Genomic DNA, 144,179 nt, shown 5'->3' with positions numbered 1-144,179 from the left:
TGTATGACAGACCCAAGTCTTTTGTAATGTTATAAAAGGAGGCCCGCCATGCTCTATAGTTTTCAGGGCGATCACTGAACTTCGGCAGTCCCTTTGTAACTAGCTCTCGTTTAGTAAAGAACCTGGCAAAGTCTATTGTGCTCTGGTTACTACTAAGGTTGGTTGGAGGTGGAAAGTCACAGTGAGAGTGCGGTGGGCGATCATACCTGTATGGAGTCTCTGACTTAGGCCAGCCCATGTCATACCGTCTTGTGGGATAAGGTGGCTCTGCAGGCTGGACTAGAAGCTGGCTTCCTCGGTGTGCAGGGAAGTTAGCTGGAGTTTTGTCACGTGGCTCTGGGCTCTCTTGTTTGTAGGACTGGGTTCCGAGCGTGACTCTTTCTTTTGGACGGTATGATTCCTCTGTGGCATAGGTGACATCTTCGGTTCCTGGGAATGGATCAGCATTGCTGTTTGGTCTAGAGTGTTGACGGACGTACTCTGAAGTGCGTTGTACAGGATCTTGCTGGCCGAGTTCTGGACTAAGCACACTGCGGTGACTTTTGGTTTTCGGGTATTCCATTGCTTCCAAGAACTCTGCTTCAGCTATGGCGGCTGCCGTTTCTTTCTCTACGGCAAGCTTCTCTAGCTTTGCATCTAAGAGGACCTGTTGCTTTGCTTTCTCAGCCCTTTCTTCTTTCATCTTCATTTCTTGTTCAGCAAAGGCTGCTTTGACCTTCGCGGCTTCTGCCTTTGCGCGGGCAATGGCGGCTGTATTGCTAACGGAAGACGACTTGGTGGAACCATCCTTCCCTGATCTTGTCTTGTAGCTTGATACTGTGCTACGTGACATGGTGTTGGCGAAGACACTTAACTGCGTGGAGACTACTGTGCTGTGGAATGCCGGTCGCTGTGCTTAGAGAGCGGTCACGGTATGCAATCAAATAAGTCGCTGTGGTGTCCGTTTGCAGATATTGCGTGGACCGTAACAGACTTCTGTGTAGTCAGGTGCGTCTCTCTCGCTGGAAGTCGTCATTTACTGTCCTGTTCTCACAACATGTACCCCCGGGGTCTATATGCAGTTCAACAGGCAGATATCACCATTCTACTAGTTAATAAGATGAGACTTGTTTCTGTAGTCTGAGGTTCTTATTAACCGGCAGTAGATAAGGTAAACTATAAGAAAATGAACATACAAGAACTGAATATACAGCACAATGTACACAAAACTTATGCAAAAACATTAATTAATCCCTTACTGACGATGCTTTAGTAAGAGACACACAATGTGCAGCTGCTCCTTCCATGAGGTGAAGAGAAAAGGAAGAAGGTGCCTGTCTCTTTCCCAGAAAGCACTGTGAGCAGGAAGACAGGTGACCTAATGAATATGCATAGTTTAACAAGGCAGAAGATGCACTTACAGCTAAAGGTCACTAGATGGTGCTGAAGGCACACATATGAACACACACATTAAAGAGGACATTTCACCATAATAAAACCTCTAAACTAACTATACAGACGCGTAGAGCGGCGCCCAGTTATCCCTCTGCACTTACTGTTATCCCCGGGCGCCGCTCCGTTCTCCGGTTATAGCCTCCGGTATCTTCATAGTTAGGCTCCACCCAGGGGAACCTGCCGGCGTCTCATTCTTCCATGCTGTAGCTGCAGTGCTCAGCTCATAGCCTGAGAGAGAAAAAAGCCTCTCAGCCTATGAGCTGAGCGCTGCGATTGGCCAGCGCTACAGCATAGGAGAAAGAGACAGCGTCAGGTTCCCCTGGGTGGAGCCTAACTATGAAGATACCGGAGGCTATAACCGGAGAACGGAGCGGTGCCCGGGGATAATAGTAAGTGCAGGGGGATCCCTGGACGCCGCTCTACACGTCTGTATAGTTAGTTTAGAGGTTTTATTATGGTGAAAGGTCCTCTTTAACAAACTATGCAATAGTTAGTGAAGAGAAGACAGTACACCGGGGGTAGCGATAAGGGTGGGTATACACTTGAGTAATAATAAATATACCGTATAGAAATAGTACAAAAAGTCGTATAGAATAGTACAAAAATGTTGCAAAAATAGTAAAATTCCGGATATAGATAGTCTTATAATAGTCCAAAAAATGTGCAGTATTAGTAGTATAAATTAGTACATAATGTCAATAGCGGTTGCTGCATCCAAACTAGGTTGATGCGTTTAAATAGCCAGGATTAATACATAAGATCGCAGGTGGTGAGAGTTTGTAAAAAAGTTAGTAAAAAAAGATATGTGGCAGGCAAGTCAGGTGTACAGGTTTCCGGTGGCGTCCCACCCAGAAGACTTGCTCTGCCTGCTGTTACCTTTGGTGCCTTTGCGGTGTCCCGTCAGTGCTGCGAATCCTTGTCTGTGTGCTGTAGGTAGCTTCTCCTTGTATCTGGCTTGTGGGCGGATAGCACAATGGACTCTGATGCCCCACGTGGTCTTGGCGTCTCACGTGATGTGTAATCAGCGTACCACGTGGTCTGAGTTGAACGGCGTCCCACGTGATTCAGGACCGTTGTGAGTGAGTCCTGTAGTGAGGGATATGCCGGCTGGAAAGTTAACAACCACTTATTCACTTAATTGAAGACACATGGGACCAATTGAAAGAGATAAACCTTTAATTAAAGGAGGGGGATAAAAAGGGCGCCAATCCAACTAGCGGGTCACCACTGAGAAAGGAGTCAGCTAAGACTCCGAAACGCGTCTGGTGAAAGACCCGCTTACAGAGGACACCGACCACAATTAGGAAGCGCTTCCCTATCATCTTTCCAGCCGGCATATCCCTCACTACAGGACTCACTCACAACGGTCCTGAATCACGTGGGACGCCGTTCATCTCAGACCACGTGGTATGCCGATCACACATCACGTGAGACGTCAAGACCACGTTGTGCACTCCGCCCACAAGCCGGATACAAGGAGAACCTACCTACAGCACACAGACAAGGATTCGCAGCACTGACGGGACACCGCAAAGGCACCAAAGGTAACAGCAGGCAGAGCAAGTCTTCTGGATGGGACGCCACCGGAAACCTGTACACCTGACCTGCCTGCCGCATATCTTTTTTTACTAACTTTTTTACAAACTCTCATCACCTGCGATCTTATGTATTAATCCTGGCTATTTAAACGCATCAACCTAGTTTGGATGCAGCAACCGCTATTGACATTATGTACTAATTTATACTACTAATACTACACATTTTTTGGACTATTATAAGACTATCTATATCTGGAATTTTACTATTTTTGCAACATTTTTGTACTATTCTATACGACTTTTTGTACTATTCATATACGATTTTTATACGGTATATTTATTATTACTCAAGTGTATACCCACCCTTATCGCTACCCCCGGCATTGTATCCGTAAATGCTATTTTAGGTGAATAAATTAGCTTTTAATACACTGATTATCTCAGCCTCTCATTCTTTTTTCCTCACTGTATCCCAGATATTGAGTTTGCTGGTCTGCCTTTCAAACCCATCACTCTGTAACTCTGTCACTGGCTGGGTGAGCCAGTTAGACGTAGAGCACCTTGCATATTAGGATTGGTGAGCACCCACACAACCTATTCTCCTATTTCAGTTATCTGTTTTAAAGCCTTTTTTTGCATGTATTAATGGAAAAGGAAAAATATATTTGCCGCTCAGTGGTGCAGTGAGATATTTTAAAGCCCAGTTTGCCGTGTATTACTGGCGAAATACAAATATATTTGCCTTTCATTGTTGCAGATATCTGTTGAAAAGCCTTTTGTGTAGAAATTAGGGATGTCCCGATACCATTTTTTTAAGACTGAGTGCGAGTACCGATACTTTTATTTAAGTACTCACCAATTACCGATACTAATTTTAACAATAAAATATACACACACATGTATTTTCTGACCACTAACCAACCAAAAGGCCCAAAAACAGAACTATAACATTCCAAGGAGACATTACACTGAATGGGCGCTACAAAGAGACATTATACTGTATGGGGGCCACAAAGAGACATTATACTGTATGGGGGCAGCCACAAGGAGACGTTATACTGTATGGGGGCAGCCACATGGAGACGTTATACTGTATGGGGGCCACAAGGAGTCGGCTCTCAAGTGAACCGAAGGTCAGGAGGGACTCGCTCCTGGCAAACACAGCTCTGCTGCAGTGAATGCAGTGGAGCAGTCTGTGATGTAATTACAATGTATAGTTATTGCAGGGACTCAGAGAATCGTATGAGAGTTTATTAGTTAAAAAAATCGAATGAGTCGGAGACTGTGTCACCGAGTCCCTGCCAGGCTTCCTGCTCTGCTACATGCACCCTGTACACACACAGCTCCACTACATGCTATGCTAATAATGCCCCCCCTTCCCCCCGGACGGACTTACAGAGAGCCGCAGAGCAGGAAGCCTGGCAGGGACTCGGTGACAGTCTCTGACTCATAACTAATAAACTCTCAGACGATTCTCTGAGTCCCTGCACGACTCCCCCTGTGCTGTGAGTCAGTGCTGGTTGCCTCTGATTGGTTGGAGGGCGGGGAGGGGTGGGGCTAGCTTCCACTGTAGGCTCCTATTACACTGCCTGCTGCTGCCTCTGAAGCTGTATTTGCTGTGCGAGATGCAGGGGCAGGCCGCGGACGGACACAGACACATTTAGAAGCGGCGCACAGGTATCGGCAATGGTATCGGGGACATTTGCACGAGTACAAGTACTCGTGCAAATGTCCAGTATCGGTCCCGATACCGATACTGGTATCCCTAGTAGAAATAGAAAAAAATTTGGGCCTAATTGCCGTTCAGCGGTGCAGTGAGATATTTTACAGCCCAGTTTGCCGTGTATTGATGACGAAATACAAATATATTTGTTGTTCATGGTTGTACTTATCTGTTGAAAAGCCTTTTGTGTAAAAATAGAAAACAATTTGGGCCTAATTGCCATTCAGCGGTGCAGTGAGATATTTTACAGCCCAGTTTGCCATCTATTACTGGCGAAATACAAATATATTCGCCTTTCATCGTTGCACTTATCTGTTGAAAAGCCTTTTGTGTAAAAATAGAAAGAAATTTGGGCCTAATTGCCATTCTGCGGTGCAGTTATATGCGGTGAAGCACTTTTCTCAGGATGGACCGAATTATGTAGTGGTGAATTTTTTTTATGTGAAACAGGCTTTATGGGGGAAAATTGCTGGGTGATAGTGCACTTTCTTCTGTATGAACTGAATTCCTTTATCCTTTCATTGGTGAAATGTTTTATTTCAACCATGTTTTCTTCGGGAAAATTGATTGTGATTGTTCAACTCCTTAAGCGGTATGGACCAAATTACGTAGTGGTGAAATTTTTTATGTGAAACAGGCTTTTATTGGGAAAATTGCTGGGTGATAGTGTACTTTCTTCTGTATGAACCGAATTCTAATATTATGTGAAACAGGCTTTTATTGGGAAAATTGCTGGGTGATAGTGCATTTTCTTCTGTATGAACCGAATTCCAATATCCTTTTCTTTGGTGAACATTTTTATTTCAACCAATTTTTATTCTGGAAAATTGATGGGTGAATGTACACCTCCTTTTGAGGTATGGAACGACTTACTTAGTAGTGAAATTCTTTCTGTGACACTGGCTCTTTTTCAGAACATGTATGGGTGAATGAACACCTCCTTTTGCGTATAGAACGACTTACTTAGTGGTGAAATTCTATCTGTGACACTGGCTTTTTTTCAGAAACTGTATGGAGTGAATGCTCACCTCCTTTTGTGGAATGGGCTGAATTATGTAGTAGTGAAATGTCTTACGTGAAACTGGCTTTTTTTGGGAAAAATGATGGGGGACTGTAAATCTCCTTTTGCTGTATGGGCTGAATTACGTGTGTTAGTGTTGAAATTTAAAATTTCAAAGTAAACTCCGCTGCTTTGTATTTCTTGTGAAGTCAATGTCTCCAGCAATGCCCCTCTCGCAATTTACACCAAATACATTATTTTCATGTAGAGATCCAACAATTATGTTGGAGGCATATAGTGTATGCAAGCCATGTGTGACCCCTCTCATCATTCTCACGCTGTTCTGCACCTGGTTTGCCCGGGCGAACGGAGTCACACATGGGAGGAACTGCTCCATGTCCTTCAGCAAGAAATGGAATCCTGGCTTTCTCCGCGACAACTCAAAATTGGAATCATAGTGACCGTCAACGGGAAGAACATGGTATTGGCGCTGCGTCAAGGATGGCAGAGCCATGCACCCTGGATGGCATACGTGTTCAATCTGGTTGTCAAGTGGTTCCTGAAGTCTTCCACCCATCTGCAAGACATCCTAAAAATGGCCAGGAGACTTTGCATGCACTTCAGCCACTCGTACACCGCAAAGCACACCCTCCTTGAGCTGCAGCGGCAGAATGGTATCCCCCAACATGGGCTGATATGCAACGTTTCCAACCATTGGAATTCTACCCTCCATATGTTGGACCGACTATATGAACAGAGAAAGGCCATAAACTATTTCCTGATGATCCAAGCGGACAGGAGTAGTCCCCTGTGTAACTTCGATGTCAGCAAGTAGCAGCTCATGCGTGACACCTGCCGTTTGCTCAGGCCCTTTGAGGAGGCCACGTTATTTGTCAGTCGCCAGGACTACGGGATGAACTATGTAATTCCACTGCTTCATGTCCTGGAACAGATGCTGGTAAATCTGGCCGGTCAGGGGACTGGAGACGTGGCGCCTAGAAAGATGGTGGCAGAGTTTGATATGTTTGTCTGTCAATATCTCTGTTTACAGTCAGTGAAGGGGAACATCATTTATCGCTAGGATATGCAAACACCAACCGATGGGGTGTTAACTGCCAGAAGTAGGTTATCGGCACGAAGGAGCAGTCATTTTCAAAGCTCGAGGTATCCTTCCGGAAGTTTTACCTCTGCATGTCGACGATCTGCATTGCGAAGCTTGTCTAAAAGAAAAATCCCACAGTGCACCTCCTTGTAGGAAACTCTTGATCCAGCACAGGCTGCTTTGCACCTTCAAAAGCAATGGACTCTGTGCAGCGTAACACCGATGTATAATTTCACCAGACTGAAAAAGTATTCCAAGCACCTGTCTGCCCACATAGCTGACGAGAAGCAGAAGGGTCTTGCCATTAACCACCTCCGGACCGCTGTACGCACAGACGCGTCCTGGAGGTGGTTGATTCATTCCTCCTGGACGCGCCGGCGCGTCCTCTCGCGAGACGCGAGATTTCCTGTGAACGCGCGCACACAGGCGCGCGCGCTCACAGGAACGGAAGGTAAGAGAGTTGATCTCCAGCCTGCCAGCGGCGATCGTTCGCTGGCAGGCTGGAGATGTGTTTTTTTTAACCCCTAACAGGTATATTAGACGCTGTTTTGATAACAGCGTCTAATATACCTGCTACCTGGTCCTCTGGTGGTCCCATTTGTTTGGATCGACCACCAGAGGACACAGGTAGCTCAGTAAAGTCCCACCAAGCACCACTACACTACACTACACCCCCCCCCCCGTCACTTATTAACCCCTTATTAGCCCCTGATCACCCCTAATCACCCCTGATCACCCCATATAGACTCCCTGATCACCCCCCTGTCATTGATTACCCCCCTGTCATTGATCAACCCCCTGTAAAGCTCCATTCAGATGTCCGCATGATTTTTACGGATCCACTGATAGATGGATCGGATCCGCAAAACGCATCCGGACGTCTGAATGAAGCCTTACAGGGGCATGATCAATGACTGTGGTGATCACCCCATATAGACTCCCTGATCACCCCCCTGTCATTGATCACCCCCCTGTCATTGATTACCCCCCTGTAAAGCTCCATTCAGACGTCCGCATGATTTTTACGGATCCACTGATAGATGGATCGGATCCGCAAAACGCATCCGGACGTCTGAATGAAGCCTTACAGGGGCATGATCAATGACTGTGGTGATCACCCCATATAGACTCCCTGATCACCCCCCTGTAAAGCTCCATTCAGATGTCCGCATGATTTTTACGGATCCACTGATAGATGGATCGGATCCGCAAAACGCATCCGGACGTCTGAATGAAGCCTTACAGGGGCATGATCAATGACTGTGGTTATCACCCCATATAGACTCCCTGATCACCCCCCTGTCATTGATTACCCCCCTGTAAAGCTCCATTCAGACGTCCGCATGATTTTTACGGATCCATTGATAGATGGATCGGATCCGCAAAACGCATCCGGACGTCTGAATGAAGCCTTACAGGGGCATGATCAATGACTGTGGTGATCACCCCATATAGACTCCCTGATCACCCCCCTGTCATTGATTACCCCCCTGTCATTGATCACCCCCCTGTAAAGCTCCATTCAGACGTCCGCATGATTTTTACGGATCCACTGATGGATGGATCGGATCCGCAAAACGCATCCGGACGTCTGAATGAAGCCTTACAGGGGCATGATCAATGACTGTGGTGATCACCCCATATAGACTCCCTGATCACCCCCCTGTCATTGATCACCACCCCTGTCATTGATCACCACCCCTGTCATTGATCACCACCCCTGTCATTGATCACCCCCCTGTCATTGATCACCCCCCTGTCATTGATCACCCCCCTGTCATTGATCACCCCCCTGTCATTGATCACCCCCCTGTCATTGATCACCCCCCTGTCATTGATCACCCCCCCTGTCATTGATCACCCCCCTGTCATTGATCACCCCCCTGTCATTGATCACCCCCCTGTCATTGATCAACCCCCTGTCATTGATCAACCCCCCTGTCATTGATCACCCCCCTGTCATTGATCACCCCCCTGTAAGGCTCCATTCAGACATTTTTTTGGCCCAAGTTAGCGGAATTATTATTTTTTTTTCTTACAAAGTCTCATATTCCACTAACTTGTGACAAAAAATAAAATCTCACATGAACTCACCATACCCCTCACGGAATCCAAATGCGTAAAATTTTTTAGACATTTATATTCCAGACTTCTTCTCACGCTTTAGGGCCCCTAGAATGCCAGGGCAGTATAAATACCCCACATGTGACCCCATTTCGGAAAGAAGACACCCCCAGGTATTCCGTGAGGGGCATATTGAGTCCATGAAAGATTGAAATTTTTGTCCCAAGTTAGCGGAACGGGAGACTTTGTGAGAAAAAAATAAAAAATATAAATTTCCGCTAACTTGTGCCAAAAAAAAAAAAATTCTATGAACTCGCCATGCCCCTCATTGAATACCTTGGGGTGTCTTCTTTCCAAAATGGGGTCACATGTGGGGTATTTATACTGCCCTGGCATTCTAGGGGCCCCAAAGCGTGAGAAGAAGTCTGGTATCCAAATGTCTAAAAATGCCCTCCTAAAAGGAATTTGGGCCCCTTTGCGCATCTAGGCTGCAAAAAAGTGTCACACATCTGGTATCGCCGTACTCAGGAGAAGTTGAGGAATGTGTTTTGGGGTGTCTTTTTACATATACCCATGCTGGGTGAGATAAATATCTTGGTCAAATGCCAACTTTGTATAAAAAAATGGGAAAAGTTGTCTTTTGCCAAGATATTTCTCTCACCCAGCATGGGTATATGTAAAAAGACACCCCAAAACACATTCCCCAACTTCTCCCGAGTACGGAGATACCAGATGTGTGACACTTTTTTGCAGCCTAGGTGGGCAAAGGGGCCCATATTCCAAAGAGCACCTTTCGGATTTCACTGGTCATTTACCTACTTACCACACATTAGGGCCCCTGGAAAATGCCAGGGCAGTATAACTACCCCACAAGTGACCCCATTTTGGAAAGAAAACACCCCAAGGTATTCCGTGAGGGGCATGGCGAGTTCCTAGAATTTTTTATTTTTTGTCACAAGTTAGTGGAAAATGATGATTTTTTTTTTTTTTTTTTTTTTTCATACAAAGTCTCATATTCCACTAACTTGTGACAAAAAATAAAAACTTCCATGAACTTACTATGCCCATCAGCGAATACCTTGGGGTCTATTCTTTCCAAAATGGGGTCACTTGTGGGGTAGGTATAATGCCCTGGTATTTTAGGGGCCCAAATGTGTGGTAAGGAGTTTGAAATCAAATTCTGTAAAAAATGACCAGTGAAATCCGAAAGGTGCTCTTTGGAATATGGGCCCCTTTGCCCACCTAGGCTGCAAAAAAGTGTCACACATCTGGTATCTCCGTACTCAGGAGAAGGTGGGGAATGTGTTTTGGGGTGTCATTTTACATATACCCATGCTGGGTGAGATAAATATCTTGGTCAAATGCCAACTTTGTATAAAAAAATGGGAAAAGTTGTCTTTTGCCAAGATATTTCTCTCACCCAGCATGGGTATATGTAAAAAGACACCCCAAAACACATTCCCCAACTTCTCCTGAGTACGGAGATACGACATGTGTGGCACTTTTTTGCAGCCTAGGTGGGCAAAGGGGCCCATATTCCAAAGAGCACCTTTTGGATTTCACTGGTCATTTACCTACTTACCACACATTAGGGCCCCTGGAAAATGCCAGGGCAGTATAACTACCCCACAAGTGACCCCATTTTGGAAAGAAGACACCCCAAGGTATTCCGTGAGGGGCATGGCGAGTTCCTAGAATTTTTTATTTTTTGTCACAAGTTAGTGGAAAATGATGATTTTTTTTATATATTTTTTTTTTCATACAAAGTCTCATATTCCACTAACTTGTGACAAAAAATAAAAACTTCCATGAACTCACTATGCCCATCAGCGAATACCTTGGGGTCTCTTCTTTCCAAAATGGGGTCACTTGTGGGGTAGTTATACTGCCCTGGCATTCTAGGGGCCCAAATGTGTGGTAAGGAGTTTGAAATCAAATTCTGTAAAAAATGACGAGTGAAATCCGAAAGGTGCTCTTTGGAATATGGGCCCCTTTGCCCACCTAGGCTGCAAAAAAGTGTCACACATCTGGTATCTCCGTATTCAGGAGAAGTTGGGGAATGTGTTTTGGGGTGTCTTTTTACATATACCCATGCTGGGTGAGAGAAATATCTTGGCAAAAGACAACTTTTCCCATTTTTTTATACAAAGTTGGCATTTGACCAAGATATTTATCTCACCCAGCATGGGTATATGTAAAATGACACCCCAAAACACATTCCCCAACTTCTACTGAATACGGAGATACCAGATGTGTGACACTTTTTTGCAGCCTAGGTGGGCAAAGGGGCCCACATTCCAAAGAGCACCTTTCGGATTTCACTGGTCAGTTTTTACAGAATTTGATTTCAAACTCCTTACCACACATTTGGGCCCCTAGAATGCCAGGGCAGTATAACTACCCCACAAGTGACCCCATTTTGGAAAGAAGAGACCCCAAGGTATTTCGTGATGGGCATAGTGAGTTCATGGAAGTTTTTATTTTTTGTCACAAGTTAGTGGAATATGAGACTTTGTAAGAAAAAAAAAAAAAAAAAAAAAATCATCATTTTCCGCTAACTTGTGACAAAAAATAAAAAGTTCTATGAACTCACTATCCCCATCAGCGAATACCTTAGGGTGTGTACTTTCCGAAATGGGGTCATTTGTGGGGTGTTTGTACTGTCTGGGCATTGTAGAACCTCAGGAAACATGACAGGTGCTCAGAAAGTCAGAGCTGCTTCAAAAAGCGGAAATTCACATTTTTGTACCATAGTTTGTAAACGCTATAACTTTTACCCAAACCATTTTTTTTTTACCCAAACATTTTTTTTTTTATCAAAGACATGTAGAACAATAAATTTAGAGCAAAATTTATATATGGATGTCATTTTTTTTGCAAAATTTTACAACTGAAAGTGAAAAATGTCATTTTTTTGCAAAAAAAATCGTTAAATTTCGATTAATAACAAAAAAAGTAAAAATGTCAGCAGCAATGAAATACCACCAAATGAAAGCTCTATTAGTGAGAAGAAAAGGAGGTAAAATTCATTTGGGTGGTAAGTTGCATGACCGAGCAATAAACGGTGAAAGTAGTGTAGGTCAGAAGTGTAAAAAGTGGCCTGGTCTTTCAGGGTGTTTAAGCACTGGGGGCTGAGGTGGTTAAAGTGGGCTCAGAGCTGAATCTAAAAGCCAAATTTTCCTGTTTACCCGGACTCTAAGGAAAGGACAGAGATCAACTGGCTGTGCTCATACAGATTTCATTCAAGCCTCCACTCACCAAGGCAAGCACAGAGGACCGGATTGTGTGGACAGGTTGGTTCTGCAGGACGTACACAGAGGACGATCTATTGGAGGTCTTACCTAAGATATTTACTTGCCTCCCGCTCTTCCTGTATAACTGCTCCGAGGCACTCACGGCTATCGTAGGGATGTGGTTCCAAAGAAACTTTGACTGTTGTTTGGGTAAGCTGGTGATCAGTTCTCAGGACCTTACGTCACTGGCTAGCAGCGATGTGGACCGGGTATGACGTGTCTGGATAAGTGTCGGCCACAGAGCTTGTTTTCTCTGTGCCCGTCGAACTTCGCATGGATATTTCTTATGCCATCCACGCAGAGGACTTCAAAACTTTATGAAATGATGTTCATAAATCAAAGGACCAGGTCACGCTGAAGGAAGTGGACAATTTATTTCTTTGTCTTTACTCGCATTTCTTCAAACACTTTAGAATCCACTTATCAGCAACCCAGCTCGTCACGGAATGAGCTGGAGTCAGCTTTTTTGGTGGACTATCCTCCAGTTATCAGCCATAACCTCATACATTTCTTAATCCGTATGCATTACCATCGTGGTCACCCTGACAATGGTCGTCATTCCATTCTAGTTTATGAAGCACTTTGTTTTTCCAGTTTCTCTTTTAAATATTGTGGTTTTGCCCCTTCTGTGTTGTATTTTATGTGTGTTAATATCCTGTTTGTTAAATAAACATAGTTTTTTCTCCCCCGTTCAAATGTTTTGTTATTTGGTAGCCCAAAGCAGGAGTGGGTACAAAACACAGAAGACATGCAACTATTTCATTCACGTGTCACCTCTGTTTTGGATCCACTCCTGTTTGTTTTGGCATTAGCAATACTAATGGATTGCTGACCAAATGCTGACCATGTGAAAGCGGATTCTCAAAAGACAGGGTCTGTTTTTTGGGTGTTGTTCTTATGACGGATCAGACGAAGTGCAAAATAATCTGTGACGTCAACACAAACTTACTCCTGACACCCTCTCCACTCTGTCATGGGGCACTACTTGTATTAGCGTGTAAAAAAACAAGTTCTGTAGACATCTATGTGGAAGCAGCTGATGACGGTGTAAAAGGAGTGTGCTTCTTCTTGGCGCTAACATCGACCTGTAAGGCTAAGTTCATACTAGAGTTATTTGGTCAGTTTTGGCCTCGTGACTGCCCAAATAAGTGAAGTGTGCAGTGATTTGACGCCTGTCATCTGCATGTCATACGGACTCACAGTATTATTTCACTACCAAAGCAGACTCCCAATGCTTGTTACTGCAAGGCACAGTGTTCTACACCACTATAAAGGTTATATGCAGCCAGAAAATAGCAGTTTTTTAACGTTATTCACTGCGAATTTATTCAGATCAGACCGAATTTTTCCAAAAATATTCAGCGAACCGGTGAATCGAATATTTGAAAAATTCGCTCATCTCTAGAGTTGGGTCAAGTAGAGATGAAATCATTATCCAAATATAAGAATGACAAAAAACTGAAGCATATTTCTTTATAAAAACCATAGTTCTTAATTGAGCATTTACTTACAGAAAACCATTGAAGTTATATTATTATAATTTTTTTCGATCCTTGAGGTAATTTGCGAAACTAAATACAACTAGCATAACCTTACAGTTTACCAATTTAATTGTTGTTGTGAATACTAGAGATAAGCTAATTTCTCAAAAATTCGATTCGGTCGGTTTGCAGAATTTTCCAAAAAGATTTGATTCGATCCGAATTTATTTGTGGCAAATCGCGTTAAAAAACAGCTATTTCCTGGCTGCAGAGAGCCTGTATAGTAGTGTAGAAACACTGTACCTTGCAAAAACACACATAGGGAGTCTGCTGTGGTAGTAAAACAATACTGTGAGTCAGTATGACACGCAGATGACAGGAGTCGCTCTTAGAATCAGTGCACACTTCAATTATTTGGGAAGTTATGGAGCCAAAACTGACTAAATAACTCAAGTGTGAACTCAGCCTTAAGGTCAATGTTAGCGCCAGGTATAAAGAACAGTGCAGAGGCCCAAGATCCTACTATAGCGTGAAAGAGTGCGCTTCTTTTACACCCTCATCTGCTGAATGCACATAGATTTCTACAGATCCTGTTCTATTAAACGCTTGTACAAGTAGAGCCCCCCTGACAGAGTGGAGACGGTGTCAGCAGTAAGTTTGTGTTGACGTCACTGATTATTTTCCTCTTCCTCTGATCTGTCAGAACAATAACCCCCAAAAAACAGATCCTGTCTGTTGAGCATCCGCCTTCACTCGGTCAGCATTTGGTCAGTAATCCATCAGTATTGCTAAAGCAAAAAAAAAAAACAGATGTGGGTCCAAGACAGAGATGACACGTGAATGTAATATTTGCATGTGTTTTGTGCTTTTGGCTACCAAATCATAAGCCAATTCTGATGCAAAATAAGGACCATGTCATACAGGCCTTACAGCTGCTACATAGACAGGATTTGTTGTGTGTCTCATTTTTTCTTCCTTTTGACAGATCAGAAGCAGGGTCAAATAAATGATGATGTCAACCAGGCAAAAAAGGCAAAAAGGTGGCCCAGTCATGGAGTGGGGAGGGTGGGAACATCATGAGAAGTCTACAAAGTGGCCCAATGACAGAGTGTTGAAGGGGCAGCAACATGAGGAGACCACAGAGTGGGGAGGTGGCAGCAGCATGGGGAGACAGCAGAGTGGACCAGTAACATAGTGGGGAGGTGGCAGCAGCATGAGGAGACAGCAGAGTGGCCCAGTGACAGAGTAGTCAGGAGTCAGCAGCATGAGGAGACCACAGAGTGGCCCAGTGACCGAGTGGTGAGGTGGCAGCAGTATGAGGAGACCACAGAATGGCCCAGTGACAGAGTAGTGAGGAGGCAGCAGCATGAGGACATCACAGAGTGGCCCAGTGACAAAGTGGTGAGGTGGCAGCAGCATGAGTAGACCACAGAGTGGCCCAGTGACAGAGTAGTGAGAAGGCAGCAGCATCAGGAGACCACAGAGTGGCCCAGTGACCGAGTGGTGAGGTGGCAGCAGCATGAGGAGACCACAGAATGTCCCAGTGACAGAGTAGTGAGAAGGCAGCAGCATGAGGAGACCACAGAGTGGCCCAGTGACAAAGTGGTGAGGTGGCAGCAGCATGAGGAGACCACAGAGTGGCCCAGTGACAGAGTGTTAAATTGGAAGCAGCATGAGGAGACCACAAAGTGGCCCAGTGACAGAGTGTTAAATTGGAAGCAGCATGAGGAGACCACAGAGTGATGAAGTGGCAGCAGCATGAGGAGACCACATAGTGGCCCAGTGACAGAGTAGTGAGGTGGCAGCAGCATGAGGAGATCACAGAGTGGTGTGGCAGCAGCATGAGGAGACCACAGAGTGGCTCAGTGACAGAATAGAGAGATGGCAGCAGCATGAGGACACCACAGAGTCGCCCAGTGACAGAGTGTTGAGGTGGCAACAGCATGAGGAGTAGTCATGGAAGAACATCTGCCGGGACAATTCGTGAATGTTCGCGAACAGCAAGTTCGTGGCGGGTCCCATTCATTTTAATGGCAGACGAACCTGAAAAACCTTCAGCTCATATTTGCAGCAAAGAAATAATTACTAGAAGTACACAAATAGTTCCACAACATGGACAGTGACATACCAGATGTATTATTCGAATTGGCGATCTCCATAAAAAAAAAATTTCAATGCGAAATATTGCCAATATAATTTTCGCGTATGCGCATGCGACCTACTACAGCAACACCCCACTTCTATCAGTTTTTTTTGGGGGGGGGGTGACTGATATATCACACCAGTTATAATTATTTTTTTCCAATACTGTTTGTCACTGTGTGTAGCAGAGGGAACGCAGCAAAACAGCAAATAAATGCTGCAGTACCCAAATGCACTATATAGAAAGTATATTATTGGTATATAACATCCTGCTTCTATCAGTTTTTTTGGGGGGCGACTGGTATATCACACCAGTTATAATTATTTTTTCCAATACCGTTTGTTACTGTGTGTAGCAGAGGGAATGCAGCAAAACCGCAAACAAATGCTGCTGTATCCAAATGCACTTTATATAAAGTATATTATTGGTATATAACACCGCACTTCTAACAGTTTTTTTGGGGGGTGACTGGTATATCACACCAGTTATAATTATTTTTTCTAATTGCGTTTGTCACCCCTCTGTACTGCACACCTATCAATAGTACACCTATACCAGTCCTTAAAAGGACTTTTGTAGACCTATTTGATAGCGTTTTTGTCCCTAACAGTCTGTCCCTGCTCCACACAGCAACCTTTCCCTACACTGACAAAAGACTGAATGTATAATGGCGGCCAGATCGGGTCTACTTATAAGGTAGGGGGTATGCCCATGGGCTGAAACGTCTCAATTGGCTGTCCTGTACCACCTGATGGATGTGTCATGGGTCAAAGTTCTTCACAATGTAAAATAATATGGCGGACGCGAATATCTCTATATGTTCGCATGTTCGGCGAATCGCGAATGGGCCCAGTGACAAAGTAGTGAGGTGGCAGCAGCATGAGGAGACCACAGGGTTGCCCAGTGACAGAGTAGTAAGGAGGCAGCAGCATAAGGAGACCACAGAGTGGCCCAGTGACACAGTGGTGAGGTGGCAGAAGCATGAGAAGACCACAGAGTGGCCCAGTGACAGAGTGTTAAATTGGAAGCAGCATGAGGAGACCACTGAGTGGTGAGGTGGCAGCAGCATGAGGAGACCACATAGTGGCCCAGTGACAGAGTAGTGAGGTGGCAGCAGCATGAGAAGACCACATAGTGGCCCAGTGACAGAGTAGTGAGGTGGCAGCAGCATGAGGAGACCACAGAGTGGCCCAGTGACAGAGTGGTGAGGTGGCAGCAGCATGAGGAGACCACAGAGTGGCCCAGTGACAGAGTAGTGAGGAGTCAACAGCATGAGGAGACCACAGAGTGGCTCAGTGACAGAGTGTTGAGGTAGCAGTAGCATGAGGAGACCACTGAGTGGTGAGGTGGCAGCAGCATGAGGAGACTACAGAGTGTTGAGTTGGCAGCAGCATGAGGAGACCACATAGTGGCCCAGTGACATAGTGGTGAGGTGGCAGCAGCATGAGAAGACCACAGAGTGTCCCAGTGACAGAGTGGGGAGGTGGCAGCAGCATGAGGAGACCACAGAGTGGTGTGGCAGCAGCATGAGGAGACCACAGAGTGGCCCAGTAACAGAGTAGTGAGGAGTCAGCAGCATGAGGAGAACACAGAGTGGCCCAGTGACAGAGTGTTGAGGTAGCAGTAGCATGAGGAGACCACAGAGTGGCCCAGTGACAGAGTGTTAAATTGGAAGCAGCATGAGGAGACCACTGAGTGGTGAGGTGGCAGCAGCATGAGGAGACCACATAGTGGCCCAGTGACAGAGTAGTGAGGTGGCAGCAGCATGAGAAGACCACATAGTGGCCCAGTGACAGAGTAGTGAGGTGGCAGCAGCATGAGGAGACCACAGAGTGGCCCAGTGACAGAGTGGTGAGGTGGCAGCAGCATGAGGAGACCACAGAGTGGCCCAGTGACAGAGTAGTGAGGAGTCAACAGCATGAGGAGACCACAGAGTGGCTCAGTGACAGAGTGTTGAGGTAGCAGTAGCATGAGGAGACCACTGAGTGGTGAGGTGGCAGCAGCATGAGGAGACTACAGAGTGTTGAGTTGGCAGCAGCATGAGGAGACCACATAGTAGCCCAGTGACATAGTGGTGAGGTGGCAGCAGCATGAGAAGACCACAGAGTGTCCCAGTGACAGAGTGGGGAGGTGGCAGCAGCATGAGGAGACCACAGAGTGGTGTGGCAGCAGCATGAGGAGACCACAGAGTGGCCCAGTAACAGAGTAGTGAGGAGTCAGCAGCATGAGGAGAACACAGAGTGGCCCAGTGACAGAGTGTTGAGGTAGCAGTAGCATGAGGAGACCACAGAGTGGTGAGGTGGCAGCACCATGAGGAGACCACAGAGTGTAGAGTTGGCAGCAGCATGAGGAGACCACATAGTGGCCCAGTGACATAGTGGTGAGGTGGCAGCAGCATGAGGAGACTACAGAGTGGCCCAGTGACAGAGTGTTGTGGTTGCACTAGCATGAGGAGACCACAGAGTGGTGAGGCGGCAGCACCATGAGGAGACCACAGAGTGTAGAGTTGGCAGCAGCATGAGGAGACCACAGAGTGGCCCAGTGACAGAGTGTTGAGGTAGCAGCAGCATGAGGAGACTACAGAGTGTTGAGTTGGCAGCAGCATGAGGAGACCACATAGTGGCCCAGTGACAGAATGTAGAGTTGGCAGCAGCATGAGGAGACCACATAGTGGCCCAGTGACATAGTGGTGAGGTGGCAGCAGCATGAGGAGACTACAGAGTGGCCCAGTGACAGAGTGTTGTGGTTGCAGTAGCATGAGGAGACCACAGAGTGGTGAGGCGGCAGCACCATGAGGAGACCACAGAGTGTAGAGTTGGCAGCAGCATGAGGAGACCACAGAGTGGCCCAGTGACAGAGTGTTGAGATAGCAGCAGCATGAGGAGACTACAGAGTGTTGAGTTGGCAGCAGCATGAGGAGACCACAGAGTGGCCCAGTGACAGAGTGGGGAGGTGGCAGCAACATGAGGAGACCACAGAGTGGCCCAGTGACAGAGTGGGGAGGTGGCAGCAGCATGGGAAGACCACAGAGTGTCCCAGTGACAGAGTGTTGAGGTAGCAGCAGCATTTAGAGACTACAGAGTGTTGAGTTGGCAGCAGCATGAGGAGACCACATAGTGGCCCAGTGACAGAGTGGGGAGGTGGCAGCAGCATGAGGAGACCACAGAGTGGTGTGGCAGCAGCATGAGGAGACCACAGAGTGGCCCAGTAACAGAGTAGTGAGGAATCAGCAGCATGAGGAAAACACAGAGTGGCCCAGTGACAGAGTGTTGAGGTAGCAGTAGCATGAGGAGACCACAGAGTGGTGAGGTGGCAGCACCATGAGGAGACCACAGAGTGTAGAGTTGGCAGCAGCATGAGGAGACCACATAGTGGCCCAGTGACATAGTGGTGAGGTGGCAGCAGCATGAGGAGACTACAGAGTGGCCCAGTGACAGAGTGTTGAGGTTGCAGTAGCATGAGGAGACCACAGAGTGGTGAGGCGGCAGCACCATGAGGAGACCACAGAGTGTAGAGTTGGCAGCAGCATGAGGAGACCACATAGTGGCCCAGTGACAGAGTGGGGAGGTGGCAGCAACATGAGGAGACCACAGAGTGGCCCAGTGACAGAGTGGGGAGGTGGCAGCAGCATGAGGAGACCACAGAGTGGCCCAGTGACATAGTGGTGAGGTGGCAGCAGCATGAGGAGATCACAGTGTAGCCCAGTGACAGAGTGGTGAGGTGGCAGGAGGTATATTTCCTATTATTGCACCCTGTAAATGGTTGTAGTACAATGTAACTTCACTGCAGAACGGCAATTAAGACGTATTCTTTTTTCCAATAATAAACCCCCCCAAAAAAGTATGACAATCAAAATTCATTGCAGAACGGCTAATAGGACATGCGTATCTTTCCTATGAATATACCCCGTAAATCGCTGTAGTAAAATGTAACTTCACCGCTGAACGGCAATTATAACATATATTTTTCCTTTTTTTTTTACTACTAATACACCCCCCAATGTAAAATCAACGCAGAACGGCTAATAAGACGTACGTATATTTCCTATTAATACACCCCGTAAATGGCTGTATCACACAAAACTTGCACCCCAATAAAAAGCTGGTATTACTGATGTATCATATAGTGCAAATAACCTAAAAGCATTATAACTGCAATTTAGATCCCCAATTAGTGCAGCAAGGTGTAATAGAATCGCTCCTATTACCCAGGCTGTACACTCTCCTATTGCACCCTGTTCTCCTTTTATAGAGTAGATAATGCCTCCCTATCCTTTCCCTACACCTTGAATAATCTTTCCCTGAACTTCTAAATCGATCTTTCAGCACAATAAAGTCTTTTCTACCACTGTCCCTAGCACCTGCTGACGTCTCTCCCTGCACTAAGTACACTAGAAAATGGCTGAATCCAAGATGGCTGAGGCTAGTTATAGGGCTGTGACATCACAGAGGCTGGCTGGCTGCTCATTGGCTGCATGTGTAACACCCCAGAGTTGTGTTACTAAACTCTTCTGCCCCGCTACAATCTCTTAAGAGCATTCACTTTGTCATCTGATGTAATTTTACATTATCTCTTCACAAATGTGCATAAACCATGTTAACTTCCACAATTGTTGTCATTTTCAATGTTCACCAGCAGGTGGCAGCAATGTGTTAGTCAGGACTTAGGTTCAGTTTAGTACATCTAAGCTGGAATAGTTCATTCCAGCTTAGCTCCCACCTCAGTGAGCAGAGTGGGCTGTGCCCACATCCTGCAGCATGGGGAGAGAAGGAAGTTAGAGTGAGTGTAGACCATCCCCTGCTAGGGGTAAGGTGTGCATGTTAGGAGCTCCCTGAGATAGAGAGGGAAGCCAGGATCTTGTCTCGGTTGAGACATTGATCATCATCCCCAGCCTGAGCCCTGCAGCCTCAGCTGGATGAAACAGCAGACAACCTGCAGTTCCAGGAAGAAAGCATACCCTGAGAAGATAACTGTGAGTAAAGTCCAGAGACCAAGGAGAAGCCATATTCCTCCTCAGCTAGTCAGTCCCCATACAGCAGAAGAAAGAAAGTGCAGAAGCCAAATTCCTGCCACAGTATAGAGCTACAAAGCAGACGTCCTTTCCTGCAAGCTCCAGGTTGATAGAGCAGAAGATAAATTCCTGCCAACCATTGCCAATACCTGCTGGGGCCAAAGACTAAAGCTATACCTTGCTTGGATGAAAGTTACAATCAGAAAAGACAAGTTTGAACTTAACAAAAGGTCTGGATCTCAATTTCTGCTGCAAAATCCCTCTATTACTCCTACTAGCACTACACTCAATTTATTGCAAGTGAGCCAGGATCCAGGAGTCCAGCCGTACCCAGGTAGGAGACACCGTTGACACAATTACCACTACCATACAGAGACATTACACCACTCTGGCATTCCTAACCTGAGACGTGAGTTATAACACCTTTAAAGGGCCCTGTGATTGTACCCTGTGCACGCTGCAATTGGCGTCACGAACAAACATAGACTATTATTTGCACCTGACCCAGACATTGCATAATTTAGTGTCAGTGTGTATACCCTGCATCCTGCTCATTGCACATGCATGGCATTGTGGGTGATCCCTCGTTCCCAGAGTTCTTTGCTCCATGTCCTAACATGTGCAGCAGCCATTTTAGGAAAAAATAGGATTCCTTACCAGGCAGCGTGAGGAAATTTGGCTTCGGTGCGAATCAAATTTTTCCTGAAATTCGGATCAAATTCCACTTCTTCAATTTTGTGTTTCAGTAGAAAAAGGCTTTACTTAGATATGGAAGGTACTGAAAAAATTAACGTGCTCACTCCACTCCAGCCAATTTTTTTTCGCCAAATTTACCCATTAAGGGAGAGCTCAGCAGTACATAGAAGTGGTAAAGGACCTGTAAGGCCCTGTGTGATGTCCTCATATGGGCGGAGCTCCTTTGCTGTGTGTATAGTGACAGGTTTGTGGTTTCCCTCTATAACTGGTCATATACTAGAAGTTATAGTTCTTTCTTTCTCACTTCACATACTGTCCTCTGATAACCCTTAATAACATCCCAGAAATAACGGGACTCGTAGTTATCTTTTATATCTTTCTCCGTGTAATAACCACCGATGTCCCATAATAACAATCTTAATAGTCTGTAACTCTTTCCTCTTATATCCCTCTCCACGTGAGGCCACCGATGCCTTATACTAACAGTCTCAACACAATGGAAGTTGTAGTTCTCTGCTCTTATACCTCCTCCTTGTAATGTCCACATGATAACAGCCTGGACATGCTAGGAGTTGTAGTTCTCTCCTTTTATACCTCCGCCCTGTAATGTCCTCTGATATCACATAATACCAGTCTGGACATGCTGGGAGTTATACCCTATAATGTCCACAGTTTCCCCATAATAATAGCCTTATGATATGTTAGCATGGTTTTTTTGCATGCGCATTTTTTTCTGACATGGTTTTTGGTGCAGTTTCAGTGAGGATTTTCATTCCTGCCCATTTTCAATGGAAATTCTGGATTTGGAATACGCACAAGAGTGGACAGTACATGGTCTGTTTTTTTTTCCCTCAGTGTGGGGATTTATCTTGGTAGCTTTTACATTCTGTAGTCTATTACAGCTCCACATGGTGGTAACCAAATCTATTTTGTACTATTACTAACTAGGAGATTCCTTCCAACAAAATGGCCACTCTCGCTCTTTGTGACTACAGACTACACCCAGCCCCCTTCTGTTATATTTTCTGCCTTACATGCAAGTGCATAAGAGGGGGAGAAGGCGGGGAAATTATATGGCTGCAGTCTGAGATAACAGTGCATTTTTTTCAAGTTTATTTTTCATGGTTTGCTGGTTGTTCTTGTTTTATGTTTGTATTCGGTCTTTAGTTCCCCTTTAAGTTGGCTATACATTAGACAGCTGCTGGCCAAACGCTTTTTTGGCTAGCAACTCCCCCCAACTCCAAAATAGGCATGTATACATGTGTGGGCTGAGTATGCATGCTTATTTTAAGAGAGAGATAACCGTAGCTAGGCTCCCAGAAGAACAAATTATCAGGCATGATGAAGCAAGAAATGCTTGATCCATCTTTTATCTGATTGCAGATGCCAAGGAACTGTAAGGCTTATATTGGACAGGCAGATCACATAGGCAATTATTGGGAGCGAAGCGTTTCTTCCCGGCAATCGCCTGCTCGCTAGCAGAGGAGACCGCTGCCTTCGCTCATCCCTATACTGAATCATTGTTTGCCGACAGCAGATCGTCATTGTGATTAGACACCATGATCTGCCACCGGCAAACAGATTTTTAAACCTTCTGAAAGATTCCAATTTCCCGATGATGAATGAGCGGTAATCGGTGGCAGTATTACACTGCCAGATCCTCGCTAACAAGTGTTCATACGAACGCTTGTTAGTGATGATCTGCACAATTATCTGCCTCATATAAGGCTCCATTCACACGTCCGCAACGTGTTTTGCGGACCGCACATTACCGGCACTAATAGAATATGCCTGTTCTTGTCTGCAATTGCGGACAAGAATAGGACATGTTCTATTTTTTGGCGGAACGGAAGTGCGGGTACGCAATTCCGTGTCCGGGCAGCACATCGTGCTGCCCCATAGAAATGAATGGGTCCGCAATTCCGTTCCGCAAAATGCGGAACGAAATTGCGGACGTGTGAATGGAGCCTAAATCAGACTATTGGACAGTTTTTTTTTTTTATCTAGCAGGTTCAGCCAGTGCCATCTGATGTTACATAGCCCCTTAGCAGAACTTAGTATACGCTCTTTCAAACTCCCCGATCCCGCCCCACTGAGTTTCCCAGTATGCTTGCATTAAAAAGGGATTATCCAGGAATTGATAATGATGACCTATCCTTAAAAGGTCATCATTATTATCACATCGCCAGGGGTCCGAGCCCTAGCACCCCCTGCCAATCAGCTGTTTTAGGGGGGCGCCGTGCTCACCAGAGTTCTGGTATACGCTCCCGGCAGCTTTACAAGCACAGCGCTGTACGTTCTAAAACAGCCGTGCTGCAAATAGGCCATGTGACCAATGTACTGTGACATCACATGGCCTAGGAAGAGGCCCTGGTGCTCATGTAGCTGATCAGCGGGAGTCCTGGGTGTCAGACCATTGCAGATATGATATTGATGACCTATCCAGAGGATATATTTCCAGATAACCCTTTCAAACACTCCCAAGCAACATGGAAAGCAAAGCGTTACTACTCAGACTTCTGACACATTTCGTTTTTTATTACGCAGAAGAAATATTAAAGGGGTTCTCCAAGCTTTTAACATTGATGAACTATCCTCAGGACATCCAGCACCCCCGACGATCAGCTGTATGAGGAAAAGGCACACACCGTGTATGTGTGTGCCATCTACTGTCTCTTCCTGCTCACTGCTGGTATGTCTATGGCAAGCAGGAAGAGAGAAGGAAGACGGCACTAGCGCACTGCGTTCCCTTCATACAGCTGATCGACCGAGGTTCTGGGTGTCGGACCCCCGCCAATCTGATATTGATGACCTATCCTGAGGATAGATCATGAATACTAAAAGCTCGGAAAAACCCCTTTAATTAAAGTTAAAAAATTATAATATAAAAATGTCACCCTTCACCAAATGGATTGTCTCATTCATCAGCAGCCTCCATTCACTTACACCGGGGATGGACTGTGCATGCACTAGTTGCACTGTCCATCGCCAGTCTAAGTGAATGGAGGCTGCTGATGGACGGAACCTTTGATCCTTGACCATGTTCTCAGCGAGAATGTAAATATGAATTAGTCTTACTAAACCATTGGACATAAGTGCTGACAGTTTAATAATGCTTATTACCAGCTGCATATATGTGCCGTTCCCAGTACATGTGCAGCTAGTAATGTAAACTGGCCAACCCCTTTAAAGTTTTGAGATGTCTCCATGGGTAACAAAAGATGTTTCTGGAAGGATGGCCTGTGAAAAGATTAGTTTAAAATAGATTTTGCTGAAATGAAAAAGTGGGAGAAAAAGGTGGTATGGGAACTTAAAGTGGCCCTGGAAAAAAACTAAAAGTGGCCCCATGTTGTAGGTAGGTCCAAATAGACAGAAGGTGGGAGAACAGTAGGCGGGGCCAGCAATACTGTAGTAACATAGTAACATAGTACATAAGGCCGAAAAAAGACATTTGTCCATCCAGTTCGGCCTGTCATCCTGCAAGTTGATCCAGAGGAAGGCAAAAAAAAAAACTGTGAGGTAGAAGCCAATTTTCCCCACTTTAGGGGAATAAAAAATTCCTTCCCGACTCCAATCAGAATAACTCCCTGGATCAACAACCCCTCTCTAGTAGCTATAGCCTGTAATATTATTACACTCCAGAAATACATCCAGGCCCCTCTTGAATTGCTTTATTGTACTCACCATCACCACCTCCTCAGGCAGAGAGTTCCATAGTCTCACTGCTCTTACTGTAAAGAATCCTTTTCTATGTTTGTGTATAAACCTTCTTTATACTAAGTTATTACTTTAGTTGCCCTCCTCTGGACCCTCTCCAGCTCTGCTATGTCTGCCTTGTTCACAGGAGCCCAGAACTGTACACAGTGTGGTCTGACTAGCGATTTGTAAAGTGGTAGGACTATGTTCTTATCATGGCCATCTATGCCCCTTTTAATGCAACCCATTATCTTATTGGCCTTGGCAGCACCTGCCTGACACTTTTTTTTGCAACTTAGTTTGCTGTTTATTAAAATTCCTAGATCCTTTTCAATGTCAGTGTTACCAAGTGTTTTACCATTTAGTATGTACGGGTGACTTGCATTATTCCTTCCCATGTGCATAACTTTACATTTGTCAGTGTTAAACCTCATCTGCCACTACTCTGCCCAAGCCTCCAATCTATCCAGATCCCCCTTTAGTAGTATACTGTCCTCTTCAGTGTTAATTACTTTACACAGTTTAGTGTCATCTGCGAAAATGTATATTTTACTATGCAAGCCTTCTACAAGATCATTAATAAATATATTGAAGAGAATAGGGCCCAATACTGACCCCTGAGGTGCCCCACTAGTGACAGTGACCCAATCTGAGTGTGTACCGTTAATAACCACCCTCTGCTTTCTATCACTCAGCCAGTTACTTAACTTCATTTTCTCCCAGTCCAAGCATTCTCATTTTATATACTAACCTTTTATGTGGTACAGTGTCAAATGCTTTGGAGAAGTCCAGATATACGACATCCATTGATTCGCCGCTGTCAAGTCTAGAACTTACCTACTCATAGAAACTGATTAAATTAGTTTGGCATGACCGATCCCTCATGAAGCCTTGCTGATATGGCGTTATTTGCTTATTTCCATTGAAATGCTCTAAGATAGCATCTCTTAGAAAACCTTCAAACAGTTTACCCACAACAGATGTTAAACTTACCGGCCTATAGTTTCCAGGCTCTGTTTTTGGACCCTTTTTGAATATTGGCACCACATTTGCTATGCGCCAATCCTGTGGGATATTCCCTGTCAGTATGGAGTCCACAAATATCAGAAATAAGGGTCTGGCTATGACATTACTTAATTCCCTTAGGATACGGGGGTGTATGCCATCCGGTCCTGGCGATTTGTCTATTTTAATCTTTTTAAGTCGCTGTTGTACTTCTTCCTGGGTCAGACAGGACACTTTTAATAGGGAATTTATTTTTACATTCAGCATTTCATCTGAAGTTTATTTTCCTCAGTGAAGATTTATTGTCACAGGGTTCCAAAGGTGCACTCGGTCCCCCATTGCCCGCAGACCTGTTGCTTAGCTTTGGGAATGAGGATCTGTGTTTGACCTCATTCCCAGGGCGGCTTTACTAGCTGGGTGGCTCCCTGCTCCTAGTCTGCCTTGAGCGCCGAGCTGATCACTCGGTGCTCGACTGGTTGGTCTGTCGGTCATGTGACGCTGGCCATGTCACATGACCCTCACTCCCCACTATAAATACAGGCAGCCTGCTGGCTACAGGTTGCCTGTTAATTTCTAGGTTCCTGGCTATTTGTTGGACTGCTGAATACTTACCTGATCCTGTTCCTTGACCATCCTTTTGCCTGCTCCTCCTGTACTGCGCATCCATCCTGGTATTGTGACCTCGGCTCCCACCTGACTACTCTCTTAGGACTCCTCTTGTACTTCTCTGCTCTCCTGGTATTTGACCCCGGCTTCTCCTGACCATTCTTTGCTTAATCCTTTGTACTGCGTAGCTCTCTTGGTTCTGACCCGGTCCGTTCATGCTCCGTATTTTGTCTTGTCTGTCTTCCCCGCACATATCCTAAGTTAGGGACTGTCGTCCAGTTGTCCCCTGTCATCAGGACTCGTGAGGCAAGTAGGCAGGGCCAGGGGTGAGGATGGAGCGCAGTGGTCACTATCCTTCCCCCTGTGTGTGTGTGGACGTGACCGTTACAGATTAACAGGCCGAATAACCACTGTATCATGAATCCGCTTACTACCCTGACTGACCATGTCTCTAGTTTGACACAGGTGGTGCAGGAGCTAGGAGAGAAACTCCGTTCTTTTGAGTTAGGGCAAGGTTCTTCCACTCCTCTTCCCTCCAGTCCACATTTTGAACCCCAGATCAAGCTCCCAGAACCCTTTTCTGGAGACCGGAAGAGGTTTCTCTCCTTTAAGGAGAGTTGCAAACTCTACTTCCGTTTGTGCCCCGTGTCCTCCGGTCCCGAGAGCCAACGCGTGGGGATTATCATTTCTCTTCTACAGGGTGATCCCCAGGCCTGGGCATTCTCGTTACCTCCTGGGCCAGTTGTCTGACTTCTGTGGAGGTTCTTTTTCAAGCCCTGGGTACCCTCTATGACGAACCAGACAGGGCCCTGGTAGCCGAGACGGCTCTTAGGGCACTGGTTCAGGGCCATCTCCCTGCAGAGGAGTATTGCACCCAATTCAGACGGTGGTGTGTCCCCTCAGGATGGAATGAACCAGCCCTAAGGAGTCAGTTTAGGTCTGGTCTGTCTGATAATTTAAAAGATCTATTAGTCAGTTATCAAATTCCAGAGACCTTAGAGGAGATGATGACCCTAGTTGTCCGACTTGACCGACGAGTTAGAGAGAGACGACAAGAACGACAGTTCTGTTCTCAGATGGTGTTCCAGCCAGAGGCCTTTTCCAGGGACAACACTGAGGCCTCCACTGAGGAACCCATGCAGGTTGGCATGACCCGGGGTAATCTTCGTCGCAGACGCGGAGAGTGCTTCTACTGTGGAGATCCTGGCCATTGGATCAACAAGTGTCCTAAGAAGGTCCTCTCTGACAAATCTCCTAAGGCAAGACAACCTAAAGACCAGGTACACCCTGATTTTTCTAAATATAAGCTTTTGGTACCCATAACAATTTCTTTGGGGGTTAATAAGTGGCCGGGTAAGGCCTTTATTGATTCCGGTTCAGCGGCCAGCTTTATTGACTTTGAATTTGCTAGTAAATTGGGTATTCCAATGTTTGCTTTACCTACACCTATCCATGTCATGGCTATTGATGCTACTCCCCTGATGGGTGGTACGGTGAGGTCATGTACCTCTGAAATTTCTCTGACCGTGGGTGTGTGCCACTCCGAGAGATGTTCTCTTTTAGTCCTGGAGAACCTACCGGTTGAGGTGGTACTAGGGTTGCCTTGGCTCAGTTTACATAACCCCACAATTGATTGGTCCAAAGGAGAGTTGGTGAAATGGGGACCTAAGTGTGACTCATGCTTGTCCGTGGTCCAGGCTGGAGTTTCAGTAAGATCTAATACATTACCCTCAGTTATTAAAGAATTTTCTGATGTATTCTCATCCCCTACTCCAGAGGTTCTACCCCCCCCCCCCCCCATAGACCTTATGATTGCTCCATAGAGCTAATAGAGGGTGCCGAATTTCCTAAAGGGCGAATTTATAATCTTTCAGGGCCCGAACGCAAGGCTATGGAAGATTATATTAAGGAGAGCCTTGCTAAAGGGCATATTAGACCTTCAGTCTCTCCTATGGGAGCAGGGTTTTTCTTTGTTAAAAAGAAGGATGGTGGTCTTAGGCCTTGTATTGATTACCGGGGATTAAATAAGATCACTGTCCAAAATAGATACTCTCTCCCATTGATTCCGGATTTATTTAACCAGGTTCTGGGGCAACCTGGTTTTCCAAGATTGACCTGAAAGGGCCATACAATCTAATCCGAATCAAGGATGGAGACGAATGGAAGACAGCGTTCAATACTCCGATAGGACACCTTGAATATCAGGTGATGCCTTTTGGACTCAGCAATGCCCCAGCTGTGTTCCCCAATAAACGATATTCTCAGGGAGTTCTTAGGTAAATTTATTATTGTCTAACTTGACGACATTTTGATATTCTCTCCAGATTTCGAATCTCATGTGTCTCATGTCAAACAAGTATTAGAGGTGTTGAGGGAGAACCAGCTATCCGCTAAGCAAGAGAAATGTGTCTTTGGTGTACAGGAGATACTGTTTCTAGGGCATGTTTTGACTCCTCACGCCTTTAATATGGATCCTGGTAAGGTTTTAGCAATTATGGAATGGGTAAGGCCTTCACCCTTAAAGGCTTTACAACGGTTTTTGGGTTTCGCTAATTACTATCGTAAATTTATCATGAATTTTACTGTAATTGCTAAGCCATTGACCGACCTTACGAAGAAAGGGGCGGATTTGGAGAATTGGTCTACCAAGGTCATCTCTTCATTTGAAACCTTAAAAAAGGCATTTAGTAGCGCTCCCATTCTGATCCAGCCTGATCAGGAGAAACCTTTTATTGTGGAGGTGGATGCGTCTGAGGATGGCGCAGGAGCAGTCCTTTCACAAGGTCCTGCTAGCCTCACTAACCTAAGACCGTGTGCCTTCTTCTCCAGGAAATTCTCTCCCACGGAGAGAAACTACGACATAGGGAATAGGGAGCTGCTGGCTATTAAATGGGCATTTGAGGAGTGGAGGCATTTTTTGGAGGGGGCAAGGCATCGAGTAACTGTTGTCACTGATCATAAAAACCTAATGTTTCTCGAGTCAGGTAAGAAGTTGAATCCCCGACAAGCCCGATGGGCTCTGTTTTTTACCCGTTTTGATTTCTCCATTACGTTCAGGCCGGGAAGTAAAAATGTGAAAGCAGACGCATTATCTCGGAGCTTCCATGCTTTTCAACCCACTGAGACGCCGCCTGAATCCATCCTACCAACAAACATCTTCTTAGCAGCTCTAACCCAGGATATCTCGGCTCGCATTAAGGCTGAACAACATCTGGCACCAGCATCCACCCCATTGTTCCCCTACAATTTCGTCTCCAGCTGTTGGGGGAGTGTCACGATTCTGCCTTTTGTGGACATCCGGGTGTTGAGAGCACTAAGGATCTGGTTTCTAGATCTTATTGGTGGCCCACTCTGACCAGAGATGTTAAGTCCTACGTATCAGCCTGTGAGGTTTGTGCCAGGTCTAAGACACCTAGGACTCGCCCTGCTGGTAATCTACGACCCCTACCCATTCCCAGTAGACCCTGGTCCCATATCTCGATGGGCTTTATAACTGACCTACCGCTGGCGGAGGGTAAGACTGTGGTTTGTGTAGTGGTCGATAGGTTTAGCAAGATGGTTCATTTCATTCCCCTGTCTAAACTTCCGAATGCTAAAACCCTGGCGTCTATTTTTGTGAGAGAGATTGTTCGTTCACATGGCATCCCGGAAAATATTGTTTCTGACAGGGGTGTGCAGTTTGTGTCCAAATTCTGGAGGGCCTTCTGTCAAAGATGTAAAATTTCATTGTCTTTTTCTTCCGCCTACCATCCTGAGAGTAATGGGCAGACTGAACGCCTTAATCAGTCTGTGGAACAATTCTTGAGGTTGTATGTTGCTGATGACCAGCAATTATGGGTCAAATTCCTTCCGTTGGCTGAATTTGCTTTGAATAACCGTGTCAATTCTTCCGCTGGGGTCTCCCCTTTCTTTTGTAACCATGGTTTTCATCCCCGTTTTCATTCTGGGTCGTCCGTCTCCTCCTCTAACCCTGAAGCGGATAAACTCTCTTCCGAACTGTGCACAGTTTGGGCCCGGGTTCAATCGAACCTAGAAAAGGCACAATGTTCTCAAAAACTCAAGGCCGATAGGAGACGTTCAAGGGGGGTAAACTTTCAGGTTGGGGATAAAGTATGGTTGTCCTCCAAGAATCTATCTCTCAAGGTAACTTCTAAAAAATTTGCTCCTCGTTTTATTGGACCATATAAGATCACGGAAGTGATTAACCCGGTATCTTTTAGGTTGGAGCTGCCCGAGTCATTCCACATTCATAATGTGTTCCATAAATCTCTGCTTAAAAAATATTTTGAACCAGTAGTACCATCAAAAGCCTCGTCTCCGCCGGTTCTTGTTAATGATGCTGTCGAGTATGTGGTGTCTAAAATAGTGGATGTCAGGAAGGTGCGTAATTCCTTGCAGTACCTGATTCACTGGAAGGGGTATGGACCTAAAGAGAGATCTTGGGTACCTGCCAGGGAGGTTCATGCTCCTAGACTTGTTCGGAAATTTCATTTAGAACACCCTGAAAAGCCATCGCCTGAAGTCTTGGGTCCGGTGGCCCCTCGTAAAAGGGGGGGTACTGTCACGGGGTTCCAAAGGTGCACTCGGTCCCCCATTGCCCGCAGACCTGTTGCTTAGCTTTGGGAATGAGGATCTGTGTTTGACCTCATTCCCAGGGAGGCTTTACTAGCTGGGTGGCTCCCTGCTCCTAGTCTGCCTTGAGCGCCGAGCTGATCACTCGGTGCTCGACTGGTTGGTCTGTCGGTCATGTGACGCTGGCCACGTCACATGACCCTCACTCCCCACTATAAATACAGGCAGCCTGCTGGTTACAGGTTGCCTGTTAATTTCTAGGTTCCTGGCTATTTGTTGGACTGCTGAATACTTACCTGATCCTGTTCCTTGACCATCCTTTTGCCTGCTCCTCCTGTACTGCGCATCCATCCTGGTATTGTGACCTCGGCTCCCACCTGACTACTCTCTTAGGACTCCTCTTGTACTTCTCTGCTCTCCTGGTATTTGACCCCGGCTTCTCCTGACCATTCTTTGCTTAATCCTTTGTACTGCGTAGCTCTCTTGGTTCTGACCCAGTCCGTTTATGTTCCGTATTTTGTCTTGCCTGTCTTCTCCGCACATATCCTAAGTTAGGGACTGTCGTCCAGTTGTCCCCTGTCATCAGGACTCGTGAGGCAAGTAGGCAGGGCCAGGGGTGAGGGTGGAGCGCAGTGGTCACTATCCTTCCCCCTGTGTGTGTGTGGACGTGACCGTTACATTTATATGCTTTCTTTTTGTAATTTATTGCTTTCTTTACAGTTCTATTTATCCACATTGGTTTCTTTTTGTTCCTTGACCTTTTATTCCTATATGGTATGTACAGAATTCTCAAAGAATTAGATATAAATAATAGTATAGGTGGCCGTATAAGTGAGTATTAGCCTAGAGATTGGACCCTTTTAAAATGTAGCTTTTATTTAGTTTAATTTAAAAAAGCAAAAATATATAGACACCCTCTGGTAACCGGGTATCCAGAATAATATATAACAGGACAAGATGTTGCCCAGCTACCACCGTGAATTGGTGAAAAAAAATTAAAAAAAATAAATAAGATAAGTGTAAATTCCAGGGGCGTTAACCACCTCAGCCCCCAGTGCTTAAACACCCTGAAAGACCAGGCCACTTTTTACACTTCTGACCTACACTACTTTCACCGTTTATTGCTCGGTCATGCAACTTACCACCCAAATGAATTTTACCTCCTTTTCTTCTCACTAATAGAGCTTTCATTTGGTGGTATTTCATTGCTGCTGACATTTTTACTTTTTTTGTTATTAATCGAAATTTAACGATTTTTTTGCAAAAAAATGACATTTTTCACTTTCAGTTGTAAAATTTTGCAAAAAAAAACGACATCCATATAGAAATTTTGCTCTAAATTTATAGTTCTACATGTCTTTGATAAAAAAAAAATGTTTGGGTAAAAAAAAAATGGTTTGGGTAAAAGTTATAGCGTTTACAAACTATGGTACAAAAATGTGAATTTCCGCTTTTTGAAGCAGCTCTGACTTTCTGAGCACCTGTCATGTTTCCTGAGGTTCTACAATGCCCAGACAGTACAAACACCCCACAAATGACCCCAATTCTGAAAGTACACACCCTAAGGTATTCGCTGATGGGCATAGTGAGTTCATAGAACTTTTTATTTTTTGTCACAAGTTAGCGGAAAATTATGATTTATTTTTTTTTATTTTTTTTTCTTACAAAGTCTCATATTCCACTAACTTGTGACAAAAAATAAAAAGTTCTATGAACTCACTATGCCCATCAGCGAATACCTTGGGGTCTCTTCTTTCCAAAATGGGGTCACTTGTGGGGTAGTTATACTGCCCTGGCATTCTAGGGGCCCAAATGTGTGGTAAGGAGTTTGAAATCAAATTCTGTAAAAAATGACCTGTGAAATCCGAAAGGTGCTCTTTGGAATATGGGCCCCTTTGCCCACCTAGGCTGCAAAAAAGTGTCACACATCTGGTATCTCCGTACTCAGGAGAAGGTGGGGAATGTGTTTTGGGGTGTCATTTTATATATACCCATGCTGGGTGAGAGAAATATCTTGGCAAAAGACAACTTTTCCCATTTTTTTATACAAAGTTGTCATTTGACCAAGATATTTATCTCACCCAGCATGGGTATATGTAAAAAGACACCCCAAAACACATTCCTCAACTTCTCCTGAGTACGGGGATACCAGATGTGTGACACTTTTTTGCAGCCTAGGTGGGCAAAGGGGCCCATATTCCAAAGAGCACCTTTCGGATTTCACTCCTCATTTTTTCTTGAATTTGATTTCAAACTCCTTACCACACATTTGGGCCCCTAGAATACCAGGGCAGTATAACTACCCCACAAGTGACCCCATTTTGGAAAGAAGACACCCCAAGGTATTCCGTGAGGGGCATGGCGAGTTCTTAGAATTTTTTATTTTTTGTCACAAGTTAGTGGAAAATGATGATTTTTTTTTTTTTTTTTTTTTCATACAAAGTCTCATATTCCACAAACTTGTGACAAAAAATAAAAACTGCCATGAACTCACTATGCCCATCAGCGAATACCTTGGGGTCTCTTCTTTCCAAAATGGGGTCACTTGTGGGGTAGTTATACTGCCCTGGCATTCTAGGGGCCCAAATGTGTGGTAAGTAGGTAAATGACCTGTGAAATCCGAAAGGTGCTCTTTGGAATGTGGGCCCCTTTGCCCACCTAGGCTGCAAAAAAGTGTCACACATCTGGTATCTCTGTATTCAGGAGAAGTTGAGGAATGTGTTTTGGGGTGTCTTTTTACATATACCCATGCTGGGTGAGATAAATATCTTGGTCAAATGCCAACTTTGTATAAAAAAATGGGAAAAGTTGTCTTTTGCCAAGATATTTCTCTCACCCAGCATGGGTATATGTAAAATGACACCCCAAAACACATTCCCCAACTTCTCCCGATTACGGAGATACCAGATGTGTGACACTTTTTTGCAGCCTAGGTGGGCAAAGGGGCCCATATTCAAAAGAGCACCTTTCGGATTTCACAGGTCATTTTTTACAGAATTTGATTTCAAACTCCTTACCACACATTTGGGCCCCTAGAATGCCAGGGCAGTATAACTACCCCACAAGTGACCCCATTTTGGAAAGAAGAGACCCCAAGGTATTCGCTGATGGGCATAGTGAGTTCATGGAACTTTTTATTTTTTGTCACAAGTTAGTGGAATATGAGACTTTGTATGAAAAAAAAAAAAAAAAAAAAATAAGCATTTTCCACTAACTTGTGACAAAAAATAAAAAATTCTAGGAACTCGCCATGCCCCTCACGGAATACCTTGGGGTGTCTTCTTTCCAAAATGGGGTCACTTGTGGGGTAGTTATAGTGCCCTGGCATTTTCCAGGGGCCCTAATGTGTGGTAAGTAGGTAAATGACCTGTGAAATCCTAAAGGTGCTCTTTGGAATATGGGCCCCTTTGCCCACCTAGGCTGCAAAAAAGTGTCACACATGTGGTATCGCCGTATTCAGGAGAAGTTGGGGAATGTGTTTTGGGGTGTCATTTTACATATACCCATGCTGGGTGAGAGAAATATCTTGGCAAAAGACAACTTTTCCCATTTTTTTATACAAAGTTGGCATTTGACCAAGATATTTCTCTCACCCAGCATGGGTATATGTAAAATGACACCCCAAAACACATTCCCCAACTTCTCCTGAGTACGGCGATACCAGATGTGTGACACTTTTTTGCAGCCTAGATGCGCAAAGGTGCCCAAATTCCTTTTAGGAGGGCATTTTTAGACATTTGGATACCAGACTTCTTCTCACGCTTTGGGGCCCCTAGAATGCCAGGGCAGTATAAATACCCCACATGTGACCCCATTTTGGAAAGAAGACACCCCAAGGTATTCAATGAGGGGCATGGCGAGTTCATAGAAATTTTTTTTTTTTGGCACAAGTTAGCGGAAATTGATATTTTTAATTTTTTTCTCACAAAGTCTCCCGTTCCGCTAACTTGGGACAAAAATTTCAATCTTTCATGGACTCAATATGCCCCTCACGGAATACCTGGGGGTGTCTTCTTTCCGAAATGGGGTCACATGTGGGGTATTTATACTGCCCTGGCATTCTAGGGGCCCTAATGCGTGAGAAGAAGTCTGGAATATAAATGTCTAAAAAATTTTACGCATTTGGATTCCGTGAGGGGTATGGTGAGTTCATGTGAGATTTTATTTTTTGACACAAGTTAGTGGAATATGAGACTTTGTAAGAAAAAAAATAATAAATTCCGCTAACTTGGGCCAAAAAAATATCTGAATGGAGCCTTACAGAGGGGTGATCAATGACAGGGGGGTGATCAATGACAGGGGGGTGATCAATGACAGGGGGGTTGATCAATGACAGGGGGGTTGATCAATGACAGGGGGGTGATCAGGGAGTCTATATGGGGTGATCACCACAGTCATTGATCACGCCCCTGTAAGGCTTCATTCAGACGTCCGGATGCGTTTTGCGGATCCGATCCATCTATCAGTGGATCCGTAAAAATCATGCGGACGTCTGAATGGAGCTTTACAGGGGGGTAATCAATGACAGGGGGGTAATCAATGACAGGGGGGTGATCAGGGAGTCTATATGGGGTGATCACCACAGTCATTTATCACGCCCCTGTAAGGCTTCATTCAGACGTCCGGATGCGTTTTGCGGATCCGATCCATCTATCAGTGCATCCGTAAAAATCATGCGGACATCTGAATGGAGCTTTACAGGGGGGTAATCAATGACAGGGGGGTGATCAGGGAGTCTATATGGGGTGATCACCACAGTCATTGATCATGCCCCTGTAAGGCTTCATTCAGACGTCCGGATGCGTTTTGCGGATCGGATCCATCTATCAGTGCATCCGTAAAAATCATGCGGACATCTGAATGGAGCTTTACAGGGGGGTGATCAGGGAGTCTATATGGGGTGATCACCACAGTCATTGATCATGCCCCTGTAAGGCTTCATTCAGACGTCCGGATGCGTTTTGCGGATCGGATCCATCTATCAGTGCATCCGTAAAAATCATGCGGACATCTGAATGGAGCTTTACAGGGGGGTGATCAGGGAGTCTATATGGGGTGATCACCACAGTCATTGATCATGCCCCTGTAAGGCTTCATTCAGACGTCCGGATGCGTTTTGCGGATCGGATCCATCTATCAGTGCATCCGTAAAAATCATGCGGACATCTGAATGGAGCTTTACAGGGGGGTGATCAGGGAGTCTATATGGGGTGATCACCACAGTCATTGATCACGCCCCTGTAAGGCTTCATTCAGACGTCCGGATGCGTTTTGCGGATCCGATCCATCTATCAGTGGATCCGTAAAAATCATGCGGACGTCTGAATGGAGCTTTACAGGGGGTTGATCAATGACAGGGGTGTAATCAATGACAGGGGGGGTGATCAGGGAGTCTATATGGGGTGATAACCACAGTCATTGATCACGCCCCTGTAAGGCTTCATTCAGACGTCCGGATGCGTTTTGCGGATCCGATCCATCTATCAGTGGATCCGTAAAAATCATGCGGACATCTGAATGGAGCTTTACAGGGGGGTAATCAATGACAGGGGGGTGATCAATGACAGGGGGGTGATCAGAGAGTCTATATGGGGTGATCAGGGGTGATCAGGGGCTAATAAGGGGTTAATAAGTGACGGGGGGGGGTGTAGTGTAGTGTAGTGGTGCTTGGTGGGACTTTACTGAGCTACCTGTGTCCTCTGGTGGTCGATCCAAACAAATGGGACCACCAGAGGACCAGGTAGCAGGTATATTAGACGCTGTTATCAAAACAGCGTCTAATATACCTGTTAGGGGTTAAAAAAAACACATCTCCAGCCTGCCAGCGAACGATCGCCGCTGGCAGGCTGGAGATCAACTCTCTTACCTTCCGTTCCTGTGAGCGCGCGCGCCTGTGTGCGCGCGTTCACAGGAAATCTCGGCCATCGCGAGATGACGCATATATGCGTGACTCTGCGCAGGGCTGCCACCTCCGGAACGCGATCCTGCGTTAGGCGGTCCGGAGGTGGTTAAGGACATTAGTTGGAGGTTGGGGAATTGGATAGAGGATAGGGCACCTTACTCTGGGTACTGGGGATGGTTCTCTCCCTGTACCCGCCCTAAAATAGTCCTCTGCCCAGGGATGAACCCTAATGGTGGGATCACCCTGTCCCCGTGCCTACCCTGTCTTGCCCTGTACAGCCCTGTACATTTGGAATTTTTTACACAATTATTGATGTCAGTTTTACCCCGACACGTTTCCCCACTATGGTTCCTCAGGGGGTAGGTTAAGAGATGATAATTGTTAAGAGTACCATCATGGATCAAAAAAACAGGATAATAAACCAGATAATGTTTGATATAATTACTGTGTCCTGGTAGATGCCATGGGGCAGGCCATGTAGGGGGGGGAGAGAAGAAGACTCACACTTATTCTCCTGATGAAAAGAGATGTCATCTGAGAGAAAATATAATAAATAAACCCATTACTGGTATTTACTTACAAGATTACCTGGCTCTTTGTATCCCAGGGTGAAGAGAACTTACAGGTGAGGTGCCCCCCTGGTGTCTGGACTGCCGCCTGCCGAGCTTGATGGGGCAGTGGGGCATCCCTGTGCTCGTCCAGTTTAAATGAGCATGCAAGCACGCATTTCCACCACCGGGAGCCGAATATCCGGTGTGTGGAACGCACGCTATCCGCAACTTCCGGTTTCCTGGAACGCAGGCCTCGCTTCCGAATGCCACTTTTTACTACCAAGTACACCGCAGATTGCAACCTTTTATGGACTTCCTAAGGTCCATAAAGGGACGACCCCCTTAAAAGGTCGACCCATAGTATCCGGTGTAAACTCCATCACACAAAACTGCGGCCTTTACCTTGACCAGGTACTGAAAGAATTTGTGGTGTCTCTAGCGTCATACACACGGGACACCATGGATTTTCTGAAAAAAACGGAGTCCCTGGGTATTGAACCCTCCTGTTTACTACCCAGCATTGATGTCGAGTCCCTGTATAGCAGTATCCCGCATGATAAGGGCCTCCTCGCGGTCACATACCATCTAGGCACAAGAGGGAATCACTTTCAGGACCATAACCATTTCATCTTAACCCTACTTGACTTTATTCTAAGGCACAATTTTTTCCTGTTCAGTGGGCGGTTCTACCACCAGCTCAGGGGGACGGCCATGGGGTGCTCTTGTGCCCCCACATATGCCAACCTCTTCCTGGGCTGGTGGGAAGACAATATCATCTTTCCGGGCCACCATACTTGGTGGAGCGAGAAGGTAGCCTTCTGGACGAGGTACATTGACGACATCTTTGTGCTTTGGAATGGGAGTAGGAGGGAATTCGCTGATTTTATCAATGTCCTGAACATCAACGATATAGGTCTCAAATTCACGTCTGAGATACAGGAAGACTGTATTAATTTCCTGGATGTGACAATATGTAAACAGGGTGAAAAACTGATCAGTACAATTTTCAGAAAATCAACAGCAACAAATTCAATTCTACATTGGGGAAGCCACCACCCCACTCCACAAAAAAGAGGTATCCCCAGGGGGCAATACCTGAGGATTCGCAGGAATTGTTCGGGTCTAACCGACTTTCACTGTGAATCTAGAAAACTTTATAAAAGAATGACAGATAGGGGGTACCCAAAGACTACACTAAGAAATGTGTTTCAGCAGGCCTTAGCAACGGACAGGGAAACGTTACTTATCCCCAAAACACATGGGGAAGACAGTGGGGCAGAGACACGTCTTATCTCCACATTTGACATGGCCAATACTGAAGTAAGAGCCATCCTAAATAAATATTGGCCAATCCTACAGATGGACACGAGTGTCGCTAAGAGCATTTCACCTCACCCAAGTATAACTTACCGAAGGGGCCAGAGCCTCAGAGACAGGCTGGTACACAGCCACTACCTACCCCCATCCCCACCGGGAACGTGGCTTGATCGTCGTCCCATTGGCATGTTCAAATGCGGGACCTGCAAAATATGCCCGTTCATCTCCACAGGCAAGACCATTACATGTTCGGCTACCCAAAAGGTGTTCACCATCCGGGATTTCATAAACTGTAAGAGCAAAGGGGTAATTTACATATGTCATTGCCCCTACCCCAAGGACTATATTGGAAAGACCTTCAGGGAACTGATGAAAAGGGTGGGGGAACATATAAATGACATTAAGAACAATAGAATCACACCAGTGGTGAGTCACGTACACGAATGTCACTCAGGGGACCCCCGCTCACTTAGCTTCTCGGCATTGGAACTTGTACCCATGTCCCCGAGAAAAGGGGACTGGGATAAAAAGATTCTGCGGAAAGAAGCGGAATGGATTTATAGATGCCGGTCCCAAGCCCCCGCTGGCCTCAATGAACGACTGACCTTCACCTGCTTTTTGTAAAGTTTTCATACCTCTTAATATCATTTTTTGGAAATTAATTAGGGAATTAATACACTCCTGGAATCTCTGCTCTCCACATCCACCTCTATATTCCTTGAGCATACAAAAACGGTCTGAACTGGTCATGAGTACACAATGTACTCAATGAACTATATTATAAGGGTTTGAGCTATACCATGCTTCACCCAGCTAAAATATCCTAATTTATCTTAATAAATTTCATTGCTCTGATCAAGTGATAACGTCAATCTTGAACTACGCATCCCCTGAACAGAGAAGCTACAACCTTGAAGCAAACATGTTCTGCTAATTTCTTGCTGTTCTATATTAAAGTAGGGCTTCATTCAATCTGGGTATGTGTGGGGATGATGTACATAACTAAGTAGCTCCGACTAAATTACATACCGAGAGTAATGTTATGTAGCGACTTTTTGTGATACACTTTAATTTGTCAAATTCAAATATATTAGACAAAATTATCCCCCACCCTCTTTTCATGACCCCTGTGCCATAGAGCGTCTCAATAAACTTACTTTATGAGGGTAATTTGGTGCCAAACCTCTATGCACCTTACCCACATCTGAATCATCCGGGGAGAAGCTGGAGCGCTTGAGCATCGCTAAACCGGAAATGACGTCTGCGGTTCAGCAGACCGGAAGCGAGGCCTGCGTTCCAGGAAACCGGAAGTTGCAGATAGCGTGCGTTCCACACACCGGATATTCGGCTCCCGGTGGTGGAAATGCGCGCTCGCACGCTCATTTAAACTGGACGAGCACAGGGATGCCCCACTGCCCCATCAAGCTCGGCAGGCGGCAGTGTAGACACCAGGGGGGCACCTCACCTGTAAGTTCTCTTCACCCTGGGATACAAAGAGCCAGGTAATCTTGTAAGTAAATACCAGTAATGGGTTTATATATTATATTTTCTCTCAGATGACATCTCTTTTCATCAGGAGAATAAGTGTGAGTCTTCTTCTCTCCCCCCCTACATGGCCTGCCCCATGGCATCTACCAGGACACAGTAATTATATCAAACATTATCTGGTTTATTATCCAGTTTTTTTGATCCATGATGTTACTCTTAACAATTATCATCTCTTAACCGACCCCCTGAGGAACCATAGTGGGGAAACGCGTCGGGATAAAAACTGACATCAATAATTGTGTAAAAAATTCCAAATGTACAGGGCTGTACAGGGCAAGACAGGGTAGGCATGGGGACAGGGTGATCCCACCATTAGGGTTCATCCCTGGGCATTTTAGGGCGGGTACAGGGAGAGAACCATCCCCAGTACCCAGAGTAAGGTGCCCTATCCTCTATCCAATTCCCCAACCTCCAACTAATGTCATTAACGCCCCTAGAATTTAAACTTATCTTATTTTATTTTATTTTTTTTCACCAATTCACGGTGGTAGCTGGGCAACATCTTGTCCTGTTATATATTATTCTGGATACCCGGTTACCAGAGGGTGTCTATATATTTTTGATTTTTTAAATTAAACTAAATAAAAGCTACATTTTAAAAGGGTCCAATCTCTAGGCTAATACTATACGGTATGTACCTCTCACAATGAGATTTTAGGATGCTTTTAAAGATATCCCATTTTGTGGCTGTATTTTTATTTTTGAGAACTTTGTTCCAGTTAGTTAGGCCTATGGCCTCTCTTAGTTGGCTACATTTAGCTTTTTTGAAGTTTGGTACTTTTGTTCCTCCCTGTAGAAACGCTATTTTGAATGATAATTGGAAGGTTATTACTTTATGGTCACTATTTCCCAGGTGTCCCCCAACCTGCATGTCTGTTGTTCTGTCAGACCTATTGGTTAAGGCCGAATGCACACAGCCGTGAGCGGTCCGTGGTATCCCGGCCTGGCATCCTGCTGAGAGCAGGAGCGCACGGCGTCATTAGTTGCTATGATGCCGTGCGCTTCATGCCGCCGCTGCACTACAGTAATACACTCGTATAGATCATACGAGTGTATTACTGTAGTGCAGCGGCGTCATGAAGCGCATGGCATCATAGCAACCAATGACGCTGTGCGCTCCTGCTCTCAGCAGGATGCCAGGCCAGGATACCACGGACCGCTCACGGCCTAATACTAAGTCCAGTATGGCCGTCCCTCTAGTCGGGTCCTGAACCAGTTGGGAGAGGTAATTGTCTTTGGTTATTGCCAAGAACCTGTTACCTTTATGGGATGTACAGCTTTCAGTTTCCCAGTCTATATCTGGGTAGTTGAAGTCCCCCATAATAACCACCTCATTATAATTTGCTGCCTTGTCTATTTTGTTTAGTAGTAGATTTTCTGTGGACTCTGGTATATTAGGTGGTTTATAGTAAACTCCTATTAGTAATTTATTATTGTTTTTAGCTCCATGTATCTCTACCCACCCTACAGTCAGGCTTCTGGCATTAGTATACATACATTTGAGAGGTTTATGTATATGTTTTACCCTACACCTTTCCTTCTGAACTGTTCTAGTCCCTCCTTCCATTCCTCCCCCAGTCCCACTACCTTGCCCCCGGTCTCTATCTGCACTATCTTCCCCTCCTATGATGTAATTTCCCTCCCCCCCAGTCCCTAGTTTAAACACTCCTCCAACCTTCTAGCCATCTTTCTCCCCAACACAGCTGCCCCTTCCCCATTGAGGTGCAGCCCGTCCCTACAATAGAGCCTGTAGCCGATAGAGAAGTCGGCCCAGTTCTCCAGGAACCCAAACCCCTCCTTCCTACACCAGTTCTTGAGCCCCTTGTTAATCTCCCTAATCTCCCGCTGCCTTTCTTGTGTGGCCCGTGTTACAGGCAGTATTTCGGAAAATACTACCTTTGAGGTCCTTTCCATAAGCTTTTGACCTAAATCCCAGAAATCATTTTTAAGGATGCAACGGCATACAAGGGAATGCTCTAAACTCCGGACGGAATCTCACCTCAAAGGCTTTTATCGACAATTACATGACATTTATGCAAAGAGTCAGTATTTGCAGTGTTGGCCCTTCTTTTTTAGTGTTGAGCGCGAATATTTGAATTTCGAATTTTTATCTCGAATATCGCAATTTCGAGATTTCGCGAATATTTAGAATATAGTTCCATATATTCGCGAAATTGAATATTCGTATATATATTTTTTTTCATCTGAAAATATATGATTCCTCCCTGCTTCTTGCTTGTGGGTCAATGAGCCATTGGCCCACAAGCAACTGAATTGAGCTGTAAGGAATCACGTTTTCAGATGGACCGGAATATTCGAAATAAAGAATATATTGCTGTATATTAAATTTTAGAATATTCATCCTATTCTAATCGAAACCAATAATCTCGGTTATAATATTCGAGTTCACAAATATTACAACAGAAAAATCGTAATGGTTAATACGTGTGCTCGAGCGCATGACAAAATCATTATTTAACCACTTCAGCCCCCAGTGCTTAAACACCCTGAAAGACCAGGCCACTTTTTACACTTCTGACCTACACTACTTTCACCGTTTATTGCTCGGTCATGCAACTTACCACCCAAATGAATTTTACCTCCTTTTCTTCTCACTAATAGAGCTTTCATTTGGTGGTATTTCATTGCTGCTGACATTTTTACTTTTTTTGTTATTAATCGAAATTTAACGATTTTTTTGCAAAAAAATGACATTTTTCACTTTCAGTTGTAAAATTTTGCAAAAAAAAACGACATCCATATAGAAATTTTGCTCTAAATTTATAGTTCTACATGTCTTTGATAAAAAAAAAATGTTTGGGTAAAAAAAAAATGGTTTGGGTAAAAGTTATAGCGTTTACAAACTATGGTACAAAAATGTGAATTTCCGCTTTTTGAAGCAGCTCTGACTTTCTGAGCACCTGTCATGTTTCCTGAGGTTCTACAATGCCCAGACAGTACAAACACCCCACAAATGACCCCATTTCTGAAAGTACACACCCTAAGGTATTCGCTGATGGGCATAGTGAGTTCATAGAACTTTTTATTTTTTGTCACAAGTTAGCGGAAAATTATGATTTTTTTTTTTCTTTTTTTTTTCTTACAAAGTCTCATATTCCACTAACTTGTGACAAAAAATAAAAAGTTCTATGAACTCACTATGCCCATCAGCGAATACCTTGGGGTCTCTTCTTTCCAAAATGGGGTCACTTGTGGGGTAGTTATACTGCCCTGGCATTCTAGGGGCCCAAATGTGTGGTAAGGAGTTTGAAATCAAATTCTGTAAAAAATGACCTGTGAAATCCGAAAGGTGCTCTTTGGAATATGGGCCCCTTTGCCCACCTAGGCTGCAAAAAAGTGTCACACATCTGGTATCTCCGTACTCAGGAGAAGGTGGGGAATGTGTTTTGGGGTGTCATTTTATATATACCCATGCTGGGTGAGAGAAATATCTTGGCAAAAGACAACTTTTCCCATTTTTTTATACAAAGTTGTCATTTGACCAAGATATTTATCTCACCCAGCATGGGTATATGTAAAAAGACACCCCAAAACACATTCCTCAACTTCTCCTGAGTACGGGGATACCAGATGTGTGACACTTTTTTGCAGCCTAGGTGGGCAAAGGGGCCCATATTCCAAAGAGCACCTTTCGGATTTCACTCCTCATTTTTTCCTGAATTTGATTTCAAACTCCTTACCACACATTTGGGCCCCTAGAATACCAGGGCAGTATAACTACCCCACAAGTGACCCCATTTTGGAAAGAAGACACCCCAAGGTATTCCGTGAGGGGCATGGCGAGTTCCTAGAATTTTTTATTTTTTGTCACAAGTTAGTGGAAAATGATGATTTTTTTTTTGATTTTTTTTTTCATACAAAGTCTCATATTCCACAAACTTGTGACAAAAAATAAAAACTTCCATGAACTCACTATGCCCATCAGCGAATACCTTGGGGTCTCTTCTTTCCAAAATGGGGTCACTTGTGGGGTAGTTATACTGCCCTGGCATTCTAGGGGCCCAAATGTGTGGTAAGTAGGTAAATGACCTGTGAAATCCGAAAGGTGCTCTTTGGAATGTGGGCCCCTTTGCCCACCTAGGCTGCAAAAAAGTGTCACACATCTGGTATCTCTGTATTCAGGAGAAGTTGAGGAATGTGTTTTGGGGTGTCTTTTTACATATACCCATGCTGGGTGAGATAAATATCTTGGTCAAATGCCAACTTTGAATAAAAAAATGGGAAAAGTTGTCTTTTGCCAAGATATTTCTCTCACCCAGCATGGGTATATGTAAAATGACACCCCAAAACACATTCCCCAACTTCTCCTGATTACGGAGATACCAGATGTGTGACACTTTTTTGCAGCCTAGGTGGGCAAAGGGGCCCATATTCAAAAGAGCACCTTTCGGATTTCACAGGTCATTTTTTACAGAATTTTATTTCAAACTCCTTACCACACATTTGGGCCCCTAGAATGCCAGGGCAGTATAACTACCCCACAAGTGACCCCATTTTGGAAAGAAGAGACCCTAAGGTATTCGCTGATGGGCATAGTGAGTTCATGGAACTTTTTATTTTTTGTCACAAGTTAGTGGAATATGAGACTTTGTATGAAAAAAAAAAAAAAAATAAATAAGCATTTTCCACTAACTTGTGACAAAAAATAAAAAATTCTAGGAACTCGCCATGCCCCTCACGGAATACCTTGGGGTGTCTTCTTTCCAAAATGGGGTCACTTGTGGGGTAGTTATACTGCCCTGGCATTTTCCAGGGGCCCTAATGTGTGGTAAGTAGGTAAATGACCTGTGAAATCCTAAAGGTGCTCTTTGGAATATGGGCCCCTTTGCCCACCTAGGCTGCAAAAAAGTGTCACACATGTGGTATCGCCGTATTCAGGAGAAGTTGGGGAATGTGTTTTGGGGTGTCATTTTACATATACCCATGCTGGGTGAGAGAAATATCTTGGCAAAAGACAACTTTTCCCATTTTTTTATACAAAGTTGGCATTTGACCAAGATATTTCTCTCACCCAGCATGGGTATATGTAAAATGACACCCCAAAACACATTCCCCAACTTCTCCTGAGTACGGCGATACCAGATGTGTGACACTTTTTTGCAGCCTAGATGCGCAAAGGTGCCCAAATTCCTTTTAGGAGGGCATTTTTAGACATTTGGATACCAGACTTCTTCTCACGCTTTGGGGCCCCTAGAATGCCAGGGCAGTATAAATACCCCACATGTGACCCCATTTTGGAAAGAAGACACCCCAAGGTATTCAATGAGGGGCATGGCGAGTTCATAGAATTTTTTTTTTTTTGGCACAAGTTAGCGGAAATTGATATTTTTAATTTTTTTCTCACAAAGTCTCCCGTTCCGCTAACTTGGGACAAAAATTTCAATCTTTCATGGACTCAATATGCCCCTCACGGAATACCTGGGGGTGTCTTCTTTCCGAAATGGGGTCACATGTGGGGTATTTATACTGCCCTGGCATTCTAGGGGCCCTAAAGCGTGAGAAGAAGTCTGGAATATAAATGTCTAAAAAATTTTACGCATTTGGATTCCGTGAGGGGTATGGTGAGTTCATGTGAGATTTTATTTTTTGACACAAGTTAGTGGAATATGAGACTTTGTAAGAAAAAAAAATAATAATTCTACTAACTTGGGCCAAAAAAATATCTGAATGGAGCCTTACAGAGGGGTGATCAATGACAGGGGGGTGATCAATGACAGGGGGGTTGATCAATGACAGGGGGGTTGATCAATGACAGGGGGGTTGATCAATGACAGGGGGGTTGATCAATGACAGGGGGGTTGATCAGGGAGTCTATATGGGGTGATCACCACAGTCATTGATCACGCCCCTGTAAGGCTTCATTCAGACGTCCGGATGCGTTTTGCGGATCCGATCCATCTATCAGTGGATCCGTAAAAATCATGCGGACGTCTGAATGGAGCTTTACAGGGGGGTAATCAATGACAGGGGGGTAATCAATGACAGGGGGGTGATCAGGGAGTCTATATGGGGTGATCACCACAGTCATTGATCACGCCCCTGTAAGGCTTCATTCAGACGTCCGGATGCGTTTTGCGGATCCGATCCATCTATCAGTGCATCCGTAAAAATCATGCGGACATCTGAATGGAGCTTTACAGGGGGGTAATCAATGACAGGGGGGTGATCAGGGAGTCTATATGGGGTGATCACCACAGTCATTGATCACTCCCCTGTAAGGCTTCATTCAGACGTCCGGATGCGTTTTGCGGATCCGATCCATCTATCAGTGCATCCGTAAAAATCATGCGGACATCTGAATGGAGCTTTACAGGGGGGTAATCAATGACAGGGGGGTGATCAGGGAGTCTATATGGGGTGATCACCACAGTCATTGATCATGCCCCTGTAAGGCTTCATTCAGACGTCCGGATGCGTTTTGCGGATCGGATCCATCTATCAGTGCATCCGTAAAAATCATGCGGACATCTGAATGGAGCTTTACAGGGGGGTGATCAGGGAGTCTATATGGGGTGATCACCACAGTCATTGATCATGCCCCTGTAAGGCTTCATTCAGACGTCCGGATGCGTTTTGCGGATCGGATCCATCTATCAGTGCATCCGTAAAAATCATGCGGACATCTGAATGGAGCTTTACAGGGGGGTGATCAATGACAGGGGGGTGATCAGGGAGTCTATATGGGGTGATCACCACAGTCATTGATCATGCCCCTGTAAGGCTTCATTCAGACGTCCGGATGCGTTTTGCGGATCGGATCCATCTATCAGTGCATCCGTAAAAATCATGCGGACATCTGAATGGAGCTTTACAGGGGGGTGATCAGGGAGTCTATATGGGGTGATCACCACAGTCATTGATCATGCCCCTGTAAGGCTTCATTCAGACGTCCGGATGCGTTTTGCGGATCGGATCCATCTATCAGTGCATCCGTAAAAATCATGCGGACATCTGAATGGAGCTTTACAGGGGGGTGATCAGGGAGTCTATATGGGGTGATCACCACAGTCATTGATCACGCCCCTGTAAGGCTTCATTCAGACGTCCGGATGCGTTTTGCGGATCCGATCTATCTATCAGTGGATCCGTAAAAATCATGCGGACGTCTGAATGGAGCTTTACAGGGGGTTGATCAATGACAGGGGTGTAATCAATGACAGGGGGGGTGATCAGGGAGTCTATATGGGGTGATAACCACAGTCATTGATCACGCCCCTGTAAGGCTTCATTCAGACGTCCGGATGCGTTTTGCGGATCCGATCCATCTATCAGTGGATCCGTAAAAATCATGCGGACATCTGAATGGAGCTTTACAGGGGGGTAATCAATGACAGGGGGGTGATCAATGACAGGGGGGTGATCAGGGAGTCTATATGGGGTGATCAGGGGCTAATAAGGGGTTAATAAGTGACGGGGGGGGTGTAGTGTAGTGTAGTGGTGCTTGGTGGGACTTTACTGAGCTACCTGTGTCCTCTGGTGGTCGATCCAAACAAAGGGGACCACCAGAGGACCAGGTAGCAGGTATATTAGACGCTGTTATCAAAACAGCGTCTAATATACCTGTTAGGGGTTAAAAAAAACACATCTCCAGCCTGCCAGCGAACGATCGCCGCTGGCAGGCTGGAGATCCACTCTCTTACCTTCCGTTCCTGTGAGCGCGCGCGCCTGTGTGCGCGCGTTCACAGGAAATCTCGGCCATCGCGAGATGACGCATATATGCGTGACTCTGCGCAGGGCTGCCACCTCCGGAACGCGATCCTGCGTTAGGCGGTCCGGAGGTGGTTAATCAACTTCAGCATACAACAAACACCCCGACAAGCGTCCCCGTCACCATGGGAACGCCTGTGGGTTAGAAAAATCGGATTTGAGTTTTCCCTGAGATCGTAAAACCTCAGATCCGATGGTATATTCTAACCCACAGGCGTTCCCATGGTGACAGGGACGCTTGTCGGGGAGCAGTATGCCAAAGTGGAATATTATTGCTCTAACTTCGTCTTTTAGAATATTCTTAATACTGCCCTAACTTCGTCTTTTAGAATATTCGTAATATTGCTCTAACTTCGTCTTTTAGAATATTACGAATATTCTAAAAGACGAAGTTAGAGCAATATTAAGAATATTCGTAAAATACACATAGATTGTAATTTAGCTAATATAGTGCTATAATCCTTTTTTTTTTTTTGTCGAATTTTTTTTGCCTCTTCTGAACTTCAGTTTTGGAAAATATGTACACTATTAAAAAAATTACTTTAGCGGTATATTAGCTAAATTACAATCTATATCTGTATTTTACGAATATTCTTAATATTGTTCTAACTTCGTCTTTTAGAATATTCGTAATATTGCTCTAACTCCATCTTTTAGAATATTACGAATATTCTAAAAGACGAAGTTAGAGCAATATTAAGAATATTCGTAAAATACACATATAGATTGTAATTTAGCTAATATACTGCTATAGTAATTTTTTTAATAGTGTACATATTTTCCAAAACTGAAGTTCAGAAGAGGCAAAAAAAAATTGAGAAAAAAAAAAGGATTATAGCACTATATTAGCTAAATTACAATCTATATGTGCATTTTACGAAAATTCGTAATATTGCTCTAACTTCGTCTTTTAGAATACGAAAAAGACAAAGTTAGAGCAATATTAAGAATATTCGTAAAATACACATATTAGCCTAGCCATAGTCATAGGAACGTTGCCTTATACAGAAAAAAAAATAAAAAAAAATTGTATGATTAATTTAATCGCATATTATTCGCGATAAATGAAATAATTACGAATATTCGATTTCTACGAATATTCAATCGAATATTCGCGAAATATCGCGAAATCGAATATGGCACCTCCCGCTCATCACTATTCTTTTTCAGGACCTCTGCAATTTGACTGGGCATGCTCTCAATCAACTTCTGGGCCAATTCCTGACTGATAGCAACCCATTCTTTCATAATCACTTCTTGGAGTTTGTCAGAATTAGTGGGTTTTTCTTTGTCCACCCCCCTCTTGAGGATTGACCACAAGTTCTCAATGGGATTAAGATCTGGGGAGTTTCCAGGCCATGGACCCAAAATGTCAACGTTTTGGTCCCTGAGCCACTTAGTTATCACTTTTGGCTTATGGCATGGTGCTCCATCGTGCTGGAAAATGCATTGTTCTTCACCAAACTGTTGTTGGATTGTTGGAAGAAGTTGCTGTTGGAGGGTGTTTTGGTACCATTCTTTATTCATGGCTGTGTTTTTGGGCAAAATTGTGAGTGAGCCCACTCCCTTGGATGAGAAGCAACCCCACACATGAATGGTCTCAGGATGCTTTACTGTTGGCATGACACAGGACTGATGGTAGCGCTCACCTTTTCTTCTCCGGACAAGCCTTTTTCCAGATGCCCCAAACATTCGGAAAGAGGATTCATCGGAGAATATGACTTTGCCCCAGTCCTCAGCAGTCCATTCACCATACTTTCTGCAGAAGATTAATCTGTCCCTGATGTTTTTTTTGGAGAGAAGTGGCTTCTTTGCTGCCCTTCTTGACACCAGGCCATCTTCCAAAAGTCTTCCAAAAGTCTCCGAAAGTCTTCGGTTTTTTTGGGATTAAGTTAATTTTCATGGCAAAGAAGGACTATGCAATTCATCTGATCGCTCTTCATAACATTCTGGAGTATATGCAAATTGCTATTATAAAAACTTAAGCAGCAGCTTTTCCAATTTCCAATATTTATGTAATTCTCAAACCTTTTGGCCACGACTGTACAGTGAATCCCCCCAAGAACGAGACAAGGCTCTGTGTTGAGGGTCAAGCAGTGGTCAGCCAGAGCTGTGTGTTTATTGTTCTTATATAACATTGTTACACATTAGTACCACCCACAGGGTTTTGTAACAACAACCAATAAACACGTACAATACAGTAAAACACTCCCATACAAAATCCTCCCCTCTGCCTGTGATACAATTACCTTACACAATGGGTTGATGTGATTATCACAGGCAGGAGACTACATCGTTTTAAACAATGTCTTCTGTCCTGGAGACAACCGAGGAGTAATTCAACTATCTCTCAGGACAAAGGGAAATCGCCAATACACACGTGGGGACAATAGGACAGAAATCACTATTCAAATATACAATGTCCCAACCATTACCGTAAACACAGACATTTAACATATCCAAAAATGGCACGAATTAGACCAGAGGTTCAAAAGTTTGTAAAAGTCCTTTGTGGCCAAAGGAAGCATGGCTTTTCTGCCCAAAACCAGTTTTTACAGAGTTAGGCTGTGTGAGATAATTGGCTTAACTGGGTGTGGTAAGCCAACTAGGTACAGCAAATACAGTACAGACCAAAAGTTTGGACACACCTTCTCATTCAAAGAGTTTTCTTTATTTTCATGACTATGAAGGCATCAAAACTATGAATTAACACGTGGAATTATATACATAACAAACAAGTGTGAAACAACTGAAAATATGTCATATTCTAGGTTCTTCAAAGTAGCCACCTTTTGCTTTGATTACTGCTTTGCACACTCTTGGCATTCTCTTGATGAGCTTCAAGAGGTAGTCCCCTGAAATGGTCTTCCAACAGTCTTGAAGGAGTTCCCAGTGATGCTTAGCACTTGTTGGCCCTTTTGCCTTCACTCTGCGGTCCAGCTCACCCCAAACCATCTCGATTGGGTTCAGGTCCGGTGACAGTGGAGGCCAGGTCATCTGGCGCAGCACCCCATCACTCTCCTTCATGGTCAAATAGCCCTTACTTTCAAAGTTTTCCCAATTTTTCGGCTGACTGACTGACCTTCATTTCTTAAAGTAATGATGGCCACTCGTTTTTCTTTACTTAGCTGCTTTTTTTCTTGCCATAATACAAATTCTAACAGTCTATTCAGTAGGACTATCAGCTGTGTATCCACCTGACTTCTCCTCAACGCCACTGATGGTCCCAACCCCATTTATAAGGCAAGAAATCCAACTTATTAAACCTGACAGGGCACACCTGTGAAGTGAAAACCATTTTAGGGGACTACCTCTTGAAGCTCATCAAGAGAATGCCAAGAGTGTGCAAAGCAGTAATCAAAGCAAAAGGTGGCTACTTTGAAGAACCTAGAATATGACATATTTTCTGTTGTTTCATACTTGTTTGTTATGTATATAATTCCACATGTGTTAATTCATAGTTTTGATGCCTTCAGTGTGAATCTACAATTTTCATAGTCATGAAAATAAAGAAAACTCTTTGAATGAGAAGGTGTGTCCAAACTTTTGGTCTGTACTGTATATAAATTATATACTTGTACAGCACTTGCAGTTTCCTCTGGATTCTATGACAGGAACATTTGAGTTGGTGAGACATTGGACAGTACCCAAAGGACTGAATGTTGAAAGGGCAAACGGGAGATGTCCATACCAGCATGGTCCATATCACTATATACAAGACAATGTATAACTTATATCAGCTGTACATAGATAATTATATACAGGAGATGCCCAGGTTATACCAGTATAGTCTATATCACTATATACAAAACTATTTACCCTATAACTTAAACCAACTGTACAGATATAATTATAATACTGGGGGCATTATAACCACATTATTACTAGTGATGAGTGGCAGGAGTCATATTAGAATTCGTGATATTTCACAAATATTTTTTAGAATATTCGTCGAATATTCGTTATATTCTACATTCTTTTTTTTTACTCGAAAATCGGCAAGGCAATGATCGCGTAATATGCAAATTTTATGCGATTAATACAGGCGTGGGTCAAAAACAAATATATAGCACTATAGAATATAGTGCTATATATTAGTTTTTAGAATATTCGTCATTTTTTCCATCTGAACACATGATTCCTCCCTGCTTCCTGCTTGTGGGCCAATGAGTCATTGGCCCACAAACAACTTAAGCAGGGAGGAATCATGACTTCAGATAGAAAAAAAAGACGAATATTCTAAAAAAACAAATATATAGCACTATATTCAATATATTCTCGAAGTGGCGATATTCAAGATAAAAATTCGCTTTTCGAATATTCGTGCTCAACACTAATTATTACTACTGGGGTTTCTGTGGAGGCATTACTACCAGGAACAATATGGAGGGCACTATGTTATTAGGGGCACTCGAGTAGCATTATCACTATAGGGAACACTATTTCTAGTGAGGGCACTCTGGTAGAGAATTATTACTACTAGAGATGAGCGAATCGAAGCTGACTAAGTGGAATTCGATACGAATTTCAGGAAAAATTTGATTCGGAACGAATGCGAATTTCCTTGCGCTTCGTGGTAACGAATCGCAATTTTCCTAAAATGGCTGCTGCACGTGTGAGGACATGGAGAAAGGAAGTATGGGAAAGCAGGATCACCCAGACTTACATGCATGATGTAGCCAATCAGCAGCCAGGCAGCCTGTGATGTCACAGCCCTATAAATACAGCAGCCATCTTAGAGTCAGACATTTTCCAGCATTCTGAGTGCAGGGACAGACATGAAAAATTGAAAAAACTATTTATAAGTGCAGGGAAAGGATAGGGAGGAATCATTTCACAGCATCTTAGTGCAGGGAGAGATATCAGAAAGCGCTAGGGACTGTGCTAGAAAAGCGATTTACAAGTGCAGGGAAAAGATAGGGAGGAATCATTTCACAGCATCTTAGTACAGGGAGAGACGTCAGAAGGCGCTAGGGACAGTGTTAGAAAAGCGATTTACAAGTGCAGGGAAAGATTATTTTGGGATCCAAATAGCCATTATACAGCTCTGTCATTCCAGAAATGTATTCTTGTTATTGGGGTGCAAGTGCTATGTTGAAAAGCGTTTAGTGGCTTATTTTAGTACAAAAATAAAAATATATACGCACTTCACTGTTGCAGTTATTTGTGGTGAAAGCGTTTAGTGGCCTATTTCAGTACAGAAAGAATAATATATACGCATTTCACTTCTGCAGTTATTTGTGGTGAAGGCGTTTAGTGGCCTATTTCAGTACAAAAAGAAAAAAATATATACGCATTTCACTTCTGCAGTTATATGTGGTAAAAGCGTTTAGTGGCCTATTTCAGTACAAAAATATAAATATATTCTCAGTTCGCTTCTGCAGTTATATGTGTTGAAAGCGTTTAGTGGCCTATTTCAGTACAGAAAGAAAAATATATACGCACTTCACTGTTGCAGTTATCTGTTTTTTTGCATTAGCAATACTGATGGATTATTGAGCAAATGCTGACCGAGTGAAGGCGTTTGCTTTACAGACAGGATCAGTTTTTTGTGGATTATTGTTCTGACAGATCAGAGGAAGGGCAAATTAATCAGTGACGTCAACACAAACTTACTGCTGACACCCTCTCCATTCTGTATGGAGGCTGTACTTGTATACGCGTTTAATAGAACAGGTTCTGCAGACATCTATGTGGAATCAGCTGGCGACGGTGTAATAGGAGTGCGCTTCTTCTTGGCGCTAACATCAACCTGTAAGGGTAATTTCATACTTGAGTTATTTGGTCAGTTTTGGCCTCGTGACTGCCCAAATAAGTGAAGTGTGCAGTGATTCTAAGAGTGACGCCTGTCATCTGCATGTCATACGGACTCACAGTATTATTTCACTACCAAAGCAGACTCCCTATGTGTGTTACTGCAAGGCACAGTGTTCTACACCACTGTAAAGGCTCTCAGCAGCCAGGAAATAGCCGTTTTTTAACGTAATTTGCCGCACATATATTCGGATCGAACCTGATTTTTCCCTAAAAATTAGAAAAATTCGCTCATCTCTAATTACTACTGGTGGGACTTTTAGGGGGCACTTTGGGAACTATCTGTATGGCACTGTTATTTCATATGTATAGTATATGGGGGTATTGGGGAGGACAGCGGGAACAGTATTGTGGATAGCAGCAGAATGACACTGTTGGGGCACCATGATGGGGGGGGGGGGGGGAAGGGAAAAGTGAGAAAACAAAGGTGTCTGTGTGCCAAACTGCAGAGAAGAGATGTGGCTGAAATAATTTGTCATAGCAGTGTGGTACAAATGAAGAGCATGAGGAAGGAGAACTTCGGCATCAAAGAACTTTGACGTCAAATCACTGCATGTAAGTGGTATGTACACAGCTGTATGCAATGTCCAATTCAAATATCTCTTGGGCTAGGGGGCAGGGGTTGGATTAAGAATTTGGCATTGGGGGGCACCATTTAAATTTTGAAATCAGACAGCAGAAAGCTCGAAACTGCCCTAGCCACAACTTTCAACCGTATTTGCGTTCTAAGGACACACATACAGTTGTGGACCAACAATTCCTCATGGCTGTCTTGATTAGGACTCCCAGACATAACTTTGCTTGGGGGCCCAGAAATGTTAAACAGCTGAAAAGTGAGGGTGCGGCTTGTCAGACCCATACCAAAATGATATTTGGTGACCTATCCTATCCTGGGAATTGTTATTTATGTGCAGTATTGAACGAATCAAAGTGAAACAATTGACTTAGATGCGAATTTAAAGGGAACCTGTCACTGGGATTTTGTGTATAGAGCTGAGGACATGGGTTGCTAGATGGCCGCTAGCACATCCGCAATATCCAGTCCCCGTAGCTCTGTGTGCTTTTATTGTGTAAAAAACCTGATTGGATACATATGCAAATTAACCTGAGATGAGTCCTGTGTGTGAGATAAGTCAGGGACAGGACTCATCTCAGGGTAAGTTGCATATGTATAAAATCGGTTATTTTCCACAATAAAAGCTCAGAGAGCTATGGGGACTGGGTATTGCGGATGTGCTAGCGGCCATCTAGCAACCCATGTCCTCAGCTCTATACACAAAATCCCGGTGACAGGTTCCCTTTAAGGAAAACTTTGATGCTCCATGAATCCGAATTTCTCCTCGCTTCATAGTCAATATGACCCATAATGCCATGCAGCCAATCAGCCCTACAAAAAGCCTAATCCCATCTGGTCTCTGCCATTTTACTGTGAACTGAGCATAGAGAGATATGGCAAGTGCTAGGGACAGTGTTTTAGAAATCTTTTAATTGCAGAATATTGGATAGGGACAGTGTAGGGAGATCGTATGAGAGCATAGGGAGACTGCAGGGACAGTGCAGGGTTTGGGCAGGCTCTGTGTAATCGCCCTGTGCATCTTGTTACACTGCTGTGCCATTCATTCTTAATCTGTTCTGCTATACATAGACTGGCTGTGCATCAGACGCAAAAACAAAAATGCAATAGCACTCTGCAACCAGCACTATACCCTGCCTCTATGCTGGATGTTGAATGAGGCATTGGTGTACATTTTGGCCAAAGCGTAATAAGCCACTCACCACGTCAAGGTCGCCTCTATGAGTGGTCCCTAACACTAGTTCCTACCTGTTTATGGGCCATGATAGCCACACAAAGTCCAGGGAGCGCAGGTACAGCATGCACGCCAGGCACACTCTGCTTTTAACCCCGTCCGGTGCCGTGACAGCTTTCATCGGATCCAGGGATGCAAGTACCAACATGCATGCTGAGCCCACTATATACTTCTCCTGGAGCCAAATGGCTACTGGTAGGCGCTGTACAAGTAGACTCAGTTTTATACTGACTTTAAAACCAGCCTCCAGGGCAGACTAACTGGTCAGGTGTGCATGACTGCATGGAGATCGCCACGCCTCCAATATATACTACAAAGAAAAAATGTGGGGGATTCAGTCATAGAGGCGACCTTGACGTGGTGAGTGGCTTATTATGCTTTGGCCAAAATGTACACCAATGCCTCATTCAACATCCAGCATAGAGGCAGGGCAGAGTGCTGGTTGCAGAGTGCTATTGAATTTTTGTTTTTGCGTTTGTATGTGTATTTCTGCATACAGGGTTGTGCTGACTGAACCCCCCACTTTTTGGCTGTGCATCAGATTTAGTCTTTTTAGCCTGTCTAATATATAGGCGCGGGGGATTCAGTCATAGAGGCGACCTTGACGTGGTGAGTGGCTTATTATGCTTTGGCCAAAATGTACACCAATGCCTCATTCAACATCCAGCATAGAGGCAGGGCAGAGTGCTGGTTGCAGAGTGCTATTGAATTTTTGTTTTTGCGTTTGTATGTGTATTTCTGCATACAGGGTTGTGCTGACTGAACCCCCCACATTTTGGCTGTGCATCAGATTTAGTCTTTTTAGCCTGTCTAATATATAGGCGCGTGTACATAGTTAATCTGCTACCCCATTAATAATTTTTTTTTTCAGTTATACATGGATGTCCGGTGCATCGGACTCATTGTCAACAGGCGGTGTAATATATAGGTATGTTTTTCTGCGCCATTCATACTTCATCTGTTACATTACTGATTCAGCTACTGTACACTCTGGCCAACAGACAGTTGCCTGGGTCCTCAAAAGGAACAGCCAGCGGAAAAAATGTTGCTGTAGCTGGCACAAGTAGCAGCAGGAGAAAGGATGGTAGTAGTAGCAGCCGCAGCAACAGGCCAGAGCTGCCACTGTCCTCCAGCGGTCATGTTTTGACAAACAATACAGCTGTTCTGGAATTGTTGACTCGCTCTTTAACATCATCTCCGCTGACAACAGATACACACAGCCAGGAATCAGTGGGTTCCTCTGACACCACACTTAGTTGGCATGTGAGACAGCAGCAGGGTGGCAAAGTGCCTATGAGTCAGCAGGGTGGAAGCAGTGGGAGATCTGTAGCCAAACGGTAGATCGTCAGCTACTCAGGAGCCTACCTGTCAGGAAACAACTAGCAGTGCACGGTGTCATAAAGGCAGCGGCAGGAAGTCAGCATGGAGTGTTGGGGGTAAAATGCCATACTCAGCAATGTTCTAATTTGTTATCAAGGACATTAGCATGGTGGTATGAAGGATATGTGGGGAAAAAGGTGAAGCACTGTCAGGGTGCTAATGTTGGCATCACAGCCCTGCATCAACACATGGAGCGTCACCATAAAGTGGCCTGGGAAAACCGTGGCACTAATGTAGTGATACAGCGTAATGGAGCAACTGCTTCATCTCCCAGTGGTCCGCATGCCTTCTACAGCAGTCAGGGATCCTCAACCTCAGCAGAAGGAAGATCTAATTTCTTCCCTTCGCCTATTGCTCCTGATGGTCCTCATCCTCCCACTGTTTATTCAGCAAATGATCACCGAGGCTATTGCAAAGAGACAACAGTATGCGTGCACTCATCCAATGGCACAGAAGCTGTACTTGCACCTAGCCAAGTTGCTGGTACTAGAGTCCCTCCCTTTCCATATCGTGGACTATGAATATTTAAGAGGACTAATGGCTTGTGGCCAACCAAGGCGGAGAGTCCCAAGCCGTCTTTACCTCTCTAAAAAAGCTGTACCAGCTCTGCACAAGTATGTTGAGCAGAAGGTGGGCCAGTCCTTGAACCTGTCGGTGTTTGGTACAGTTCATGACAGCAGTGATGTGTGGAGCTGTAACTATGGCCAAGAACAATACATGTCTTTTTCAGCCCACTGGTTCCAACCCAGGCACATCAGCAACTTGGCCAGGAGATGGCAATGCCGCCCTGGCTGTAATCATAGGATTTCTGCGCAAATGTCTTCCTCTGCCTCCTCATCCTCCACCTTGTCCCCAGCCTCCACTATAGGCTCAGTTCAGAGTGGTCCTCCAGCATACCACCTATGCAAAGCACGCGGTTCTGTACCTAGTCAGCCTGGGCAAAGGGAGTCATACTAGGGGGAGGTGAAAGTAAAATTGAGGCACACAATTTTTGGTATTTGCAATTCAGGCGATTTATTCTTTGTATCATATAGTGATATCATCCATTTGCCCAATCTGTTTCATGATAGGAACATTTTCATAAACCGGACGTTTCGGTCGCACAGGACCTTCATCTGCGGTTTTATCTGTTCAGACGGGTGTATGAGCTTGTGGGGCGCTGGATGCATCCAGCGCCCCACAAGCTCATACACCCGTCTGAACAGATAAAACCGCAGATGAAGGTCCTGTGCGACCGAAACGTCCGGTTTATGAAAATGTTCCTATCATGAAACAGATTGGGCAAATGGATGATATCACTATATGATACAAAGAATAAATCGCCTGAATTGCAAATACCAAAAATTGTGTGCCTCAATTTTACTTTCATGTATATTGGCTGCTTGCAGCCCTTGATCGGCACCAAAATATTAGTAGTGTGCGGTTCTCAATTTTCTTCAAATACTAGGGGGAGGAACTTCTCTGAGTCATCAACCAAGAAATCGAATCCTGGCTGTCTCCTCTCCAACTGGATTGTCAGCGATAACAGGAAGAACATTCTGTCTGTGCAGCATTAGAGAGGACTGACCCATGCGCCCTGCATGGTGCAGTCTTCAATCTGGTTTTCACCTGGATCCTAAAATCTTCCACCCAACTGCAAGACGTTGTGAAAATGTCAAGGAAACTGTGCATGCACTTCAGCCATTTTTACCATGCAAAACACAGCCTATTTGAGCTGCAAAGGCAGAATGGTGTTACCCTACATCACTTCATATGCAACGTTTCCACATGTTGGAACTCCACTCTCTACATGTTGGACCAACTGTAGGAGCAGAGGAAACCCATAACCGATTTCTTGATGATGCAGATAGACAGAACTACTCCCCGGTGTAACTTAGACATTAGACAGTTGCAGCTCATGCGTGACACCTGCCATTTGCTCAGGCCACTTTATTTGTCAGTGGCCAGGACTATGGGATGAATGATATCATTCCCCTCCTTCATGTCCTGGAGGGGATGCTGACAAATCTGACTGACGAGGGAACAGAAAATGTGGCGCCTACATCTCACGGCCACGTGAGCCCTGTGGAGGCTAAACTGGCACAGGATGAGGAGGAGGAGAACATAAATGCCCAGGAATTCAATACAGACCTAGGTGGTTTATCTGCTCAAACAGCAAGAAAAGAGCATGAGGAGCTAGAGGGCGACAACAAATATGACGCAGATGACCCTGACAGACCACGGCAGTATGCAGAGGAGATAGAGACAGGGAATCCCTCCGAGTCCCTTGTGCAAATGGCCAGATGCATGATGATTTGCTTGCATAGTGACAGCCGTATTATCACCATTCGGCAGAGGGATGACTACTGGCTCTCCACAATGTTAGACTCTCTCAACCAGTCCAAAATGGGGGCCTTTTTTAAACCTTCTGAGAGGGATGAAAAACTCAACTACTATTGAGACATCCTTTGTAGTCAGTTGGTCACTGCCTAGGCACGCCATCGCTCATCCTCACAAAGGTCTAACCGGGGGACCCTCTGAGCTCTTGCTCCACTGCCATAACTACTGGAGGGGGTTGCGGTGGCAGAAGCAGCACCAGCTCCATCACCAGGAACTTGAGTCTCCAATGAGCAGTTTTCTTTACCCGCCCACTGAAGAAACCACCCAGCAGGACATGCAGCAGAACCTGAACCAACAGGTGGTGGCATACTTGGACTGCACACTGTCACTCCGAGATCCAAGATCCCCTGGACTATTGGGCAGACAGAATTGAATTGTGGCTGCCACTGGCTGAGTTTTCTCAGCCAGTAGCATGGCATCAAACCAAGTGTTTAGTCCGGCCAGTGGCATAGTTACCCCAAAGAGACCTCGGATTTTTAAAACAAAATGTTGAGAAACTAACCTTAATAAAGATGAATCAGGCGCAGATCATCCAGGATTCCCAGACACCGGTGCCTGACAACAGACTAGATCTTTCTGGCAGTAATGATATGACTTTTTTTTGCGGCTGTTCTTTTGACGAATCAGAAGAACGGAAAAATAAAGAGTGATCTGAACATAGCCTTTCTGCTTACACCCTCCCCACAGTCATGGGGCCACTCCTTGAATTTTGGGTCACTGCACAGTTAAGTCCACTCTGATAAATTAGACCTGATGCTAACATTAACCTGTAATGCAGAGTTCACACTTCTGTTATTTGGTCAGTTATTTCTATCATTTATTGTGAGTCAAATTAAGGAACCAAGCCTACTCTCTGATTAGGTACCATGAATAGATCTGCACCTCTTCTGTGGGTTGACCCGCACCTGCATTGGGCTGACAATTACTGACCAAATAAGTAAAGTGTGAACTAAGCCTAATAGTGATGCACACAGACGGGATTGAAACGCATTTTTTTTTTAACATGGATTAAAATAATGGATTTCTCCACTACTTTATTAGCGCTACCTTCATGTCCTTATTTTGTTTCCCTAAAGTCAGTGGGACACCTACAGGGGCACGCAGTATTTTTTTGAAGGAAACTGTATGCTGTTTAGCTAGGGACTAGTTAGGAATGTTGGTGGCCTGCACGATGATGTGCACGGCCATGTATGTGTCCTGCCTGTCATTTAGACACACAGTAACTGTTTTGCTACCAGAAAGGACTAGCTATGCATGTCTGCTGCACTGCACAGTGGTGTACACCAGGATACATTCTCCCTAAAGTTTAACTGAAGGTCAGGATAGACCTGTTATAATGCGCTGTGTGACAAATTAATTCAGCTATTTTTTGGAAAAATTAGGCGCTCATCTCTATTTATGTGATTACCTAATGTATTGATTAAGATAATTTCTCAGGTAGAATTTAAATGCTTTGAAATTCAATTTAATATCTCTTTTACAAAAATGGTTAAAGTTGTCACTTTTGTAGGGAAAATACTGGTATTAACGCACAAGCGGACATGACAACGTCGTCATGCTGCTGAGACCAGGCATAGGAAGTCATGTTGGCATCGTGATGCCTGCGCTGGCCCGCATTATGAAGAGGGAGTAATGTGAGTACTTTTTTATTTCCCAAAACTAATGTGGGTAGTACCAGGTATCTGGAGCATTATAAATGCTGGGGACACTACATGGGGGGCATTAAATATACTGGGGCCATTATAAATACTGCTGGCACTACAGGAGGAGCAATTTCATTAAATACTAGGGCATTATAAATAATGGGAGCACTAAATATTAGGGGCACTACTGGGAGATTAAATATACTAGGGGCACTACTGGGGCATTATAAATACTGGGTGCACTACAGGGGACCATTATAAATATTGGGGGTTTTAAGTAGTGGTGGCACTACTGGGGCATTATAAATACTTGGGGCACTACAGGGGACCATTGTAAATACTGGGGGAACTACTGTGGGCACTAATGAGTAGCATTAAAAATACTGAGGGCATTACAGAGTGGATTATTAAGACTGGGGGCACCACTGGAGGGGCCATTAAGCATACCAAGGGAACTACAAGGGACCATTATAAATACTGGGGCCACTACAGGGGGCCCTAATGAATACTAGGGCCACTACAGGAGGCAATTATAAATATTGGCAACATTAAATACTGGCAGCCATTATAAATACTGGGGGCACTAAAGAGGGGCATTATAACTGTATTATAACTGGGAGTTCTGTGGGGGAACTATTATTATTGGGCACAATATGGAGGCCACAACCACTAATAGGGGCACTCTTGAGGAGCATTATCTCTGTAGGAGGCACTTTTAGTATGAGGGCACTTTAGAAGAGAATTATTACTATTGGTGGGACTTTTGGGAGTACTTTGGGGGCTATCTGTATTGCAGTTATTTCATAAGTATAGTATTTGGGGATATTGGGAAGCACAGCTGAGTATTGGGAGTAGCAGAAGTATGTAGTACTTTTGGGGCACCAGGTGGGATTGGATGATAGAAAGGTGAGGATGCTAAGATGTCTGTGTGGTAAACACTACAAAGATGAAACATGACTAAAAGAATTCATCATAGTGGTCTGGTCTGAATGGAGAAGATGAGAAAAGAGAACTTTTGCATCAGAGGAGACTTAACTGAATGTACGAGATATGTAGTGTTGTATGTAATGTCCAATTCATGTATGCCTTTAGCAGTATGACTGGGGTGGGGGGGTGGGGGTGTTGGATTGAGAATTTGGCACGGGGGTTGCACCACTTCAGGCAGCAGAAAGCTAGAATCTGCCTTGTAGACAAATTTCAACTGCAATATGAAATTGCGCCACTCAGAATGTTAATTTGCAATTATAGGTGATTTATTACTACAAAGTTCATGATTATATAGTTCAACATAAGTAATAAAATAAATCACTCTTTGGTAATGACGTTGACCGGACGTTTCGGTCCTCACAGACCTTCTTCAGCAGTCTATTTGTCTGTCATTGATAGTGAGGATCTAAAATGGCTGATCCAGCCGGGTTGTCCGGGTCCGGAGCTGAACCCAGATATAATCATGAATGAGTGGAGCATTGGAGCACTTCTAGCTCCGATGGTCAAGGGCTGTTTGTTGATGTATCTGGCTTTTTCTCAGTATGCTAGGCGAAGGCTTCTGCCTAGCAGTGATCCCGGTGATGTCATTGGCACAAAAGGACAGTCTTTAGTGCTGTCCTAGCCTGTAAAAGAGCCTAGGGCAGCGCTAAAGACCACCCATTTGTGGGCTCACTGTTAGGTGGAAGTCTCCGCCTAGCATGCCCATGAGAAGCGTGGTACATCACCGGTAGTAAATCAAAAGCCCTTGCCCTGTGCGAGGCAGAGCACGGCAAGGGGGAGCATCTGAATATGAAATGCTCAGATGCTCCACTTAGACATGGTAAATGAGTGAATGGGAGCTTATGTCTGGTTTTAGCTCTGAACCTGGACAATCCCTTTAAGTGAACCACTGCTGGGGTTTCTTTATCTGTACTTGGTATATCACTACAGCTGTAGCTATATGGCTGATAATATATCTCCTGAACTGTTGCAAGTTTGATTTCACGGTTTCCAAAGAGCCTTGAAACGGCTGTATACAGAAGCAGGGTTTGACGAAAGCAGAAGTGCACATTAGTAACATACGGTAAATTGATTTTTTTTTCTTAGAGTATCCTGGGAACTGTATTGCAATCTGTCAATTATTAGCACAGCAGTGTTATGCCTGAGTACACTTCATTCACAAAGTGACATCACTCACTGACAAATTTTGAGACAATCAGGACGTTAAAATCGATGAATGAAAATAGAATCGCATGGGGTTAAAAAAAAATAATGCATCCAATGGCAAGAAATCATGCTGAATAAGACAAAATGCTAACCACATTTGCCAAAATTGGCACGCTGCCATGAAGGGCTGACAAAGGGGGTTATCTTATGCAATGCAGGAAATATAGCATAACTTTTCTTAAAGGGACAGTAACCCTAAAGTTGAACTGCATTAGTTGTGCAGTCTGTTTGGGGTAGGGGGGGGGGGGGGGCTGACTGTAGCAATCTTCAATGGGATGACTGACAGGAAGTCTGAAAAAAATAAAGACGTAATTCATCTCCGGTGCTGAGAACCTCCAGGAACATTTGCATCCATATGTGTGACTTCTACTAGCAGCTCTTTCTAACAGCTTCATTTCTAGAAGCCGCCGGCACTGGTGTTACTGTTCCTTTAACCCCATGAGCGCCAGAGCAGTAGCCGTTCGGACACATCTGTACATTGTGCAAAACTACAGAGTGAGTTGAAAGGGTTAATTCACACTACGTGCAAACATTCTGCCTTCATAATTATAACCAGGGTGATTTACAAAGTGCCAGATTGTCTTATTTTTTCAGAAATATGGGACTTATTATTTATCTGAGTGTGATTGTACTACAGCAGCCCCCCCCCCCCCCCCCCCTGACGCTGCTCGCTTTCCCAGTTGTTTGCTATCTATCACCCAGTTCCAATAGTTATGATGCTAAAAAGATTATTAGGAGAGATATATATATATTATTTTTTTTTTTACAAAAGCCTGGTGGTAGGGGGTGACTTCCTGTTATCATTTCAGCTTCTGTTTGTAATGACATTTGCATTGCAGGGAAAGAGAATAAAAAAGAGATAGAGCATTGCAAGTCCACCCCTTTACCAACATCACCCTCAGCACTTCCAGGAATACTCAGGGAGGGAGGGCTGAGTGGGGACTTGGGGAGGAGGGACTCGGCCAGGCATCAGCCAAGCAAACACAGCCCAAACCTTACTCTGACAAATAGCAAGCCTGCAACCGAGAAAAAACACACACACCACGGAAAAACAACCCCCTCCCCTTCAAAAAGTAAAGCTTTGAATGTGGTGGAGTGGAGTCTAACTCCAATGGGAAAATTGCATGAAGAATGCAGAAGCAAGGAGACTTTTGCAGACAAGCACATACCCCCCTCCAGCATTATTTATGGATTAATATTTGCATTCACTTCTATTAAAATCCTAAGAACCCGTCCTTCTAGCTACACATTTGGCAGTACATAACTATGTATTAGCCTATTATTGACCACCATGCATCATCTTCCATCTGATTTTCCAGGTAGTCCATGCAAGTTGGCTGCAAGCGACACTCTATACGAGAAGGTAAGGTGCATCTGTTTGATGTCTGTATCCAACTATCCGTAACCCCTTTCCCTCCTCCCTGTGTACTTCTTCTGGCTCCAGGTATGTTCAAAAAGTTTTAGTGCCTGTCTAGTAGGGGGTCACTCAGTTTACGTCTTTGCTCAGTTTATGTATAGAGGGTTTACTGTTGACCATTTTTTATATAATTATGCATGCATATATGCAAATGTTATTCTTGTTAGACCCTAAAAGTGATCCCACGTCCTCGCCTGTTCCAGGAACAAACATTGTAACCCTCCATAAATATTGATATGATTATTCATAAATATTAAGTTCTGGAGAAAGCTATTGATTCCACCCCAGCATCACGTTCTACCATCGCAAGGATCTGGCATTAAAGAAACAGAATACATTACTGCATTTTACCGTAATTAAAAAGCGCCGGCGTCCTCAAATCATAAATCAATTGCACTTAGTCGCTCACATTTGCAAATGAATTGCCTATCAGACGAACAATACATTATGTTCGTGGGATAATGCAAATGATACATTTATCACAGAAGTCACAGTCTGTCACCCACACATAGGACTCGTTTTATACGGATATAGCACTTGCCACAGAAACTTGCAATCCATACACGGTGCCGCAATTCTACTTCAAATATGTCTTTTGAGTACCCTATGGAAATCCACAGATAACCCATTGTATTCCACAATGAGCTGTGCACATGACAAACTCCTCCTTCCTACACTGACAGACTCAGCTCTGCTGTATCTGTACTTGAGTGATACATGCAGTCATATGTGCCTAATACTTGATACTAAAATGTGTATGACTGTGTAGTATAAATACATCATTGAAAATGTGCAGCTTTCTTTGGTCACCATTTGCCCGCAGAGCTAACAATCTAGTCATAATGTTCTTCCTAGTTTGTTTCATTATATATATATATATATATATATATATATATATATATATATATATATAGATAATACAGGTATGGCAGTACAGCCATATTTTGGAGATGTTGAGGCTTCATGTATTATGCAATTTGGCAATTTTACTGTTATGTACTAGGACGTCCGTTATAAACTAGCAGAGGGCGCCTGGCATGGGTCCAGCATGGCACCAGGTGGTAATTCTTTCTTGCTGTGTTGGGATGAATGGAAAGTTTGGAAGGAGTAGTGAGGATCAGACACCAGCCTGCAAAATACTTACTGAAGGCTTAAAATAGATGCTTGGACTGTGATCCACACAATGTTTCTGTGTCTCAGGAGACTTCCCACACTTTCCTTTTGTTACCAGTACTACAATACATAAATACCCCAGTGCGCATATGAGGAGGCGATCACAATAAACTGGAAAATGTCACTGTGAATGCATAACAATAGGTGATAGTGATGTATTCTCCATAGAGACAGAAGGATTCCATAGGGATCCATATACCCGTCACTCACCCATAGAGCAGTACTGTAAACAGAAATGTCCTGCACCCTGGGTCCCTAAGGATAACAACTGGGAACCCAAACAACCATATAGTCATTGTTTCTATGTAAAAGGGGTTCATAAATCAGACATCCTCAAAGTCAGAGTAGCAGGGGTGCAACTGGAGAACCTGCTGGGGACTGTACTTAGTTGTCATATATACACTCGACTGAGATCAATGGTAGATATATAAACTTTAGCATAAGTGCAACCATAGGTTTCCATAACATAAATTTGAATGGTGAGGCACCTGCGCATGTGCAACCACTTCTATGTATAGGATTCCATAACTTCAATGGATAGCATAGAAAAGATCCTCTATATTCTGTAGATCCAGAACCTTAGTGATGTCTGGTTGACATGTCATAATATATATCATTTTAGGTGCAACTAAATATCTCCTATTGATTACAGTAACACATACATGTACACATAAGTTACTTTTCATTGAACGGGTTTTCCCATTTTTGTCATTTATGGCATATCCATATTGATTTCAGTAGGAAAGATGGAACCAAAATATGGAACCCTCGCCTAACAGGCATTCATGGCACATCCTATAGATATGCAATAAGTTCTCCAGATGTGAAAACCCCTTTAAAGAAGTACAAGTACACTATATTTTTAATGCAAGAAAAAAAATATGTGGGTCATTTAAGGTACAGCAATTGGCATGCACTATCTCTCCTATAAATTGCTATAATAAAACAAGGCCCGGTATAAATGGGCATTAGTAAGATGCATAATATCTAACAAATGTCTAGGCAAGGCATGTGAAATAGTAACGTTTTACCAATTCAGTTTCATAAAACAGATACTGACGTCGGTAATTTGCAGTGGACAAGTTGGTGCCACCATCTTGGCCACCTTTACTTAGACTGGATAGGGCAGTGATGAAATTGGGCCTTCACTAAGTACAGCTAAATTAGTAAACACCACGCATTAAAACTCATTACAATTCTGCCCCTAACTAAACTTTGGGAGATTTTTGCCTGCTAACATCGTTACTTCTCAAAGAACCAGTCAAAGTGATGATACCTTCAAATGCCATAAGGAGGCCTGAAGGGGACCATGCTCTTCTGTGCAGGTTAAGGATGGCCCAATTTAACTAGGTCCCTCCCCAAGCAAAAATGCTGCCCAATGGTGAGAATGATGCCCACATTTATGGTAAGAGGGTTGAGAATTCATGTTTAAATCTACAGCCAACAATTTACGGATGAGGTTCTCTACAACGTATAACATCTCACATAAGAGCTACCATATTCAGAAAGGTTAGTAAACATAGGGTTAAGGAAAACTCCACCAAGATTGACCATAATATCCTGCAAAAGACAAGGATCTCTACTATATAAAGACCCATGACAGCCTCCGATGGCAGTGGAAGTCTAGTACAAATTGTTTTGTAAGACCATAGGCTTATTAAATTACACATTTGATGTGATTGTTTGTAGTCATTAGTTTAATTAAATGACCTGCTTAATTGATTTATTAGATTACAGTATGACTATATTCCTTGTATCACACCTGCGCCAATCCAGGATTAATAGTCATCCACCTTTAAAAATGTATAATACATAATTTCCACCGCATCATTTCCAAGTCATTTGCTCTTTCACTATATGGAAAACATTGACATTTCTCTCGGTTATTTCCAAGTGAATGGTGAAGTCAGAAGGTTATACTGTAATCAGGGCTGGAGACGTCCCAGCATTCTGGAAGCCAGCTCCCCTTAAATGTTTCTTTTTGTCACTGAGTAGCTTTATGACAGCGCTCTTCTCTTTAGTTCCATTGACTGTAACAACATATAAAATCTTCTTGATTGCTTCCTTTCTTTGAGGAGCTTTCAAAGTCCATAAAAGCTCAATTTGGGCAAGTCACTTTTTTATGGGCAAGTTGCGTTTTGTGTGTCTCGGTTCCTGGGACACTTAAATTGGATATTAAAATCTGCATAGGGTGAAAAAAACATGCATTAGAACATATCATAGTTTTGCTTTTTTTTATGTTCTTGTATAGGGCCATGAACTGATCCTTTTAATATTTATTTAAAGGATTCTTTGGCCTCTCACAAATCGGTCTCAAGTAAAAGAGCACACATTAATATAAACTCAGTCCAAAGAGCTGATTTTAGGATTAACCTTGCAGATTGAGGGGGTAGAGGACTGTTTTTATGCATTCATCATAAATATAGGCATTTGCTATGAATGAGATTTGTGGGCTATAGAAATGCAGAACTTTGGCTATATCTCGGCCCAAAATGCCATCTGTATTAAAGAGTTGCATTTAAATAAACAATCCACACTATAGCAGTAGCCCTCAATATTGGCTCTTCGGACTGAATTTTAATACCATGCATAATAGGAAGTGTGCATACCACCTGTGCTCTATTAATGGAGTCAAACCAAAGAAATGTGAAAATATCACTGCTTACCAAACTTTCTTTCAAAATATTTCAAAAGCATATCTGGCTATTAGCTTTACCTTTTCCAATTTTTTTTAATTTTTTTTTTATCTTTGTTGACCAGCTTGATGTACTGTAGGCTATTTCTGTGCAGGAACATAGCTCTAGGTGGTATGGAGATGAAGTTCTCACCTGATCCCTGGAAGCTTAAGAGCCACAAAAGGTCTCTTTGTCCCATATGAGAAGGCTAGTTCTACAAACAAAGGGTTGATACTTGCTACACATTTTGTACTAGGACATGGAGCCTTACATTACCTTTTCCATACAGTTAGTGATGAGCACGTTCAACAGTCCACCAATTCACAGACCTGTAATTTTCCTATTTTTGCTATGGAACCATATATCCACCATAAAAGCAATTGGAAAATATAGTCATAATAAATTCACTGGTTGACGAATCAACTAATATCTGAATAAAAAGCAAACAAAATATCCATATTTGCTAATAATTTTACTTTTAGGGTTTGATAAGGGACAAAAGGGCCAGCTAATTGCATTGCGCAATACCTAAGGATAAAAATAGTGTGACTATTTGGTGAAATAAGGTCGATTAATACTCTTTATTCCATGAAAACACTGGTGAAAAAGCAAAGGCTTAGGTGTATCATGTAATTTCTTTAGAATAACGAGCAGTACAATGCATTGCAGACCATGAGTTTTGCTGAGAGATGGAAATACTAGACCATTGCCTATCACAAATGCATATCTATGGTCTTTGTTTAACATGCACCTGTCCTGTAAATTACTAATTCCTCATACAACTAGAGAGTAAAACTCACCTGTATACCCAGCTTACAGTTAGTATAAGACAAAATAAAGGAGTCCTATTGTATTTCATATGTGATGAATGTGTATCTTAGGGGTTGGTGCTGGTCCCTGCTTTAAAACCCAGTCCAATACAATTAAAGAGATTATCCCATTGTTAATGTAAAAAATGAAAATCAGACATCATATACTACATGAAAATCTCTATCTAACCAACCCTGTACCTCAGATGGATCCAGACATCTCCCCATTCGTTGCTCCAATTACTCTTCTAGATTTATTCTCAGCTGGCAGCTTAGAGGGAGTGTCCTTTCTGAGAGGTTGTGTCCTGTAACTATCAGTTTCTAATAGCATTTATGGCCGGTGGCAGTTGAACTGAGCATGTGCGTCCACCTCAGCAAGATAAACAGATAAATGAGGAAAGGACATACATGTGGTGCCATACAGATACACTTTATTGAATAACTCAATAGTAATAATTTTTAACTGCATGCAATTACAAAAGTATTAAGATCCTTGTGCTGGTTTGAAAAATGTTGAATATTTTTCATGGGACAACCATGTCAAAATGTCAAGCGCTACTAAAAAGTCAAACTGTTACAGCGGCAGCTTGATGCCACCGGTCCTCCACTCCTGGGTTATGTCCTGTCAGTAGCCTGAACCCATGATCCACTGTTCCTTTCAGGCCCAGCCACCAGGACAACTCTGCTCCTGCTCACAGGCTGAGGCCTGCTAGGCTGCACTCCCTTCAGCTCTTAAAGGACCATCGTCCCAAACTTCACCAGCGAATGGCTGGCAACCTGTGTATTCTTTAGACAGCTACCCCGCTGAGCAATCAGGTTTTTAGCTGAGCTAGTTCTTCGCAAAAGTGTGCTGCTTTGTTGTTTGCCAGGTATCGACCTCTACCGATTTCCTGACTCTGATTCTCCACTGTCTCACCTGACATGTGCCTGATTTATGGTACTGACCCTGTGCTGCCTGCCCTGACTTGGTTCTGTTTACTGTATTGGCACAAACTCTGCCTGCCCTGACCTCAGCCTGCTACTAACTTTGGTTTTGCCTGATCCACCATGGGTCAGCTGCCAACCACACAAGGTCTAATCCCAGTGGCATTGCGGGTAATAACAGTGATGGGGGTGACACCAGCAGGGCCGGCATTTACGAATCCCAGGCATAGTCATTTGTATTGCCGTCCTTAGGAGAGGGAGAGATGTGTCTGGGATTCGAACCCACAATCTGTATCAGAGGCAAAGCACTTACCCACACAGCCATAAGAGCTGCATTGCCACTGACTGAAAAAATATGAGACTTCTACTGTTATAGCTGGCTAAGTGTACATCTATACACATGACAGCTGCCCCAACACACCCAGCACTGCTATATCTCTATGACAGCTTTCCCAGCACACTCAGCTCTGCTATATCTCTATATATGATAGCTGCTCCAGCACACCCAGCTCTGCTACATCTAATACACATGACAGCTGCACCAGCACACTCAGCTGTACTTTATCTCTATATATGACAGCTGCCCCAGCAAACCCAGCTCTGCTACATCTATACACATGACAGCTGCCCAAACACAACCAGCTCTGCTACATCTATACACATGATAGCTGCCCCAGCACACTCAGCTCTGCTATATCTATAGATATATAGATGTAGCAGAGCTGGGTGTACTGGGACAGCTGTCATATAGAGATATAGCAGTGCTGGGTGTGTTGGGGCAGCTGTCATGTGTATAGATGTACACTTAGCCAGCTATAACAGTAGAAGTCTCATATTTTTTCAGTCAGTGGCAATGCAGCTCTGTGTGGGTAAGTGCTTTGCCTCTGATACAGAAGGTCGTGGGTTCGAATAACAGCAGAAACTTTTCTGAAATACAGGCTAAATTAGAATACACAAGCACTGACTCCATATATGGACATACAGGAAGAGGCTGCATCGCATCGCTGACATGGAGGTAAGTATAAGTGGTTTTTTTTTTATACCCGACTGTTACTGCCATGGGGGGAGCGGGAGGCACTTGATACTGGCACATGGGGGGAGGGGGGTTGGCACCTGATACTGGCACATGGGGGGGGGGGGGGGCACTATGATACTGGCACATGGGGGAAGGAGAGAGGCACCTGATACTTGCACATGGGGGGGAGGGGGGTTGGCACCTGATACTGGCACATGGGGGGTTGGCACTATGATACTGGCACATGGGGGGAAGGAGAGAGGCACTTGATACTGGCACATGGGGGAGGGAGGAGAGAGGCACTTGATACAGGTATTTTTTGGGGGGGAGATGGCACTATGATACTGGGACATGGGGGGGAGAGAGGCACTTGATACTGGCACTTTTTTTGGGGGGGGGGGAGATGGCACTATGATACTGGGACATGGGGGGGAGAGATGCACTTGATACTGGCACTTTTGGGGGGGAGATGTCACTATGATACTGGCACATGGGGGGGAGAGAGGCACTTGATACTGGCACTTTTTTTTGGGGGGGGGGAGATGGCACTATGATACTGGCACATGGGGGGGGAGAGGCACTTGATAGTGGCACTTTTTTGGGGGGGGAGATGGCACTATGATACTGGGACATGGGGGGGGGAAGAGAGAGGCACTTGATACTGGCACATGATGGGGGGCATCTATGGTGGACACTAGGCTGGCAGCCTATCAGAGGCCGGACACTGAGGGCATCTACTGGGGCACTATATATGGGGCATTTTATACTGGTACATTATGGGGGGAGAGAAGGGGAGAGAGGAGCACTTAGCAGGAAGGGGAGAGAGGAGCACTATGGGGGAATTTACTGGGGGCACTATATAGGGGTATTTTATACTGGGACATTATGGGGACATTAGCTCAACTGGGGGCATTACAAGGGGGTATTTTTTGCACTGTCACATTAAAAGGAGAATTATTTCTACTGGGGGGCATTATGGTGGGCTTTATTACTCCCCCATGGTATGACCCCCTAGTAGCAGCACCAGCCTCTCCCTGCTCTGCTATCCCTCTGCCCATTCTCCAAATCCTTATTATGAAATCTTTCTCATTAGGATAAAACACATCAGCTCCACCGAGCCCCCCAGCCAAGTGTTGAAGTGGTGTCCGAGATCCCCAAGGACCAAGCCAAGTAATGTAAGTTTTCATGTGAAATATGTTTATATTATACACATATAGCCTACACTGTGCCACACAATATACAGTATACCGCTACACTGTGTAGTCTGTTCTATAAGCACCATTGTTTTGTGGCGGCGGACAGAAAATAATCTGGAAGTGCCCCTCCCGCGACCAGGCTCTGACTGCTAGGGGGGGTCTGCTGAGCTAACGGATGCCCCCTATGGCAGTAGCACCACCATAGCCCCCATATATGGCTGACACCATTTTCTACCGCACCGGGTGACACCAGCCCTAGCAACGCCACTGCCTAATCCCAAAGGTAATGGTCTGGTGGTTCCCTGCAGTAAATTCCAGATTTCTGTATAACAGTTAAAGGGTGAATATCAGGGGACCACCAGGATAACACCCTTAGGTCAATCCCAAAGTCAAACCGGTTGGATGTCACAGTGGTTCCACACCCACTGCCATAATCATACATTTCTTTTGCAATACTTAGTTTTGATTATTAGAGGAGGTGTTAAAGAAGTTGTATGAGATTAAAAAAACATGGTTGATATTTTTCAAAAACAAAACAACTCTTGTCCATTGACATGGTTTAATATCGCTATATTCACTTGAATGGGTTTGAACCGCATTACTACACTCAGCCCATTCACAAGAATGGTGTTGTGTCTGGAAGACAGCAGTCAAGTTTAAAGTTATGAAATCTCTTAAAGTTATGAAATCTGTTTTCCTGTTGAGTTACTGATGAGTATGGACTAAAGACGTGACAAGAACATGAATGCAAGTCATACAGGAATGCACGTATATTTTAAAGCAAAAAGGATCTTTTGGTTGGCAAATACCAGATGAAGAGTAGCCCTATTAGTCCAGATAACTAACTGATACTGATGATAGGTGGGGCATCTTCCTAAGGCCTCAAGTACACGGCCATGCATGATTTTCCATCTGCAAAAAATGTATCAATGAAAAATGGATAGCCTCAGTGTACATTCCACTTTTTTTCTAAATCCCATCAATAGAAAGTGCTACTCTCAAACTCAAAAATGGACAAGAATAGGACTTACAGTGAGATTCTCGGATCAGACAAACAGATCTATGAAAAACACAAATGACTGAATGGCCCTATTGACTTTAATAGGTCAATATGCTATTGGTTTAAAAAAAAACTATAGTAAACTGAAGGAAAATATGGTCATGTGCATGACTATTAACTTCAGAATTTCTGAATGTCCACACATGGTCTCATAAATGTTACCAAATATTTATGAGCAATGAAGGCTAAACTAGTGTTGTTCCTTTTGAGGAGGTTTCCCAGTATGATTGAAAATGCCTGCATGTAAAAACAAGTATCCATCCATGGGAAGTGCTCATTATCTTCCTCCTACACAACACAATTGTCCTTTAATCCTTACGATGATGAGCATTTATGAACGGCTTTACAGTAAGTAGACGTAACATTACACTGTATTTACTTTTATACCCATTTAATCTATTTTCCATTTAATGGGAAGGTGTTCAAATCTAAAACTCAGCAGTAGTACAGCAGAACCAGGATTCAGTGACTCCTTATAGAAGAATATAGTAAATTTGTGGTTTTGATGGCTTGACCTGACCTGACCTGACATTGCTAGTTTAGATTTTTTGTGCTACTTTTTTTTTAAAGATCCAAGGCCATAGATAAGCTGTAGAAGCCTACACATGGCACCTTTTATTCCAATTTTTCATTTGTGAATGATCACAGACTTGTTGACTGGAAATGCAGAACTTATTGTCAGGAAATGCACTGGCATCATGAGCATGATGAGAACTCTATCAACTTCAAGAGCTTCCCTGATCTACTATTGAGGGTATATACAAATGCCTCCTACCTTGTATACATAAAAAAGGAAGAGAGAAACTTCCTATAATTTGTTAATGAGTGTTTCGATAAGAACAGGATGTTACATTTCTACAGAATTATCAAAATGGGGAACTGGTGACAAGAAGTCACAAAATATCTAAGGAACTAAAAAAAATGCATATGAGATAGCAATGAGATTCAACTAATATATTGCATATATCGTATAATGTAATACTGGTTGAGGAATTGAGTTTAACAATCACTAGGTCAATGGATGAACCTCTAATGAAGATTTTTTCAATTTTCTAAATATTTTCAAAAAATCTATCACATACTCAATAATTGATTTGGTGTAATTCTGGCCTAATTAGTTATATAGGGTAAATGTTCGCTACTAGAGTTGAGCGAACACCTGGATTTTCGGGTTCGAGAAGTTCGGCCGAACTTCCCGAAAATGTTCGGGTTCGGGATCCGAACTCGACCCGAACTTCGCCCCGAACCCCATTGAAGTCAATGGGGACTCAAACTTTTCGGCACTAAAAAGGCTGTAAAATAGCCCAGGAAAGGGCTAGAGGGCTGCAAAAGGCAGCAAAATGTAGGTAAATCCCCTGAAAACAAATGTGGATAGGGAAATGAATAAAAAAAATAAAAAATAATCAATATCAATTGGAGAGAGGTCCCATAGCAGAGAATCAGGCTTCATGTCACCCACCACTGGAACAGGCCTCTGTGAGATATTTAGGTCCCGGCACCCAGACAGAGGAGAGAGGTCCCATAGCAGAGAATCAGGCTTCATGTCATAGCAGAGAATCAAGCTTCATGTCACCCACCACTGGAACAGGCCACTGTGAGATATTAATGCCCTGGCACCCAGACAGAGGAGAGAGGTCCCATAGCAGAGATGAAGGCTTCATGTCATAGCAGAGAATCAGGCTTCATGTCACCCACCACTGGAACAGGCCACTGTGAGATATTTAGGCCCCGGCACCCAGACAGAGGACAGAGGTCCCATAGCAGAGATTCAGGCTTCATGTCACCCAACACTGGAACAGGCCACTGTCAGATATTTTTAGGCCCCGGCACCCAGACAGAGGAGAGAGGTCCCATAGCAGAGATTCAGGCTTCATGTCACCCAACACTGGAACAGGTCACTGTCAGATATTTTTAGGCCCCGGCATCCAGACAGAGGAGAGAGGTCCCATAACAGAGAATCAGGCTTCATGTCATAGCAGAGAATCAGGCTTCATGTCACCCACCACTGGAACAGGCCATTGTCAGATATTTTTAGGCCCCGGCACCCAGACAGAGGAGAGAGGTCCCATAGCAGAGATTCAGGCTTCATGTCATAGCAGAGAATCAGGATTCATGTCACCCAACACTGGAACAGGCCACTGTCAGATATTTTTAGGCCCCGGAACCCAGACAGAGCAGAGAGGTCCCATAGCAGAGAATCAGACTTAATGTCATAGCAGAGAATCAGGCTTCATGTCACCCACCACTGGAACAGGCCATTGTCAGATATTTTTAGGCCCCGGCACCCAGACAGAGGAGAGAGGTCCCATAGCAGAGATTCAGGCTTCATGTCATAGCAGAGAATCAGGCTTCATGTCACCCAACACTGGAACAGGCCACTGTCAGATATTTTTAGGCCCCGGCAGCCAGACAGAGGAGAGAGGTCCCATAGCAGAGAATCAGGCTTCATGTCATAGCAGAGAATCAGGCTTCATGTCACCCAACACTGGAACAGGCCACTGTCAGATATTTTTAGGCCACGGCACCCAGACAGAGGAGAGGTTCATTCAACTTTGGGTTGCCCCGCAATAAAATGGTAAAATGAAAAAAAAAAGAGGATTGAATGAGGAAGTGCCCTGGAGTACAAGAATATATGGTTAAGGGGAGGTAGTTATAAATGTCTAATCTGCACAAGGGATGGACAGGTCCTGTGGGATCCATGCCTGGTTCATTTTTATGAACGTCAGCTTGTCCACATTGGCTGTAGACAGGCGGCTGCGTTTGTCTGTAATGACGCCCCCTGCCGTGCTGAATACAAGTTCAGACAAAAGGCTGGCCGCCGGGCAGGCCAGCACCTCCAAGGCATAAAAGGCTAGCTCTGGCCACGTGGACAATTTGGAGACCCAGAAGTTGAATGGGGCCGAACCATCAGTCAGTACGTGGAGGGGTGTGCACACGTACTGTTCCACCATGTTAGTGAAATGTTGCCTCCTGCTAACACGTTCCGTATCAGGTGGTGGTGCAGTTAGCTGTGGCGTGGTGACACAACTTTTCCACATCTCTGCCATGCTAACTCTGCCCTCAGAGGAGCTGGCATTGAAACAGCTGCGTTGGCGACCTCTTGCTCCTCATCTGTCTTCGCCTTGGGCTTCCACTTGTTCCCCTGTGACATTTGGGAATGCTCTCAGTAACGCGTCTACCAACATGCACTTGTACTCGCGCATCTTCCTATCACGCTCCAGTGCAGGAAGTAAGGTGGGCACATTGTCTTTGTACCGGGGATCCAGCAGGGTGGCAACCCAGTAGTCCGCACACGTTAAAATGTGGGCAACTCTGCTGTCGTTGAACAGGCACTGCAGCATGTAGTCGCTCATGTGTGCCAGGCTGCCCAGAGGTAAGGACAAACTGTCCTCTGTGGGAGCGTATCGTCATCGTCCTGCGTTTCCCCCCAGCCACGCACCAGTGATGGGCCCGATCTGTGTTGGGTGCCACCCCGCTGTGAACATGCTTCATCCTCCTCCTCCTCCACCTCCTCCTCCTCCACCTCCTCCTCCACCTCCTCCTCCTCCACCTCCTCCTCATCCTCATCCTCATCCTCCTCGTCCTCCAGTAGTGGGCCCTGTCTGGCCACATTTGTACCTGGCCTCTGCTGTTGCAAAAAACCTCCCTCTGAGTCACTTCTAAGAGACTGGCCTGAAAGTGCTAAAAATGACCCCTCTTCCTCCTCCTCCTCCTCCTTGGCCACCTCCTCTTCCATCATCGCCCTAAGTGTTTTCTCAAGGAGACATAGAAGTGGTATTGTAACGCTGGCCATGTCAGGGGGAGTACTCGAAACAGCGCAACGGGGCACACAGGTCTCGCATGGAGGCCCAGTCATTGGTGGTGAAGTGGTGCTGTTCCGCAGTGCTACTGACCCGTGCGTGCTGCAGCTGAAACTCCACTATGGCCTGCTGCTGCTTGCACAGTTTGTCCAGCATGTGCAAGGTGGAGTTCCACCTGGTGGGCACGTCGCATATGAGGCGGTGAGCGGGAAGGCTGAAGTTACGCTGTAGCGCAGACAGGCGAGCAGCGGCAGGATGTGAGCGCCGGAAGCGCACACAGACGGCCCGCACTTTATGCAGCAGCTCTGACATGTCGGGGTAGTTGTGAATGAACTTCTGCACCACCAAATTCAGCACATGCGCCAGGCAAGGGATGTGCGTCAAACCGGCTAGTCCCAGAGCTGCGGCGAGACTTCGCCCATTATCGCACACCACCAGGCCGGGCTTGAGGCTCACCGGCAGCAACCACTCGTCGGTCTGTTGTTCAATACCCCGCCACAACTCCTGCGCGGTGTGGGGCCTGTCCCCCAAACATATGAGTTTCAGAATGGCCTGCTGACGTTTACCCCGGGCTGTGCTGAAATTGGTGGTGAAGGTTTGTGGCTGACTGGATGATCAGGTGGAAAAAGAGGAGGAGGAAGCGGAGTAGGAGGAGGAGGCTACAGGAGGCAAAGAATGTTGCCCTGCGACCCTTGGCGGCGGAAGGACGTGCGACAAAGAGCTCTCCGCCTGGGGCCCAGCCACCACTACATTTACCCAGTGTGCAGTTAGGGAGATATAGCGTCACTGGCCGTGCTTACTGGTCCACGTATCTGTGGTTAGGTGGACCTTGCCACAGATGGCGTTGCGTAGTGCACACTTGATTTTATCGGATACTTGGTTGTGCAGGGAAGGCACGGCTCTCTTGGAGAAGTAGTGGTGGCTGGGAACAACATACTGTTTGACAGCAAGCGACATGAGCTGTTTGAAGCTGTCTGTGTCCACCAGCCTGAATGACACCATTTCATAGGCCAGTAGTTTAGAAATGCTGGCATTCAGGGCCAGGGATCGAGGGTGGCTAGGTGGGAATTTACGCTTTCTCTCAAATGTTTGTGAGATGGAGAGCTGAACGCTGCCGTGTGACATGGTGGAGATGCTTGGTGACGGAGGTGGTGGTGTTGGTGGTACATCCTCTGTTTGCTGGGCGGCAGGTGCCAACGTTCCTCCCAAGGCAGAGGAAGAGGCCGAGGCGGCAGCAGCAGAAGAGGTAGCAGGGGGAGCCTGAGTGAGTTCCTTGTTTTTAAGGTGTTTACTCCACTGCAGTTCATGCTTTGCATGCAGATGCCTGGTAATGCAGGTTGTGCTAAGGTTCAGAACGTTAATGCCTCGCTTCAGGCTCTGATGGCACAGCGTGCAAACCACTCGGGTCTTGTCGTCAGCACATTGTTTGAAGAACTGCCACGCCAGGGAACTCCTTGAAGCTGCCTTTGGGGTGCTCGGTCCCAGGTGGCGGTGGCCAGTAGCAGGCGAACTCTCTTGGCGGCGGGTGTTCTGCTTTTGCCCCCTGCTCCCTCTTTTGCTATGCTGTTGGCTCGGTCTCACCACTGCCTCTTCCTCTGAACTCTGAAAGTCAGTGGCACGACCTTCATTCCATGTGGGGTCTATGACCTCATCGTCCCCTGCATCGTCTTCCACCCAGTCTTCCTCCCTGACCTCCTGTTCAGTCTGCACACTGCAGAAAGACGCAGCAGTTGGCACCTGTGTTTCGTCATCATCAGAGACGTGCTGAGGTGGTATTCCCATGTCCTCATCATCAGGAAACATAAGTGGTTGTGCGTCAGTGCATTCTATGTCTTCCACCGCTGGGGAAGGGCTAGGTGGATGCCCTTGGGAAACCCTGCCAGCAGAGTCTTCAACAGCATAAGAGACTGCTGCATAACTTGAGGCTCAGACAGTTTCCCTGATATGCATGGGGGTGATGTGACAGACTGATGGGCTTGGTTTTCATGCGCCATCTGTGCGCTTTCTGCAGAAGACTGGGTGGGAGATAATGTGAACGTGCTGGATCCACTGTCGGCCACCCAATTGACTAATGCCTGTACCTGCTCAGGCCTTACCATCCTTAGAACAGCATTGGGCCCCACCAAATATCGCTGTAAATTCTGGCGGCTACTGGGACCTGAGGTAGTTCACTAGGACGTGTGGCTGTGGCAGAACGGCCACGTCCTCTCCAACACCAGAGGGTCCACTAACACCACCACGACCATGTCCGCGTCCCTTACTAGATGTTTTCCTCATTGTTACCGTTCACCACAATAAGAAAAAAATTATTTGGCCCAATGTATTGAATTCAAATTCAGGCCTTTTTTTACAGGCACCTAACACTATCTGGCTATCTATTTAGGTACCGTATTACACTAATACAGGCACAGCAGTAACCACAGATTTAGCTGAATCTAAACTGTAGGTGTAGTATTTAGGTCCTGGGTGACAGGTATCCCTTTTACGGACAGAATTAGACTTGGAAATGCACGGTAGCGTGTGAAGTTATTGAGGATGACCCTATCAGCACCTTCAATGTAATATACCCTTTTATGGATAGATTTAAACTTGGCCTGCTACAGTTGAAACCACTGATTTGTGGAATTGCTAATTTGGGAATTGAAATTCAACCCAGAACAAAAACTGTGCTTTGACGGACACTAAATAACTTTACCAGGCACAGCAGTAACCACAGATTTAGCTGAATCTAAATTGTAGGCCTAGTATTTAGGCCCTGGATGACAGGTATCCCTTTTACGGACAGAATTAGACTTGGAAATGCAGGGTAGCGTGTGAAGTTATTGAGGATGACCCTATCAGCACCTTCAATGTAATATACCCTTTTATGGATAGATTTAAACTTGGCCTGATACAGCAGAAACCACAGATTTATGGAATTGCTAATTTGGCAATTGAATTTCAACCCAGAACAAAATATATCCTTTGCCAGACAGCAGACAGTATTACAATTGGCTAGCCACAGCTGAAACACCAGATTTAGGGTACTGCTATTTTGGCAATTGTATTTTACCCCTCAATCAAATAGCAAGCACAGCCAAGCCCCTGATGTAGGATATAGCAAAAAAAAAAAACACACTATTGATGGTTAAATGGACTTGGTGGCAGCTTGTGCTGGCGCACCACAAAATGGCTGCCGATCACCCCAGAAAAAAGTGACAGAAAAATGCTCTGGGCAGCCTAAAAACAATGAGCAATTAACTAGCAGAAGTTGAATGATACACAGCTGTAGATCGATCACTTCATTAAGTGTTTTTGATGAGTAAATCCCTGCCTAATCTCGCCCTAACAGCAGCAGCTGCATCCTCTCCCTACACTGATCAGAGCAGAGTGACGTGCGGCGCTACGTGACTCCAGCTTAAATAGAGGCTGGGTCACATGCTGCACTGGCCAATCACAGCCATGCCAATAGTAGGCATGGCTGTGATGGCCTCTTGGGGCAAGTAGTATGACGCTTGTTGATTGGCTGCTTTGCAGCCTTTCAAAAAGCTCCAAGAAAGCGCCGAACCCGAACCCGGACTTTTACGTAAATGTTCGGGTTCGGGTCCGTGTCACGAACACCCCAAAATTCGGTACGAACCCGAACTATACAGTTCGGGTTCGCTCATCCCTATTCGCTACCAATATCCCATTCTCGAAAATTATAATTATTACAAGAGCATCTGATCTAAAATGAAGTTGCACTTTGTGATGAAATTAAATTATGTGCCGTGCTATTCAAGGCAATACACAAGTCAAACACAGCATTGGGAAATGACTAACATGCTTATGATTGCTGCCCTCCAGCATCAGGCAAAGATACCAGAGGAAATTATTCTGAGATTCCACCCCATCCCCTCTCCACCTTTACGCAGCTTGTATATGTTCCACTTCAATTCCTTTATGTGTCCTGCTTCTATTGATGCACAAGCACATTTGACTGAAATAGGTATGTCACTAGGTTTTTGTTAAAACCTTATATGGGTTGTCTAAGAAAACTCATTTTTAAACACCTTGTTAAGGAAATTCAGAGGTAATACAGTGGGGTCCTAGGTTCAAGACTGTCATCTACTAGTTAGAGCTAACAGTATTAAAGAGCTCTGGTCCCACCAGTCTCCATTTATCTCCAGTGCCATATTTACCATTAGTTCAATATAGAATTGGAATGTCCCACGGCGCAAAAACCACCCAATGGTTGGATTAGATTAGGGGTTCTTTTTATTGAGCAAGCGGTACAACGCGTTTCGGGGATATACCTTCTTCAGGTACAAATGACTTGCATACATAAAAGCAAATTGCATACATTTAAATACATTTAAAAAAAAACGCCAAAAACACAGGGGGCGAGAAAGGGGTTGGGTCTGTTGGCAGTGCTGGGAAAGCTCTAAAGGCTTGCAAAGAATGTAAATGTGCCAAAACAGAAATTTGAGTCTACAACAATAAAATCGAGCCTCAGAATTTATTCATGAAAATACTGGCTCCGAGATGCCTGAGTGGGCTCAGGACCTGGGAGAGTCATGTGAGCCGATCAGACCGCTCACATGACCTATTGTGCAGCACGTGACCTCCGTTATCTGGAAACAGCAGGGAGAGTGTGGCCGCGTCAGGGGACGGCCGGTCACGTGATCGAGCGACTGCACACGTCACCCCCGTCTCCTAGCAACCAAATGCTATGGCTGCGTCGGATCTGAGGAGTGTGAAGTCTGCTGGGAGGAGGGAGGTTCGTCCATTCTTATCGCACTATAGGAAATTTCCTCAGGAGAGCTGATTACAAAAATCCATTGTACAATTCTGTGACTATAAATAAATATCATTGTTCTGTAGAATACAATACAATCAATAAGAAATAATACTAGTGCTGGCTATTTCAAGATATATAATAAACATCACATGCAGTACAGGATATTTTGAGTACAGGAAAGATAATTGTAATACATGAATACAATAAAATGGGTGAAGTATAAAATGGGTGAAGTATAAAATAATACAATAATTTATGTAATATAAATTAAGTAAATATCAAAAAAGAGACATTAAAAATTTGATTAAGAGATATATGAAATATGGTATAAAATAATGATAAAATCCAGTGAACCAATTGGTACTGGATAAATAAATACTATATGTGCAAAAAAATAATATTAATGGACTGTCTGATGATATAATACTATATCAAATCGATAGACTCTATGTGGATGTCTTGAAATGGACATATTAATGGGAAGGTGTAAGGGACATCATATGTACTGAATGGTAGTATTGGATGGGGGCATTCAAAGGGGGGGCATTCAAAAGGGGGTGAAGATAAATATTATAGCGGAAATACAATAGGAGAAGGGGAATTCATAAATTAATTTCAAAGGCTTCATTGAGGCCATATGGATTAAGGCAATTCAGTTTATATATCCAGAACATCTTGCGTTTTCTCAGAGTCTGGATAACGTTATATCCGTTTGATCGGACTTGTTCAATCGGAGTGATCGTATACCCAAAAAAGAGCCTTGGTGGTGGATAGTAGCATGTCTAGAGACGCTGTGTTGTAGGGATTTTTTCTTAACATTGGATCTATGCTTGTTGAGTCGATTGCGCAAGGTTTGTATGGTGCGCCCCACATAGCGAAGGTTGCATGGGCATGTGATGAGGTAAATAATATTCGTTGATCCGCAATTCAGTTCGTCCTTAATTACAAAGGATTCATCATTTGGGCCTATGAAAGATGTGGTGATATTTAGGGATTTGCAGCACAAGCATCTCGATTGATTGCACCTATAGCTCCCCGGTATCCTGGAACTGACTGGTCTGGCTACTTGTTCCGGTTTACTCTTCAATTTGCTTGGGGCTAGCAGATTTTTCAGTGTTCTCGCTCTTCTAAAAATTAAAGAGGGTTCTTTGGTTAGTTCTGTATTCAAAAAAGGGTCCTTTTTTAGAATATACCAGTGTCTGGACAGAACTCTCCGGATATCTGGATGGTTGCTATTGTAAGTAGTTAAAAAAATTGGTGTTGCTACGTTTCTTGTCATTTTGTCTTTTAGTTCCTGATAAACATTCTGACTGTGTGAATGATTTGGCTTTATTAAAGGCTGTGTCTACAATATCTATTGGGTAGCCTTTTTGTAGGAATCTGGATCGAATTACCCCGCTTTGTGTAGTGAAGTCATCATCTCTGGAGCAATTGCGCCTAATTTCCAAGTACCTGTTACCTGTTACAGTCCACTTTTTTGAAAAATGTTCGGGTGTTGACTGTTCCATTGTTTGTACTTAGTTCTAAATCGAGATATTCTGCTGTAAACTTATCGCTTGTGCCTGAAAAGGTTATGCCCCAGTTAGTGGAGTTAAGATGTTTTGTAAAACTATTTATTGTTAAAAGATCCCCTTCCCAAATCAGGATCAAGTCGTCAATATAACGACGGTAAAATATTATGTTTTGTGCCCAATACTTAGATTTATAAATAAAAGCATCCTCAAAAGCCCACATAAAAAGATTTGCAAACCTGGGCGCAAATCGCGTGCCCATCGCGGTCGCTTTTGTCTGTAAAAACAGGGTATCTTCAAACTTAAAAATATTGTAAGAATAAAATGAATGCTCCTTAGAATAAAATCATTCTGTTCTGGTGGTAATTAATCATCAATCTAAAAATCCCTTTACGCAATTGATGCCCAAATCGTGCTGAATATTTGAATAGAGCGATGTAACATCCAAGGTCAGCCAGTGGTATGTGTCTTTCCATTCAACATTCTGTAAAAGCTGTATTAGAGTTGTAGAATCTTTGAGATATGATGCTAATTGTACTACATATTTTTGTAAAAGAATATCGACATAATGAGATAAGTTGCATGTAAGTGATGAAATACCTGAAATGATTGGACGACCAGGAGGGTTAGAAGTGTTTTTGTGAATTTTAGGTAAGTGATAGAAGGTGAGGGTCCGCCTCTTTTCTGTGGTTCGCTATAATATTGAAATGTCTCTTCAAAGTGAGATTTCTGATAAAGTTGTGTAGGTCAAGAAAAAGATTAAATCCATCAACTTTCGCAGACGGGCAAAATGAGAGGCCCTTGGATAAAACCTTGGTTTCATCTTGGTTTAGTTGATAACTGGAGAGGTTAAAAATCTTCATCTCTTTCGTCTGGTGGCGTGGTGATTTCAGATTCTTCTTTTTGGCCTGGCCCCCCTTACTTCCTCTTCTACATTTTAAAAATATATATTTTTATTTTTATATATTTTTATATATTATATATTTAATTTACTATTAGGCACCCCTAGTCATGTGCCTAGAATGCCAGAGGTTGGGGGGCAGATCTCTACTGTGCGGCCACAAATCATCCCCCTGAATTACACTGTATCGCCATCCTAAGGATAGCAATCCAGTTGTATAGCATGGCAGGGCATGGGAGCCAATGTGTCACGGAACCATGAACCAGACGTACAACAAGAGATAAGAGAAAATAAGAAGGCTTTATTGAAAATAAAGCTGTAAAGCAAAAGTCCAAACGGATGGTGAAACCGAGCAGAGTCTTTGCGAAGCCAGAGGTCAGGAACCAGAGGGGTAGTCAGACGAAGCCAGGATCAGGAACCAGCAGGGTAGTCAGACGAAGCCAGGATCAGGAACCAGCAGGGTAGTCAGACGAAGCCAGGACCAGGAACCAGAAGGGTAGTCAGACGAAGCCAGGATCAGGAACCAGAAGCAGCAGCAGTCTTAGAAGCATGTGAACACAAGAGGACCAAGCAAGGAACTGAAGCCACAGACCTCCTATATATATGAGCTAGGCATCCAGCTCCTCCCAGTGGGAAGGAGGAGCCGCAGGGTGGAAGGCTACAAGAAACCCAGAAACCAAGATGGCCGCCAGCACATGTCAAACGAAGGAGAACAGCAAGAAGGTAAGACCATGACAGTACCTCCCCCTCAAGGGCCCCTCCTCCGCGGAGCACAAAACGGTTTCTGAGGGAAGCGTGCGTGGAAGGCTCGGAGCAAGGCAGGAGCATGGACATCTGCGGAGGGAACCCAGGAACGCTCCTCTGGACCATAACCACGCCAATGGACCAAAAACTGCAACCGACCGCGGACCAGGCGTGAGTCCAGGATATTGCTCACCTCATATTCCTCACGATTGCCCACTTGGACCGGACGAGGCCGAGGAACCGAGGAAGTGAAACGATTACACACCAGTGGCTTCAACAGGGAGACATGAAACACGTTGGAGATCCGCATGCCAGGAGGAAGCGCAAGGGCATAGGCTACCGGGTTTACCCTGCGAAGCACTCGGAAGGGACCAACAAAGCGAGGCGCCAGCTTGGGAGTGGGCACTCGAAGGTTGAGGTTGCGGGTGGACAACCATACACGGTCTCCGACCTGGTAGGAAGGAGCAGGCGCTCGTCTGCGATCAGCCTGGAGTCTCTGGCGCTGCGCAGAGACCTCAAGGGACTTCTGGATCTGTACCCAAGAAGCACGTAGGACGGAAAGGTGATCCTCCACAGCCGGAATATCCTGGGGAGAGAATACCTCCGGTAACACGGCAGGTTGGAACCCATAATTGGCCATGAAGGGAGACGTCCCAGAGGAAGAGTTCACCGCCGTGTTCCTGGCAAACTCAGCCCAAGGCAGGAGGTCAACCCAATTGTCTTGGTGATCGGAGACATAGCAACGAAGGAATTGCTCCAAGGCCTGATTGGATCGTTCTGCGGCCCCATTGGACTGAGGGTGGTAGGCCGAGGAGAAGGAGAGATGAATCCCCAACTGGGAGCAAAAGGCGCGCCAGAACCTGGACACAAACTGACTCCCCCGATCCGACACAATCTCCTTGGGCAAACCGTGCAACCGGAAGACCTCCCTGGCAAAAATCGTGGCCAACTCTTGTGCAGAGGGTAACTTCTTGAGAGGAACACAGTGGCACATTTTGGAAAACCGATCCACAATCATGAGAATGACCGTATGGCCTCGGGATGCAGGGAGGTCCACAATGAAATCCATCCCCAGGTGTGACCATGGGCGCTCCCCGGTGGCTATGGGTTGCAGAAGGCCCAACGGAAGGTGCCGAGGGGACTTACTCTGGGCACAAACGGAGCATGCCGCTACATATGCGGCGATGTCGGAACGTAGGGAAGGCCACCAGAACAGACGTGAAACAGCCCAGGACAGCTGATTCTTTCCAGGATGCCCCGCGGTCTTGGAGTTATGGTAGGTTCGCAACAACCGAGTGCGCAACTCCTCAGGCACAAAACATCTGCCGTTGGGTCTCCCAGAGGGAGCACCAGATTGAGCCGCCAAAATCTGCTCACCCAGGGGAGAGGTCAGGCTGGTGCGAATGGCGGCCAGGATCTGATTCGGAGGTATGACCGAAGTCGGAATCGACTCCTCCCTGGACAGCTCGGAGTACTGCCGTGATAAGGCATCCGCCCTGATGTTCTTGGAACCGGGTAGGTAGGAGACCACGTAATTAAAACGTGACAAGAACAGAGCCCATCTGCCCTGACGTGGTGTCAATCTCTTGGCCTCAGAAAGGTAGGTCAGATTCTTATGGTCCGTCAGGATGAGAACCGGAACCACCGAACCCTCGAGCAAGTGCCTCCATTCTTTAAGGGCCTGCACGATGGCCAATAACTCCCTGTCACCAATCTGATAGTTGCACTCCGCGGAAGACAGTTTCCGGGAGTAAAACCCACAAGGAAGCAGAGGACCCTCTGGTGTTCTACGCTGAGACAGAAGGGCGCCTACTCCCGTCTCAGACGCGTCCACCTCGAGGACAAAGGGCAACCCAGGGTTGGGATGCGACAGAATCGGAGCCGACACAAAGGCAGACTTTAGGGCCTCAAAAGCTCGGATGGCCTCGAGCGGCCAGACCTGGGAATTACTGCCCTTCCTGGTCAGATCCGTGAGAGGCTTGGCCAGCATGGAAAAGTCCCTGATGAACTTCCGATAATAATTGGCGAAGCCCAAAAAGCGCTGCAGGGAACGAAGACCACTGGGCTGGGGCCACTGTAAGACAGCCGAAACCTTCTCAGGATCCATGGAGAACCCCTCAGCGGAAATGATGTAACCTAAGAAGGTTACCTGGGATCGGTGAAATTCGCATTTCTCAAGCTTACCGAACAGCTTGTTCTCTCGTAACCGTTGCAACACTCGTCTGACATCCAGAATGTGGGCCTCCATGGATTCAGAATATACCAAGATGTCATCCAAATAGACCACCACACACTGCTGCAACAGGTCACGGAAAACATCGTTGATGAATTCCTGAAAGACTGCGGGCGCATTGCACAACCCAAAGGGCATAACCAAGGATTCATAATGACCGGTCCTGGTGTTAAACGCGGTCTTCCACTCATCGCCCGCCTTGATCCTTACCAGGTCATATGCCGCCCTCAGGTCGAGTTTGGTAAAGACCGTGGCCCCTTTAAGGCGATCGAACAGCTCGGAAATCAAGGGTATCGGGTAAGCGTTCTTGATCGTGATGCGATTGAGACCCCTGTAATCGATGCAAGGCCTCAACTCACCGCCCTTCTTTTTCACAAAGAAAAATCCAGCCCCTGCCGGGGACGAAGATTTGCGAATGTGTCCGCGTGAAAGCGCCTCCCTCACGTACTCCTCCATGGCCTCATTCTCCGCTACCGACAGTGGATAGACTTTGCCACGAGGAGGAACGGCACCAGATTGTAACTCTATGGCACAATCGTATGGGCGGTGCGGAGGTAGGGCAACCGCGCGCACCTTATCGAATACATCCCGGTACTCCTCGTATTCAGGAGGCAACAGAGAGTCCGAGGAAGTACACAGCAACTTGACAGACCCATGGATGCAACTAGCCCCACACTGCGGTGACCACGAGAGGATCTCGACCGATCTCCAATCGAAAGTCGGATTATGCTTCTGGAGCCAGGGGTACCCCAAGACCACCGAGTAGTGTGGAGACGAAATAACCTGGAGGCAGACCGACTCTCTGTGAACGGCACCAATGGCTATCCCCACTGGAAGGGTCTCATGAGTCACGTGTGGCGGCAGAAGGGGTCTGCCGTCTATCGCCTCAAGAGCCAGTGGGGAACCTCGAGCCTGCAGAGGAATGGAATTGGCGGCAGCGAACACACTATCAATGAACAAACCACCAGCACCAGAGTCCACCAACGCCTGGGTCGTCACCGAGCCCCCGACCCAGGAGAGGACAACAGTGATCAGTGGTTTGTCAACACGGGAAACCGGGGACGAGGAGACTCCACCCAAGATCTGCCCCCAACAGGATCTCAGGTACGAGCGTTTTCCCGGACGGTTCGGACATGCCAACCGAAAATGCCCACCGAGACCACAGTACATGCATCGGCCCTCGCGTCTCCGAAGTGCCCTCTCCCCCTCGGACAGGCGAGCAAACCCCAGCTGCATGGGTTCACCCCCAGACAAGTCATCCCCAGGAGGCGTGGGAGGAGAGGGAGGCACGGGTGGGACAGCAAACGTAGGCACCAATCTGTTAGAAGACCTCCGCAGGTTCTCCTTAAAGGAAGGTCTCTCCCTGAGTCTGGTGTCAATCAAAATCAGGAAAGAAATAAGAGACTCGAGCTCAACTGGTAGGTCCTTAGCTGCAACCTCATCCTTCAAGGCATCCGAGAGACCATGAGAGAAAGCAGCGACCAGAGCCTCATTATTCCAGCCCACCTCTGCTGCCAGGGTACGAAACTCAATGGCGTATTCAGCTACGGATCGTGAACCCTGTCTGATGGACATAAGGAGCTTCGCAGCAGAGGCAGCACGAGCCGGCACATCGAATACCTTCCGAAGAGAAGCAACAAAACCGGAAAACTCGGCAACCACCGGATTGTTGTTCTCCCATAAAGGGCTGGCCCAGGCCAAGGCCTTGTCCGAGAGCAGCGAGATCAAGAAGCCCACCTTTGATCTCTCAGTAGGAAAGGCATGTGGCAGCAACTCGAAATAAATGCCCACCTGGTTAAGGAAACCTCGGCACTGAGTTAGCTCTCCCCCAAAGCGCCGTGGAAGAGGGGCAGAACCGGTCATACCCCGAAACACCGCAGGCGCAACAACAGGTGTCGGGGTAGACTCTGGCGCAACAACCGGAGCGGCAGTAGGAGCGAGCCCAGGAGCGACAACCGACCCATCGGCAACGGGAGCGAAATGAGCCGTGCGTTCAAGCAGGGTTTGCAACGCCACAGCGAACCGACCCAACAGGTGATCCTGCTGATCAAGTCTGGCAACCAGCGTGGGTAGCGAGGATGGCCCTGTACCGTCAGAAGTCATGGCTTGGTCCTAATGTCACGGAACCATGAACCAGACGTACAACAAGAGATAAGAGAAAATAAGAAGGCTTTATTGAAAATAAAGCTGTAAAGCAAAAGTCCAAACGGATGGTGAAACCGAGCAGAGTCTTTGCGAAGCCAGAGGTCAGGAACCAGAAGGGTAGTCAGACGAAGCCAGGATCAGGAACCAGCAGGGTAGTCAGACGAAGCCAGGATCAGGAACCAGCAGGGTAGTCAGACGAAGCCAGGATCAGGAACCAGCAGGGTAGTCAGACGAAGCCAGGATCAGGAACCAGAAGCAGCAGCAGTCTTAGAAGCATGTGAACACAAGAGGACCAAGCAAGGAACTGAAGCCACAGACCTCCTATATATATGAGCTAGGCATCCAGCTCCTCCCAGGGGAAGGAGGAGCCGCAGGGTGGAAGGCTACAAGAAACCCAGAAACCAAGATGGCCGCCAGCACATGTCAAACGAAGGAGAACAGCAAGAAGGTAAGACCATGACACAATGGTTCCCTGTCCCACTATTCACCCTCATAAGCCTCAGGTTTATGCCAGGCGGAGGCATTGCAGGCAGGTGCAATGACATCGCACATGCTTGCGTTGGGATACAGGGTGGTGTCATTATTGCAACTGGCCACCTGAATCTCATCTCAGGCCATAGGTGGGAAGAGGCCTGTGGTCTGTATCTTGGATGGTGGGGAGTTTTATTTATTTTTTTCTTTTTGGCCCCTTTGGGACATTTCTGAGGACATTACTAGGGGGAAATTACTGTTGGGGAGCATTATTGTTCATGGACATTACTGTTGGGGGCATTGTGGGGAGATGTTACCATGGGGGACAGTACTGTTGGGGGTATTGTGGGGGTATTACTGTGGGGGGACATTACTGTTGGGGAACATTACTGTTGGGGATATTACTGGTAGCACTATGGGGGGCATTACTGGGGGCACTAATTTTTAATATTGAGAACAGAATAGGGCACATTACTGCGTACTTTTAATACTGGGACACTATTGTTTGGCATAATTGGAGGCATTTTAATACTTTGACACTATAGGACAATCACTGGGACAATATAGGAGACATCAATGGGACATTTTTAATACTAAGAGCACTAGAGGGGGCATTAATGGATGAACGGGAGGCATTTTAATACTGGGCCACTGTAGGGGAGTTTTTAGTACTGGGGCTCTATTATAACAAGGGTCACAATAGGGGTCATTATTACTGCTGGAGGCACTATAAGGTACACTTTTAATACTGGGGGCACTATTTGGACATTTTAATGGGGATATAATGGGGGGATTAATTGCTAGAGGCACTGTATAAGCATTTTCGTTACTAGACATTTTAGGGGACATTATTACTGGGGGGCACTATACAGGTATAATTACCAGGAGTACAATGGAGGGGTATTATTATTATTATGACCGGGGGCAGTTTGTCCAGTATTTGGGGGCCTTTGCGGAGCACAGTGGGCACAGTATTGGGGTAGCAGTAGGATGATACTGTTGGGGCACCAGGATGGGGAGTTTATGCTGAAAAGTTGGGGAGGATGATGGAAAAGTGAGGAACCTAAGATGGCTGCTTGAAGAAGTCATCATGGTGGTCGGAAAGAGAACATCTAAATCAGAGGACACGTAACTGAAAAAAGCTGTCATGGTAGTTTGGTCTGAATGGAGAAGAATGAAGAAAGAGAACATCTACATCAGAGGAGACATCATTGGCTGTAAGAGGTATGTGGTACTGTGTTTGCCTATATGACCAGACAGCATGCTGAAAGTAGAGCTGGCTCTGTGTTGTGTCCCAGATCTCACCTCCCCAGCCCCCTCCTCCATATCTAAATTAGAGTCAGCTGGAGGAGGAGGAGGAGGCTGGAACATGACAGCTGGAGCTGGCCACCAAAGAGGGGCAGCACAATATACCAAATACCACAGTGTAGAACAAAATGCTAACCCAGCAGAACCAAATACCACAGTTGAATAAGAAGTTCTGCTGGGGCAGTATTTTGTGTGGCACCGTGGTATTTGGTTCTGCTGGGGCAGTATATTGTACCGCACTCTGTTATTTGGTTCTGCTGGGGCAGTATATTGTACCGCACTCTGTTATTTGGTTCCGCTAGGGCAGGATATTGTGTTGCACTTTGGTATTTGGTTCTGTTGGGGCAGTATACTGTGCTTCAGTTTGGTATTTGGTTCTGCTGCAGAACCAAATACCAACGTGTAGCACAAAATACTGACTCTCTATGGTATTGGTGGCCACATCTACATGTGATAGCCCTACCTACTTGAGTTGACACCACCTACTTGTGTTGGCCCCACCTTCTGTCAGTATGGGCCCACGTACCACATAAGGTCACTTTAAATTCCCAACCTGCCCCTATGCCCACCCTAGACAGCCGGTACTCCGTCTACCACTCCCCCTCATCCTGGCAATGATAGACAGTATTTAGACTTGGTGCCTAGGGAGGCACCAGCTATAAATATAGCCCTTGCAGCAGTCATCTAAGCACATGACCGATGCAGCCAATGAATGGACTCAGTGTTAATCCCCTGAAGGAAATGAAGAACCATGGAGAACACAGCGATGACACAACTGGAATGGTAATGGCTTAAAATAAATATTTGTTATTTTATTATTTTAATGCACTCCCAGCCTTTAAAGGGGTTCTGTAGCTTTTTCTTACTGATGATCTATCATCTGGATCGATCATCAGCATCTGATTGGCGGGGGTCCGACACCTATTCACTTCAATAGGGCTTAGCTGCTCCCAGTCCAGTGATACTAGTCGTGGCATCACTGGACCTGCAGGAAACAGCGAGAAGGCCACAGTGCTATTACCAGTGCCACTGCCTACTCAAACAGCTGATCGGTGGACCCACGCCAATCAGATGCTGATGATCTATCCAGAAGATACTTCATCGGTAAGAAAAAGCTACAGAACCCCTTTAAGCGAACATTGTTTTGCAGATAACCCCTTTAAATTACCAATTTTCTGTCCCTCCCATTCCAACACTTTTAGGTTTTCCACAGGTCTCTGCTTCCTGATCGCTCTCCATACACAACAAATGACAGTCAATCACTGATCATAGTGGTGTCCTGTTTCTGCCATTGACTGACTGAGTGGTCATTTTCTGTGTGACAGGAGGGAATAGGAAGCACAAACCAGTGAGGAGATCGGGTAGAGTATGACTATTTGATGCTGTGGATAGTGTTTGTGATGTTTTCCTTGAGTTCATCCAGGGGATGTGGATTGTTAGCATACACGTTCTGTTTTAAAGTTTCCCACAGAAAAAAATCTCATGTGGAAAAGTCTGGGGAACGTGGTGGCCATGACCCCTTGCTCACAATTCTCTCCTCTGTAAAGAGTTTATGAACCCGTGCAAGTGAGTTCCATGAAGTGTGGCATGTCGCCCCATTTTGTTGGAAAAAGAAGGACATTTTTCTTCTGGCGGTAGTTGTTTGTAAGACTACTTTCACACTAGCGTTTTGGCTTTCCATTTGGGAGATCCGTTCAGGGCTCTCACGCGTGGTCCAAAACGGATCAGTTTTGCCCTAATGCATTCTGAATGGAAAAGTATCCGCTCAGAATGCATCAGTTTGCCTCCGTCTCCATTCCGCTCTGGAGGCGGACACCAAAACACTGCTTGCAGCGTTTTGCTGTCCGTCTGACAAAACTGAGCCAAACGGATCCGTTCTGACACACAATGTAAGTCAATGGGGACGGATCCGTTTTCTATGACACAATCTGGCACAATAGAAAACAGATCCGTCCTCCATTGATTTTCAATGGTGTTCAAGACGGATCTGTTTTGGCTATGTTAAAGATAATACAAACGGATCCATTCTGAACGGAAGCAGACGGGTGTATTATCTGAACGGATCTGTCCATGACGGATCTGCACCAAATGCGAGTGTGAAAGTAGCCTTACAGTGTTCAAAGATGTCCTGGTAAATTGAGGTATTCATAGTTGATTTGAAGAAAATTGGGCCCATTATTTGTGTTCCTGATGCTGTGCACAATCAAACGCCAATTTTCTGTTTTTGAAATGGTGTTTCGTGAGTCAAATGGGGATTTCCAGCGGACCAGTACCTCTTATTCTGGGAATTTACATGACCTGATAAATGAAAACCAAGCTTTGTCCATCATGATGTGCAGCAATGGGTCCAAATTTCTGTCAGAAATCATAGTCAGCAACCAAGTCCAGTAATTTTCGCATTTAGCATTGTCAGACTCTTTCAGTTCCTGCACACACGTTGTTCGGTACGGTTTCAGGTTCAGAGATTTCATCACTTGCTGACACGTCGTTCATGATACACCAACTTGCTGAGACGGTCTCCAAGTAGATTTTTTGGGGGTACTTGCAATCCGCTGCTGAATTACATGCACAACTTCAGCCGTCTTGATCGATAGAGGCCTCAGTTTCTTTATGTTTGACACACAGCCAGTTTGATGCCATTTCCAAACCAGACTTGTGTAGCTGGTGGTTTTGTTCATGGGTACTTGTTGGCAAAGGTCTCTTGCGTTTCCTTAATTAATCTGCTTCGCACATAGCCTTCCACAATCAATCACTATTCCAGGGAGAACACCATCTTTCTGACACAATAGGCCACTTTTATCAAACTGAATAATAAATCTAAGCTCATAGTGCAATGAGCAAGACCGTGGTACGGTTAGGCGGACGCCAACATATGCAGTGGGTCCGGATATGGTTATAATAGTCTATGTTTTTTGCTTGTGACGCCAATTGCAGCGTGCGCAGGGTACAGTCTCAGGGCCCTTTAAGGTGTTGTAACTCACGTACCAGGTTAGGAATGCCAGAGTGGTGTAATGTCTCCTTGTAGTAGTAGGTATAGTGTCAACAGTGTCTCCTACCTTGGTACGGCTGGACTCCTGGATCCTGGCTCACTTGCAATAAATGAGTGTGTTGCTAGTAGGAGTAATTGAGGAACTTGGTAGTAATGAATGAGATCCAGACTTGTAATAAAGTTCAACTTGTCTTTACTGGAGGCAGCATTAATCCATATGAGGTACAGCAATAGTCTTTGGGTCCCAGAAGGTATTGGCAATGTATGGCAGGGATCAATATCTCTTCTGATCCTATCATGTGCCTAGAGAATATGGCAGGAATCTGTCTTCTGCTCTGTCTATCTTCTGCTGTGTATGGGACTGACTAGCTGAGGAGGAATTTGGCTTCTCCTGGTCTCTGGATAGTACTCACAGTTAGCTCACAGGTAATGGCTCTTCCTAGAGATCTGTAGGTGCTGCTTGCTTGTCAACCAGCTGAGGCTGAAGGCTCAGACTGGGCATGAGGATCTTTGGTCTCAGCCAAGACACAATCCTGGTCTGGGATCCCTAGAACTGGGAGCTCCTACCAGCACAGCCTTTCCCTAGCCGGGGTGGCTGGCACACTAACTGTAACTTCCTTCCCTCCCCATGAGGCAGGATGTGGGCCAGCCCACTCTGCTCAAAGAGGGGGGAGCTAAACTGGAATGTACTATTCCAGTCTAGATATGCTAAACTGAACTAAGGCCCTGCTAAACACATTGTGCTGTCACCTGCTGGTGTACATGGAAATTACAGCAAAGTACATTCAAACAGACTTAGAATATGCACATTTGTGAGGAATATTATGTTAAATTACACAGGATGACAATGCAGATACACTTAACAGGTTGTAGCGGGGTAAAAGAGTTTAGTAACATAACTCTGGGATGTTACAATAGCAACCAATCAGAGGTGAGCTTTCAGTTCCTACAGAGCTCTGAAAAGATAAAAAGTGAGCTGTGATTGGTTGCTATGGACAACTTAGACAGATTTACTATTAGGCAATTTGATTTGGAGATATTAAAGGGGGGCTACTTTTTTGTGTGACACCCTGTATAAGCTTCCACAAGGCACTACTGTCTGCTAACATTAGAGAAGAACACCATAAATACTATAAGGTATGTTTGTGGCAACACAATACTTTGGGCATTCTTCTCTCCAGTTGACACACAGACTCTGATCAACAAAAGATAACAGTAGCTACAACCATCAAGATTTGGAATGTAACTTGCAGGACTCTAACAGAAAGCTGAACATGAATTTCACTCAGCATGATAATGATCCTAAGCATATAATGCAAGTCAACCAAAGGAAATTTTGGAATGGTCCACCTCTTTTAACAAAAAAGTAAGATTTGGTACTAGAACCAAATACAACAAAAGCTTCCAACAGACCAATTCCAACACTTTGAGAAGACCTTTATTTAGACCTAATATTTTTGACAGATTATTAGGTCTATCATACGCTATTATTACTGTCCATCTTCTTTTTGGGTGGACTCCACTGCATTGTAGCCATTATTCATTTAAAAGGATTATCCCATGATTAATATAAAAAAATTAAAATCATACATCATATACCGTATTTTTCGCTTTTTAAGACACACCTGATGATAAGATGCACCCCAGGTTTTAAAGAGGACCTTTCATCTGGCAAAAAATTGTGAACTAAGTATCATGATATGTACAGCGGCGCCCAGGGATCTCACTGCACTTACTATTATCCCTGGGCACCGCTCAGTTCTCCTGCTATGCCCTCCGGTATGTTCAGTCACTTGGTTATAGGAGGAGACTGCCCTTGTTCTCCTGGGCGTCTTCTTCTCCTAGGCTGTAGCGCTGGCCAATCGCAGCGCAGAGCTCACAGCCTGGGAGAAAAAAAACTCCCAAGCTGTGAGCTCTGCGCTGCAATTGGCCAGCGCTACAGCCTGGGAGAAGAAGACGCCCAGGAGAACAAGGGCAGTCTCCTCCTACTATAACCAAGTCCCCTAAGTCTCCGCCTACTATAACCCAGTGACCGAACATACAGGAGGGCATAGCGGGAGAACGGAGCGGTGTCCTGGGATAATAGTAAGTGCAGTGAGATCCGTGGGCGCCGCTGTACAGATCATGACACTTAGTTCAGAATTTTTTGCCAGATGAAAGGTCCTCTTTAAAGGAGGAAAATAAGAAAAAAATATTTTTCATCAGATCAGACCCCCATATCAAATCCTCAGATCAGACCCCCATATCAGATACCCAGATAAGACCCCATATCAGGACCCCATATCAGACCACCATATCAGATCCTCACATCAGAACACCATATCAGGAACTCAGATCAGACCACCATATCAGGACCTCCCATAAGACGCCCATATCTGGACCTCACATCAGACCCCCATATCAGGACCTCACATCAGACCCCCATATCAGGAACTCAGTTCAGACCTCCATATCAGACCCCCATCAGACCTCAGATCAGACCTTAAAATAAATAACTTCACTTACCTCTCCTGCTGCACCGCTCCTGTCCAGGTCAGCGGTCTCTGCAGCAGTTGTCTTCTCCAGGCCACGCTGCTCTGTCACCTGACTGCGTGCAGCATCAGTTCATAGTAATGCTGTACGCGGTCAGGATTGTGTAGCGCAGCCCCAGCGAAAAAGACCAGGGTAAGTGAGTACAGGAAGCGCTCACAGTGCTTCACTCCCCGTAACTACTGCATACTAGTAAGCACTTCCATAATGGAACCGCTCAGTAGTATTTGCTTTATAAGATGCAATGCCACTTTCCCCCCACTTTTGGTGGAAAAAAGGGCGTCTTATAAAGCGAAAAATATGGTAGTACATGACACTCTCTTTCTAACAAACCCAGAACCAGCCCTGCACCTCAGAAGAGATTTCCCCATTCACAGCTCCAATTGCTTGATTTATTTATTGCTAGATTTATTGCTGGCAGCTCATGGGCATGTCCTTTCTCAGGGCACATGTCTTGCCAGCTGCCGCTGGTGCATTTTGGAACTGAGCATGTGTGTCCACCTCAGTTAGGTGGACAGAGAAATTAGAAAAAGAGCAAATAGCAAGTGGTGCAATACAGATAGGATTTGTTGAATAACTCAGTGGCTATACTTACTTTTGTAATTGTGTGTAATTTAAAGCTATTCCAATTCAGGTGCTGGTTTGAAAACTGTAGAAAGTTTTTGCGGGACAACCCCTTTAAATCTACATTCTGCAGATACGTGATGGCAGAAGTCATTCAATTATGCAAAGCTGTCACTCATATATAGTTCGAACAGGTAAAGTGAGGTTATTACCTCAAGTCTCAATTTAAGGGTCTAATTTATGTAGATTAACTAAATGGAAATGACTAATGTAGTTTTCCTAAGTAGTTTAGGTCTGGAAGTTGCAGTATTCAGATGCCAATCTGTCAAATTTAGTAGCTAACATTTTTTTCTCTGTAAAAATGATTCTGGAATGCCGCTTAGTTCGTTTTCTGTTCAGTAAAGCACAGGTTCTAACATCTTCTCCTATGGAAAAAACAGGGTATTCTGTGGTTAATAAATGGGATGCTTACATATTTTGTGCTTTAATTAACCCTTTTAATGTTGGAACTTTACAGGAAAAATTCTCCCTTTAAATTTGGATTAAATAGGCCTCTTATGAGGCCGATGTCTATGATATAAAGTAAATCTTTGTTGTGTAGCAGTGTGTTTGCAGTGTAAATGTTTTGCACAGCACTGAAATAACGAGCTGGCTTGCGGTTTTGAAATCCATCCTGTTACTGCCTCTCTTTCTCCTTTAGACATTTGCCGTGACACCAGTAGAACCCCCTGCCTGGGCACCAAATACTCTCCGCCTCGCTCTCCCGATCATTTCCCAGAAGTGAAGCACTCTAGTAACCTGTTACTGCTGATTGTGAACTCCAGATAAAGAGCTCTATTTAACAACTTGCAAGGAGAGCAGCTAACAGAATGGATGAATGGAAACCTTTAACCCTTTCGCTAACTGCTGTAAATGTGAAATGGGGGGGTTAACCCTTTGGCAAAAGCCCTGTTCCTTTTATATGTCCAGTAAAAAAATCTTCCTAGTTGATGTAATGTAAGCATTTCCCAAAAGCAATGAAAGAGCGCTAGTGTAGAGTGCTATTTAACGAGCTTGTTGTAAGAGAAGCATGCAATTACTGTTTTACTGCTGTCTTGTAGTGGGTAGACGTAATGAAAGTCACCTGTCTTCCCCGTCCACTCCACACAGATAATAAGGCGTTTGTAAAATCCACACTAAAGTGAGAACATTTACAATTGAAGATCCCAAACATCTCTAGATTTACAAAATCAAGTTTGGGCTTGTAGTAAAAGTAGGGTAGTGACGTGCCACAACGGTTCTCTGTAACCGAAATAATCTAGAAATGATAATGGTAGTGGTCTACTATGAAATTAGGGGTATTAGAATGAATGTGGCCTAATGTGTTCTAGATTTTTCTAAAAGAAAGCAAGCATACACTTGTTAAGGTGGTCAGGAACTAGAGGATGAGCATAGGTTGGTTAGGGGTATACTATAAGTAAAACTTTAAACAGCTACCTCTCCAGGCCTTTGAATAAATATGCATAGATTGGCCAAGCACGTACAGTAATTCTTAGTCTTAGGCAAAATATATATGCTCTTAAGGGTGGGAATCTGAAGTCTGATGAAAGTAAATGTGCATTGTCTAATGGTCCAATTGTGCAGTAGCTTCTACATAGTTTTGTACGTATCCGCCTTTTACTCTCAGTTTAGAGACCAACTTGGAATCCTCAAAAAATCTTATTGGTGGTCAGGCAGGAGGGAAATGGGTAATGGCTGCATGGTGTTTATTCCACCTTTATGCAAGACATTATCTGAATGCCATATGGTGATTTCTATTTAAATAGATTGTAACTTGTCTGTTACGGAGTTGTGCGAGCCTGTATAATGTCAATTGGCATAGCATATGGAAACCAAGTTTTTGGTATGGCCCAAAATTACAATTACTATAACTGATATGCCTGTTATTCCCAGTGAACTTCTCATGTTTCCTTCACAAGTTCTAAAAGTCAAGCTGAAATTATTCAGCTTCCAAAGTAAATATGCTTGTAGTTTCCTTAGTTTTATGTGGCATACATTGTTATTCTGGAACAAAAGCATGAAAGTAATCATACAGTAAGTGAGTGCCATAGGGAAACTTTTATTCAGTCTAACCCCACTCAAAATCTGAAACATCTGGTGTGGTTGCATCTAATCTTAAATATCCAGTGAAATGCCACATGTCTGACCGGAAAAAAGTGATCAGTAATAAATCGTTTCTGCCTGAGGGAGTTTGCCAGGGCTGATCACTTATTGTATCGATTGGCACAGGAAGAGATACCTACATTAGAGTTTCTTCTAACTGGTTGATTGAATTCCTATTAATTGAGAACAGTGTAGAAACTTGAGAGAGATGAGGTATAGTATTATAGGTCTCTGCTCCAGAAGCCAGGCAAAGAAGTAGGAGAGTGTGCAGCCTGTTCACCTGTTCTGAAGCAGAGAGGCAAAAGGAGGCTTGGGTTGTAAGCCAATCACTGACATCTGAGATCTGCATATTTTGTGAGTATTGTTTGATATTGTGTCTGACCTCAGACTGTTTAGGGACCATTCTCCTGCCTGCAAGAGAATTTTTTTTGTGTCAGTGAGGCTATGGATACAATCGCTGCACTGGCTGGACAATTGCAGGGTCTGTCTATAGAGGTAGCTGACCTCCGCACGCAGATCCAGGGATCACAGGCTGCTGGTGCCTATAGTAGTTACCAGGCCTGTCCTGAACCTAAGGTTGCAATTCTGGACAGATTTTCGGGAGGAAGCAATAATTTCATTCGGTTCAGAGAGTCGTGTAAATTGTACTTTAATTTCCGTCCACTCACATCTGGGGATGAGAGTCAAAGAGTGGGTATTATCATGTCATTGCTTAAAGGGGACGCTCAGTCTTGGGTTTTTTCTCTACCGATCGGATCACAGTCCCTCCGGTCGGTAGATGAAATTTTCAGAGCGCTAGGTCTTATCTACGATGACCGGGATCGTATCTACCTGGCAGAGACCAAGTTACGGGGTTTACGGCAGGGAGAGCGTTCTGTGGAGATCTATTGCTCTGAATTTAGGAGATGGTCTATGGATATGGAGCGGAATGATCCAGCTCTCCATATCCAATTCTGTCAGGGATTATCTGAGAGGCTAAAGGAAGCGTTGGCCTTTCACGAAAATCCTGAGTCATTGGAAGCAGCTATGTCCCTTGCTATACGTATGGATAGATGCCTGAGAGAGAGATCTAAGGTGCCTCACTCTCAGGACGAACTATCATATACAGTGGATATATAAAGTCTACACACCCCTGTTAAAATGTCAGGTTTCTGTGATGTAAAAAAATGAGACAAAGATAAATCATTTTAGAACTTTTTCCGCCTCTAATGTGACCTATAAACTGTACCACTCAATTGAAAAACAAACTGAAATCTTTTAGGTGGAGGTAAGAAAACAAAAAAAAAATGGGGATGTAGCTGTGTTCAAGATTAAGAAATCACATTCAAAATGATGTTAAATAGGAGCCAGCATACACCTGCCATCATTTAAAGTGCCTCTGATTAACCCCAAATAAAGTTCAGCTGCTCTAGTTGGTCTTTCCTGAAATTTTCTTAGTCGCATTCCACAGCAAAAGCCATGGTCCACAGAGAGCTTCCAAAGCATCAGAGGGATCTCATTGTTAAAAGGTATCAGTCAGGAGAAGGGTACAAAAGAATTTCCAAGGCATTAGATATACCATGGAACACAGTGAAGACAGTCATCATCAGGTAGAGAAAATATGGTACAACAGGTACATTACCAAGAACTGGACGTCCCTCCAAAATTGATAAAAAGACGAGAAGAAAACTGGTCTGGGAGGCTACCAAGAGGCCTACAGCAACATTATAGGAGCTGCAGGAATATATGGCAAGTACTGGCTGTGTGGTACATGTGACAACAATCTCCCGTATTCTTCATATGTCTGGGCTATGGGGTAGAGTGGCAAGACGAAAGCCTTTTCTTATGAAGAAAAACATCCAAGCCAGGCTACATGTTGCAGAAACACATCTGAAGTATCCTAAAAGCATGTGGGAAAAGGTGTTATGGTCTGATGAAACCAAGGTTGAACTTTTTGGCCATAATTCCAAAAGATATGTTTGATGCAAAAACAGCACTGCACATCACCAAAAGAACACCATACCCACAGTGAAGCATGGTGGTGGCAGCATCATGCTTTAGGGCTGTTTTTCTTCAGCTGGAACTGGGGCCTTAGTTAAGGCTAGAGGGAAATATGAACAGTTCCAAATACCAGTCAATATTGGAACAAAACCTTCAGGCTTCTGCTAGAAAGCTGAACATGAAGAGGAACTTCATCTTTTAGCATGACAACGACCCAAAGCATACATCCAAATCAACAAAGGAATGGCTTCACCAGAAAAAGATTAAAGTTTTGGAATGGCCCAGCCAGAGCCCAGACCTGAATCCGATTGAAAATCTGTGGGGTGATCTGAAGAGGGCTGTGCGTAGGAGATGCCCTTGCAATTTGACAGATTTGGAGTCTTTTTGAAAAGAAAAGTAGGCAGATCTTGCCAAGTCAAAATTTGCCATGCTGATAGACTCATACCCAAAAATACTGAGTGCTGTAATAAAATCAAAAGATGCTTCAACAAAGTATTAGTTTAAGGGTGTGCACACTTATGCAACCATATTATTTTTTAAAAATATTTTTTCTTCCCTCTACCTAAAAGATTTCAGTTTGTTTTCAATTGAGTTGTACAGTTTATAGGTCACATTAAAGGTGGAAAAAGTTCTGAAACGATTTATCTTTGTCTCATTTTTTTACATCACAGAAACCTGACATTTTAACAGGGGTGTGTAGACTTTTTATATCCACTGTATCACCTTGGGTGGAGAGTCAGAGAACTTACCTTTGTGATTTACTGGTAGTACCCGAATTCTCCTGTTCGCCAAGGTAGTGCTAGAGTCCAAAACTGTGGGAATTGAGGTGTTTATTGACAGTGGGGCAGGGATTAACCTAGTTGATGGTCAGTTCGTCCGTTTGCATGGATTGACGACAAGTGCATTAGAGAAAAATATTTCGGTGTTTGCAATAGACTCCGCACCACTTACTCAGAGATGTTTGTTACAGATGGTGCAGGACACCCATTTAAGAGTGGGTGATTTTCATCAGGAATCCATTTCGTGCTTTGTATAGGAGGGTCTGCATGCTCCGTTGGTTCTGGGTTTACCATGGTTGAGCAAACATAATCCTACCATTGACTGGCAAGCGAGACAGATTCTCGATTGGAGTGATTATTGCATGGACAACTGTCTTAATACATCTCTTTCTGTCTTGACCACTAAAGCTGTTCCCTCTTTCATTTCTGATTTTTCTAATGTATTTTCTGAGTGGTTGCCAGGGTTTACCCCCACACCGGGAATATGATGGTCCTATCAATCTCATTCCTGGAGCAAAGTTGCCCAAATCTAGGTTATATAACCTTTCTGAACCCGAAAGAGCGGCCATGCGAGAGTATATTGCTGAAAGTTTGGCTAAGGGACATATTAGACCTTCCAAGTCCCCAGTGGCAGTAGGGTTTTTCTTTGTAAAGAAGAAAGACGGAACTCTTAGGCCATGTTTGGACTTCTGTGAGCTTAATCGGATTACGGTCCATGATTCGTACCCCCTTCTTTTTTATTCCTGACTTGTTTAATCAGATTGTTGGTGCCAAGTGTTCTCTAAGTTGGACCTAAGGGGGGAATATAATCTGGTCAGGATCAAGGAAGGGGATGAATGGAAGACGGCGTTTAATACCCAAGAGGGTCATTTTGAGAGTCTGGTCATGCCATTTGGGTTAACTAATGCTCCTGTGGTTTTCCAGCATTTTGTTAATGATATCTTTCATCATCTGGTGGGGAGATTTGTTGTTGTGTATCTGGATGACATACTAATTTATTCTCCAGACATGGAGACTCATCAGGATCACGTGAGACAGATGTTACAGATCCTAAGAGAGATTAAAATGTATGCTAAAATTGAGAAGTGTGTGTTTGCAGTTCAGGAAGTGCAATTCCTGGGTTACCTACTCTCATCTTCAGGTTTTCGTATGGATCCAGAGGAGATCCGTGCTGTGTTGGACTGGGATCGACCCGAAAATCTGAAAACGCTTATGGGATTTTTGGGGTTCACCACCTACTACCGTAAATTCATTTTGAACTACTCGACTGTGGTTAAACCTTTAATGGACATGACTAGGAAAAGATTGGATGTCTCAGTCTTGTCTGATGCGGCATTACAAGCCTTTTCTGCGGTGAAGGAATGTTTTGCTTCTGCTCCTATACTGGTGCAACCGGATGTGTCACAGCCATTCATTGTGGAAGCTAACGCATCCGAGGTAGGGGTAGGAGCAGTTTTTTCGCAGGGTCTTTCACCTAGTAAATGGCCCATGTGCATTATTCTCTAAGAAACTCTCGGCTGCAGAAAGGAATTATGACGTGGGTAATAGAGAGTTGCTTTTGAAGAGTGGCGTCATTGGTTGGAAGGAGAAATTCATCCTATTACTGTGCTTACTGATCACAAAAACCTGGCAGGCCAGATGGTCGTTGTTTTTCACCAGATTTAATTTCATCGTCACCTATTGCCCTGGGGTTGAGAACGTCAAGGTTGATGCTTTGTCACGTAGCTTTCCTGGGGGGGGGGGGGGTGATTCAGAAGATACTTTTTCGATATTGTCTGAAGGGGTAGTTTTATCCGCCCTATATCCTGACTTTGAGGCAGAGGTGTTGGGGGCCAAGGGAGATGCACCGGATTCTTGTCCGCCGGGGAAGTTGTTTGTTCCTTCTGAATTACGTCACAAGGTTCTCCCTCTACGGTTCTCACAGGACACCCTGGGAGCAGATCCACTGTCAATCTCATCTCTCGTAGATTCTGGTAACCGGGTTAGCGTAAGTGTGTTGAGGACTATGTGTCTGCTTGCAGTACTTGTGCACGTGCTAAGGTGACATATACTCGGCCTTCCGGATCTTTACTTCCGTTGCCCATCTCGTCCCGACCTTGGACTCATTTATCCATGGATTTTATCACAGATTTACCAAATTCTTCAGGAAAAACTGTGATTTTGGTGGTTGTTGATCGCTTTAGTAAAATGGCGCACTATATAGCATTGCCAGGTCTACCTAATGCTAAAACTCTGGCACAAGTGTTTGCCGATAACATCATGAAATTACATTGGTATTCATTCTGAGGTGGTGTCTGATAGGGGGACTCAGTTTGTTTCCAAATTCTGGAAGGCGTTATGTACTCGTCTGGGGGTACAATTATCCTTCTCTTCGGCCTTTCAACCTCAGTCGAACGGACAGACTGAACGCACTAACCAGAATCTGGAAACTTATTTGAGATGTTATGTCTCGGAGAACCAGGAGGAGTCGTCTTCATTTTTGTCTTTGGCCGAGTTTGTCATAAATAACCGTAGACAGAAGTCCACTGATAAGTCGCCATTTTTTGGGGCATATGGGTTGCACCCGCAATTTGGGACATTTTCTGGTACAGAGACTTCAGGTATATCTGAAGAGGAACGATTTTCCTCTTCTTTGTCTTCGATTTGGTGGAAAATTCAAAATAATCTGAAAAGAATGGGCAACAAGTATAAACGTATGGTTGACAAGAGAAGTATGAATGGTCCGGACCTGAGAGTGGGTGATTCTGTGTGGCTGTCCACAAGAAACATTAAGTTGAAAGTACCTTCTTGGAAGTTGGGTCCAAGGTTTATTGGTCCATATAAGATCACTGCCATTATTAACCCAGTATCCTTTCGTCTTGAACTTCCTCGGGCTTTGAAGATTCATAATGTGTTCAATAAGTCATTGTTGAAGAGATGTGTCAAACCTGTTGAACTGTCCTCCTTGTCTCCTGCTCCTGCCATGGTAGACGGTAATCTGGAATTTCAGATCTCCAGGATAGTTGACTCCCGAATTCTCCATAGATCCCTCCAGTATCTTGTTCACTGGAGGGGTTACGGACCAGAGGAGAGGATGTGGGTTGCAGCGGCAGACGTTAATGCTAGTTGTCTGGTGAAAGCCTTTCACAGAGCTCATCCGGATAAAGTCGGTCCTGGGTGTCTGGAGGCCACCCATATAAGGGGGAATACTGTCACAGTCTCTCCTGTGACATGGCTCAGAAGATCTAAGAGACTGGCTGCACGTGATGTGATCTGACAGCCTCGTTAGTTTCACTAGTTTCTGTGTTCTTGATGGGTATGACCACACTTCTTGTCTCAGGTGTAGATTAAGTGGTCATTCCAACTACTCTATTTAGTCTGGTCTCACCCATCATGCTATGCAGTTGATAGCTCCTTTCTGGTGTTTGGTTCTCCTCTGAGTTCCTGCTCGTCCACGTACTTTGGAATTAAGTGTCTTTTCCCTATTTCTTGTTCGTTGTATTCCCCTACCTTTTGGTATTAGGCCTGAGGGAGTCTCCTGTTCTTTCAGCTGGGAAGAAGCAGGTAATCTCTTGTCCTGACACTATTTCCAGGGCACTTTAGGATCAGATAGGGCTCTAGGTTCCAGCGTATGAACATTCCTACCATCGAGGTCTGTTCATACTGAGAGTAGTCAGGGCTTGGTTTAGGGATTCCCTAGGTGGTGACCTTTCCCCTTTCCCTAGTTTCCAGGCCTAATACCTTTTCCCTTCTCTCTTGTGGTCGGTGTGGAATTTACTCCCCACACCTCGCCGTGACAATACTAAATTGTACCAAGGAGGTAGTCATATCTGATAAATATGCTTTGGCATTTGCTTCTATGTTTCCATATTTGAGGCTCCTGAATTAAAGCAATAGGCATACCAATAGGAGGTTTAGAGGTAACCGTTGCACCTAGTTGGGTTTTAATGCCCAAAAGCACCTCTGCAACATAGCAAAAGTCACATGGTAGGTGGTGACTCTATTACATATTTTGAATTTGAGCCCAGGAGATATGTGTACAAGGTGCGTGAACCTAGAAATATTAAGTAATTTGATCAGAAAACTAAAGAAGATTTGAACACATCATGCCTCGATAAGAACACATACACTCACTCTGCAAGTCTGAACTGTGTAGGAAGGCGCAAGGGTCCGTCATTGACTGAAGGTACGTGTCACCGAGGTTCCTGGCCTCGGTGAGATAGGAACCGGTTATTTTGTGTGCCAGCGGCAGCTAGTGCTCGCTGACACAGTTTTTTTCTTAGTGTGGCTGAAAAGCCGATCCGGGTCGGTTCTTATTGGGAGCAGCCAAAGAGCAGGGTGGGTGGCTGTTCCCCACGTCCAGGCCAGGTTTTGGGCTGGGATTTAAAAACCCAGCCAGCAGCTCAGCTGGGTGTGGAATTATGCTCCAGGTGATAGTGGAGCTGTGGAATCTCTGTATTGGGATCTGAGGCTGTGTCTGCGTGTGAGGCTTGTAGCTGGATGCATGCCTGCGACTTGTCTGGAAGGACAAGGGAACGACATCCAGGTCTGGGACTCTTTATGCGGTACCCGCAGCCTGGTGTGAAGTGAACACCAGGACTTGACCTTCTATTGCGGTACCTGCAGCAAGGTGTGAATGGAACTAGGGTTGTCCCGATACCGATACTAGTATCGGTATCGGGACCGATTCCGAGTTTTCTCGGCGGTACTCAGCCGCCGATACCCCGCCCCGATACATAAATAGAATACTTTTTTTTTTTCCCGCAATGAATATTTTTGCGGCCCGGCAAAGATGCAGCATCGGGAGAGAGGAGGGGCTGGAGTCCGTAACTATGGGCGGGGCCCGGTGCAGTCACTGTACTCTTACACCGGGCCCCGCCGCTCACCAAAGTATTTATAAACGTGAATCCTTATCCTGTTATTAAGTTGAACTAACGCTGCCCTCTCCCATGTTCCCTCGTTCCCCTGTATCCCCCTGTAAGCTTCAATAGCAGGCAGAGCAGACGGCAGCAGTAACGTCACTCACTGACGTAGAGCGCCTGCTCCGCCCACTTTATGAATGAAGCAGGCGGAGCAGACGCGCGACGTCAGTGAGTGACGTTACTGGTGCCGTCCGCTCTGCCTGCTATGGAAGCTTAAGTAAGTGCTGTGGGGATACAGGGGGATACAGGGGAACATGGGAGAGGGCAGCGTTAGTTCAACTTAATAACAGGATAAGGATTCACGTTTATAAATACTTCGGTGAGCGGCGGGGCCCGGTGTATTGGGGGACACTGTTATGAGGGGGATCTGTGGATGACATATAGCAGTGTCATCCACAGATCCTCCCCATAACAGTTCCATCCACAGATCCCCTATAACAGCACCATCCACAGATCCCCCACCAAATAACAATGCCATCCTCAGATCCCCCCACCCCATAACAATGCCATCCACAGATATCCCACCCCATAGCAGTACCATCCACAGATCCCCATAACAGTGCCATCCACAAATCCCCATAACAGTGCCATCCACAGATCCCCCATAACAGTGCCATCCAGAGATCCCCCATAACAGTGCCATCCACAGATCCCCCATAACGGCGCCATCCACAGATCCCCCATAACAGTGCCATCCACAGATCCCCCATAACAGTGCCATCCACAGATCCCCCATAACAGTGCCATCCACAGGTCCCCCATAACAGTGCCATCCACAGATCCCCCACATGACAGTGCGTCATCCACAGATCCACAGATCCCCCAAAACGGTCACATGACATTTAAAAAAAGTATCGGTATTCGGTATCGGTGACTACTTGAAAAAAAGTATCGGTACTTGTACTCGGTCCTAAAAAAGTGGTATCGGGACAACCCTAAATGGAACACCAGGAATTAAACCAACATGACTTTGTTTATATTTTCTTTTCTGCCTTTTTGTGTGAATAAACAAGGAACTTTTGCTTTTCAACCGTGGTCTTGGCTCTGTATTGCGTCCGCTTACCCTGCCTACCAGATAAAATCCCTACAACTGTTACTTGGATCATGTGAACAATCACATCAATTCCTTCATCTATAGAATTTACATAGGCAGGCTACTGGTATAATAACAGAGCTACTGTACACTATAGTATACATACAGGACATGCCCAATGCAGGGGCACAACTACCATAGCGGCGGACCATGAGACTGCTATGGGGCCCTGGGTAAAAGAGGGCCCAGTTGGGATCATCCCCTCTTCTACTGTGGTTGAAAACTTGGTCAGGACTCTACCCTCTAAAGGAACAACTTTTGGCAAATGAGGCAGTGGAAAAAATGGCCCAAGGATCATTGAAATGGGTTTAGGCGGAAACCCTTCTGTACTGTGTGGGGGCCTGGTTTGATACTTGCTATGGGGTCCCTACTTCTCTATGTATGCCACTGCCCAATGCTCTGGTAAAGAGTAGAGAGAAGAAACTTTCAAGAGTAAGGTTTCCTAATTTCAGTAGCATATAATTCAAGGCTATAGGTTATCAGGATATTACTCATCTGTGTATGCAGGGACACACAACTATTTGTGATGACTAATAAATAAACTGGACATTTAGGTATACATAAAGCACGTAAGATGTTGGAAATAAATCAGCTAAAAACCACAACTGTCTACAAAACAGTCTGCAGTCTTGTAATAATACACGATATATGTGCATGAAATCTTTGAACTGCTCTGAAAGCAAACACCCTCCCCAGTATTCTGCATGTACAGGGAGTGCAGAATTATTAGGCAAATGAGTATTTTGACCACATCATCCTCTTTATGCATGTTGTCTTACTCCAAGCTGTATAGGCTCGAAAGCCTACTACCAATTAAGCATATTAGGTGATGTGCATCTCTGTAATGAGAAGGGGTGTGGTCTAATGACATCAACACCCTATATCAGGTGTGCGTAATTATTAGGCAACTTCCTTTCCTTTGGCAAAATGGGTCAAAAGAAGGACTTGACAGGCTCAGAAAAGTCAAAAATAGAGAGATATCTTGCAGAGGGATGCAGCACTCTTAAAATTGCAAAGCTTCTGAAACGTGATCATCGAACAATCAAGCGTTTCATTCAAAATAGTCAACAGGGTCGCAAGAAGCGTGTGGAAAAACCAAGGCGCAAAATAACTGCCCATGAACTGAGAAAAGTCAAGCGTGCAGCTGCCAAGATGCCACTTGCCACCAGTTTGGCCATTTTTCAGAGCTGCAACATCACTGGAGTGCCCAAAAGCACAAGGTGTGCAATACTCAGAGACATGGCCAAGGTAAGAAAGGCTGAAAGACGACCACCACTGAACAAGACACACAAGCTGAAACGTCAAGACTGGGCCAAGAAATATCTCAAGACTGATTTTTCTAAGGTTTTATGGACTGATGAAATGAGAGTGAGTCTTGATGGGCCAGATGGATGGGCCCGTGGCTGGATTGGTAAAGGGCAGAGAGTTCCAGTCCGACTCAGATGCCAGCAAGGTGGAGGTGGAGTACTGGTTTGGGCTGGTATCATCAAAGATGAGCTTGTGGGGCCTTTTCGGGTTGAGGATGGAGTCAAGCTCAACTCCCAGTCCTACTGCCAGTTTCTGGAAGACACCTTCTTCAAGCAGTGGTACAGGAAGAAGTCTGCATCCTTCAAGAAAAACATGATTTTCATGCAGGACAATGCTCCATCACACGCGTCCAAGTACTCCACAGCGTGGCTGGCAAGAAAGGGTATAAAAGAAGAAAATCTAATGACATGGCCTCCTTGTTCACCTGATCTGAACCCCATTGAGAACCTGTGGTCCATCATCAAATGTGAGATTTACAAGGAGGGAAAACAGTACACCTCTCTGAACAGTGTCTGGGAGGCTGTGGTTGCTGCTGCACGCAATGTTGATGGTGAACAGATCAAAACACTGACAGAATCCATGGATGGCAGGCTTTTGAGTGTCCTTGCAAAGAAAGGTGGCTATATTGGTCACTGATTTGTTTTTGTTTTGTTTTTGAATTTCAGAAATGTATATTTGTGAATGTTGAGATGTTATATTGGTTTCACTGGTAAAAATAAATAATTGAAATGGGTATATATTTGTTTTTTGTTAAGTTGCCTAATAATTATGCACAGTAATAGTCACCTGCACACACAGATATCCCCCTAAAATAGCTAAAACTAAAAACAAACTAAAAACTACTTCCAAAAATATTCAGCTTTGATATTAATGAGTTTTTTGGGTTCATTGAGAACATGGTTGTTGTTCAATAATAAAATTAATCCTCAAAAATACAACTTGCCTAATAATTCTGCACTCCCTGTAGCTGTGTATTTCAAAGAGAGCATTATAGAAACCAAATAGGCAAATATAAATTGGTGAAAGGTAAAAGCATTGACATCAAAGGTGCTGAGAACTCCTTTTCAGATAACCAGGCAGAGTACAAGAGTTGTCCTGTCAACAATGCTCCATGTCCAGCGCCAAGCTCCCTTGCCTATTCAGTCCCCACTGGACCAGAAGTGTGATGTGCCATCTACACGCATATCACCACTGCCATCCAGTCAATTGGCTCAGCGGTATCATGCCAGGCCTGCACAAATCACTGCTTCGACTGATTTGCCGTCAGTGGTGACGTGCCTGTACACAGCACGTCACACTTTTGGTTCAGTGGGGACTGGAACTGGCAGAGAAAGGAGATCAATGCTGGATCAATGCTGGACTCTGGGTACCAGAGAAAAGTAAGACTTTTTATTTTATTTTTTGCACTAGGCTTGTCCATTTGAAACAGGATTCTTGGTCTCGGAAAGCCCCTTTAAAGGGAATGCTCATATTTAATATTAAAATAGTATTGGACCGGCACTCAAACATATGGGTTCACGCAAAGAACCAATAAAGTAAAGTAGTGCAATTTATTAAAACATAAAAAACATAAAAGCATACATACACGTAATAGTGGGGTGGATGAGATAATGGGTGAACTATTTCATGTATAAAGTCCATACAATGCAGGTTTTCGGAGAAAATGAATAATGTCCCGTACTTATGCAAATAATACCTATCAGGCAAAATCGATAGCAAACATAGTGTGATGAGTATAATACTCACTATTTACTGCGCAACTCTGTGGCGTCCCACATGTAAGAGCGCCACAGAGTTGCGCAGTAAATAGTGAGTATTATACTCATCACACTATGAGACTGTTTGCTATCAATTTTGCCTAATAGGTATTATTTGCATAAGTAGGGGACATTATTAATTTTCTCCAATAACCTGCATTGTATGGACTTTATACATGAGATAGTCCACCCATTATCTCATCCATCCCACTATTACATGTATGTATGCTTTTATGTTTTTTATGTTTTAAAAAAAATTGCACTACTTTACTTTATTGGTTCTTTGCGTGAACCCATATGTTTGAGTGCCGGTCCAATACTATTTAAATTTACTGTCTTTGAAGGGGTGATTCATTTTTGGACATTGGCACCTATCCGTGTATATAGAGAGTGAGCCGTCCCATTACTATTCATATTCAATATTAGTTTAATTAATTATATTACAGTCTATAAAGCTGGAATAATGTATTTGTTAAGCTTTTTTTAAAATGTTGTAGCTTATATTTGTTTAACTTTTAAAACCTTACATCCATACAGAAGGCACCAATTCTTTAAAGAATTTCTGTTTCTGTTTCTAATTAGTAGCTGTAACTAACCTGTGGAAGGAAGCTCGTTTTACATAGTATTTACCCATTCCTTGCTGCTGTCTCCACTGCGCTCGCACACGATGCAGGCTCTTCCACCTGGTTCCCAACCGGATATGGCCACTTCTTTTTCTTAGTAGTAAGTGCAACAGAACAGGAAAAGAAGTGGCCACATCCAGTAAAAGAGCATCCTTCCACAGGGCAGTTACAACTGCTAATTAGGTAAGATGGTCAGAGTACCCCTTTAAAGGGGTTGTCCGAGTTATTTTTTTGTTCTTTGTATGTTTCTAACTAATCAAATGTAACAGCTTTGCCATGCACTTACTGCATCTGTAGCTGCTCCTTTCTCCGATTTCACTGAGGGTCACATGACCTGTGATGTCAGCTTCTCTCCCTGCTCTGATGATTATTCTTGCACAAGCCTGAAAGAGCAGATGTGTGTCTGTAGACTTCACTATGCTGGCCACGCCCCTCTTCACTGCTGTCTGCTCTCTGCCTGGATTCTTAACCCCTTCAGCTGCACAGACTCAGGGCTGAAGGGTTTACTGAGTACTAGTTGCAGGCAGTGAGGAGACAAATGCTGGGCACAGGAGCTCACAGACTAGAGGAGTTTTGCACAAGAATAGGTAGGGAGAAGATCCTGTGTGTATCAGCAGTGTCATTGTACAGTTGGGACTTGCAGTCCTACATATACAACATGCTGCTGAGTCTCCCAGCAGGCAGACATGTCACTCAGGGCAGCACTTATATTCACTCCCTTTGCAGAGCAGGGGGAGGGGCAGAGATTGTTGTTATCGCAGGTAAACAAAGAGCCATAAGAGAACCAGGGAAATGAGTAAATATATTTTTTTACCAAAAAATTGCTTAACTCAGTTATACTGTATATTGCTGCCCATCAGATTTACAGTACTATATTTTTTTTTCATAACTCGGACAACCCCTTTAAAGGGTATATGTCAGCAGATTTATACCTCTGAAGCTGGCTGACCTGTTGCATGTGCGCTTGGCAGCTGAAGGCATCTATGTTGGTTCCATGTTCATATGTGCCCACATTACTGAGGAAAATGAAGTTTTAATATATGCACTTTCACACTGCACTTTCTAAACACTTACACTGCCTGTATCTGTCAGTCAAAGTGTAGAGGCCGTGGCAGTGGAGAAGAGAAAGAGGAGCTTCTAGGTGTAATGGTAACATCCCTGTTGCTCCTAGAGGCTCATTTGCATATATTAAAACTTCATTTTTCTCAACAATGCAGACACATATAAACATGGGACCAACACAGATGTCTTCAACTGCCAAGCGTACATGCAAAAGGTCAGCCAGTTTCATAGGTACAAATCTGCTGACAGATGCCCTTTAAGGTTTGTACGTACAATACAGCCTTGTCTCTGTGCTTTAAAACTGCTAAAATGGGTTATTTGATAGAGATACAGTCCTGATCAAAAGTTTAAAGGGTTTCTATCACTTGGTATCACATATTTAGGTGTCAGACACTTGCGATCCGCTAGTGTCTGCTCTAACAAACCATCCTAATATGATAGGTTTTGGGGCAGCCGTTTTGCTAAAATAACAACTTATATCTATATGCTAATGAGCCTCTAGGTGCTATGGGGGCGTCATTAGCACCTAGAGGCTCCGTCTACCTTCCTAAACTGCCGCCGCCCAGCGCGTCCCTCCAGCCCGCCCATCTCCTGCTGAATGCGATCCTCTCCATGCGCGTCTCTGTTCTGCGCATGCGCAGTGAATATCTGACCGCTTCCCTGCTCAGACATCTCCACTGCGCCTGTTCCTCGGAGCACTATGATGTCATCGGCGCAGGCGCAGTGGAGATGTCTGAGCAGGGAAGCGGTCAGACATTCACTGCGCATGCGCAGAACAGAGACGCGCACGGAGAGGATCGCATTCAGCAGGAGATGGGCGGGCTGGAGGGACGCGCTGGGCGGCGGCAGTTTATGAAGGTAGACGGAGCCTCTAGGTGCTAATGACGCCCCCATAGCACCTAGAGGCTCATTAGCATATAGATATAAGTTCTTATTTTAGCAAAACGGCTGCCCCAAAACCTATCATATTAGGATGGTTTGTTAGAGCAGACACTAGCGGATCGCTAGTGTCTGACACCTAAATATGTGATACCAAGTGATAGAAACCCTTTAAGACCACTTGAAAATGGCAAAAAATCATATTTAGCATGGCTTGATCTTAACAAGGTTCCAAGTAGAGCGTCAACATGCAACAAGTTTCAGTTTATTCGTTGTATTCATTAAATTGAATGCTCAAAGAATGTTTTGTCTCACTCCCATTTCTTCTTGTTGCATGTTGAAGCTCTACTTGGAATCTTGTTAAGATCCAGCCATGCTAAATATGATTTTTTGCCATTTTTCAAGTGGTCTTAAACTTTTGAACAGGACTGAATGTCCTAGACCAATGAACTCTTCTGGAAGTGATGGAGTACAGCCCCTCCTACACCAGGGAGTGTTAGGGGAGATGCATACATGCAGAAGTTTCTGTGTACAGAGTATAGTGTTGCTATTCTGCCTTATCTAGGTCTCCAGCAGTACAAGAGAGCTGTCGTCCTCCAATGAGATGATTCTGCTCAGATTGTCCTGGTCTATACAGCAAAGCCGGAAAGTGAGTTACAGCAAAGCCGGAAAGTGAGTTTCAGCAAAGAGGTAGTGTCACCCTAATATAGTTACCAAGGTGAAAACTGGAATATTTCAAATTGTTTATGTAGATAGACCAAAAAAATATTGAAAAAATATATATTTATTATAAAAACCTGTTAAAAAAAAAAAGTCATTTCATTCCGTTTAGAAGATGAAACATTCAGGGGCATAAAAAGAGGTGCAGAGGTTGGCTATCTACAGTCGTGGCCAAAAGTTTTGAGAATGACAAAAATATTAGTTTTCACAAAGTTTGCTGCTAAACTGCTTTTAGATCTTTGTTTCAGTTGTTTCTGTGATGTAGTGAAATATAATTACATGCACTTCATACGTTTCAAAGGCTTTTATAGACAATTACATGACATTTATGCAAAGAGTCAGTATTTGCAGTGTTGGCCCTTCTTTCTCAGGACCTCTGCAATTCGACTGGGCATACTCTCAATCAACTTCTGGGCCAATTCCTGACTGATAGCAACCCATTCTTTCATAATCACTTCTTGGAGTTTGTCAGAATTAGTCGGTTTTTCTTTGTCCACCCGCCTCTTGAGGATTGACCACAAGTTCTCAATGGGATTAAGATCTGGGGAGTTTCCAGGCCATGGACCCAAAATGTCAACGTTTTGGTCCCCGATCCACTTAGTTATCACTTTTGCCTTATGGCACGGTGCTCCATCGTGCTGGAAAATGCATTGTTCTTCACCAAACTGCTGTTGGATTGTTGGAAGAAGTTGCTGTTGGAGGGTGTTTTGGTACCATTCTTTATTCATGGCTGTGTTTTTGGGCAAAATTGTGAGTGAGCCCACTCCCTTGGATGAGAAGCAACCCCACACATGAATGGTCTCAGGATGCTTTACTGTTGGCATGACACAGGACTGATGGTAGCGCTCACCTTTTCTTCTCCGGACAAGCCTTTTTCCAGATGCCCCAAACAATCGGAAAGAGGCTTCATCGGAGAATATGACTTTGCCCCAGTCCTCAGCAGTCCATTCACCATACTTTCTGCAGAAGATCAATCTGTCCCTGATGTTTTTTTTGGAGAGAAGTGGCTTCTTTGCTGCCCTTCTTGACACCAGGCCATCTTCCAAAAGTCTTCGCCTCACAGATGCGCTCAGATGCGCTCACACCAGCCTACTGCCTTTCCTGAGCAAGCTCTGCACTGGTGGCACTCCGATCCCGCAGCTGAATCCTCTTTAGGAGACGATCCTGTCGCTTGCTGGACTTTCTTGGACGCCCTGAAGCCTTCTTAACAAGAATTGAACCTCTTTCTTTGAAGTTCTTGATGATCCTATAAATTGTTGATTGAGGTGCAATCTTAGTAGCCACAATATCCTTGCCTGTGAAGCCATTTTTATGCAACGCAATGATGGCTGCACGCGTTTCTTTGCAGGTCACCATGGTTAACAATGGAAGAACAATGATTTCAAGCATCACCCTCCTTTTAACATGTCAAGTCTGCCATTTTAACCCAATCAGCCTGACATAATGATCTCCAGCCTTGTGCTCGTCAACATTCTCACCTGAGTTAACAAGACGATTACTGAAATGATCTCAGCAGGTCCTTTAATGACAGCAATGAAATGCAGTGGAAAGGTTTTTTTGGGATTAAGTTAATTTTCATGGCAAAGAAGGACTATGCAATTCATCTGATCACTCTTCATAACATTCTGGAGTATATGCAAATTGTTATTATAAAAACTTAAGCAGCAACTTTTCCAATTTCCAATATTTATGTAATTCTCAAAACTTTTGGCCACGACTGTACAATATAAGATGACACTGGTATATAATAAGGAATAGTACAGCCCTGTTACAGATTCAGCTTCAGGGCCCAGTAGCTTCAAGTTACAGCTCTCATCCAATTCTAGTTAAAGTTTTTACATACAGAGCTGGGACACCTAAGTAAGACTGAAAGTGTTTTCTGTACAGGTATAATTGTAGGAAGTAAGGCAAATCTGGAAAGAAAATCAGCCTATTCCTGTGATTAGATCACAAAGACACAAAATCTTTTATTGAGAGAGATTTTGCCACCAGGACTTTATTGAAATAGTTAGAGGGGTTGTCCCATCTAACCTTAATGCATAACTTCTAGTAGAAATAACAAAGTAATGGCACATCCTAAAGTCACAAGAACATAGAAACATAGAATGTGTCGGCAGATAAGAACCATTTGGCCCATCTAGTCTGCCCAATATATCTGAATCCTATGAATAGTCCCTGGCCCTATCTTATATGAAGGATAGCCTTATGCCTATCCCATGCATGCTTAAACCCCTTCACTGTATTTGCAGCTACCACTTCTGCAGGAAGGCTATTCCATGCATCCACTACTCTCTCAGTAAAGTAATACTTCCTTATATTACTTTTAAACCTTTGCCCCTCTAATTTAAAACTGTGTCCTCTTGTGGTAGTTTTTCTTCTTATAAATATGCTCTCCTCCTTTACCGAGTTGATTCCCTTTATGTATTTAAAAGTTTCTATCATATCCCCTCTGTCTTTTCTTTCTTCCAAGCTATACATATTAAGGTCCTTTAACCTTTCCTGGTAAGTTTTATCCTGCAATCCATGTACTAGTTTAGTAGCTCTTCTCTGAACTCTCTCTAGAGTATCTATATCCTTCTGGAGATATGGCCTCCAGTACTGCGCACAATACTCCAAGTGAGGTCTCACCAGTGTTCTGTACAGCGGCATAAGCACTTCACTCTTTCTACTGCTTATACCTCTCCCTATACATCCAAGCATTCTGCTGGCATTTCGTGCTGCTCTATTACATTGTCTTCCCACCTTTAAGTCTTCTGAAATAATTACTCCTAAATCCCTTTTCTCAGATACTGAGGTCAGGACTGTGTCAAATATTCTATATTCTGCCCTTGGGTTTTTACGCCCCAGGTGCATTATCTTGCACTTATCCACATTAAATTTCAGTTGCCAGAGTTCTGACCATTCTTCTAGTTTTCCTAAATCCTTTTCCATTTGGCGTTTCCCTCCAGGAACATCAACCCTGTTACCTATCTTTGTGTCATCAGCAAAAAGACAAACCTTACCATCGAGGCTTTTTGCAATATCACTTATGAAGATATTAAACAAAATTGGTCTCAGTACAGATCCCTGTGGAACCCCACTGGTAACATGACCTTGTTTTGAATGTTCTCCATTGACTACCACCCTCTGTTGTCTGTCACTCAGCCACTGCCTAATCCATTCAACAATATGGGAGTCCATGCTCAATGACTGCAGTTTATTGATAAGTCTTCTATGTGGGACAGTGTCAAAAGCCTTACTAAAATCTAGATATGCGATGTCTACTGCACCTCCACCGTCTATTATTTTAGTCACCCAGTCAAAAAAATCTATAAGATTTGTTTGACATGATCTCCCTGAAGTAAACCCATGTTGTTTTTCATCTTGCAATCCATGGGATTTTAGATGTTCCACAATCCTATCCTTTAATAGGGTTTCCATTAATTTGCCTACTATTGATGTCAGACTCACTGGTCTATAGTTGCTCGATTCCTCCCTACTACCTTTCTTGTGAATGGGCACGACATTAGCCAATTTCCAATCTTCCGGGACGACTCCTGTTACTAATGATTGGTTAAATAAATCTGTTAGCGGTTTTGCCAGCTCACCACTAAGCTCTTTTAATAATTTTGGGTGTATCTCATCAGGCCCCTGTGACTTATTTGTCTTCACCTTAGACAGCAAACTTAGAACATCTTCCTCTGTAAAGATACATGCATCAAACAATTTATTAGTCATCCTTTCTAGTGGAGGTCCTTCTCCTTTTTCTTTTGTAAAAACTGAACAGAAGTATTCATTAAGGCAGTCGGCTAGCCCTTTATTCTCTTCTACATACCTTCCGTCCTTTGTTTTTAATTTAGTTATTCCTTGTTTTAATTTCCTTTTTTCATTTATATATCTGAAGAATGTCTTATCCCCTTTTTTCATAGACTGAGCTAGTTTTTATTCTGCCTGCGCTTTAGAAGTTCTTATAACTTGCTTGGCCTCTCTCTGCTTAATCTTGTAGATTTCCTTATCTTCATTGCTCTGGGTTTTTTTATAATTACAAAATGCTAGCTTTTTATTTTTAATGATTTGGGCCACTTCTGCTGAGTACCACAGTGGTCTCTTCCTTTTTTTGCTTTTACTGACAAGTCTAATGCAATTTTCTGTTGCCTTCAATAATGCACCTTTTAAGTAGTCCCATTTCTCCTGGACTCCATGTAATCCGTTCCAGTCTGATAAGGACTCATTTATGTCTAATTTCATTTTTGAAAAGTCTGTTTTTCTAAAATCTGAAACTTTTGTTTTTGTGTGGTGGGACTCTTTCACAGTTCTTATATTAAACCACACTGACTGGTGATCACTAGATCCCAAGGTTTCGCCTACAATGACATCATATACCGAATCCCCATTTGTGAATACCAAATCCAAAATGGCCTCCCTCCGGGTTGGCTCCTCAACCACTTGTTGTAGAGATAACCCCAGTAGGGAATTTAGAATATCTGTACTCCTGGTAGAACTTGCTATTTTGGTTTTCCAGTTTATATCTGGAAGATTGAAATCTCCCATAATGATAACTTCTCCTTTCATTGTCATTTTAGCTATTTCTTCAACTAGTAGATCATCTAGTTTTTTAACTTGACCAGGTGGTCTATATATCACACCTACACGAGTTACTGCATGGTTAGCAAACTGCAACGTAACCCAAACTGACTCTATGTTGGCCTCACCAACTTGTATTAGGTTAGATTTAATGCTATCTTTCACATACAGGGCCACTCCTCCTCCTTTCTTGCCTTCTCTGTCTCTTCTGTATAAAGAGTACCCTGGTATGGTTATGTCCCAGTCATTTCTTTCATTAAACCATGTCTCCGTAACAGCCACTAAATCTACATTCTCAGATGCCATTATTGACCCAAGTTCATTGATTTTTTTTACCTAAACTGCGAGCATTTGTAGACAGGACTCTGAGCTTATCATTTCTTAACCTCTGTGCTTCTGACCTGTTCTGGCATTGTTTCGGGGGGCAATTGGACTCTTTTATTTTCACTCTTTTGCCCCCCCTTCCTAGTTTAAATACTCTTCCGCAAATTCCTGGAGTTGTTCACTAAGTACATTTGTTCCTTTGAGAGAAAGATGCAAACCATCTTTTTTGTACAGTTCCTTTCTATTCCAAGTAGAGCTATCATGAGAAACAAAGCCAAATCCTTGCTCTTGACACCATTTACCAAGCCATATGTTGAACTCCTTTATGCGCCTCTGCCTATCATTCTGAACATTATGCACAGGCAGAACTTCAGAAAATGAAATGGTGGATGCAAAATCCTGTACGTCATTACTAAGTGTGATAAAAGATTTTTTTCACCTCTGACACTTCATTGCAAGCCAGGTCATTTGTCCCTAGATGGACAAGAACATCCACGTCCCCTTCCTGCTTTGCTTGCTTAACAATATTAATAATACGTCTTCTATCTCTTCTAGCAGTAGCCCCAGGGAGACATCTCACAAAACCATTTTCTTTAAGCTCCACACTTCTTATGATTGAATCACCCAGCAACAGCTGCTTCCTTTGAGATTTCACTTTATCTTTTTTGTTGCATACATTAGACATAGGAGTCGATGGTTTCACACCCTCTGTGCTTGAGTCCATATCCATGTTGTCCTTACATTCTGAGAGTGCTGCAAATGAATTATGGAGAACCACCGACTGTGGGACATGTCTTCTATCCACCACTCTAAGACTTCCAGAACCTACAGTAACCCATCTGCCATTTCTGGGGGTCCTCTGTGGCAGTGGCATTGCAGCAGTCCTAGCTGGAGTTTGTTTAACAGATAATTTAAATATTTCAGCTTTCAAAAATGCAATTTCCTGCTGCAGTAAGGAGAACTGTCTACAGATCTGACAGCATCCGAATCTCCAAAGAGTGGAACATGAAATAAATGCACAACAGTTTCTGCACTGAACCAAGTCTGCCATTTTAAAGAGGAGAAGAAAAATTTTTAAAAAAAAATTAAATTTAAATCAAACAAATCTTACCTTTTTTTTTTGTATTGTTTCCACCTTCCAGCCTAGCTCCTGACTATCTCCTGCAATATCTCTATACTGTACTTAATGTAGTACTTGAAGGTAGTACTTGCAGCTAATGAATGAACAGATGCTCCATAATTGTTATTACATGGGGATGCAAGTAGTTACTAAAACTGATATGTCGGATAGGTGACAAGTCCTCTAAAAATCACTTACGGTGATCAGTACGAAAAACGAGTGTCACAATTGCCTATTTTCTGCTTTTCCCAACAATAAAAATGTATATAAATTAAACTCTCTTATAGGTAACCTCAAAATACAACTAAAAAAATATGACTAATATCTAATATCTTTATTGTACATTCCTGTGTTGAAAAGGTTGTCATCACCCTCTTTCTGCTGGGTTGTTCTGGTCCCCAACAGTCTGGCGTCCCTCTGCCTGGTGGGCCCAGCTGCCTGGTAGTGATTTTCCATCCACTCCATGCAGCCTGAGGTGTTCCCGCCTACATCTGCCTCTCTCTGCCTGTAGGGGGAACCTCTGTGCCTTCTTCCTCAGCCTTTGGCTGTCCACCACACAGTATCTAAGGCACCTTTCCCTATTGGAGGATGCCTGAGCAATAGGTTCTAGTCATCTATTCTCCTACAAAGATGTGCTACTTGTCTTGCTTGCCCTCCCATGTACTGACTTTTGTCTGTCTCCAGATTTGACCTCTCGCTACCTGACCTTACCTCTGCATGACCTTCATACTTACCCTGAACTACCTGCCCTGACTCTCAGACTGATTTTGGATTGCACAAACTCTGCATGCCCCGACCTTGGCTTGTTCCTGACTACAGTTTCTGATTCCTTGATGTTTTTCATTGGTGTCTCTTGACCCCCATGGCTCAGCAATCTACTGAATAGAGACTACTCCAAGAGGTAGCAGCCTGGTGTTTCCCCTGCAATGGAGTGCAGATCTCTGTATAGTAGTCAAAGGGGGAAGCCCAGGAAGGTGGCTACTTAGATAACTCCCTGAGCAGTAGCCCCAAGTTCAATCTGTTCAGTAGACACAACACATCCAAATCCACTTAGTAACATTTAAATACTAAATTAAATGATTCAGAATTCATGGAGGGGGACTCTCTTTTGGGACTACCATCAATTAGCTCAAATAGACCATAGCTATGATCAGTGTGTATTTGTCTCTCTTTCTCTCCCTCTCTCTCTCTTTCTGTCCCTCCCTCTCTGGAGAGAGAGAGACACAGATACACTACACAGACAAACCACTGATTTCAATGGGCACCATATGCAGTGCTTCATTTTGCCTGTTGTGGCACTGCAGAGAAATTGAAAGTGTTGGCCTGAGCTTCCCTGAAGGTTACAGGTGGTTGATGATGGTTGTAGCAGCAGAAATCCCTAATATTCTCTCATTTTTTAAGAGCCGGTCTAACAAGTGGGACTTGTCTAATGAGGACACCCTTTTTAATGAGCCAGTCTGCAAAAAACATAAGGTGCAAAGAGCTCTTTGCAACTAATGCTGATCCAGTCTCGGTTACGTATTTAAATAGCTGGAAGTCACAATTACCAAACCAGAATTAGTGACCATAGGCACAATATGTCATCATTTTAACAGGGAAATCCCATTTAATTATGTGTTCTGGTCAGACGGTAAGAAATATCTCTCTTTTTTGGAAGGTACAGTCATTTCCTTGCAAGCAATGAGTCGAGGCTGAACTGCTCGTAATATGCTGCTCTGGGGTTCCAGTGTTGGCCGGCACTCATTAAAGTGTTAGCAGCTATTAATCACCTAGAATATACAGTCACACTGTGAGGTTTACAGTCAGTATTACAACGAATGAATAATGCACAACGGCAATCGCTTAGAACACAATGAGACGATAAACATGAATCAATGGAAAGGCTCTTTTCTATGTCACCAATATCATTAATATCTGGCATTTCTGCTCTTCCTGCTGTAAAAACGGCTGGGCAGCTCAGGTATTTAAAAATGTAGATGATTGTTACATGCTAATTGAAGAGCACTTCCCAGTAAGACGGTAACAAATCAGAATAAAGATAAGTAATGTTACTTTCTGGGAATAAGCATCTCTAACTCTGCTTTTATGATACAATACATCATATCATGTCTGACTTAAGGATGAAATTAGTTATCTCTTATTCAATTACAGAATTCCTGCAATATCAGATTGACTTATTCATTCCTTTTGTAAGTGCTACACCTATCACTTATTGGTGAGGGACGGTCATGGACATATCCAGATGCTTCTGGATGATGGATGAAAGTAATATAAATTTTGGGTACATTTCTGCTGCATTCCAAATTAGATTGTTCAATAGTTGCAACAATCCTGGAAATGCAGAATAGTGCTTCCTTAATTCTTTTGTTCTCCTGGGCAACTGAGGAGGACCCATTTGACAGAGGATCTCAAAGTATAGAAACCAATTAGTCAGAAAGTATGACTACTAAAGACTACTAAGACTACTAAAAGTCATATAAACACTAGTCAATGGGCAGAATTTAAAGGGGTTGTTCAAACCTCCCAAAAATTAGGATAGAAAAGTGTTCTAATGCACAAAAAATGCACAGACCTATTGAACGCTGCTCCCTTCCAGTGGTGAGGGCATTCCCAAGGTGGACTCCTGTTTTCACTCCTCCGTATGGGGATCCGAACTTTGCTGCATGAGCCACCAAACCACTACATCAAAGAGCAGTTTCTGTTCACAGGCTACTGACCCAGGCGGGTCAAGAGATACTGGTGGGTGGCACCAAGGTGATAGGCAAAAGCATGTTAAGGGGAAAAGCAGTGGTTAGGACAAGTAGAATTCATGCAATAGACTAGTCAGGCAGCAGGTCAGGGCGAGTGGCACAGGGTCAATACGGAGATCAGGCATGGCTCAGGACAGGCAGCACAGGGTGAATCCAGTAAACAGGCTGAGGTTGGGCACGGGAGGACCAGAACAATATAATAGAGAATCTTCGCAAGACTAGACAAGCTGGCAGCCTATAGTTTAATCAGGCACCTTCCCATGGGGAAAGAACCCTATATACCCCTGGGAACTCTATTATTGGCTGGGGACAAATTAGCCCTTTACAAGCTAGGGAGAGCGCCCACGTATTCTCTAAAGGAGCAGCAGGAGGCAGGTGGGACAGCCTGCAACAGAACACAGCATGCAGCAGCAGGGAGGGTGAGTACTCCAGTGGCCTTGCCTGTCACGATCAGTGGGGGGGGGGGACTCCACACTGAACACTGAAGGGAAGGGGAACAGTAACTGGGCCTGGAAACTAGGGAAGAAACAGGTCACCTCCTAGACAACCCTAATCCAGGCCCTGACTACCTATCAATATGAATAGACCTTGAAGGTAGGAATATTCATAAGCAGGATACCTAGGCCCTGATTTCCCTATAAGGCCCTGGAATATGTATAGAACCAGAGACAATCTGCAAAAAAAGGAGGGGTTAGTCAGCACCTCCCAGTGCGCAGGTGCACGCCGCCATGGCAAAGACCTAGAGGAAAAAAAAACAGAGACAACCCATTCCTCCCCAGATAGACGAATGGAAGTCTCTGTCTCAGGCCCAGATACAACAACAGGGAATATAAAAAATACAAACAAACACGACACTTAACTTCTGTAGAGATGGAAGAACAGGAACACCAGAGGGATCTCACACCAGCTCAGCCAAACCCAAATTAAGCTATCAACCGCATAGTCAGAAGGGTGGGGTAAGACTGTAAAGGGTAGAAGTGATGACCAGTGAACAACAGCTGAGAAAAGGGAAGTGGTCATTAACCCTATCAACACTGAATCAAGAAAAAATCAAGGAGGCTGTTAGATTCCTCCACGCTCAGCCGATCTCCTTGATTTCCTGACATCAGTCACCTGAGGGACCGTGACAGTACCCCCCCCCCCCTTCTACGGGTGACCTCCCATATCAGGATGGGCTCTGTGAAAGGCTTTCACCAGACGATTTGCATTAACATCGGCCGCTGGAACCTACATCCTCTCCTTTGGTCCGTAACCCTTCCAGTGGACAAGATACTGGAAGGATCTACAGAGAACTCGGGAGTCCACAATCCTGCTGATTTGAAATTCTAAATTACCGTCCACCATGACAGGAGCGGAAGGCAAGGAGGACGGCTCAACAGGTTCGACACATTTCTTCAACAATGACTTATGAAATACATTACAAATTTTCAAAGCCTGAGGAAGTTCAAGACAGAAGGCTACAGGGTTAATAATGGCAGTGATCTTATATGGACCAATAAATCTTGGGCCCAACTTCCAAGAAGGTACCTTAAGCTTAATGTTTCTTGTGGACAGCCACACAGAATCACCCACTCTCAGGTCCAGACCATTCATACGTCTCTTGTCAGCCACACGCTTATACCTGTTGTCCATCTTTTTCAGGTTATTTAGAATTTTCTGCCAAATCGAAGACAAAGAAGAGGAAAACTGTTCCTCCTCAGGAATACCGGAAGTTTTAGAACCAGAAAATGTGCCAAACTGTTGATGGAATCCATATGCGCCAAAAAATGGCGACTTATCAGTGGACTCCTGTCTACGGTTATTAATGGCAAACTCAACTAACTACAAGAATGAAGACCAGTCCTCCTGGTTCTCCGAAACAAAACATCTCAAGTAAGTCTCCAGATTCTGATTGGTGCGCTTCGTCTGTCCGTTCGACTGAGGGTGAAAAGCCCAAAAAAAGGACAATTGTACCCCCAGTCAAGAACAGAACGCTTTCCAGAATCTGGAAACAAACTGAGTCCCCCGATCAGACACCACATCAGAGGGAATGCCATGTATTTTCACAATGTTATGGACAAACACCTGTGCAAGAGTCTTGGCATTAGGTAGAGCAGGCAATGCTATAAAATGTGGCATTTTGCTAAACCGATCAACTACCACCAGGATCAAGTTTTTTCCCGAAGAATTCGGTAAATCCGTGATAAAGTCCATGTACAAATGCGTCCAAGGTCTGGACGGGATGGGTAACAAAAGAAGAGATCCATAAGGCTGAGTATGTGTCACCTTAGCACGAGCACAGGTACAACAGGCTGACACATAGTCCTCAACATACTTACGCAGCCCCGGCCACCAAAATCTGTGCGAGATGAGATTGACAGTGGATCTACTCCCAGGGTGTCCAGCCAAGACAGTACAGTGATGTTCCTCAAATACGTTATGACGTAAGTCTGAAGGAACAAACAATTTCCCTGAAGGACAAGAGACCGGAGCATCCTCTTGGGCCTCCAACACCTTAGCCTCAAGATCAGGATATAGTGCAGATATGACTACCCCTTCAGACAAAATAGGACTAGGATCTTTAGAATCAACCCCCCAGGAAAGCTGCACGACAAAGTATCCACCTTGACGTTCTTAACGCCAGGGCAGTAGGTGACAATGAAGTTAAATCTGGTGAAAAACAGCGACCATTTGGCCTGCCTTGGATTCAGTCGTTTAGCCGACTCAAGGTAAACCAGATTTTTGTGATCAGTAATTACCGTAATAGGATGAATTGCTCCTTCCAACCAATGGCGCCATTCTTTAAAAGCCAACTTAATGTCCAGCAATTCCCTATTACTCATGTCATAATTTCTTTCAGCAGTCAAAAGTTTTTTAGAGAAAAAAGCACATGGGCGCCATTTACTAGGTGAAGGACCTTGCGACAAAACTGCTCCCACCCCTACCTCAGATGCGTCAACCTCTACAATGAATGGCTGACACACGTCCGGTTGCACCAGAATAGGGGCTGAAGCAAAACATTCCTTCACAGAAGAAAAGGCTTGTAATGCCGACTCAGACCAAACAGAGAAATCGACCCCCTTCCTAGTCATGTCTGTTAAAGGTTTAACCACAGTTGAATAGTTTAAGATGAATTCACGGTAGTAGTTGGTGAATCCCAAAAACCACATAAGCGCTTTCAGATTTTCAGGTCGATCCCAGTCCAACACCGCACAGACTTTCTCGGGATCCATACGAAAACGAAAACCTGCGGGTGAGAGCAGGTAACCAAGGAATTGCACTTCCTGAACAGCAAAAACACTTTTTTCCATCTTCGCATACAATTTATTCTCTCTTAGGATCTGTAACACCTGTCTCACATGATCCTTATGAGTCTCCATGTCTGGAGAATAAATTAGTATGTCATCCAGATATACAACAACAAATCTCCCCACCAGATGATGAAAGATGTCATTGACAAAGTGTTTAAAAACCGCTGGAGCGTTGTTTAACCCAAAGGGCATGACTAGGTTTTCAAAATGATTCTCAGGGGTATTAAATGCGGTCTTCCACTCATCCCCCTCCCTGATCCCTACCAGATTATATGTCCCCCTCAGATCCAATTTAGAGAACACATTGGCATTGACAATCTGACTAAACAAATCCGGAATCAAAGGAGGGGGGTAAGGATCACGGACGGAAATATGGTTGAGCTCACGGAAGTTCAGACATGGTCTAAGGGTACCATCTTTTTTTTTTACAAAGAACAACCCAGCAGCCACTGGGGATTTGGATGGTCTGATATGACTCTTCGCCAAGCTCTCGGTGATATACTCTCGCATAGCCTTTCTTTCGGGTTCCGAAAGATTATACAATCGAGATTTGGGCAGTTTAGCTCCAGGAATAAGATTGACGTGACAATCATACTCCTGATGTGGGGGTAACTTCTGGTTACCACTCTCGGAAAACACATCAGAAAATTCGGAAATGAACGAGGGTACAGTTTTAGTGGTGAGCACAGAGAAAGACGCATTAAGATAGTGGTCCATGAAAGAATCACTCCAATCGAGAATATATTAGGGTTATGTTTGCTTAACCATGGTAAGCCCAAACCCATCGGAGCAGGCAGACTCTCCAACACATAACACGAGACAGATTCCTGATGGAAATCACCCACTCTTAAATGGATGTCATTTACCACCTGCGACAGGCATTTTTGGGGAAGAGGTGCAGAATCAATTGCAAAGACAGAAATGCTTCTCGCTAGTGCACTAGTAGTCAACTCATGAATACGAACAAACTGTCCATCAATCAGGTAAACCCCAGCCCCACTGTCAATAAATACCTCGATTTCCACAGTTTTGGACTCTAGCGCCACCTCGGCAGACAGGAGAAATCGGGTACTACCAGTAAATGACAAAAGTAAGTTTTCTTGCTCCACACCACCAATAGTAATTTGGGGATTAAGCGTTTTTTGTTTATACCTTGATGCTGAATGTACGGACAAATATTCACGAAATGTCCCTTCTGTCCACAACAAAAACAGTCTCCCTTCATATGACCAGAGCTCTTACCAGCAGTCCCAGGAGTAGCTCCCCCCAACTGCATAGTCAGAAGAGTTGGGTGAGACTATAAAGGGTAGAAGTGATGACCACTGAGCAACAGCTGAGAAAAGGGAAGTGGTCATTAACCCTATCAACACTGAATCAAGAGAAATCAAGGAGTCTGTAGGATTCCTCCACGCTCAGCCAATCTCCTTGATTTCCTGACATTATTCACCTGAGGGACCGTGACATTGCCCTAGTGTGGGCTACTGGTCAGGGGAAATCATATTTTGGGCTCCATGTGGGACAGGTCCTTAATGAGGGGTTATAGTATATGTACAGTATACAGTTTACAATATTATGTAAAGATACTGGAAAATAGTAAGTGCTGTAGTAGAGATGGCCAGGGTATGTCTGGATCTAGATCAGTTCACTTCTGCATCCTTGTCTCAGTTTATTTAAGCCAAGCATCTCTTTGCAAACTCAAGTTCAAGATAAGTGATTTTCTACCATATAACTGTAGAGGAATCCCTGAAATATTTTTCTTTTCCCTTCCATTACAACCTCAGAGAGGCTGATAAAGCATAGTATAATTCTGTATTCTACTTTGTCTGCTTCCAGTTTCTAGGCTTTCTGAGAAATCAGTTTGCCACTTATAGTCCTTTTTTCGGGAACCCTTAAAATATCTATCCAAAGTGAGAATATACAATACATTCAGAAAGTTTTCAGACCCTTTCTCACATTTTCACATTTTCTTATGTTGCAGCCTTATGCTACAATAAAAAAAAAGTTCAAATTTTTCACCATCATTCCGCATTCAATGCCCCATAATGACGTGAAAACAGAATGTTCAAAATATTTGATAACTTATTGAAAAGGAAAAACTAAAACCTTGCATTGATAGAAGTATTCCAACCCTTTATAGTTGAAGCACCTTTGGCAGTGATTACAGCCTCCAGTCTTCTTGGGTATAATGCCACACCGTCACACCTGGATTTGTGGATTTTCTGCCATTCTTTTCACTAGATCCTCTCCAGCTCTGTCCAGTTAGATGGGGACCATCAGTGGATTGTCATTTTCAGGTCTCTCAAAGCTGTTCCAGGGCTCTGGATGGCCCCTCAAGGACATTCATAGAGTTGTGTCTAAGCCACTCTTGTGTTGTGAACCCATTCTTAGGTCCAGGGCACACCTGATCAGGTTTTCATAAAAAATATCTCTGTACTTTGCTCCATTCAGTTTTACCTCTGATCAGTTTCCCTGTCCCAACCACTCAAAACACCCCAACAGACGGATGCTGCCACCATCGTGCTTCATTGTAGGGAGGATATTGGGCAGTGCCTGGTTTCCCTCACATGGGAATTGAGGACAAAAAGATCAATCTCGGTTTCATCGGACCAGAGAATCCTGTTTCCCACAGTCTGAGAGTCCTTGAGGTGCTTTTATCAACCTAGGTGGGCTTTTATACAGTATGTGTTTTACTGAGGAGAGGCTTCTTTCTGGCCTCTTTGCCATAAAGCCCAGATTGGAGGAATGCTGCAGTGATGGAGGAACTTCTGGAAGTTTCTCCCATCTGCACACAGGGTCTTTTGAGCTCAGCCAGAGTGACCATTGGATTCTTGTTCACCCCTCTTTCCAAGGTCCTTTTCCCCTGATTACTTTGTTTGGAGGGGCAGTGCTTGGTATTGCAGCTCAGCCCCATTAAAGTCAAGCTTAACTGCAACTAGGCCATGTGACTAATGAGAACTTTCAGTGCAGCAGAAATTTTTTGTACCCTTCTCCAGATCTGTGCCTCCACACAATCTTGTCTCAGAGCTCTGAAGGCAATGCTTTCCTTCTCATGGTTTGTTTTTTCTGATATTCATTGTCAGCTGTAAGACCTTATGTAGACAAGACTGTGACTTTCCAAATCATTTCAAAGCAACTGAATTTAACACAGGTGGACTCCAATCAAAGTGTAGAAACATGTCAAAGATGAACAAGAGTAATGGAAGTCCTTGAGAGCTAAATTTCAAGTGTCACAGCAAAGGGTCTGAATACTTATGTCCATGCAAAAAGGCAAAACTTTTACTTTTTCATTATGGGTTATTAAGTGCAGAGTGATGGGGGGAAACTTGATTTTTAGCTAAATTTGAAAAAAGTGAAAGGGTCTGAAGACTTTCCGAATGCACCGTAGAAGTCATGTGTTAGTTATAACCTTGAATGAAGATGAAATTCCAAATGTCTGTTGATTTTTGAGAAGGGATATTAAAGAATGAATCACTGACCTGAAATATATTAGGTACAACATGTACATGAGTCACCCAATAAAAAACATAACAGTATCAAATGCTAGAAAGCGTGAATGAGCATACCCCAGCCAATAAAGGGCAGAGGCAGCTCAGCCTTGTGATAAGCCGCACTCAATGTACATTCCTTTGCTACTAGTCACAAGGAGCAACACAGGAGGTCAGTAATGGCTGTAGGACACATGGTTGTTACCTTATCATTAATTACCAATGGGAAGCATTTGACCTTCATAGTACATTTTAGAGCTGCCACAGCTGTGGAGTCACGTGTAGGGGCCTAAGAGTTGCATGTGGCTCCCAAGACACTGGGGAACACTGTTTTGCATTAACAGTCTCCATAAATAGTCTACATACAGTTCTGTGTAAAAGCGTTAGGCAAGTGTGAAAAAATGCTGCAAAGTAAGAATGTTTTTTAAAAATAGAAGAGTTAATAGTTTAAATTTAAAGAGTAACTGACTTTTTTAAAGTATAGGGGAAGTGATGATGATTACCTTTGTAATATACTTTATTAAGTAATTTTGGACTATTTTACAAAAAAACTGACTCTGAAGTTGTCTCTAATTGGTGTTCAGTGCTCAGCGCTGTAATGAACACTGAAGATGAATCACTCTTACAGAGTTGTCCTGCTCCCCTCACTGCCTCCCTCCTAAACATCAACATAATTGACCTTGTATGTTATAGAAACACTTCTTCATCGTCTCCCTGACAGGCTACACTGTCAATGGTCAGCACTCGACATTGTACTGTATGTGTGTTCCGTATTCCCAGCGCACTAACCAACAGATCTGTCCCTATATATTGTATAACTGTTTCTCTCTGCCTTCTATACTTACTGTCAATAGCAAGCACTGACAGATGCTCTGCAGTGTATCCCCGATGCCCCAAACATACAGTCAATGTCAGTAAGAACTAAAGAAGAGTCTTGGAAGTGATAATATGGTCCCCACAGAGCTCTGATCTCAACATCATTGAGACTGTCTGGGACTACATGAAGAGACAAAATTATCTGAGCAAGCCTACATCCACAGAAGATCTGTGGTTAGTTCTCCAAGATGTTTGGAACAATCTTCCTGCTGAGGTCCTTCAAAAACTGTGTGCAAGTTTACCTAGAATAATTAATGTTGCTTTGAAGGCAAAGGATGGTCACACCAAATATTGATTAGATTTAGGTTTTTCCTCTGGTTCATTCACAAAAATAAACTATTAGCACATTTTTGAAAGCATTCTTACTTTGCAGCATTTTTCCTATCACCTGCCTAAAACATTTGCACAGCAGTGTATATTATACTTCCATTCGGCATGAAAAGTCTTTCCTTTATAGAAAATATCTTAAATATTATTCAAGGTCTGAGAATACAAGAATATAAAAGCAGTAAAGTGATGGCATTACTCTACTGTCCTTGCCAAAACTGTGTTAGATTGAGATACTATGTTCGCTTAGTCATGAAAATGGAGAAACTCTTTTAGTCACAGAACCTAGTCCTTGTTATTCATTATAATGACTTTTGTTTTGTCTTACAGATGAACTGGGAAGGAGGACACAGGTGAGCACTAACAGTGGTGCACACAATTAAGCACAACCAGCCTGGACCTTCCATCTCAAAACGTACAACAGTCCATGTTCATTAGTTTGACGATGGTCACACTTCGCTGGAATTGCTTCCATCACTGCTTCCGTCCATCATCCATCCTTGCAGCCATGAGCTCACAGGCTGCCCAACTGTCTTACCACTACAAATCTTTCTGTGGAGACTATGAAAGGGTGGAGACTGCACTCGAGAGGCTGGAGGCCAGTGGCTACTACTGGAGCACCCTCTCAGGCACTGAAGCCAAAAAGCTATTATCTGATCAGCCTGTTGGATCCTTTCTTATCCGTGACTCTTCAGATCATCACCATCTGTTTACCCTTAGCCTTCGCACATCTGCTGGTATTACCAATCTACGTATTAAACTGGAGGGAACTTCTTTCTACCTGGAGACAGTAGCAGGAGCAGAAAGTGCTCCAACATTTCCTTGTGTGGTGAAGCTGGTTGAACATTATATGCGCTTGACAGCAGCAGGAGAGTCTGACTCTAATCTGTGCTACATTGAAGGGAAAGAGCATCCAGTCCCTCTTATGCTTACACAACCACTAAATTGCAAAGTGGTGTCTCTACAGTATTTATGCAAAAGGACAGTGGTGGCCAACATGCCTGAAGAAGCGTCTGGATCCGATGAGAACTTGGAGGAACTTCCTGTGTCTAAGATGCTTCGGAATGCCTTTCAAAACTAGATATGTTTAGTTAAGCTGGAAAACATTTCAGGAGAGACTATTAAAGTGACCTCATGGCACTCTCTTAAATAAATGCCTAAAGGACCCTTGTTTCCATGTTTTGTAACGTCCAGTATGAGGTCATACAGAAGAGTAAAATGAAAAATAGTTGAACTTATTTAGACACCACAGAAAATATCTTTCCAAAGAAGAAAAAAATCCTGGTGCAGAGAACAGTAGATTATTTCTTTATATATAGAGAGTTGGCTTTTACCTAGAGGAAACACTTGGCTGTTATTCAACTGCCTTGTATTTTATGTTTCTCACATTTATTTCCTTACTGTATTCATTTATCAGCATCTTGCAGACACAGTGAGATAAGGAGCATGACGTCTGTAATGGAACAATATGTGACATTAGACAAAATAACAAGTTAAAAGGCAACAGAGAAACTATACCCTTGATACTTTCAGATATTAAAGGTAATGATTCTCTTGACAGTTCTGAACTTGTCCATTGTTGTTATTCGTTGTGCTTGTACTGTATACAGTAGGTATAATATGTTTTGGGTGCAATTAATCCTATTGCCTTAATGCAGAGGTCCCCAACCTTTTCTAGCTTGTAAAACTAGAGATAAGGAACCTCACCCCAGACAATACAATTCACAGCTGAGCTTATATTTACGTCATCAGGTTTACAGATGGTATAGCTAATGGTGAACCTAGGAGCAGCATGATGTAGAAGCTGTAGAGTAGAAAGCCAAGGGTTTCTACACCATGCTACTCAAAACTTTACCATTCTCGGATGACAAATGTCTGAAACAATGCTACATGCTCTATTGTTCGAAACCCTGATGACGTTCAAATGTGAATTGTATTATCAGCAGTTTCAACCCATCTAAACTGCTAATAGCACTTAATAGGTGACAGGGAGAGCAAGCCCTACCTCACATGATGGCCATGCAGGTAGCATGAACGAGAAGTTGAAATTTTCCTTCTCCCATTGCCACAACTGCACGCAATTATTCTGGAGGTGGTCCCTTCATTTTGAGTTCCCTAGACTCTCTGCACTGAATGCTTACTGACACCTTCCCTAGGCTTTGAGTGCCACCTCTAGCATCCAATTAGAGTCTTCAAAACTGGGTTTCAAAACTGTCACTTCTCTCTGGTTTTCACAAGTCTGTGGGTCTTCCAGCAATAGGGACCAGAACTAGCATATAGCATCAAAAAGTTATTACATAAGGTGAGTATAGCCATAGGACATCCAGTACAACATTGGCAATCAATATGGTAATATTGAGCCAATTAAAATATTACTCAGTTACATGAGTATTTCTCAGTTTTTATTGCACATGAAATAGATTTGACCCTAGATCATAGTTCAAGAAATATCATACTATCCTGATTGGGGACTAATGCCTTAATGCATACATATACCCAGGGCCGTAGAATTTTTTTTTTCCTGGGGGGGGTTCAGCTTTCTCAAATTATAAGACTATCTAGCAGACACACCAGGGTTTGAAAAAAATATACCAGCCATATCATTCCTAAACCAATCCTCATGTTAGCCATTAGCCCTCCATGTCATATTTCTCCCCGTCCATGGCACAGACAGGCTACAGACATTGTCTCCAGCCCATCATGTAACCCCATTCTCACCCATGTCACATTTCTCCCCCTCCATTTGATTGCTCTAACACCTAAAGAAAAAATAATAATTAAAAAAACCTGATGTTTCTCCAGATGATCTTATGCTAAAAGTCATGGTAATAGAGTCTCAAAGGTCTATAGAAGCAGGTACACTATTTTTACAAACCTTTTAGACTCTATTAACACTACTATCAACATCAGGTCATTTAGAGAAACAGCATCTTTTTTTAATTATGTTTTTCCTTTAGGTGTTAAAACATAACTTTAATTTGATTGCTGTAACACCTAAAGGAAAAATCATTTTAAAAACCTGCTGTGTCTCTAGATGACCTTATGTTGACCGTAGTGTTAATAGAGCCTCAAAGGTCTGTAAAAATAGGGTAACTGCTTCTATAGACCTTTCAGACTCTATTACCACTGCTATCGACATAAGGTCATCTTGAGAAACAGCAGGTTTTTAATTTGTTTTCCTTTAGGTGTTCAAGAAATCAAATAAGTTATGTTTTAACACCTAAAGGAAAAAAATTATTTTAAAAACTTGCTCTTTCTCTAGGTGACCTTATGTTTATAGTAGTGTTAATAGTCTCAAGGGTCTATAAAAGCAGTTACCCTATTTTTACAGACCTTTGAGACTCTATTAACACTACTATCAACATAAGGTCATCTTCTAGAGAAACAGCAGGCTTTAAAAAAATCCCTTTAGGTGTTAGAGTAAATTGCAATCAAATGAACATTATGTGTTAAGATTAGGGTCAGAAGCAGACAAGCAGGGTTTTGTTTAGCCTCTTGATTATTAGTTTTTACATTTATAAAGCTCCACATTGAGCTTCCAGCAGCAGACAGATGCCAGGGCACTTCTGTGGTCACCTCACCTTGGCACATGGTCTTTGCTCAGCAGAGTCCTGCCATACATGCTGGGTAGATGCTAGAATGGATTTGTTAGAAGGAGGTCTGTGACGTCACTGGTCACATGCTCCTTCATGGTCACATGATCCACTGTGAGAACGCCTGCCTCCTGCTGTGTTCAGCTCCAGAGAGAAGGGGGTGTGAAAGGATGGACCAATGGCAGGGCAGCTAGCTGATACTAGCCAATCAGCAGCCTCCTGCTCCTATCTGTGGCTTAATACAAGCGCAGCTTAGAGTGAACACTGGCTGGGGAGGGGAGGGCGCCCGGCAGCGCTGCGCTGCTGGCAAGTAAGTGATTAAAAAAAAAGTTTGTTTTTCCGCCCACCCCTTTCTCTGTGCAGGGTGCGCCCTAAGGCAGCCGCTTGGTCTGCCTTATGGAAGCGCCGGCCCTGAGGAGGACAGACACTCTGGGGGGGGGGGGGGTTTGAACCCCCCTATCCCCCCCTCCCCCCTTATCTACGCCCCTGCATATACCCTATCCTTCTAACACAGTGAGAACACATGCCCACAGGTTGTGTGTGGTAGTGCAGCTCATTCCCACTCATTGGAAAAGATCTAAGCTGCAATACCAGACCCTATGGACATATGCAGCACAGTTCCTGGAAGAAATCAGCTGAATTTTCCAATCCTGTTAGGTTTGCCACCTGACCGGTAAACCACTGGTCAACTGGTATTTCCAGTATGAGTCCAGTGCCTTATTCTATTTTTACTGGCACATAAAAGTGTCAGTCATTTTCAGTAACCAGTCATTTTGCTAACAATGGCTATAACTCAGGGTCTATAGCACATCTGTGTATAATACCTCTCACTGATCCAATTTCCAAGAGCTATATCTCAGGCTGTATGGCAGCCAGAGCAAACCTGGTCTTGTTTTAAAGCTTAGATTCTTCTAGGTGCTATACAGCCTGAAACATTCCAGATTGAAGTAGCCCCCGTTTCCCCCCTCCACCACCACCATCTGGCCAGTGTGGAGGAGAAGAGGGATGCCCATTTAGGGACACAAAACCAGGCTGCATGGACTGGGGGGAGGTATATTGTAGCTAATCCTGTCCCTGTATATCTGTACAGGACCGCAGGAGAGGGATCATTCACATCTGTATCAAAGTTATTTTTCAAATTTGGTTAAAAAAAAATATATGGAGCAAAATAGAGCAGCATGCAGTGTTTTATGTCAGATAAAATGTAGGGTTTTCTAATGGAAACCAGATCCCATTACAGTCAATAGGATACTTCAGGTGGTGTTCATTTCATGTTTTAATACTAGCATCAGTTATGCTCAGTTTGACTACGCTCCATAATATTTCTTTTTTTTTTTTTACTGGTGACAAAGTACTGCCTGCCTTATCTACCCAATGGAAGGCTGCCATATGCTGGGAGCAGCTATTGGAGTGTGCACACTGGCCCTTTAAGGGGCCCAGGCCCTGAGGAGGAGAGAAGCTGTAGGAAGAAGGAACAAGCCACACAAGACCAGCAGGATCCCGGTCTACGGTGGAACAGTGCTCCGGCATCCATAGAAGGACCCTGTAGAGCATGAACCACCAAAGGAGAGACAGCAGGATGTTGAGTAATCCAACGCCAAGCCAACCAAGAGCAGAGTTAGGTGCCAGTGGGCACAGATTAATGGCATAAAAAGGTCATTGTACAAGGAAAGAATAGCTAAGCTTTGACAATCGTTTATTGTGAATGGTGGATCCTATGTTATCTACATATACAGTACAGACCAAAAGTTTGGACACACCTTCTCATTCAAAGAGTTTTCTTTATTTTCATGACTATGAAGACATCAAAACTATGAATTAAGACATATGGAATTATATACATAACAAACAAGTGTGAAACAACTGAAAATATGTCATATTCTAGGTTCTTCAAAGTAGCCACCTTTTGCTTTGATTACTGCTTTGCACACTCTTGGCATTCTCTTGATGAGCTTCAAGAGGTAGTCCCCTGAAATGGTCTTCCAACAGTCTTGAAGGAGTTCCCAGAGATGCTTAGCACTTGTTGGCCCTTTTGCCTTCACTCTGCGGTCCAGCTCACCCCAAACCATCTCAATTGGGTTCAGGTCCGGTGACTGTGGAGGCCAGGTCATCTGGCACAGCACCCCATCACTCTCCTTCATGGTCAAATAGCCCTTACTTTCAAAGTTTTCCCAATTTTTCGGCTGACTGACTGACCTTCATTTCTTAAAGTAATGATGGCCACTCGTTTTTCTTTACTTAGCTGCTTTTTTCTTGCCATAATAAAAATTCTAACAGTCTATTCAGTAGAACTATCAGCTATGTATCCACCTGACTTCTCCTCAACGCCACTGATGGTCCCAACCCCATTTATAAGGCAAGAAATCCCACTTATTAAACCTGACAGGGCACACCTGTGAAGTGAAAACCAGTTCAGGGGACTACCTCTTGAAGTTCATCAAGAGAATGCCAAGAGTGTGCAAAGCAGTAATCAAAGCAAAAGGTGGCTACTTTGAAGAACCTAGAGTATGACATATTTTCAGTTGTTTCACACTTGTTTGTTATGTATATAATTCCACATGTGTTAATTCATAGTTTTGATGCCTTCAGTGTGAATCTACAATTTTCATAGTCATGAAAATAAAGAAAACTCTTTGAATGAGAAGGTGTGTCCAAACTTTTGGTCTGTACTGTAGGTGATATCTGTCATTGCATTTCTGCCTAATATTAGGCTTAGTCGCCAGTGCAAAAACTGCATGATTATAAAAATTCTTTAAAAAAACGTTTTGCATAAAAATTGGTGTAAACCAGTGTTTCTCAACTGTAATCCTTAAGGCCCCCAGCATTTCATGTTTTCAGGATTTTTATTTTATTTTGAGTAGGTCCTATCGTTATTGTGAATGCATCAGGACTTACCACAGGTATTAATTCTGTGGGATATTCTCAAATCAATACAGGCAGGTGGGCCCTGGGGACTGGAGTTGAAAAACACTGGTATAAACAATAGGTCATTTTCTGATAAAATTCCCTTTAAGAGGACACATAGCCCTGTTTTCTTCTTCTTAGACAGATTGCTCCAAATTTTTCTCATTGAGCCATACAGTTTTTCATTTGTTGCCATTCAGTGTCCCTAGGTGGCAAATATTGCCCAGTTGTGCCATACAGTGCCCCTTAGTGCCATGTTCCTATAGTGTCATTCACAGCTTATTATTGCCAGACAGTGTCTCTTAGGGTTATATAGTGCAATGTTAGTGCCAATCAGTATCTCTGGGTACCATCCTGTCACTTTATGCCATATAGAGTCTCAGCATTAGTGTCAGTAATGCCATACAGACCTTTTTAATGCCATACACTTTCCCAAACATTAAAATTGTTATCTCACAAACAAAGTCCCAAGATACTATTAAACACTATTTAGACTACTTTGCATTGTCACTACTCAAAATTTTACATTTGTTATCTATTTTTCCTTATCTGTACCCCCCTCAGCACCATTTCTAATCAGTACTACTGTGCAGTGTCACATGACCCATTTCTCTTTTTTCTGCCTACAATTCCCAAAGTTCCTTGCCTGCACATTATATCTCTTTCCCTCCCCCTGCTCCACTGTAAGTCCCCCCCCCCCCCCTTCCTTCCCCCCGGAAGCTGTAAATTTAGTCCCCAGTAATTTCCCCAGTCAGTCTACTGCCCCTTCTGGCAGCTACAAATATAACCCCAGTAAATTTCCCTACAGATAATTAGATAATAATTGTACCATGTAATCTGGAGCAGGAAAAATACAGTACTTGCATGCTCACAAGGCAATCATTGCAAGTAGTGTTCTGCTGCTTGTATAACATATTTGAAAAAGTCATACACACTCCAAAATAGTATCAATAAAACTACAGATTGTCCCACACAAAATGAGCCCTCACACAGCTCTGTACACACAAAAAAAAAAAAGTTATGGGGGTCTTAATATGGAAATGCAAAGAAGAATGAAGGTAACAGGTCAGTTTTACCACATAGAAAACACTGTAAAAATAAAACCCTTAAAACTGTGTCAGAATTGTATTTTTTTTATAATTCTACCCCATTTAAAAAAAAATTCCAGCTTCCCAATACATTGTATGCAACAATAAATAGTGCCAGTACCAATACAACTTGCCTGACAAAAAACAAGCCCTCGTATGGCTAGGTGAATAGAAAAATAAAAAAGTGATAGCTCTGGTAAGGCTGGGAGTTAAAAATAAAAACAGAAATATAGAAAATTGCCAGTTCCTGAAGGGGTTAATGTCACATAACGACCCAGTACAGTACCAATTTAAATCTACCTTCTAAATATTTAGCGACCCAGAATGCCACAGCATCCTGGTCAAAATCAATATAACTGCACATAGCTGCTGTTTTGGGTGTGCATCTATACCACATACATAAGTCTGGCTGCACCCATATAATATTCAGATGCAAAAATCAGAGTTCAAGTCCTGCTTTACAAAGTTTTTGCAAGATTAATCATAGTGTTTATATCCTCCTTAAAGGGGTTATTTGGTAATTTATATTGATGGCCTATTCTCTGTATGGGTCATTAATAGAGATGAGTGAATCGAATCCCACGGAGTGAAATTTGATCCGATTTTCAGGATAAATAAAATTTGCCTCGAAGCCGAATTTCCTTGTGCTTCGTGTTAGAGAATTGATTTAACCTGAAAAAGTGTAAAAAACTAAAAAATTCATGCTTACCAGCCGCCATCTTGATTGAAGATCTCGGCGAGATATCGCTCCAGATCTTTAAGCAAGATGGCGGCGGCCGGTCCGTCATGAGCAAATGGAGGCAGTAAGTTTCATAAAATTTTTTGTTTAATGTTAATTTCACACAGTTTTTACACTCAGATGTAGCGACCATGTATGAACGCGGCGTCTGAGGGGTACAATGACGGGGGCGGCGCTATCTCAGTTCCCTGTCATTGCACCCGCAAATCACGAAGCAATTTTTTTTAAATTATTCAGCGAATTAGCCGAAACGAAATTTTCATAAATTCGCTCATCTTTAGTCATTAATATTAGATTGGCAGTGGTCAGACAGCCAGGACCCTCGCCGATCAGATATAAGAAGAGGCCCGCGCTCCATGAGCACCATGGCCTCTTCCAAAGCCTGTGACATCACTGTACATCGGGCACACTGCCTAGTAGCGGCTTAGCCCCATTCAAGACAATGGTGCTGAGCTGCAATACCAAGCACAGCCACTATACAATGTACAGAGCCGTGCTTGAAAAGCAGAGCCGCGTTGAGCACGGCGGCTTCCTAAAACAGTTGATCGTTGGGGGTGCCAGGACTTCCCGCCGATGTGATAATGATGACCTATCCTGAGCATAGGTCATCATTATCTTTACTTGGATAACCCCTTTAAGGACCTATGCATCGGACAGTATTTTTGGTCAGGGTGATATCTGTTTTTAAAAGGGATAGCACACTGACCTTTACAAGTCAGTAGTGCTATTCATATACCCCTTTATTCACAGATCCACGAATTTCACTAAAGGTGATACCACCCACTGATAACACTAAATTGTATATTTAGTCAAAAACTTCTAGTAGCAATAAAAGCCTAATGATACAACAGAGAGTCATAAAAATAAATGCTCCAGAAATGTCATTAAGGGTGCATTCACAGGACCGCAAGTATTTTTCGATCCACAAATTGCGGATCCACAAAACACAGATACCGGCCGTGTGCATCCCACATTTTGTGGACTGCACATGGCCGGCGCTATATAGAGAATGCCTATTGCGGACAAGAATAGGACATGCTCTGTATTTTTCGCGGAGCCACGGAACGGAACAGATGCGGACAGCTGTCCGCATCTTTTGATGCCCCATTGAAATGAATGGGTCCGCACCCGTTACGCAAAATTGCGGAACGGATCCAGACCCATTCATCCAGTCGTGTGACTGCACCCTTAATGTGGTATACTATGTACTAAAAAAGACATGTCAGGATGTCATGGTGGTGCTCCAAGCCCCGTACCATCCAACTATTTGAGGTGGGCACAGGCGTCGCATCACTCACCCAGACTCCTGTGTCCCACACTGCAGGCCGCAGTCTGGATGCAAGGCTTCTTTCTGTGTATTAGAAGACATTTTCCTGCAGCACTGCAGGAGTTAATTCCCTTTCTCATCCTGTGCTCACCTGCTTGTCTAATGAGCTTATCAACACTCTTATATAGCTGTGATGCTGACCTCACTTCCTTGCCTGAGCAATTGGTCTATACAGATCTTGCTAGGTCTCTATAACTTGCTAGATCTTGTAAAGAGCTATAATCCATTTGTCTGCCAGTGTACTGACTTCTGCCTGTTTCCTGGATCCTGATCCTCTGCCACCTGCCATGACCTTTGTACTGTTTCACAGATTCGCACAAACTCTGCCCACCTTGACCTTGGCTTGACTACGTGTATTGCCTGACCCCAGTAGGTCAACAGCCAATCGCCAGGGCTATTTCAAGAGGTGCCTGGTGTCTCCCCTGCAATGAAGGCCAGATCCTTGTATAGGGTTAAAAGATGAAGACTAGGGGATTACCAGGGTAATGCCCTCAGTACTAGCCCAAAGTCAAAATGGTTCCTCTTAATATGCTATAACTGTCTAAGATGGAAATACCCCTTTGATTTTCATTGATAAATTTTCATTTTTAGGATTTATGTAGGAGGATGGTACAGTCAGCATTGCAAACATTATGAAATTCCTGTTGCATGCACAGAAAGGACTAGGGTGAATCTGTACTCACACGTCCCCCGATGCCACATAACATCGCCCCAGGATCTGAAGTGGCGAGTCTCGGTACAAGTAATTTATCACTCTCTGGATTGTACATCAGATGATCACACTGGCTATATTTTAATTCAAATACATAAAAAACAAGCCATTTAACATCATTTGTAGATATGTTTTATGCACTAATATCTAGAAGCTCAATAAATTCTGAACATTTATATTACAGGAATGTTATGAATTTTGCTCACATAATAAATTATATTTAATCTACTGATAGGCTAAATGGGATAAAGACACACATTAAAATCTGTGCATATTCTTTAATTTTAAATTAATGGTGTCATTTTGTAATTTGTCTTCGGTGTATTTTCTTTACTACTTAAGTGTAAAATAACAGAATTTCCCACTACAATCAAAAAGTACCTAGAAATATCAGCTGTCGTCAGAGATGTACCGCACCCCACTGCAAACCTGTAACCATTTATAATACCAGTACCAGTAGGTGTGACTGCTACCTCTTTCCCCCCTGGAATTGCTTCTTGTGTGGCCTTCTAATTATTAGGATATTTGTAAATTTTTACTTGTTCTGATAAATTTTGTGCGCTAGTTTCCAAAGTTGAAAACGGCTAATGGTAGCAGCAAAATTTATTCTGGGGGCCCACTGTATAGCTACATGCAAATACTACCATATAGTGGCAGGCAGCAGCAAGACACGCAAGATGATTGTTTCCAAGAAGGTGGGTTCCTGGATACTGTCGGGCCTGCTTCTGTCTCAAAGTCATCTCAGCCACTTTATGGGTAGTTTGTTAAATAATCTACCCAGTTTTTAAATAGATGCACAGGCTGGTTGAAATGCTGTACACTGCTTATCTGTATGTTGGGCAGTCAATCTATTGTGCCGTGTGCCACTTGTGAAAGAATGGGGCCCTAATCGTGTGCTGTCTGCATCCGTTGTTCCATTCTGTTGCCCCGCAAAAAATATAGAGCGGACAAGAATAGGCATTTTCTATATAGCGTCAGCCATGTGCGTTTCGCAAAATGCGGAACGCATACGGCCGGTAGTGATGGACGAACTGTGCGTTCGCGGCGGGCCCCATTTACTGTAATGGCAGGCGAACCTAAAAAACCTTCAGGTCATATTTGCAGCCAGCAAACACTTACTATAAGTACACATATAGTCCCACAACATGGACAGTGATATACCAGAGGGGGATCATTGGCAAAAATTGCCACAAAAAATATGTATTTTATGCGTCTTAAAGGGAAACTCTCAAAAATGTACCCTGTTGGAGCCTAGAAAAATATTATTTCCCATAAGTTTGATGTATACAAATGTGCAGCACTCCACGTTTTTGTATCCTGCAGAGTCCATAAAAAAAATGCATACGTTAACGTAAATTCTTTTTCTACCATGGAACTGTATGGTGAACGAACGCCACTGTACGGCGTACGTCTGAGGCATCTGTTAACGCATACATTTTTGGTATGCATTAAATGGAAGGAAAAAATAGGATGTGAACCCAGCCCTAGTGTCAGAATAAGCACCAGTACACAGCGGAGCAGCGTGGTGAAGAGGGAAGGCCGCCATGTACTGACAGAGCGCTACCTGGTCCTGGTGGTCAGGGATGAGGACTGTATTTCCCAAGGATCATTTTCTACTGGCAAATACAGGGCACAGTATAATACTCTAGAATCTATATAATATAAAGATATTAGCCCTACCCCTGAATAATAATACATTTAGGTAGTCATTTATTATATAGAAATACGTCTATGTTAGGCGTATTTCTGACACAGATTGTGGCGCAAAGGTCCTTAGCACCGCAATCTGCATATTTTTCATTTAAATTAGGCGGTCACAGGATAAATATGCAACTGTCGGCCAGTACAGGCCCCAAAAATTAGGCAATAGGCATTCACCTGACAGCAAAGAACTTTGGATTCTGTGGCTGGAGGTACATTACGCGGTCACAGGATAAAAATTTAAGTGTCGGCCAGTACAGGCCAAAAAATTAGGCATTCACCTGAC

At 44.1% G+C, this 144,179-nt stretch overlaps 1 protein-coding gene across 1 annotated transcript; it reads left to right on the top strand.

The window, feature by feature from the left end:
* The first annotated feature begins 64,652 nt into the window (after positions 1–64,652).
* LOC121001593 (suppressor of cytokine signaling 3-like) lies at positions 64,653–134,297 on the top strand. Its single transcript, XM_040432758.1, has 2 exons — positions 64,653–64,990; positions 132,160–134,297. Exon 2 carries the CDS (start codon positions 132,257–132,259, stop codon positions 132,908–132,910), a length of 654 nt encoding a protein of 217 aa, XP_040288692.1. The 5' UTR covers positions 64,653–64,990; positions 132,160–132,256; the 3' UTR covers positions 132,911–134,297.
* The last annotated feature ends 9,882 nt before the right edge of the window (positions 134,298–144,179 follow it).

The sequence above is a fragment of the Bufo bufo genome, chromosome 1, assembly GCF_905171765.1.
Source record: "Bufo bufo chromosome 1, aBufBuf1.1, whole genome shotgun sequence".
NCBI lineage: Eukaryota > Metazoa > Chordata > Amphibia > Anura > Bufonidae > Bufo > Bufo bufo.
This window is presented reverse-complemented; position numbering and strand designations above follow the sequence as displayed.

Coding starts and splice junctions, on each gene's coding strand:
- LOC121001593 (XM_040432758.1), top strand. CDS start 132,257: ATGTTCATTAGTTTGACGATGGTCACACTTCGCTGGAATTGCTTCCAT.